General features: G+C 44.5%; 1 protein-coding gene across 1 annotated transcript; it reads left to right on the forward strand.

Moving 5' to 3' along the window:
* The first annotated feature begins 4495 nt into the window (after positions 1-4495).
* TMEM123 (transmembrane protein 123) lies at positions 4496-78590 on the forward strand. The gene is made up of 5 exons (XM_077484387.1): positions 4496-4657; positions 49595-49798; positions 64511-64633; positions 71975-72122; positions 77774-78590. Exons 1-5 carry the CDS (start codon positions 4567-4569, stop codon positions 77796-77798), a joined length of 591 nt encoding a protein of 196 aa, XP_077340513.1. The 5' UTR covers positions 4496-4566; the 3' UTR covers positions 77799-78590.
* Positions 78591-144179: the final 65589 nt, after the last annotated feature.

Consider the following 144179-nt stretch of genomic DNA (forward strand, 5'->3'; position numbering starts at 1 on the left):
ATACTTACCTTAGAACGAGGCCCCGACATCTGGCCCGATCCACGCCGAGGGAGCTGACATGCTCCCTCAGCGTTTCTTCCGGGTATCGCGGCTCCGGCGCTGTGAGTGGCCGGAGCCGCGATATCGTCACTCCCGCGAATGCGCGCGGGATATTTCATTCCGGCCGGCCACTGCCGGATTTTCAGGCCGAGAATCCCCTTGTGCGCATGCGCCGCTGCAGTCAGGGGCGCATACCGAGGTAAGCCTTATTATAGGCTTTCCTGTAGGTAAAAGTTAAAAAATGGAGTATACAACCACTTTAAGCTTCATATACACAATACAAAAATTGGATGAAAAATACCACTTTTGAAGCATTCGTGCATATGAGCGTATCATTTTATTTTTTTGGTGGGCGAGTGGATCTTGGGTGGGAGTTCCCACACTTTTTTCCCCAGGACTTGACCCCTGATTATAGGAAATCAAACAGGCTCTTGCACTAAATCAAATGTATGTAAGATCTAACTGATTACAGTGCATGGTCAACTTTAAAGATCGAGATCTAAAAATTATTAATTTATTGGGTTTAGAAACACTTCTCTGTTCTTTGTCTTGAAAGATTTGGGTAAAAAAAACACATTTAAAAGATATATTAGAAGTGATAGGAATGAGATTAGCATCAAAAGGGTTAATTAACTGAGAATGCCTAGTAATTGCCTAACAAGACACATCCAATGAGATAAAATGAACCAATTGTATTGGGCGTGTGCTGTTATCAATGAGAAAACCGCAGTTACCCTAGCGACAGTTGCAGTTTACATATGCGAGTTTTTATTATCACTATTTGCGCTTCAATGTGCGCCGTTTCGCACGTTCAATTAATGACTTTTCTGGTGCACCAATTAATGTATGAACTGGTGCAGTGCCTTCTTAGTAAATCACCCCAGTAGCCAAGCCTACTGAGTGCAGTGTGAGTGAGGAGAGCTCGGTTTACACAGCATGGGAGCCGAGTCTCCCCATCTCCTCATGTTCCTGTGTTTCATCCGATTAGGTGACCCGTCAGAATGCGTAACGGAAGTGACGTTCTGCTGCCGCCATCTTGCTACACCCCACACTCCTCCATAGTAACGATACACTGAGAAGGGGGAAAGCGGACATCTTGTTACACCCACTGGAGTTTTCCATTTTACACTTATTTTTAACAGTAAAGTGAGTTTATATAGTGAAATACAGTACTTAAAAGTCCATCAGACTGGTTAGATGTTGAATTTTAACCACTTGCCGCCCGCCCTATTACAAAAAGACGGCGGCAAAGTGGTTTGATAATCCTGACCGGACGTCATATGACGTCCTCAGGATTATGAGCCGCTGCGCGCCCCCGGGGGCGCGCATCGCGGCGATCGTTGTTGCGGGGCGTCAGTCTGACACCCGGCAACTACGATCTCGGAGACTCTTTACCAAGTGATCAGCCGTGTCCAATCACGGCTGATCACAGTGTAAATGGGAAGAGCCGGTGATCGGCTTTTCCTCACTTGCGTCTGTCAGACACGAGTAGAGGAGAGCCGATTGGCTGCTCCTCTGACAGGGGGGGTCTGTGCTGATCGATTATCAGCACAGCCCCCCCGAGGATGCCCACACTGGACCACCAGGGACACCACTAGACCACCAGGGAAAAGGTAATAAAAATCCATAATCCTCCCTAGACCACCAGGGTGCCAGTCAGCACAATGGGTGCCAATCAGTGCCCATAATGGATGCCAATCAGTGGCCACAATGGGCATCACTGATTGGCATGCATTATTGTTTGGCACTGATTGGCATCCATTAGTACAGTATAACACCAATGCCGCCTATGAGTGCCCACCTGTGCCGCCTATGAGTGCCCACCTGTTATGAGTGCCCACTTGTGCCGCCTATCAGTGCCCACCCATGCCCATCTGTGCCGCCTATCCATGCCCATCTGTGCCGCCTATCCATGCCCATCTGTGCCGCCTATCCATGCCCATCTCTGCCGCCCATCCATGCCAATCCGTGCCAGCTATCAGTGCCAATTTGTGCCACCTATCAGTGTCCATCCATGTCGCCCATCCGTGTCGCCCATCCGTGTCGCCCATCCGTGCCGCCTATCAGTGCCGCCTATCAGTGCGCATCAATGCCACCTCATCAGTGCCACTTCATTGGTGCCCATCAGTGCAGCCTTATCAGTGCCCATCAGTGTAGCCCCATCAGTGCCCATCAGTGAAGGAGAAAACGTACTTATTTACAAAGTTTTGAAACTGAAACAAAAAAAAACATATTTTTTTTCAAAATTTTCGGTATTTTTTTATTTGTAGCGCAAAAAATAATCAATGATCAAATACCACCAAAAGAAAGCTCTATGTGTGGGAAAAAAATGATAAAAATTTCATTTGGGTACAGTGTAGCATGACCGCCCAATTGTCATTCAAAGTGCGACAGCGCTGAAAGCTCAAAATTGGTCTGGGCAGGAAGGTGTTTAAGTGCCCGGTATTGAAGTGGTTAAAAACAGCGGCAAGCCTTCTCATCTCATAGGTTTGCTAATCTGACAGAAGCTCACTGCTTTTAAAATTCAACAGCTAAACATTCAGACGGAGTTCTAAGTACTGTATTTCACTATATAAACTCCCTTTACCATACCTCCCAACTTTTTGAGATGGGAATGGGGGACACCTCTCAGCAAAGGTATGCAGGCATAGGACACACCCCTTGCCACGCCCACTTAAAGGAGAATTGTACAAAATAACAAGATGGGTTAAACCCACAAGAGGTTTTTTTTTTAACCATTACTTTTCCTTTATATTGGCTTTTGAAATGTACAAATGCAGCAATTTAGAAATCAGATGAAAGGTTTAGTGCTGGAAAACACGTTTTGATAGATAAAAAGTACATTTTACATGCCTCCCAACTGGTAATGTCCCTCTGTCCCTCATTCCTCCTCCTTTGTCTCTAATATTTCTGATCTATATAGCTGTACATAAAATATTTGTAGATTTGTATTTGTAGATTCCAAAAGCCAATATAAAGAAATAGCAGTGGTAAAAAAAAAACACTTTTGGGTTTAAGCATAGCTCCCAACTGTCCCTGATTTGGAGCAATGTCCCTCTTTCCAACTCATATGTCCCTCATTTTGGTCTGATCCATATAATTGTATATAAAATGCACTTTTTATCTTTCAAAAAGTATTTTCCAGTGCTAAACCTTCTATCCAAAATATAAATGGCTGCATTTGTAAATTGCAAAGGCCAATATAAAGGAATATTAGTGGTAAAAAAAAGCACTTGTGGGTTTAGCTAAAAAATTTTAGGTTAATTCTCCTTTAAGCAGGCGTGGCAGGGGGGCGTATCATATGCCTACATGCTTTTGCTAGTAGGTGTTCCTCATTTCCATCTCAAAAAGTTGGGAGGTATTGGTTTAAAGTGGGGTGCCCCCTAAAAAAAAAAAATTAAAAGTCAGCAGCTACAAATACTGCAGCTGCTGACTTTTAATAATCAGACACTTACCTGTCCCAGGCTCCAGCGATATGGGGGAACGAAGCCCCCCCTCGTTCCCCGCTCCGCCCGTGGCACCGTCATTCTTAATGTGGGCACCCGGCTGTGGCTTCACAGCCGGGCACCCACTGTGCATGCGCGAGCGGCGCAGGGCGCCGTGATACGCCGCACAGTCATCTGGGACACGTAACAGGTCCCAGATGACTGTGCGGCGCGAGGGGAAGTGAGGTCACCAGCCCGGGCAATGAAGAAGGCAGACTACGAGGGACCCCCTAGCAACAGGCATTTAGAGGTGAGTAGAATTTTTTTTTCCAATAATTTTTTTTTTTAAGAATTTTAAACTATTTTTTATATTTTGGTGGCAACACCACTTAAACCAATCTTATTTTGTTGTACAATTCTCCTTTAAAGGGGTGTGGCAAGGGGTGTGTCCTATGCCTGCATACTTTTTCTGATAGATGTCTCTCATTCCCATCTTAGAAAGTTGGGAGGTATGCATTTTATATACATCTATATAGATCAGACCAAAATGAGGGACTTACAAATCAGGGACAGTCAGTTGGGAGCTATACTTTACTGTTAAAAATAATTGTAAACTGCAAAACTCCGGAGGGTGTAAAAAGATGTCCGTTTCCCCCCTTCTCATTGTATCGTTACTGTGTAGGGGTACGGGGTGTAGCAAGATGGCGGTGACGAAACTTTACTTCCGTTACAAATTCTGATGAGTCGCCTAATCTGACGAAACACCGGCCTGAAGCTCCTCCCCCGCGCACAGACTACCTAATAGGAGGAGGCGGGGAGATGTGGGAAGGTGTGGCTCTGTGATTGGAATGAATGTTTCTACTCCCATGTCTACACCAGGCGCTGGCTGAGCTCTCCCGCCTTCCGTCGCGGTGAACGTCCCCCCTCCCACACACGGGACTCCGCCCACCTGTCAGCTGAGCAGGCGATGTGCGCGCCCGCAGTAGGAGGTCACATGACAGAAGCCTGACAACCTGAGCTGCTGCGCGCTCCGGGAAGTGTGGTGTAGGCGGTGTGTGTGTCGCTTTGATTGTTGTGCTCCACGTTACACTGTCAGGGCGGGATGAGGATGATGGACGGATCCCGGGGATGGATATGGACGGCCGCTCTGCTCCTGGCTGCTCTCAGTATGTGCTTGGCGGGTGACGCCCCTGGTGAGTGCTGGGGGAGTGTCATTAGGGGTATTCATCAGTTCCTCCCTAGGATCATACGTTCTTGTCGTTGTCATTGATGTGTGTGATGTCACTGGCTACTGTATGACGTCATATAGTGAACTGATTACTAGTGTTACAAATTTAAGTTAATTTTATGTTTAATTTTCCTGTTTTGGGATCGCACTCAGCAGGCTGCGGTCACACCGAGCGACATGCAGAAATTGTGCGTTCGTTGTAATGAAGTCATGCAAAAACCGCGTGTCGCCAAACGCATTGGGCTCAGTCCCAAATATTGGTCCTTGAGCCTTCCGTGGCGAGTGACAAGCAGCCCATTCCACCCGAGACGTGTGCAGAAATGCGTTTCTAAAAACGTGGTTAAAACGTGACCCCCCCCCCCCCCCCCCAACTCCAAACATACTAAAAAGGGCATCATGGCTAAAAAGCAAAGTTGGTGGCAAAAAAATGGTACGGGAACTGCTTTGGTGCTGTTTTTGAAGGTAATGAAAGGACCGCCATGCATGTTGCTCCAAAAAAAAAAAAAAAATGCAAAAAAAAAAATGCGCCGCTCTGGTGTAAATGCAGAATGCAAATCAATAGGCTAAATCGTGTTAGTTGAGAATCTCGCCGCAACCCCCACTCATTAGACCCCTTTCACACTGGGGTCGCGTTGGTGCTAAAGCGCCGCTCGTTTTGGTGCTAGCTTTTAACACTAAAGAAGCTTCCCGAAGCACTGCCCATTCATTTCAATGGGCAGAGGAGTTTTGGGAGCGCTAAATACAGAGACCCCAAACTGCCCCAAAGATGCTTTTTTCAAAAACGTTCTGCGAGCGCAGCGCCTGAGTGTGGAGAATCGCACTGGAATGAATGCGCTTAGCAGAAGCTATTACCTGCGCTACAGCGCCTGAAAACCGCCCCAGTTTGAAAGGGGTCTTAAGCCCCATACACACTATCAGATGTTCTGCTGATTTTTATTTATTTTTTTCCTTTTAGATTTAACAATCTAAAGGAAAAAAAGGGTCAATTACACGCTGACACTGAGTGCGAATATACATTTGCAGTGCCATTTGAGCCCATACAAAAAGAATGGGCTCAAGTCGCACTGCAAAGGATCGCATCAGATTTGACCAGGAATGCGGTGTGATTCCTGTGTGAGCCCAGGCTGGAGTCACTATGACAAGCCTGGGTTCGCACAGGAGCAGTGTGCGAATACGTATGTGATTCAGACAGGAATCGCACCGCATTCCTGTTCAAATCAGATGTGATTCTTTGCAGTGTGTTTTGAGCACATTCATTTTGTATGGGCTCAAATTGCACCACAAATGTATCGGTACCGGAGCATTTGCATGAGTACTTGTGACAATACTTGGTGTCGGTACAACCCTACCACTTATGAAGCCATCGGCGTTCTGTATTGATCCGATGTGTACTGTACTTGGTGGAAACTGCGCTGCCGTATTCCTCTGTGATTTCACCAGGAACCGCCCATCTCTTCCTGGTTCCTGCCGTGGCATATGTGTGTCATCGGGAGGGGCAGCTGAGAGAACCGCAAGGAGACCATGGGCCCCCTGATGAAATCCCCACACATGGCACATATTCAGTTGTTTGACCTGAGGCCTCCCAGGAGGGCAGACTTGTTTGTTCCAGGGGATTGTGGGCAGCTTGGAGAGAACCCAACATTCTCACCCATTGACCAGGTCAATTCTGGCATTCAATTTTGTTGGGGGGGGGGGGGGGGGAGGGGCGTATAATAATAATATTTTTTTGCGGTTATGTGAAGGGAGGAATTATCAATACGGGGAAAAGGGTTTGGGAAGGTCCCCCTTATTAATAAAGTGCTGTGTGTAGCAGCTGCACCAGCACCCGCTAATACTTACCCGAGCCCCATTTCTGTCCAGCGATGTTCGAAATTCCCTCGATCATCTGGGACTCTACTCCAAATTGGCTGAGACACAACAGTGGCGCCATTGGATCCCACAGCTGTCAATCGAAGTCAGTTATCCAATCAGAGGGGAGAGGGGTGGGGCTGAACGGCAGCTCCACGTCTCAATGGACACAGAGCTGTGGCTCGGCTCAGGTGCCCCCATAACAAGCTGCTTGTTGTGGGGGCATTCAATAGGAGGGAGGGGCCAGGAGCAGCAAAGATGGACCTGAGAAGAGGAGGATCTGGGCTACTCTACTGCATATCCACTGCACAAACAGCAGGTGAGTATAACGTGTTTGTTATTTATTTACATGCAACTTTACAATCATTATGCATTAAGGTGACATTTTTTTTGTAGTGCAGCACCCCCACCCCCCTTTTACTTACCTGAACCCAATCGTTCCAGCAACAGGGATGAGCAGAGCAGCTCCAGCCGCTGTCTCGGTTCCTCATTGACTGGATTGATAGCAGCAGGAGCATTGGCTCCTGCTGCTGTCAGTCAAAGCCAGTAACACCGGAGGAGGTGCCGAGTCCTGCTATCCGTGTCCCCAAGGGAATGCGGGTCTCTGTGGGGGCACTCCAGAAGATGAGGGCCGGGGCCCCTCTGTAACCCTTGCACAGAGGAGGTCCTGTTATTTCAAATAAATGAGATATACAACACCTTTAACTACTTCCCTGCCAGGTCAATTCTGCCATTTCTCTTCTACATGTAAACCTCATTTTTATTGGCTCAGTTTACGTCTGCAAAAACCACAAGTGATTTTCGGCCAGGAATCGTGTGATGACAGACTGCTTAGAATCCAACCGTTTAGTACACTCCATCAGACAAATGTCCAACTTTCAACCAACAAATGTTGGATGGCAGGCTTATAAATTTTCAGCAGACAGCGGTCTGTTGTCAGATTTTCGTATCGTGTATACACAAGTCTGTCACACAAATGTCCAAAATACAGACACTCATGCTCGGAATGAATTTTCACCAAACACGACATTAGCAGAAGGTGCCCAAAGGGTGGCGCTCGAGCTTAAATTCCACGTAGTACTTCACTACGTTCATGTTTGTTGGCTGACAATTGTGTGCCGTTAGTCTGCAAGACAAGTTCCCGGCACATGCCCTTCAGAACAAAAAGTCTGGCGCTTTGTCTGCCAACAATCTGATCATGTGTAATGAGGCTTAAGTCGCGTGTCATGTGACATCCCATTTTAGTCAAGGAGAACTGTATTAATTAGCACTAAAAATGTAATTGATGGAATCGCTCCGGCTTTTGTTCATAGATTTTAATAGAAGTCGCCTCCAAGTCTGATCCCCCTCCTAATTGATGTGATTTGTGGGGGTGCACCAATATCGGTGCCGATACCAGGCATTTGAGCGATTACCGGTGCTCACCCAAATGCTCCTGATATCGAAACCGATACTTTGTGGTGTGATTTGTGTTAATACAAAATAAATGGGCGCAAATCGCACTGCAAGACATTGCATTCAAGTTGAATAGGAACGTGGTGTGATTCCTGTCCTCCAAATTGCATGCAATTTCCCCCACTGCTCATGTGACTGTATGTGTGCAAAGTGTTCTAAACTGGCCACTAGATTGTGTGTGTGTGTGTCCCACCACAAAGTATCAGTACTTGTATCGGCAAGTACTTGACCGACTCGGTACTCGCTGATTAAAAATCGGCATCGGTGCAACGCTAGTGATTTGGATTTGACAGTACAGGAAGATTACACAGGCATTCCCTAAAGTTGTTTCGAAGCCGCCTGGCAAAGTTGCTCTGTAAGTCGCACGACTTTCAGGTCACGGCATTGTGATCCGAGGCTTATGTTTTATCCTTTCCTTCTACTTTAGTACACTTGGTGCTGTGCCATAAGATAACAGCATTATCTGGATTGATAGCTCCTGTATTTTCACAAACTGTGTAATGACTGATGTTATAAGGCCGAATGTGTCTGATAAAAGGCAATTAAATTGCTTGATAGACTACCGTACGGCTTTCAGTAATGGTGAACCATTTGAAGTGTGAGAATATTGTGAAGAGTGGAAATGCATTTGGGTGTGATAATGGGTCTATTGTGTTTTGATGTCAGCATACGTGGCTGAGTGATGGAATATTTCCATGGGGTTGGAGGTACCAGGTTAGTGTACTGTGATGATGGCACTAAGGCTGCTTTCACACTGCAGCGGGAGCGGCGTCGGTGGTAAAGTGCCGCTATTTTTAGCGGCGCTTTACCGTCGTTTTAGCGGCGGTGTGCGGGCGCTAGTGGGGTGGTTTTAACCCCCGCTAGCGGCCGAAAAGGGGTTAAACCCGCCCGCAAAGCGCCGCAAAGCGCCGCTGCAGCGGCGCTTTGCCGGCGGTATTGCCGCTGTGTCCCATTGATTTCAATGGGTAGGAGCGGTGAATACACCGCTCCTTCACCGCTGCAAAGATGCGGCTGGCAGGACTTTTTTCACCGTCCTGCCAGCGCATCGCTCCAGTGTGAAAGCCCTCCGGCTTTCACACTGGAGTTAAAGGGGCCGGTTTTTTTCAGGCGTTACACAGGCGCTATTTTTAGCGCTGTAACGCCTGAATACCGCCCCAGTGTGAAAGCAGCCTAAATGTTGTTTTTGAGAAGCCATACAGTGACGATTTTGCCACCTTTGAACATATGGATTGGGTCCCAGGAATGACAGTTTGATTCTTTTCCCTACTCCCTAGCACTGAAAAGTTTTGGGCCCATCCACTATGGGCTGATACAAGTCTTATAGCTGAGCTCTGGGCAGATTTTTTTCCTTTCCCATTCAGTGGGGCTGTGCCCATACTGCATGGGTTACATGCTTGTTTTTTGTCTAGGGGTTAAGAGAGCCAAGATATGCTCACCCAATCCTCTGGTCCCTGTCACTCCTGCCTCCTCCCCACGGTCCAGCAATCTTGTGCGGTGGACTGCTCCTTGCGTCATCATGCCCATAGACCGGCTCTGAACATGAGGACGGCAGCAACAGTCCACCGCTGGCCGCGAGGGAGTGCCACTTTCCAAAGGATCGGGATGCCGCATTGCCTGATGAAGGGGCCCTGTGAGGCTCCGAAACTTCGCTGTTTGCTGTAAGAATGCGATCGCTGAAAAAAGCTTGAGACCCATGGTGTGCTGGTAACATTCCTCACTGCTCTGTTGCAGTGGATTTGCACAGAGCAGCCCAGATCCTCCTCTATTCGGGTACCTCTTCGGCGCTCCTGTCCAATCCCTCCTGTTGAGTGCCCCCACAGCAAGCAGGTTGCTATGGGGGCACCTGAGCGGCAGTCTCCCTCTCCCTGCACGGACAAGGAGGGTGGGGATTGGCATCAAGGAACAAGTAGTCCCGGGGAAGATGGTCAGGGTGATTTTTAAAGTAGTGATGAGTGTGAGTTGCCAGCCAGAAGTATGGGGAAGCGGCACACAAAAACCCAAAGGTTGCGGTGGTGTAGATTCCGATTTTTGTTTCTGGACTTCTTATTGTAACTCCCTTATTGTCCGCTGCTCAACTGTGTTTATAACAAAAAATAAATGGGGCCCCAGAATCTGTGCTGTGTCCTCCATGGGCGAAGGAAAGGGTGACTTTTTATTTGGTAATCTAGATGGTTGGACATGCAGACCGCTCCGGTGGTCAGAGAACAGACGTGACATAGGAGGAATACCATTCGCCTTTCACAAAAGACATTGGACATGACCCTACAAGAAATTGCGTATGGTGTTAGAAAAATCTGTCAAAGCCCAATGAAGAAAGTTTATGAGCAAAATTTAACAACCAAAGGCCACAGAGAGGCCGTATGAAAGATCAGCACGTTCTGTTTATGTATAAATAGATTTACTGTGTCTGAGGATTCCAAACTCCCACTGGAAGGGACACAACCAGCACTGTGAAGAAACATGTTCTTTTCTAGAAGTCTGTTTTACACGAAAGCTGTTGGTGTCATTCAAACTTTCTCAAGCTTTTTTAGCTTAGTGGAACCCTGCCAAAAATTGTGGTGTTCCCCTACTTTAGTGGTCATTCTAGAAGTGACCTCCTGCATTGGTGGTTAGTGCAAAATTGACCCCTTGCATTGGTGACCAGTGTAAGTTGGAGGTCAGTTCACCATTGCACATCACTCAAGGAACCTTTAGCAAATTCAGGAGGAACCTTGGTGTTCCAGGGAGCCCTGGTTGAATAAGGCCCCTGTAACATGAACGTTTTGGATCTGTTCAATCCATGATTTTTCTGCAAGTAACAAATTTAAAGAATTTAACTGAAAGAGTCTTTATTCAGCCAGAATTAGTGTTACTAAACCCAGGACCTGGCATTCACTATATCTGGTCTCCCACAGTGCACAGAACATGGAAATGAAATTATTATAATGAATATAAATTGCTAAATACCTTTTCTCATCAGCAGTGTATAGCAGTCTTGTGACTGCAGCAAAAAGGGACCTGAGAAAAGGAGGATTGGGGCTGCTCTGTGCAAAACCACTGCACTGAGGAGGTAAGTATGACAGGTTTGTTATTTAAAAATAAAAAAAAGCCTTTACAATCACTTTAATGTTGCTGTAGGCCTCTTGGCAGCCTCCCTGACCAGTTTTTCTTCTTGTCTTTTAATCCATTTTGGAGGTACATCCACTGTTGTAGATAAAGGAGACAATCTGCGCTAAACCTGAGCTGTGTATAAAAAAAATTGATACCAATATACAAAAATGTATATTTATATAAAAAGGTGCAGCACCTAAAAAACAAACGGAATATTCAGCTCATATATATATATATATATATATATATATATATATATATATATATATATATATATATATATATATATATATATATATATATATATATATATATATATATATATATATATATTATATGTGTATGTATAGAAAAAATTTGCAACCAAAAAATTCATGTAAAAGAATCTGATGTGAAATAGTGAAAAAAGTTATGTTGCCAACAATGCTTAGCTACTTGTAACTAAAAATATATAGACCTGTGATTAGACACTTAATGACAATTTTGTAAAAAAGAACAATCCTATGCAATATAGTCCATAGACTGCTGCCAGATGTGGCATCAAAGAAAAAAACGATTCTATTCTGTTTCTCAATAATTAAAACAAACAGCGCCGCTTACCAGATCAGGTGAATCTCAAAAATAAGCAGGTGGATCTGCTTAATCTACCCCTCCTGTGTGTCCTCGTATGATCTCTATAATTTGAGATCCTCCTGATCTGGTAAGCGGCGCAGTTTGGTTTAATTATTGAGGAACAGAATTGTTTAATCGTTTATTTTTTTTTTTCTCTTCTTTGATGCCCTATGAAGTTTTTTTTGTGTCCGGGTGGCACAACTCACAGCAGTCTATGGACTATATTGCATAGGATTGTTCTTTCTTTTTTCTGAAATTGTCATTAAAGAGGAAGTAAACCCTGATGGGTTTACTTCCTCTTTCGTTCCCGGCAAAGCATAATGGACTACTATGCATCGCATAGTAGCCCATTATGTGTCACTTACCTGACACAGGAGCCAGCAAAGTCACCGCTGTCCCCTGTAGTCCGGCTCATCCATCTTCTTGGTGGGGTCTCGCAGCTCCGCCGCTGTCATTCGGCGAAGCCGCTATGACGTCACTCCCGCGCATGGGAGCCGACAGCTCCGTCGTTGAGAATGCCGCGCTCAGTGCGCATGCGCCGTAGACAACGGTGGCTGTCTTCGGGCAAATATCTCCTAAACCGTATATGTTTAGGAGATATTTCTTGGACCTACAGGTAAGCCTTAATCTAGGCTTACCTGTAGGTCAAAGTGGTTTGTAAGGGTTTACAACCACTTTAAGGCTCGGTTCACACGGGCGACTTTTCAGGCGACTTAGCCGCCTGACAAGTCGCGCTCCGTTCTGTACTATGGAACTGTTCTAATAGGAGCGACTCAAGTCGCTCCGACTTAGAAAAAATGTTCCTGTACTAGTTTTGGGGCGACTTCAGGCGACTTGCATTGACTTACAGAAGTCGTTTTGCAAGTCGCCGCTGAAGTCGTGTGCAGGTCGCGTGCGTGAGTCGTGTGAGTCGCGATGCAAGTCGTGCCGCCCCTGTGTGAACCGAGCCTTAGTGTCTAATCAGTTGTATATATTTTTAGTTACAAGTAGCTAATTGCTACATTGTTCGTAACATATAACTTTTTTTTTCACTATTTCACATCAATTTATTTTACATACATTTTTTGTTTGCGTATTTTTTCTTTATATACATCCACTGTTGTGCTATATTTTCTTTACTGTGTTCCATGGTATATCTATTGCCTTAAAGCGGAGGTCCACCCTAAAGTGGACCTTCCGCTCATCGGAACCCTCCCCCCTCCGGTGCCACAATCGGCACCATTCAGGGGGGAGGGGGGTGCAGTTACCTGGATAATCCAGGTAACTGCACCCACTTCCGGGATAGCTCTCTGCGGAAAGGGGCGTAACTTACGCCCCTTTCCGCAAGTGCCCGCCCCTTCCCGCAAGTGCCCCGCTGCCTGCTGGGAAACACACAGATCCCAGAGGCAGCGGGGAGCGTCCTTATTGCGCAGCGCGATTCGCGCATGCGCAGTAGGGAACCGGGAAATGAAGCCGAAAGGCTCCATTTCCTGATTCCCATACCCAAGATGGCGGCGGCAGGACCTGACAGGCGACCTAGAGATCGGCTTCGGGTGCCGACATCGCGGGCGCGCTGGACAGGTAAGTGTCACTATTTTAAAAGTCAGCAGCTGCAGTATTTGTAGCTGCTGGCTTTTAAAAAAAAAAAAAACGCGGAGTCCCGGTGGACTCCCGCTTTAAATTCTTTTTTACCATTCTCCTGATTGATACCCTTTTAACAGTGAGATCCCTCTGATGCTTTGGAAGCTCTCTGTAGGATGTGACTAAGAAAATGTCAGGAAAGACCTACTAGAACAGCTGAACTTAATTTGATGTGTATGTATGTGTGTATATAAATATATACAAACACACGGCCGAAAGTGGATAAAGGTGCCTATAATGGCACCGAAAAGGGGGCGGTCTGCCCCAAGTGCTGCAGGCTGCGGGGGTGTCATCCTGGCAGCTCAGTCAGTCCTCCCCCCTCCTCCTCTCCTTGTCATGCAGACCGATAATCTCCCTGTGTCATGGGCTGCTGTAACAATGCCCAGCCTCCTATGATAGACAGCACACTGATCCAGTGCCGGGAAATAGAATCAGTGTGATGTGTATCATAGGAGGCGGGACTTTGTTACTGCAGCCACCCAGCCTGGGAAATTCAAATCCAGCTCCGTGACGCAGCGGAAGATCGCAGCTTTGATCCGGGCACCGGTGAGGGCTGCATTTATCTCTTGTATCATGTCTGCGGTCTCTATCTCCTGTATCATGTCTTCTAGAGGTGTACATGGAAATTTTTCTAATACTACTAGCAGTGCGTTTTAAGTAAGAGATTGCAGGCATGATGCAAGAGATGGTCAGAGACTGCAGAATGCATTTTTCTTGCACTAAAGGTACCAATAATGGGCAACAGTAAATTCATATTAAATTTCATTTGGTGCACCTCCTAATACACTGTATGTGTAATAAAAAAAATATATATATATTATTACTATTATTTTTTTTGAAAGCCGTGCAACATTATGGCCTGTGAATGGGCCCAAAGATTTACTGTATATTCAACACATTTGGGGTTATTTACGAAAGGCAAATCCACTTTGCACTGCAAGTGCACTTAGAAATGCAGTCGCTCTAAATCTAAGGGGTAGATCTGAAATGAGGGGAAGCTCTGCTGATTTTATCATCCAATCATGTGCAAGTCCCCCTCAGATCTACAGAGACTGCACTTTCAAGTGCACTTTCAGTGCAAAGTGGATTTTCCTTTAGTAAATAACCCCTAGTGTTTCCAACACCCACACCAGGTAAATAAAACCAGAATGAATTAGAGGGGTGGGTCAGAGGTAGTTTTGGGGCTTTGATTTCATGTGCTGCTCAGTAGTCGTTCCCATCTGCTGTTGAAGTGTCCGTTTATTGCTGTGCTTCCTGTGAACTAATTTCACATGAAGGGTCTGTGGGTTGAAGCTGTGCATTCCTCCTTTTCTGGTGTGTGTATGTGTGTGTGTGTGTGTGTGTGTGGTGTTTTTATGAGGCCCATTTCCTAAGGTATGTTTTGTGCTTGAAGCAGTGACAAGACGCAGCAGGAAGCGAGCAGAAGAAAGGAAGCGTCTCCCCCTCCTCACCCAGAGCTGTGGTTACCTAAAACAACCAAAACCCTGAGTTACAGGATTAGGCTTTATAATTTTAGAAAGAAGCTAGTAGTGGGCAACCAAACCTTTAAATCTATATACAGTAGTTATTACACTTTATGGCAAACCTAGTGCTGCACACGGTCGGCATGATGACCCTTTTGTTCAACGGTTTGAGACTGACGGTTCTGATTTGCATACTTATTCTAGGTCTAGTCAACAGATCTGCATGACAGCTGGGCAACTAACATTTCATTTATTCCTAAAGATCGATCTACTGTGAAGTTCAATAATGGACTCCAAATGCCAATTTTAAAGAAATTTGTCTTAATCTGGTTGTGGAGTAACACAGGTCCTCTTCACCCTTCCCATTCTCTGGATGGTGGACATATTGCTCAGATGGGTTGAGTTTTAAAGTGATTTGTAAAATCTTGTATTTGTTATTTTTATAGGAAAAAAAAAAGTTCTGCTTTCCTGCTCTTTGTAGGAGTTTTGCACAGAGCAGCCCCGATCTTCCTCTTCTTGGGTCCCTCTTTGGTGCTCTTGGCACCTCCCTCCTGCAGAGTGCGCCACAGCAAGCAGCTTGCTATGGGGGCACTCGAGCCGAGTTGCAGCTCTGTGTAGCCGTTCAGACACAGAGCTGCGGTTCATCCCCGTCCCCTCTTTCTCCTCATTGGCCGACTGACTTGGACAGCAGCGGGAACCAATGGTGTCGCTGCTATGTCTCAGCCAATCAGGAGGGAGAGTCCCGGACTCCCGAGGAACTCGTGGACATCACTGGATAGAGAGGGGGCTCCGGTAAGTATTAGGGGGGCTGCTGCACACAAGTTTTTTTTTTTTTTTTTTTTTTTGTGTTCGCTTAATGCATAGACTTCTGACTTTTTTACAACCACTTTAACGACTTTAAAGTGGTAGTAAACCCACTTTTCATTTACCTACAGGTAAGCGTGTCATAAGGCATACCTGTAGGTACTGTGAGTATCTCTTAAACTTGCACTGTTTAGGAGATATTCAGAGTGCATGCAGCCAGTGACAGACCTTCAGAGCCTGTGCCATAACAGGGCTAGTTAAACAAAATAAAAGTTTTACTCTTTTTTTTTGCAGGGCATAGCTCTGCTGTGGATTTATAAAAGAGTATTAAAGTCCTAGTGGCACCTACAGGAGTAGGACACTAGGTTTTATTCAAAGTGGTTGTAAAGGTTCAAGGTTTTTTACTTTCAAGAACCACCTCTGTACAGCAGCTCCCTCTAATACTTACCTGAGCCCCATGGCAATCCAGCAATGTGCACGAAAACCTAGGCTCTCCAAGGACTCTCCCTCCTCATTGGATCTTGCTGTTGTCAATCACTGCCAGTGAGCCAATGGGAGGAGAGGGGGCAGAGCCGAGCAGCTGTGTGTGTGTGTGATTGGACACTTGGAGCAGCGGCTTGGGTGCAAGCCTGCCTGGGTGCTCCATAGCAAGCTGCTTGCTCTAAGGCACTCGACAGGAGGGCGGGGCCAGGAGTGCTGGCAGGGGGACCTGAGAAGAGGAGGATCGGGGCTGCTCTGTGTTATACTTTACTGCTCTGTGCAGTGGTTTAACATGTTTAAGAATAAAAAAAAATTTCCTTTAACCACTTCAGCCCCTGAAGATTTTCCCTTAATGACCAGGCCATTCTTTTGCGACACGGCACTGCGCCGCTTTAAATGACAATTGCACAGTCGTGCAACGCTTTAAATGGCAACTGCGTGGTCGTGCGACGATTTACCCAAATATTGATTTTCCCCCCCACAAATAAAGCTTTCTTTTGGTGGTATTTGATAACCTGAGGTGTTCCCTTTTTTTTTTTTTATTTTTATTTTTTTTTTTTTTTTTTTTGCGCTATAAACAGAGCAACAATTTTGAAACATCCAGAATTTAAACAAAAACAAATTTCTTCATCAGTTTAGGCCAATATAGATACATATTTTTGGTAAACAAAAACGTAATAAGCATATATAGGTTTTTACAAAAGTTATAGCGTCTACAAAATAGGGGATAGATTTATGATATATATTCTTTACTAGTAATGCCGGTGATCAGCTATTTTTAATGGGACTGCAACATTGCAGTGGGCAGATTGGACACTTTTTGGGGGCCATTGACCTTTTTATACAGCGATCAGAGCTAAAAATAGCCACTGATTACTGTATAAATGTCACTGATGGAGAAGGGGTTAACACTAGGGGGTGATCAAGGGGTTAAATGTGTTCCTTCATGAGTGTTTCTAACAGTGGGGGGGGGGGTGGGACTGATTGGAGGAGGAGACATATCGCTGTTCCTGATTACTAGGAACAGCAGATCTGTCTCTCCTCCTGTCAGAACGGGGATTTGTGTGTTTACATAGATCCCATTTTATTTATTTTTTTTCCTTTTTGTTCAACCTGTGCTTCCCCAGGAGTTATTGGATTGGCATCTGGCCATTGAGAAACTCCCAGACCATGGGGTGATTTCAGTTCTGGCTGCAGAAAAATTTAAGAGTGTTTATTCAAATCTCCATATGGTACCCAAGAAGGGTAGAGTTTAACCATCTTGGATATCAAGATGTTGCACTTTTTTGTGAAACTAGGAATTACCGGTTTGTAGCCTTGCCCTTCGGCCTAGCCATTGCTTTTTGGATGTACACCAAAACATTGGTGCCAGTGTCAGCTGCCTTGAGGATGAGGGCTGCCGATTGGTGTGGTACTGGGTGACCTTCTATTGTCTTACTCTGAACCTGGAGTTAAACCTGTCCATAACCATTCAGTCAAAATTTTTTAGTTCATTTTAAATCTCAAGAAGCCCTCACAGGTTGTGTGCCTGGAATCCCTTGACCTGATATTGGGCAGAGTGTAGCTACTGTCTGAGAAACTAAAAACTTTGGGTTTACATACAATTGTGTCCACAGGTGGCCGTCTATTCACGACTGCGTGCAGGTTTCAGATTCATAGGGGTGACTTTTTTTGAGGCGCTCTTTTATGCACACTAACACACCAGGACATTGCAGTATGAGTTGCAGTGGAACAAATATCCCTTCCTTGGGAAGGGAGATAAGGGTAAGTGTCTTGACGGCCATCTTTAGGTTGGTGGCTGCGCTCTCCCCTTCTGCTATCTGGGAAATGGTTTAATTTAAAAAAAATTTTTTTTGCTGGAAATAGTAATGGCGGATGACAGTCAATCACTACGAGTAAGCTCTTGGGTAAAACACATTAGTGTCATGGCTTCTGGTGGGCGTTCAGTGTGTGTGCTGTCAATAGGCTTAAACAATGTTGGAGCAGCTACATTTGGTATGCAGCCCTGGGTCCCTGGTTTACTTGAGGTTCCTAGAGCTGGGAGGAGTCCTTGTGGCAGAACTTTGCTGATCAGAAGGGTGCTGCTGTGATGGATGCATCTCCTGGATAGGACACCCTTTGTGAGTGCAGTCAGGCAATGCCACGCCAGATAGACATCTCAACCATCGGAATGAAACCAAGAGCATTTGTTTTCTTTAAGATTTTTCCCTTTTTTATTTGTTTCTGATCCTGAAAATGAAAGTTTCCTTTCACTGGGAGATTATGTTCACTCAAAGCGTTTGTTATCCTGTTTCCTTTAAAGCATGTTATACAGTGCTTGTGCTGTGTAATTTGGCTCCCTGTAACGCCTGAAATACCTGGTTGATCCTGCCAGTTTCTGCCCTCACCCCTGTAAACTGACCACGATAATCATGGCTGCTGTGCCCTGACACTGTGGTCAGAGTACGTGCCTCTGTCATACGCAGACTGCTCTCCTGTGTCTCCTCATCCCTCCTCCTCCTCCTTCCCCTCCCTGCAAGTCTGCTCCCCGATCTGCCTAACCTGCTCTAAATATAACAACTTTTTTTCTTTATTTCCTGATGATATAGTACAACACTAAGCTCCCCAGTGCATGTCTTTTATAAAAATATGCGGTGTAATAGGTTCAGAGTGCCGTTCGGCGCTCACTTGACTGCCCGCTGGTCTCCTCCTCTCCTCGGCTGACGTCAGCGGGGGTTTCCCAGCACTTCCCCCTGCAGCTATCTCATCAGGAGAGGAGACCAATGGGCAGTCAGTTGACTGACTGCATATTTTTATAAATGACGTGCACTGGGGAGCTTAGTGTTCTATATCAGTGGGAACTATAGAATCCTTCTTCCTTTTTTTTTTTTTTTTTTTTTTTTTTTTACCTTAACACTTTAACTGTTTCTACGGAGGGAGCAATGGTTGTCACAGACTGGAGTTTGAATTTCTTCCCCTCCTTAATCTGCATTACAAGGGGCTTTAGGAACTGTTGTATGCATAAAATTAAAGACTTTCTGTATTGGTGATGGAATTGTCCACATTGACTATTTTTGGCAGTGTATGGTCAGTAAAGTGAGATCACTTTTCCCTCCTATATAATAAACACTGGCCTTCCTCTGAGATTTCCGGAACCGTCTGTTCTTTTTCATTCTAGCCACCATTTGTTTTTATGCTTTATTTATTTTTATTTTTTTCCTGCTTTTTATAACTGACAGCTTTGTTTTTTGTAAGGCAAGCCTGGCAGTTCATATATCGCCAGTTTTGATAAGACGTATTGTACGCTGTGTTGGTTACATCTCTCACAATACCTTTTGCAATAATTGTTTGTTCTGCCTGATGCTTTGCTTGTGCTTTCCCATTAGATTGGAACTGATAACAATCGCTAACCGGTATCAGGTAGTCAGTACTATAAATTAAGCTGGTTGCGGCATTTTTTTTTTTTTTTTTTTTGTTGCGACAACTGGTTGAAGATGTGCTGAAAGACAGACTGGACTGACTGGTTCCTGAACTGCATGATCAGCACTGCTATAAAAAAAAAAAAATATATGCAGACTTCAGTCCTTGCCCAGTTCTGACACTTAAAACATTGGTCCCCTGTCAGCTCTGACACTGAGAACCGAGCAATCAAATACCGTTGATCGCTCGGTTCTCATAGCTCCGTGAGCAGAGGGTGAGTGACTCAGTCACTGGTTCTCTATTGTTGCCATTGTTTTGTTGACTATAACAGTGCCATTCGACACTCGCTTTTGTTACATAATTTTTTTTTATTTTTTTTAAACTGGATAAAAAGATTGAAACAGACGTGTGGTTCAATTGCTGTTTACGTATGCCTGTGGGACCAACTCATGCATCCACCTTTGTGCATGAGCTCGGGGGTATGTTTTCAAATTTATTTTTTATTTTTATTTTTTTTTCACTGTCTCTTTTCATAAAAAAAAAAAAGAAAAAATGTCTGCGTTTTATATGTGGAGGCGATTGCATTCTGAAGAATGTGCCTATACATGTTATTCTAAAACACACAATTCCTTCTCCAGAATTGATTTGGTTTTGCATTCTACAGACCTTGTTCCATGCGTCGTCAATGTTAATATAGAACCTCGTGGAATCTTAGATAATTCTCCTCTGGTTCACACTAAGCTGCGGGAATGAAGCCGTGCAAGTTCAGCTGATTTTGTTCCGCGTTGTCAGTCACGATTTGGGCTACGATTTCTAACATCTGTACAGATGTCAATGGAAATAGCACCCAGAAATAGCAAAACTTAGTACAGTAACAACGTTTTGAAATTGGTGTAAAATGCAGCATCGCACAGATTGGGATGATGCAAGTGCCGCCGATTTGACATGTCAAATTGCACCAATGTAGACTAAGTGACCCTAACATCAGGGGATCGGGTGTCCAACATGCCGTGGCGGCTGAACTCCTTTTGGTTCGAGATTGTCACACCGAAGATGTTGCCCCTGCCCTCATTGAGGATTTTTGGTCTCTCAGTTTGCATTCTGCCTCCCTACGGGTGGTTTGCAATGCTCTTAAAGTGGTTGTAAACCCTTTCAAACCACTTTGACCTACAGGTAAGCCTAGATATTTACCCGAAGACAGCCACAACTGTCTACGGTGCATGCGCCGTAGACAGCGGTGCACTGGGCAGGCCGCAGATCGCAGTGATATGCCGCGAGTGTCAGCTCCCGTGCACATGCGCGGGAGTGACGTCATCGCAGCTCCGGCGAATCGCAGCGCTGGAGCCACGAGACCCGAAAGTCACTCCGGGATCCATGGCAGCGGCGAAGAGGAAGACTGAGGACCGCTTCGGGGGCTTCGTTCTCGGGTTAGTTATTCATAATGAGCTAGTATGCTATGCATACTAGCTCAATATGCCTTTGCCTTGCAGGGTGTGTTTTTTATATTATTTTTTTTTCCCTTTACTTTCTCTTTAAGGCCTTTGTTCAGGGATTGTTGTGCCATTAAAACTGCTTCCCGTAGAGATTTGGAACGTGTAAAGCCCGAGACCTCTGCGACGGAAGCCACTTATATTCAGGACCCTGCTCATCTCAAAGAAGGCTGAACAAATCGTTGGAACGTAGGGCGAAGAATAAACTGTTCTTTCAGAAGAGACTGAGCTGGGCTGAGGGAGAGGAGAATGGTAGGTTGCTGGCCCAGATAGCACGGTCCCACTCCTTTTTCAGCCTTGATGAATGAAGAGGGGGAGATCACTAACCAGACCAGCTCTATTGCATCCATCTTCCAGTTTTATCAGGATTTATATACCTCTAGGGCTGACTATACCTCAGCTGACCTGTCTGCTCATCTGGCCACTGTCAATCTCCCAATGGAAGATTGGGAAATTCTCAATGCCCCATTTACCCTACAAGAATTAGTGCAGTAGCTAGTTTTCCTTATTCCAAAGCTCAAGGGTTTGATGGTCTCCCCTCTGAGAGCTATAAAAAATATGACGGGTTGCTTCCAGCCCTTCTTAATGCACTAAATTAGGCCTTTTCTATGGGTCAGCTTCCAGACTATATAGGTCAGTCCTTTTATAGTTCTACCTAAAAAGGTCAAAAACCCGTTCTATCCTGAATCCTGTAGACCAATTTCTTTATCCACAGATGTCAAAATTCCTGCTAAAGTACTTGCTATTAGACTAAATAAGGTTATTGGGCATATTATTCACTCGGATCAGGCAGGATTTATGGCCAATATGTCAATGGCTGTTAAAAGTAGACGTGCATACTTAAATATGCAGGTCCTGGTCTACTCAGACCTTGCTTTTTTTAACATTGGATGCCATTAAAGGGGTTGTAAAGGTTCCTTTTTTATTTTCTAAATAGGTTCCTCTAAGCTAGTGCATTGTTGGTTCACTTACCTTTTCCTTCGATTTCCCTTCTAAATGTTTTTTTTCTTTGTTTTCTTTGTCTGAATTTCTCACTTCCTGTTCCTCCTCAGTAAGCTGTTCTGGCTGACTAACCACCAGCTCGGATGATGGTGAGAAGTTTACTGAGGAGAAACAGGAAGTGAGATATTCAGACAAAGAAAAAAAAACATTTAGAAGGGAAATCGAAGGAAAAGGTAAGTGAACCAACAATGCACTAGCTTAGAGGAACCTATGTAGAAAATAAAAAACAAACCTTTACAACCCCTTTAAGGCCTTCAATAGTGTTTGAGTGGCCTTATTTGTGGGCCATTCTCAAAAAATCTTGACCTTGGCTCTATCTTTGGCCAATGGGCCTGGCTGTTGTATACTGCTCCTATACTGTCAGTTAGGGTTAAGTCTCCAATCTCCCACTTTCAGACTCTTTGGGGGCACTAGGCAGGGGTGCCCACTATCTCCCATGCTTTTTGCCATAGAGCCCCTGGCTTGTCTTATATGGGCCTCATTGAATGTTACTGGTCTGGTTAGAGGAGATATGGAGGAAAAGATATTATATGCAGATGTTTTTCTGCATTTAACTAATACTCTTTCATCTTTGCCGGCAGTAATTAAATACAGAGAAGAATTTGTCAGGTTCTCTGGGCTAGGTATAAATTGGGAGAAATCTATGCTATTGCCTTTGAATTCTCTTCCGGACTCTTTACCACTTACAATTTCTCATCTTAGGATAGTGTCTTCAATAAAGTACTTGGGTATAACTATCTCAGTCGTATATTTAATATGCTTCCACTACTCTATAAATTTCACGTTCAAAGTAAAACCTGTAATAAGTCGCTCTCTCGTTAGTAAGCCATATTAACTTAATGTGATATGGCTGCCTCAGCTTTTGTATTTTCTACACAATACTCCTATTTGGATACCTTTACGGATTTTGGAGATTAACAGTTTTTGTTTTAGGCATTTTAATATGGTGAAGTATTGGCAGTTCCCAATCCGAGGATATATTTCCTTGTATCTCAACTACAGCACTGTGGGATGGGACTCTGAGCAGTTATCTTCTGCTCCATATCTATTCTCCCAGGTGTTTAATGGTCGTCACCACTTGATGTATTAGGGGCAATGGGGGGTGGTTCACTTACTGCTGTGCCTACTTTTAAGTTGATGTGTAAAATATGGGATACAATTAAGAAAATAATGGGTTTTTGTTATCCTACCAGATAAACCCCTATATAGGGTAACAATAGACTTTCTAAACTTCTGTTTCTCAAGGGTTTTCAGAGATGGGGGGAAAAATCTGGAGCAACTAACCAAGTTGTATGAAAATGGTTTACTTCACACCTTTGAAGAGTTAAGGGGAAAGTTATCTTTACAATCAAATTGATTTTATCAATTCAGTCATGCTTTATGTGATCAATTTTCTTCTGTCACGATACTCTTCTCTTCTCATCTTCTTGATAAGATAGTGCAAGCAAGGTCAACCAAGGGTCTTGCCTCTCTCGCATATAGGGCGCTGTTAGATAAGTTCTCATTGAACTTTTACATTCGCTCTAAGGCTTAGTGGGGACAAGATATCGGCCCTATTTCTGAAGCATTGTGGGACAGCATTCTTCGGTGTTTGTGTCACTCATGCACTGACTCAGATCTTTATCCTTCATAGGGTATATAGAACTCCTCAATTATTGTATGCCATTGACTTGAGATCTGAGCCAGCCAGTGTTGGGTGTGGTGATACATCTTCTGTGGCGGTTTCCCAAACTCCAGAGATACTGGGCAGAGGTGATTGGTACTCTTAATGGGCTACTATATGTCAATATCCTGGTTGAATCTCTTGCATGCCTACTGGGCTACCACAATGTATTTTATACTTCTCCAATTGTCAATACTATTAGGTGTGCCCTCTTTGTGGGTCCTCCCCCTCCGCCCCCCATCCTCCGTCTGTATCTGACTTGATCTTTGGTCTTAATAGGTTAATTTCCCTTTTTTTTTTTTTTTTTTTTTTTTTTTTTTTTTTTTTTCACTCGCCTCTAAATGCCTGTTGCTAAGGGGTCCTCGTAGTCTGCCTCCTCCAGCGACTGGACTCTTGATCTCACTTCCCTCGGCGCAGGAAGGGAGATCAGCTCTGCCCCCTCCCTCTTGTCAATCATCTGGGACGCGTCTCAGGTCCCAGATGATTGCGCGGCCAATCGCGCCACCGCTCGCGCTTGCACAGTGGGTGCCTGGCTGTGAAGCCTGCAGTTACAATGCCGGCTCCGCCGAGCGGAGGGGGAGATGATTGGGGCTTTGATCCTACCCATCGCTGGACCCTGGGATGGGTAAGTGTTCGATTTATTAAAAGTCAGCAGCTTCAGTATTTGTAGTTGCTGACCTTTTTAAATATATAGCTTTTTTTTTTTAAGCAGAATACCGCTTTGAGGAACTCCTAGGACCAAATTTGGTCACAATGGCTTGAGCCTATTTGCCCAGTATCAGGTTGTGTGTATGTGTGTGTGTGTGTATGTATATGTATGTATGTATGTATGTATGTGTATATATGTATATATATATATATATATATATATATATATATATATATATATATATATATATATATATATATATATATATATATATATATAATATATTCTAGAGAGTGTGTGTTCCTTTTTCAGCGAGAGTTGTACTCTATGGTCACGTTTAGTCCATTTCATTTTAGTAAGCGCGTTACATTTCTTTTTAATGTTCCAAGGTACTTTTTGCGGGGGGGGGTGTTATGAAGTATGTTTTTGTTCTATGGAATGTTTGAACAATTTGTATTTCAATGTTTCATGTATATAAAGAATGTTTACCAAAAAAAAAATTCTTTTTTCATCAACTTTATTGCTATCACAAGGCATAGGGCTCGCCCAGCATTTTCACTGGTTCTTAGCACTGGAAGCCACACTCCTGGCGATACTTTTGTACCGAACTTTGAGTACCATTGATATACTGTGTATACATTTCCCCTTCCATTTATCATGGACATGGCAGGCCGGGTGCACAGAACAGAGAGGTGTCTCCAAAATCCCTGCTCACCCTGTGCAGGGGGCCTGTTCATACAGGTCTGGTACCATTAGCAGTAATGTGACACCAGGAAGACGTCTTTCTCCTGAACAGGGAAGTCATTCATCACTACATGCAAATCACAGAGCCAAGCGCCTACCAAACATCCTTTGTGTAGCCACAGATTAGGCTGATCAGATGACTAATTAATTGTGCTCTATTTATGCAACAATTTTTCCTTGCAGTATTGTTGTACTGACAAATTACATAATGCAACGTGGTGTTATTTGCACCGATATTTTACAACATACAAGGTGTACAATTTCCTTCCCCTTTATGTTCAGGACTTTCTATGTGGAGGGATGCACCAGAAACCCACAGCTTGTACTGCACTTATTAACCACTTCAATACCGGGCACTTTCTCCCCCTTCCTGCCCAGGCCATTTTTCAGCTTTCAGCGCTGTCACACTTTGAATGACAATTGCGCGGTCATGCTACACTGTAACCATGTGAAATGTTTATCATTTTCTTCACACAAATAGAGCTTTCTTTTGGTGGTATTTAATCACTTCTGGGTTTTTTATCTTTTTAAAAAAAAAAATAGAAATTTTTTTAAAAATGTTTTCTTAGTTTCTGTCAGTAAGTAGCTCACGCACAGAAGTGAACACACACGCAAGTCCCACCCACATATGTAAACGCTGTTCAAACCACACATGTGAGGTATTGCTGCGTGTATTGGAGCGAGAGCAATAATTCTAGCACTAGACCTCCTCTGTAACTCTTAACTGGTAGCCTGTAAAAATAACAAAAAAAAACATTTAAAGCGTCGCCTATGGAGATTTTTAAGTACTGAAGTTTGGCTCCATTCCATGAGTATTCACAATTTTAAAACGTGACCTGCTTGGTATCTATTTGGCATAACTTTATCTTTCACATTATACAAAAAAATTGGCGGTAGGGTGAAACTCCACTTGAAGTAAAAAAAATAAAAAAAAAAAATAAAAATGAATCTTTTTATTTTTTTTAATCATTGATTCTTATCCACCCTGCTTTAGATACTCTTCAGAGCTTTATGAAAATTTCACAAGCCTTTGCCCAGCCACCGTATACAGGGACAATTTGTTACAGCTGGACAAATGCCTGTGACGTGCATCCAGTTGTGTTTTTTGTTTTTGTTTTTTTGTTTTTAAAATAAATATTCCCCCAAGCCGGTTCACACAGGGGCAACTCAGATCCGACTTCAAGTCGCCCCAAGTCACCTCAGGTCGCACAACATCAATGTAAGTGAATGAGAGCCGTCTTAATGCACACTACTGAAGTCGCTCCGACTTCAGAAAAGGTTCCTGTACTACTTCAATCCGACTTGTAGGCGACTGGTACCCATTGATTTCAATGGAGGTCGCCTCCAAGTCGGATCTCCTTCTATACAGAGGCGACTCTCAGAGAATTATCAGCTCTCAAAAGGAGTTCCCCCTCCGAGAGCTCATTCTCTGGCCACAGCAAATCGCCTGGCCTGGGGCGACTTAAAGTAGTGTTGTAAGTCGCCTCCGAAAGTCGTGTTGCCCCTGTGTGAACTGAGCCCATTCATCTGCTTTTTAATCCTAGCGCAGGTTTGTATTGTAGAAAAGCATTCACAGAAGCAAGCGGTCTGCTCAATTGTCCTGGAAAAGCCTAGTCGGCTGTAGTGATCACTCTCTGATCCTTTTAGTCCATGACCCGTAGCAAGTAAATAGACCAGGTCAGTGACTTATCGTATCATTTTTTTCTGGTCAGTGACTTCTCGGCTATTAAAATCAGAGGTTTAGCATGATATCGAGTAGCAGAAATGGTCAGTTGTGGCAGATTATTCTTTCATGGGCGTTTTTTTCATTGTGAGAAAAGCCATTTCAGTCTAGTTTTCTGTCTTCGTATTGATGTAGAATGGAGTCAGAGCATTTTGATTGCAGTATTTGTTTACATCTATCTGGAACAGTTCCCTATTACAGCATTAGTATTGCTTCATAACCCCAAACAGCCGTACATCTCAGCAGAGTTACGCCACATCGCTTCATGCAAGCACGCACATTTCTTATAGAGATCATGTGACTATAATTGCGCCCGTCCCCAGCAGCTTATATAACATTTGCGTCCCCGAGGACAGTGACCTTTATTTTGTTCCTGTAGATCAGGCTGTGTGACAGAGGGGACTTGTCATGTGAGAGATCGGTATTTTTTTCTAGAAGTGTCAACAAAAGTTGGGCTTAAACTGTACACCCGCATGTGTACTTAGAGGCCTTTTAAAGGTTGTTAATGCTGAACTATGCTTAAAGCGGTTGTATACCTGCAGGAAAGAAAGGAAATAAAAAACAACCTTGTAAGGCAAAGGCATAATGAGCTAGTATGCAGCAGACATACTAGCTCATTATGAAATGCTTACCTTAGAATGAGACGTCAGTATCTAATCTCGGTCCCCTTGAGGGAGCTGTCATTTTGCCCTCAGCGTGTCTTCTGGGTTCACGGCTCCAGCACTGTGAGTGACGTCACTCCCACGCATGCGCAGGAGTTTTCTTTCCCGGCAAAGTCCGGCAGCATCTGCCGAACCCTCAGCCGGGCATTCATAGTGCGTGTGCCGCTAATGTGCATCCAAAGTGAATCTCTCCTAAACTGTACAGGTTTAGGAGATATTCATTTTACCTACAGGTAAGTCTTATTGTAGGCTTACCTGTAGGTAAAAATTAATAGTTCACTTTGTGTGCTCCAAATGTCTTTGCAAACTCAGATCTTGCCTTGTAAAAGTAGCAATGACATCATCACTGGGTTGCATGTTCTGTACAGAGCGAACCGTGGTGGAGGGATCCAGCAGGTCAATGCACAACAGGTCTGCTGCAAAAAACAAACTGCAGTAGGGGGGCGGAGAGAAAACCTTTATCACACAGGAGTTCATCTTTAGCTTAAGGGCCCATTCACACTATACGCGGTGACATACAGTTTACCGCATGTTTAAACGCCTCTCACTGCAGGGACGCAACAGCAACTTGTGACCATGCGGTGATTAGATCTTTTTAGGATTCCTTAATATATCCGCCTTCACCAATTGAATCACCCAAAAGGGCTCAATTAGATTTGCTGCTTACCAGAACACAATAACCACTTTAACTGAAAAATAGGTCAAACCATGCTTGTTGCAGAACCTTTCTGCTGGCAATGGTTTATCCTGGACCTGCAAGATGATTTCCTCCCGCCAGGGATCATAGATGTATATGTGAAAAAATAATATAGGAAACAGACATTGCGTAATCCCCTTTTTTTTTTTTTTTTTTTTTTTTTATTAAAAATAGATAAGTTAAAAAGCCAAATGGCTTGCTTACATGTGTGGCTCAGCACAGAGGCTGTGAACGTGTCTGGTGGTCGAATGTCTCCTCACGGCTCTCACCCGTGCTGGCATGCATTCTACCTCGCTCAGCACTCAAAACCAAGGAACCGGATATGGACGTGACCACAGCACCCAACGTACGTTTTGTAGATTCTTTACGTCATCTGGAAGCGCTCTTGTCACCCAAGCGGAGTCAGAGTTCTGTGTATCCATTCAGACACTGAGCCCTGACCTGGCCCCGCCCCCTCTCCCCCTGATTGGCAGATTGACTTTGACAGCCACGGGAGCCAATAGCACACCTGTTCTGTCTCAGCCAATCAGGAGTAGTGTACTGGGTGGCTGAGGGGATTGTGGACGTTGCTGAAAAGAGAAGGCGCTCAGGTAAGTAATTTTGAGGGGGGGGGGGGGGGGGGCTGCTACACACAGGGTTTTTTTTTTATCTTAATGCATAGAATGCATTACGGTAAAAAAAAAACCTGTCTTTACAACTCCTTTAAATATGTAATTTTATGGGAAAGGTTTTCCAAAGCGATATGCTACCTGCTTTGCCTTATTGCAGCCTTAAAAAGTTTGATAATGGATGAATCAGAACTTCCATTCACTCCCTTGTGGGTGCAAATTGCTGCTTGAAGCATTGAACTCTAAAGATGGCCATACATCGATAGAAATTTGGCAGGTTCAGCAGGGGCCGGACAAAATTCAATCCATGTATGGACATGGGTGGTTGAACCGATCGATATTCATAGAACCGCCATGTGGGATTTCTTTCGTGATCAGTGGAAGTCTCCCTGCTGCCAGAATACAAAGGCATCCCTGGATGGAGGGAATCGAGTAACCTTTTTTTCGTTCAACCTGCTGGATACAGAGAGACACTTGAAAGGGGTCTAGAGCGCTTCCTGCTGGCCAAAAAGTGGATTGCAACATTCTAATATATTTCATATTTATCTATTATTAAATTATTTATTTTTATTATCGGCTGATAAAAAATATATTATTTGTCTCGAAAGGTTTAGCTATTTCCTATAATTTCCTGTTCTGGAGAAGAAACAAAATAAAAGACAATGTCACTAAAGTGATGTAAATTCTCATTTTATAGTTGCCACCAGAACATTTGTCCCCATTTTGGATGATTGATGGCGTCAAAGTCGGACCAAAGTAGTACAGGGAATACTTTTGAAGTTGCACAGATATGAATGGTTATCATGGGGTACGACTTAACCATGCAACTTTGTAGAAGGTCAAGGGCCTTAATGTGGTGACGACTGTCAACTTTTTTATTTTATTTATTTTCTTGGGGCCAAATAGAATGGTTCATCCTCTTGGGGTTGAGGGTGACTCTGACAGCCTGGGCTCAAAGGGTGTGTTAAATGACACTGGCTACCATTCATACTGGAAGTGGAACTATGCTTGACCTCATATTTGTGGGGGAAAGCACCAGAGAACAGGTAAGTATTACAATAAAAGGTTGGGTTTTTTTGTTTTATTTTAACCATGCTAGGCAACATACTAAAAAAAAAAAAAAAAAAAAAAAAAAAATAAAAATAAAAAGTGAAATTCCACTGTAGGCTAAGCTTTAATGACATTCAAAGCAAGTCTCTGCCCACACTTCAGACACCTGCTTTGTACTGTAAATGTTGTCGTGGTCGTTTTGGTCTGTCTGTGTAGTGGGAAGATGCAGGTATATAGTCTAAATTCCCCCACCCATGTCTACTGCAAAGTGATTTGTGTATAGCAGTAGACATGGGTGGTGGTGGGGGGGGGATAAAAAAAAAATACTGGATTGACTATATACCTGCATCTTCCCACTAGACGGCCTGGTTTCAGACAAACCAAAACTACCACGACAACATTTACAGTAAGAATCATATGTACACCAACTCGAGCTTATTAAAGAAAAAAACAATGATAGGTGAATTGTAAGAATGCCATACTGTAAATGTTACATAATGGTACTGTCGTCCCAAACATTGTGAGAAAGAAATGCATAAGGAGGTGGCTAAAAGGGTCTTTAGTGGTACCGTATGAAAACTGAAAATAACAGTCTATGAATAAAAATGGTAATTTTATTACAGAAAATATATTTATTTTCATACGTCAGGGGGCACAGAGCTATAGTAATTACTATGTGCGTTATAGGGCCACTGATAGGTGATGGACACTGGCACACCCTAAGGCAAGAAGTGTACTCCCTATATAACCCCTCCTACTACTAGGAGTCTCAGTTTTTTCGCCAGTGTCTAAGGTGTTGGTCACAAGTAAAGATGTGCTGTGCTGAGCTCCACTGGAGCAATCCTTGCGGGGGACAGCCACGCTGACCAGATCCGTTCAGTGTCCTTTCAGGGGCCTAAGGAATGGTACCCGGGTCTCGTGTCTGAAGAAACAGTTTTTTTTTGCTTGCGAATGCTTCTCTTTTTAGTGAGCTGGACCCTGGGATCCAGTACTTTTTGGTAGTAAGGCCATAAAATTTTTACTGGCAGGGTGCTGTTGCAGGTCCAGGATTGTGGGTAACCTCTAGGTTCCCCTGTTACTGAAGGTTTCAGAGCCCACCGTGAAGGGTTAATATTGGGTTTATCTCAGATAACCCTGTAGCGAGGAAAGGTAAGTGGAGATTTTCTTATGAATTTCTCCTTTTAAGTTATAATGCTGTCATGCCTATGTGTCACCACTGGGGGCTGTATTGAGCACTCACCGCCTGATGCTGGAAACAGCGCTGTGTCAGAAGCCTTCAGACCCCATTCACACCTGAGAGTTTTGTAGCTTGAAGCCTGAAGCTACAAAACGCTAGAGGGGAAAAATTCTATTATTCGCAATGGAGATGGTTCACATCTCCACTCCATGTCGCTTGAAGCCGAACGGCTGAAGCTCAAACAAGTTCCGGACCCTTTTTTGTCGCTCGAATTGAGCAGATTTGGGCATTTTTCTTCTTTTAACATTGGTGACCTTTTTGCCCTGCACAAAATCGCGGTAAAAAACACAGCGAATCGTGGTAAAAAACGCCACAAAAAACGCTTGAAAACGCTACGCTCAGGTGTGAATGCAGCCTAATTCTCTCCTCTCCTCCAGCCACAACGAGCAGTTCCTCTGGTAAGAAAGGGGGGAATGGTTCTCCTCCTCCGCCCCCAATGTTGGAATTTTCCCCTTTGGGGGACCTATATGCCAAAAGCATTTCTTTTTTGAAAATAAAACGGACTGCGCGGCCGCTCAGCGGTGGTTTTTGCTCCCAGCCGCCATATCAGCTATTTGCAAGGCGCCTGAAGTCTGCCGCTCGCACGGGAAAACACTGTCTTTTGAAAGATGGGTGGGGGCCGTAATTGGAGCAGGGGGCGGGGCTAACGGTGTCAGACGCCGGCCGCACGTGGAGGAAGTTTTTAAAGCACTGTGTAGCTGCTGCTGGCTGTGGAGGGACACATGAGCCGGAGGTTGGCTTACTACTTCAGGTTTGGTGACACAGGCATTCCCTTTGACACATTATTAGTTTACCAGGCTAGGTATTAATAGCAGCTTATAGTGCTAGACTATAACCTAGCAGTGTACATTTTTTTTTTTTTTTTTGATAGTGCCTCTGCTTTTGTGCTTCAGGCTATGAGTGGAAGAGGGACCAGGAACTCCTCTAAGGGTTCTAAAGGGTCAATGGTTTCACAACGAACTAAATCCATTTCCAAAAGAATGTCATCCTCCTCTGAGAGTGATGCGGCTGGTCAGATTGAGCCGTCAGGGGAGATTGTTGTTGCACTAGACACTTCAGTCCCTGTATATATCACACAGGAGGTTTTTTCTTCTACCATTTGTAATTTGGAAAAGAAGATTGATTCTATAGCTCTCCATAGTGTGAACAAACGTAGCAGATCCCCATCTAGTGCTCAGGACCTTCTTATTGAGGTGCAAGGAGCAGGGGATCAGGAAGATCTTCCAAAGGATTTGGAAGATACTAAAATTTCTTCTTCTGAGGCTCCTAATCTAGAAGGAGTAACCTTACAAGACAGGTTGCTTGTGCACTCTTACTAAGCTGGTTCGGTCCACCTTTTTGCTGCCTGCAGCGCAGGTCCTTGATGAACCCACCTCTGCTTTGGGATCATTAAAACCTCTGGGGATGCTTTTCCTATTCATTCATGGCTAAAAAAGCTTATGTATTCTGAATGGGAACATCTGGATAAACAACAATAATATCCTCCTAAAAAAATTCTCCACGGTTTATCCTATGGAAGATGATTTCTATAAGAAATGGGGGGGGGGGGTTCCAGCAGTTGATGCTGCAATTGCCTCAGTGAACAAGAGTCTCACGTGTCTGGTGGATAATGCGCTAATGTTAAAGGATCCAACAGCTAAAAAGTTGGAACTTCTTTCCAAAAGCAATATGTCTTTTAGCAAGTTCAGTAGCGCAGCCGGTTCTTGCGGCTATTGGTGTATCTCAGTCCATTAAGGAACAGTTTGTGGAGATACTCAAGATTGTGCCTGATCAGCAGGCCCAGCAATGGGATGGTGTATCAGATGCACTATGTTTCACAGTAGATGCTATGAAAGATTCTATCATTCAAGCCTCACGGCTTATGCTTGGACTAGTGCGTTCTCGCAGACTTATGTGGCTGAAAAATTGGTCAGCTGAAGCACCGTGTAAAAAGCTCTTTGCCAGTTTCCCCTTTCATGGTGAATGGCTATTTGGAGACGATCTGGATAAATGCATCCAAAGGATCTCTAATGCGAAAAGCTCTTTTACCAGTAAAGAAGAAGTTCAAACATTTCTCCTTTTTTAAGCATGCTTCCTCACCTGTGCCAGGGGCATCAGCCTCTAGGCAGACTCGACGGCCTCAACCGTCAGGTTCAAGGGGAAGACCTCGAGCAGCACCAGGGTCAAAAGCGATCTTGCGGCAGAAAGCCCACAAAGCAGAATGCTAAAGCCTCCTTATGAAGGGGCGCGCGCTTGCTCGGGTGGGGGCAAGGCTCCTGCAATTTTCAAAGATCTGGCAGGAGCAATGTCAAGACAGGTGAGTGGCTTCTTCGGTTTCTCTAGGTTACAAACTAGAGTTCCGAGAGTTTCCATCTCCTCGTTTTCTAAGATCAAATGTTTCCAGGGATCCAGAAAGTCTTTCTAGCTCTGGATAATCTATTATTCCAGCTGGTGATATCAGAGGTTTCCTTAAAGGAACAGGGCACAGGTTTTTATTCAAACCTTTTCATGGTTCCAAAACCAAACGGAGAGGTAAGACACATTCTAGATCTCAAAGATCTGAATCGGCACTTAAACATCCTATCCTTTCGCATGCAGTCAATCCGATCGGTTGTTTCTATCCTGCAAGGAGGGGAGTTTTTGGCTTCTATCGATATCAAAGATGCATATCTCCACATGCCAATATTTCCCACTGACCTGAATTTTCTGCGCTTTGAAATAGAAATCATCATTTTCAGTTTGTGGCCCTGCCATGTGGTCTAGCCACAGCACGACGGGTGTTCTCAAAGATTCTGGCACCTCCTTTAGCCAGATTAAGGGCTCAAGGCATAACGGTGCTAGTCTATTTAGACGATCTACTTAAGTCTCAGGTCTAAATCAGAGTTTGATCACAGCTGTAAACTACCTGCAATCTCTGGGTTGGATACTCAACCTAGAAAAATCCTCCTTAAAACCGTCAAGGAGATTACAGTACTTGGGGCTGGTCATAGATACCGTAAACAAAAAGGTATTCTTACCCCAGACAAGAATCGGTTCCATTAGAGGACTTGACTCAACTTGTCAAAGAAAATTCCTTCTATTTGGCTGTGCATGAGATTGTTGGGGAAAATGGTGGCCTCCTTCGAGGCTGTCCCTTACGCGCAGTTTCACTCAAGACTACTACAAAACACCATCCCATCGGTCTGGAACAGAAAGATTCAGGCAATGGATTTTCCAATACGCTTGTCTCCCGGCGTACGTCAGAGCCTAAATTGGTGGTTGATATCCAGCAACCTCCAAACGTGGAAATCCTTTCTGCCAGTATCCTGGAAAGCGGTGACAACAGATGCCAGCCTTCTAGGCTGGGGAGCAGTCCTGGAAGAAGATTCTGTCCAGGGGTGATAGGCAAGGTCCTTTCTGACTTGGACCATCAACATTTTAGAGATTCGGGCAGTACGTCTGGCCATAGAATCTTGGACGGTCAGACTACGGGATTGTCTTGCCAGGATTCAGTCCGACAATGCCACGGCTATGGATTACATCAATCCCCAGGGGGGCAGGAGAAGTCGTGCAGCCCAAAAAGAGGTGAATCATGTTCTAGCTTGGGCAGAACACAACATTCCTTGCCTATCCGCAATTTTCATTCTAGGAATAGAAAATTGGCAAGCGGACTACTTGAGTCACCAACAATTTTTTCCGAGGGAGTGGTTCCTTCACCCCGACATCTTCCTAGTGATATGTCAGAGATGGGGTATTCCGGATGTGGACCTGTTTGCGTCCAGATTCAACAACAAAGGCCACAACTTTGTGTCGAACGAGGGATCTGCTAGCATGCGGAACAGACGCATTAGTCTTCCCATGGGATCAGTTTTCACTGATCTATGCATTTCTTCCAGTTCTGCTACTTCTGCGTCCTTCTCCGCAGCAACGAAAGGAGGCGATTCTGGTGGCTCAGAAGATCTTGGTTTGCTGAGATCATAAAGATGGCGGTAGGAGTTCTTTTGGGCTCTGCTATTATGGGCAGACCTTGCACAAGGTCCGGTATTCCATCCTTCCTTACGGACGCTAAATGTAATGGTTTGGCTATAGAAACCCACATTCTAAATGCAATTTACTCACTAGGGTGAGAACCTCTGGGGGAATCTAGGATGGAAAAGGACCTAGTAGATAGAAGCAGCTTGGCATTGCATGCCATTGCTGAGCCTAACAAAGCAAACAGAATATTGGTATGCATTAACCACTTGCCCACCAGGCCAATTCTGACATTTCTCTCCTACATGTAGAAATAATTTTTTTTTTTTTTTTTTGCTAGTAAATTACATAACCCCCAAATATTTCTATATGTTGTTTTTTTTTTTTTTTAGCAGAGACCCAATGGTGGTCATTGCAACTTTTGTATCTCGCACGTTATTTGCACAGCAATTTTTTAAACGCCTTTTTTTTTGGGGGGGGGGGGAACTTTCATGCTTTAAAAAAAAAAAAAGATCCGAGGTTGTAATCCGCATAATAAAGGGGCTGAGCTGTGACAAAATGGGGTGAGGGGTTGGAGGGGGGGGGGGGGGTAGTTAGTAGAGAATTGTTAGCACTAGGATGTTAGGCCCTGCGCGGCCAGTTGGTTGGGCTGCTGTTATGTTAACAGGGCCCAGCTCTTGTTGTATGTGTTCTTTGGAAGGGGGAAAAAAATAAAATGTAATGAACAGAATTTTATATTAAAAAAAAAAAAACTGGTACTTAAAAATCCCCATAGGTGAAAATTTAAAAAAAACTTTTACTGGTTACATGTTTTGAGTTGGAGGAGGGTTGGGGCTAGAATGATTGCTCTTGCTCCAACGTTCGCAGCGAAACCTCACATGTGGCTTCAACACCGTTTTTCATATGTGGGCGGGACTTGCGTATGTGTTTGCTTCTGCGTGCGAGCACACGGGGATAGGGGCACTTTTATTCCTATTGCAAGAAATATAAACATCCCTTGTAATAGGAATATGGCATGACAGGACCTATTTACAGTGAGATATGGGATCAATAAGACCTCACATCTCCCCTCCTAGGCTGGGAAGCCTAAAATAAAAAAAGATTGCGGCTTCCCAGCCGAGGCGGTGCTGTTTTTTTGAATGCAGAGGCCGGGCATAACATCGCGCCTGGCCTCCGACAATCGTAGAGCCTCTCTGCTGGACATCTGGGGCCAGCGGATCCATTCTCAGACTCGCTGATCGCAGAGGTGAGTCAGTAGAAGCACCAGAGGGCAGCAAGAGGGAGGGGGGAAGTCCTCTTTCACCACCTGTAAGAACTTTCTAGCGGCTGACCAGCCACTATGATCATTCTTAACCACTTGCTTACTGGGCACTTAAACCCCCCTCAGTCCCAGACCAATTTTCAGCTTTCAGCGCTGATGCACTTTGAATGACAATTGCGCGGTCATACAACACTGTACCCAAATGAAATTTTTATCATTTTTTTCCCACAAATAGAGCTTTCTTTTGGTGGTATTTAGTTACAGCTCGGAGTTTTATTTTTTGCTAAACAAACAAAAAAAGATGCAAAAAAATAAAAATAAAAAATCATGTTTTAATAGTTTGTTATACAATTTTGCAAACGGGTCATTTTTCTCCTTCATTGAAGTGCGCTGATTAGGCGGCACTGATGGGCTGCATTGGTGGGCACTGATGGGCTGCATTGGTGGGCACTGATGGGCTGCATTGGTGGGCACTGATGGGCTGCATTGGTGGGCACTGATGGGCTGCATTGGTGGGCACTGATGGGCTGCATTGGTGGGCACTGATGGGCTGCATTGGTGGGCACTGATGGGCTGCATTGGTGGGCACTGATGGGCTGCATTGGTGGGCACTGATGGGCTGCATTGGTGGGCACTGATGGGCTGCATTGGTGGGCACTGATGGGCTGCATTGGTGGGCACTGATGGGCTGCATTGGTGGGCACTGATGGGCTGCATTGGTGGGCACTGATAGGCATAGTTAAGGCGGCACTAATAGGCACAGATAAGGCAGCACCGATCGGCACTGATGGGCAAAGATGGGCACAGATAAGATGGCATGGATGGGTGGCACGGATAAGTGGCACGGATGGGCACTGATAGGTGGCACTGATAGGTGGCACTGATGGGCGGCACTGCTGGGCACTGATGGGCGGCACTGATGGGCGGCACTGGGGTGCAGCACCTTTGCGGCAGATTGTGGGCACTGTGGGTGGCACTGTTGGTGGCACTGCTGGATGGCACTGTGGGTGGCATTGTGGGTGGCGCTGGGGGCACTATGGGCACTGCTGGGTGGCACTGATGGGGGGCACTTACTTTCATTCAGGATGGCACTGCGGTGGGCAGGTGGGCACTGGCAGGGGGCAGGTGGTCAGCTGTATTGCTGGCCGTGATCGGGACTGATGTCCCGATCACGGCCGCCGGTGATCGGCTTTTTTTTTCTCTCCTCGCGCTGTCAGCGCGAGGAGGAATAATAGCCGATTACCGGCTCCGTTCTGTCACATGATCAGCTGTCATTGGCTGACAGCTGATCACGTGATAAGGGGTCGGGATCGACCCCTTACACGGATCGGTGATCAGGCGAGTCTCATGGACTCGCCGATCACAGAGCGCGCCGCGCGCGCCCCTCAGGGGGCGCGCAGGCCGCTCGTAACCAGGACGACGTCAATAGACGTAGTCCTGGAAATGTAGGTCCGCGCTAATGCCGTCATTTGGCAATAGCGCGGATCTCAAGTGGTTAAGGAGTAGGAAATCGCTGGCTGAAACCGCTGATATCTGAATGATGTCTGTAGCTTCAGGCATTATTCAGATATACCACCACAAAGCCCAGGACGTCCATTGACGTTCAGCCATCAGCAAGTGTTTGCTGACGGTCAGCTCCAGAGCTAAAAGGATAATTCTCCCGCTCTACAAGACTTTAGTCCGGCCGCACCTGGAATATGCTGTCTTGTTATAGGCACCAGTCCTCAGGAAGGATGTACTGGAAATGGAGCGAGTACAAAGAAGGGCAACAAAGCTAATAAAGGGTCTGGAGGATATTAGTTTTGAGAAAAGGTTGTGAGCACTGAACTTATTCTCTCTGGAGAAGAGACGCTTGAGAGGGGATATGATTTCAATTTATAAATACCGTACTGGTGACCCCACAATAGGGGTAAAACTTTTTTGCGGAAGGGAGTTTAACAAGACACGAGGGTTATTTACTGTAAGAGTAGCAAAGGATGTGGAATTCCCTTCCTTCCACAGACGGTCTCAGTGGGGGGGGCATTGATAGTTAAAAGAAAATATTAGATAAACACCTGAACAACCGCAACATACAGGGATATACAATGTAATACTGACATATAATCACACACATAGGTTGGACTTGATAGACTTGTGTCTTTTATTTTTTTTATTTTTTTCAACCTCCCCTATTATGTAACACTGGCAAAACTGCACCAAAATGCATTACATGCTTTTTGTGGTGCATTTCCATTGAAGACGCTTGGGCCAAAATCATGTTGCAGCTGCACCAAAGTAGCACCATTGAAAATGTACTTTCTAGTGTCATTTGAAATTGCATGTCCCCAACAATGGGATGTTTAGGACTAGTGACCAGAACTGGACAGCAGTGGCGGCCCGCCCATAGGGGGCGCCCGGGCGCCGCCCCCCCTCCCCCAGGTGTAAAAAAAAAAAGTTAAAAAAAAAAAAAAAAAAAAAAACGGGCCCTTTAAGACATTTAAAAAAAAAAAAGTCATTTAACAATTTGACATAGTGTACTGTGGCGCCGGTCACAGTGCACTATGAGAAGCGCCACGTCAATGCAATCACAAGATTGCATCCATGGCGCTTCATTTGCGGGTTAAAAACCCGCCTTGCGGCGCACTGCAGAACGCCGACTGGCTTCCGCCCGTAAAATCACTGTGATTCTACGGGCGGGAGCATTGTCATTCTTAGACAGGCACGTCACTTCCGGCTTTCGGCTGCTTTACGAAACCCGGAAGTGACGTCGGCAGCTCCGTTCCTCAGCCCGAGCGGAGCTGCAAGACAGGCAGGAGGTGAGTCAAGTCACCGCATAAAGACCTTAGTTTCTACTTTGTTAAATGTTCATGCATTTAGCTGAATGAATGGAAAAAAAGCTTTCACACTTCAGCCAGAAAGGTTTCCCCAGGCCAGGCGACTTTTGCCGTGGCCAATCAGAGAATGAGCTCTGAAAGGGAAACTCCTCGCCAAATTTCTGAAAAAAAATTGGCGTGGGTTCCCCCTCCGAGAGCATACCAGGCCCTTAGGTCTGGTATGGATTCCAAGGGGAACCCCCTATGCCGAAAAAACGGCGTGGGGGTCCCCCCCAGATCCACACCAGACCCTTATCCGAGCACGCTACCCGGCCGGCCAGGAAGGGGGGTGGGGACGAGCGGGCGCCCCCCCCCCCTCCTGAGCCGTACCAGGCCGCGTGCCCTCAACATGGGGGGGTGCCTTGGGGGAGGGGGGGCGTGCGGCCCCCCCACCCCAAAGCACCTTGTCCCCATGTCGATGAGGACAAGGGCCTCTTCCCGACAACCCTGGCCATTGGTTGTCGGGGTCTGCGGGCGGGGGGCTTATCGGAATCCGGGAGCCCCCTTTAATAAGGGGGCCCCCGGATACCGGCCCCCCACCCTATGTGAATGAGTATGGGGTACAATGTACCCCTACCCATTCACCTGTGAAAAAAAGTACAAAAAAAAAAAACACAACACAGGGTTAAAATATTTTATTGCACAGCTCCGGGGGTCTTCCGTCTTCGGGGGTCTTCTCGCCGGACTCCTCCGCTATCTTCTTGTAGCTCTTTTGCTAGCGGAGGAGTCCGGCTTTCTTCCTCCCCGCCGGCCTCTTCTTCCGACTTCGGGGGTCTTGTCCTCCTCTTCGGTTCTTCTGCCGGGCCACCGCGCCTTCTTGTAGCTCTTTTACAGGCGGTGGCCCGGTCTTCTGTCGCCGCTGCCGCCGCCTTCCGTTCTTCTTCTTCTTCCTCTTCTCCTTCTCCAGGAGATGTTGCCTCGACGATCTCCCTGGCCGGAATGCCAGGGACGCGCTGCGCTGCTACTTATATATTATTAGCCCCAAATGCATTACAGGCATACTCCACTTTTAAGTACACAATGGGGTTTGTTTACTAAAGCTGGAAATTGCAAAATCAGTCTCACTTCTGTATAGAAACCAATGAGCTTCTAACCTCAGCTTGTTCAATTAGTTTCCAGGTTTTATTACCAAATCTTGATTGGTGTCTATGAAGAAGTGAGTCTGATTTTGCAATTTCCAGCTTTAGTAAATAAACCCCATTGTGTACTTAAAGCGGGAGTCCGCCGTTTATTTTTATTTTTTTATTTTTTTAAAGCCAGCAGCTACAAATACTGCAGCTGCTGACTTTTAAAATAGTGACACTTACCCGCCCAGCGCGCCCACGATGTCGGCACCCGAAGCCGATCTCTCGATCGTCTCTCGGGTGCTGCCGCCGCCATCTTGGGTATGGGAATCAGGAAGTGGAGCCTTTCAGCTTCATTTCCTGGTTCCCTACTACGCATGCGCGAGTCGCTCTGCGCAATAAGGATGGTCCCCGCTGTCTCTGGGATCCGTGCGTTTCCCAGCAGGCAGCGGGGGACTTTCGGAAAGGGGCGTAGATTCTGCGGAAAGGGGCGTACCTTCTGCAGAATCTACGCCGGAAGTGGGTGCAGATACCTGTACTGTACAGGTACCTGCACCCCTCTCCCCCCTGAAAGGTGCCAATTGTGGCGCCAGAGGGGGGGGAGGATTCCAATGAGCGGAAGGTCCACTTTAGGGTGGACCTCCGCTTTAAAAGTGAGGTATGTCTGTATTTTACATTTCTCCACATTAAACCTCATTTGCCATGTAGTTGCCCACTCCATTATTTTGTTCAGGTCTTTCTGTGAAATTTCTATATCCTGCTGTGAAGTTATTGCCCTGCTTATTTTTGAATCGTCTGCAAAAACTGAGATTGAGCTGTTTATCTCATCCTCTGTCATTTATGAATAAATTAAACAGAATCGGTCCCAAGACAGAACCTTGTGGTACCCCACTTACCACTGCAGCCCAATCTGAGTAAACATTATTTATCACTACCCTTTGGACATGCCCCTGTAACCTCAATGTCATCTTCCAGGATGGCTTACAGAGAGACTCCTCCCACTTAGCACAGGTAACACATGATCCACATTATAAAAGACTGCCCATAGGCCATGGCCCCTCCAGTATGTTTCCTCCAGCCAGACAGGAACTCTGAAGGCATTTGCTATTTTTATCTAGGCCTTCGTGCTAGGTGGCACACGGCATCCCAAAATGGAGGCAGTGAACCTGGGGAGGCATTTAGCTCGGGCTCATTCAGGCTGCCCTGGAAGGGAGTCTTGAATTTTTACATATGCTGTATATGAGATATACAGCATATGAAAGAACAGCTTCAAGAGGAAGTAAACTCTCCCACTCTGATGCTTCTTTTCATTTAGTCCATTCTAATAAGTAATTATCAAACTATAGCCACTGTAATCCAGCCCAAATCGTATGTTACTTACTGTTTAAAAAACTTGTTTCCAGGGGTTAGGCAGCACCATCTTAAGTATTGTTTTCTGAGTCCACTGTGGAGTGTATTTCCGCCCTTACATTGAGCACTTCCTGTACTGTTAACCAAGCCTCCTTCTCACTCCAACATTTCTATGGCAACCCTGCTTCCCCGCTCATAGCTGACTTGTTTTTATTTCATAGTATTTACTTGTGCCGATTGTCTGTTTGCCTGTGCTTCAGCTGATAAGACTGCAGTAATGCTGTCCCATGCCCTGCTTCACACTGCATGTGATATCACATGGTGTATAGAAGGAAGCTCTGAGTGATTCTGCAGCCTCCTGGGAATTCTGTGTTGTGCCATAGGAAGTCCTGATAACAGATAGATAAGCACATAGAGAGTGTGTCGTAAATCAGGGGAGATCTGGGCATGCTCAGTGACTTCATTCTACAGAACAAAGCGGATTACAACAATACTAAGCAAGTAAGGAGATATCTACAAGCAGTGTTCATTAGGGATTTTTAAGCTGATTTACATGGGACAAAGTTGTGGGGGAGGGTTTACAACCACTTTCGGTCTAATGGGAAGCTGAATGCTATTTTATAACCAGGAGCCATTAAAATTCAACCATACTAATATACTTAACCACCTTCAGACCGGACCATTTTGCTGGTAAATGACCAGAGGTCTTTTTAAAAATTTGGCACTGCGCTGCTTTAACTGGTAATTGCGCGGTCATGCAATGTTGTACCCAAACAAAATTTGCGTCCTTTTCTTCCCACAAATAGAGCTTTCTTTTGATGGTATTTGATTGCCTCTGCGATTTTTTATTTTTTGCGATATAAACGTAAAAAGACCGCAAATTTTGAAAAAAAATGATATTTTCTACTTTTTGTTATTAGAAAAATCCAATAAACTCAATTTTAGTCATACATTTAGGCCAAAATGTATTCAGCCACATGTCTTTGGTAAAAAAAAAAGTCAATAATTGTATATTTATTGGTTTGCGCAAAAGTTGTCACATCTACAAACTAAGGTAAGTTTTCTGGAATTTACGCAGCTTTTAGTTTACGACTGCCTATCTCATTTCTTGAGGTGCTAAAATGGCAGGGCAGTACAAAACCCCCCCAAATGACCCCATTTTGGAAAGTAGACACCCTAAGGAAATTGATAAGTGGCATGTTGAGCCCATTGAATATTTAATTTTTTTGCCTCAAGCGATTGAATAATGACAAAAAAATTTTTTTTTTTTTTTTTTCACAAAGTTGTCACTAAATGATATATTGCTCACACATGCTATGGGCATATGTGAAATGACACCCCAAAATAAATTCTGCTGCTTCTCCTGAGTACGGGGATACCACATATGTGGGACTTTTTGGGAGCCTAGCCGCGTACGGGGCCCCGAAAACCAAGCACCGCCTTCAGGCTTTCTAAGGGCGTAAATATTTGACTTCACTCCTCACTACCTATTACAGTTTTGAAGGCCATAAAATGCCAAGATGGCACAAAACCCCCACAAATGACCCCATTTTAGAAAGTAGACACCCCAAGCTATTTGCTGAGAGGCATTTTGAGTCCATGGAATATTTTATATTTTGCCACAAGTTGCGCGAAAATTACAAACTTTAATTTTTTTTTTTTTTTTTTCACAAAGTTGTCACTAAATGATATATTGCTCACACATGCCATGGGCATATGTGAAATGACACCCCAAAATAAATTCTGCTGCTTCTCCTGAGTACGGGGATACCACATATGTGGGACTTTTTGGGAGCCTAGCCGCGTACGGGGCCCCGAAATCCAAGCACCGCCTTCAGGCTTTCTAAGGGCGTTACAGTTTTGAAGGCCATAAAATGCCAAGATGGCACAAACCCCCCCCAAATGACCCCATTTTGGAAAGTAGACACCCCTAAATTTAGGGGTACACTAGTGAGACTAGGTAATAAATGGCGGGTGCCCTGAAACTATAAAAAAAATAACTAACCAACCAGCGTCACCTGTAACAGTTATATGGTGATCACTGGTGAAAGGGTTAACTAGGGGGCAATCAGGGGGCTTTATGCGGTAGTATATGGGGGTCCCTGGCGCTATAAAAAGCTGCGGCGAACCTAAATACCTACCTGCCTAACTAGCGTCACCTGTGACACTAATACAGTGATCAGAAAAACGATCGCTTATTAGGCTGGGTTCACACTGGAGCGATGCGGGAACGCCACGAATCCACGGCGGGTTCCCGCATCACATGCCTCCCGGCAGCAGTTCACACTGCCCTATGCGAACTGCTGGGAGTGTCAGTGAAATGTTAATGACACCCCCAGATCAGTTCGCATATCGCAGTGCGATCTGCAAACTCGGATCGCATGGTGTGAACACCCATGCGATCCGATTCTGCTGCGGACCAAAAAAAGGGTCCCGTGCGAGTTTGCGGCGGGTGCGACACGAATTCAGCCATACTATTTGTATGGCTGAACTCGAATCGCACAGAGATCGGATGTGATTTGCACTGCAGTGCGGTGCGAATCACATTCGTTCTCATAAACCGCTGCAATGTGAACCCAGCCTTAGTGACACTGGCGACGGGGGGTGATCACGGGGTTAAACCTTGGGGGGGTTAGGGGGGCACATTAGAACTAAAGGGGGCTAACCCTAACTGCCCTAACAGTTACTACAGTCACAAATGACACCAATGCAAAAAAAAAAAAAAGCAATTGGTGTCACTGTGACTGGGGGGGGCAGGGGTAATTGGGGGGTGATGGGGGGGTAAAGGGGGGGTGTGAGTGTGCCTGGCATGTTCTACTGTATGTGGGGTGTGTTGCTGCAACTCACCGAACCTCTCTCCTAGGTGTCGGAACGAAAACTACCGACACGGAGGAGAGAATACATCACTTCCTCTCCTGTGTTTACATTACAGGAGAGGAAGTGATGTCACCGGACATTTTCATTCGCCGGGAGCGATCGCGAGGGGGTGGCCATGAATGAATGGCCGTCCCCTCGTCCGGGATCGCTCCCGAACGAATACCGACCGCCGCAGGCACCGGGCGGGGGCCCGACCGGGCCCCCGACCGGCGGGCAGGCAAGGACGTACATGTAAGCCCTTATGCCTGCCCGTGCCATTCTGCCGACGTACATCGGCGTGCGGCGGTCGGCAAGTGGTTAAAGGAGATCTATGGTCACAGCATACACTTTCATTTAATAACATCAACATTGTAATCGTGATACTGACATTGGTTATATTTGACAATCCAATATAAGTTTACTTGAAAAATCTTCTTTCATGTTGTGAGGTCTGCCTGTCTGCTGGTTGTTTCTTTCCACAACTTCCTGAATCCCTTCATGCTTTGCAGCTTCTCACCAATTTCTAAGAACTACATATCCCAGGGTCCCTTGCTTGAATGCAGTGATTCCTGTACTGACTCCGCCTCTTGAAACTTCTCCTCTCAGCATCTGTCGTTCAGAAGACAGGCTCTGTGAAATGTGTGAATCAGCAGTGTCTATCCATAGGACATAGTGATTCCGTGACACAGAATTCAAGGAAGTAAATGTGTGGGGGTCTTCACAAAGTAAGTTTACTAACTTTGAGATCATTCACACTAATAGGAGTAGGGTGCAAATAATTGAAATACAATGTGGAAATGATAATATGATTTTACATTGTGATCAGAGATACAGTTTATATGGTCAATGTAGATTGTGCTGACTTGCTGCACAGCTGGTTTAGAACAAATTAGAGGGAAATGCCATTGCCTCTTGGAAGCAGAGGGTCCCCCCCCCATTCATATATCCAAACCCGTACATATATCCAGTGAAGTGAGCAGCCTCAGGTGATACACCGAAATGAAACAAATCCTCAGATACGGTGTATCTATTTATCTACAGTCTTCTCTTCTCTACATCCAAAGTCCTACAGTTTCTAAAACTTGTCTGAGCTGTAACAAAAAAAAGGGGGGGGGGGTATAGAAGTTGCACTCAGCAGAGCTCAGTGAGGAGAGCTGATTGTCTCTCTTCCCTCCAATCAGGAACATAGATGAGGCTATGAGGCTGTCAATCAGCTGGAGGTCCCTCCCCTGTCACCCTTTTTCTCTTGGTGCCAGTAAAATTTGTCAGAAGTGACTCGTGCTGATGCAGAGGAATGAAGCAGCAGGCAGAAATGTATAAATGCACAATATTGTATGTGTGTGTGTATATATATATATATATATATATATATATGTGTGTGTATATGTATGTGTGTGTGTGTGTGTGTGTGTGTGTGTGTGTGTGTGTATATATATATAAATTATAGTGCGCGTTAGAGGTCGACCGATATGGGTTTTTCTCTGGCCGATGCCGATATTTAGAAATCATGGCGGCCGATATATGATGCCGATTTTTTTTTTTTTTTTTTTTTTGGGGCCGATATGTTAGGCCGATTTTTATTTATTTCCTTTTTTATTTATTTATTTATTTATTTTAATCCCCCTTGATCTAACACACCTTTCCCACTGGGGCGTTTTTCAGGTGCTTTTGGGCTAAAAATAGCGCCTGTAAAGTGCCTGCAAAATGGCTCCTCTGCAGTCTGTGTGAAAGACAGAGTGCTTTCACACTGAGGCGATGCGCTGGCAGGATCTTAAAAAAAAAAAAAAAAAAGTCCTGCAAGCAGCACGTTTGGAGTGGTGTATACCGCTCCTCCACCACTCCTGCCCATTGATATGAATGGGCACCACTGCCGAAAGCGCATTCAATGCGATTTGGCAGCAGTGCTTCATGGGCGCATTTAACCTCTTCCTTGGCCGCTAGCTGGGTTATATGTGCCCCACTAGCAGCCAAATAGCACCGCTAAAATGATGGTAAAGAGCCACTAAAACTTGCGTTTTACCATCAACGCTCCAGTGTGAAAGCAGCCTTCATAAGTGATACAGAAAATTTCTTACATTTAAACATTTATTAAACAAAACAAACCTCCAATCAGTTTACTTGTATGTATGATTTAGATAAAAAAAAAAAAAAGCCTATATATTAAATAAAAACAGGTAGTCAAAACTTTTGGACGAAAAAAAAATGGGCTAACTTTACTGTTTTTTTATTTTATTTTTATTTTTTAAATGGTGTATTTTTTTTCCAAAAAAAATGCATTTGAAAGACCTCTGTGCAAATGCCGTGTGACATAAAATATTGCAACAACCGCTATTTTATTCCCTAGGATCTCTGCTAAAATATATATATATATATATATATATATATATATATATATATATATATATATATATATATATATATATATATATATATATATATATATATATATATATATATATATATATATATATATATATGTGATTTTCTGGCAGAAAATACAGGATTTTTACTTGTAAGCAACAAGTGTCAGAAAAGATTTAGTCTTTAAATGGTTAAACTGAGAACTTCTACACACAGAGATGACTTCATTCGTTGAAGTGTAAACATTGTATCTTTCTGTTCTTTTCTTGGCAGGCTGCCCAGAGAGGAGGAAAGATGTTTCTATGAGGACTCAGGCAACTTACACTGACTTCTATTACAGAAGTCATTTCAAAGTCCTGCTGTAGTTCTAAATCTGCTTTTTATCAGCACAATCGGCCAATGCCGATTATTTAAAAAACGGCAAATATCGGCCGATATATCGGTCGACCTCTAGTGCGCGTATCCCTTTAAGCTGGCCATACAGTATATGAATTTCTGAAATTTTTTTGATGAAATGAAAGATTGGCTAACCAACCACACTGTGTAGCGTGTATAGAGGGGGGGAAACAGTTACACTGGAAAAGATGTCCCGGAGTCTATTTAAAAAACAAAAACATTCTTTTGACAAATGTCATAATATTTTCTCTACTACTGAATTCCTATGATCGTCAGCTCCATCTAGTGGCCAAAATGTGGTATATTTTCTGAGGTTAGAAAAATATACCTTATTTTGGCCTCTAGATGGGGCTAGTGATCATAGGAAGTCATAGTATTAAATAACTAATCTAATCTAACTAATGTTTTACAAACAGACCCCTACATGTCTTTGGCTAACTTTAAGGTTTCAGGAAAGCTTATTATGCTCTTGTAGAAGCTAAAGCCTATCAGTAAAATGGCTGATTGCAGCCTGTGAGCACTTTCAGTTCTGCTTTTACAAGCATTATTTGTATGCTACGTGAATAATTGCATTTGTGACAATATTGAAATCTTACCTTGTGTTTGGACTTTTCTCACAGCTGTCATGGGAAATCAACATGAAATAAAGCCACATTTATTATCTCATAAATCACCATTAGCTGTTATTGTTCAGCTGGAACGCTACAGCTAATAGATGGCTTTGTTTTGTGTTGCACAACATTTGTAATGAAGGAGCAGATTTGATGATACACCATGAGTCCAGTTAATGTTTTACCAGTCTCAATGCGTCCATGGTTATATGAAATATTATCTGGAAAGGTTGGGTGGTGGGAACTGCTCACAACCTGTAGCAGCTAGTCATGCAAATTTTTTGCTCTCTGTGCTATACAAATAATACTCTACATATAGCTAATAAAGATACCAAGGGATTTTTAAGGTGCTCCAGGAGTCAATACACACCTGCCATCATTTTAAAGAGTAAGTAAACCCCGATGGGTTTACTTCCTCTTTGTCTCCCTGCGATGCATAGTAGCTCATTATGTGTCACTTACCTGACACAGGAGCCAGCGATGGATGCTCCGTACTACAGGGGACAGCGGTGACATCTTCCGGGTGTTGCTGCCCTGGCCACTCACAGCGCCGGAGCAGCTATGACGTCACTCCTGCGCGTGCGCACGGGAGCCGCCACTAACGGCATATCACCGTTAACAGCGGCATGCTGCTAACGGCGATAGTGTGCCTGCGCGCCGCTGTCTACGGCGCATGCGCCGTAGACAGCGATGCCTGTCTTTTTAATATCTCCTAAACAGTGTAGGTTTAGGAGATATTTCTTGGACCTACAGGTAAGCCTTAATCTAGGCTTACCTGTAGGTCTAAGTGGTTTGTAAGGGTTTACAACCACTTTAGTTCTCAGTGAACTGCGAGAGTGCTGGTGAGCTCCCCGTAGTTCAATGATTCTTCCAGCTCTTCAGTATCTGCTCGTATCAAAGAAAGTTTGTAGGAGCCTGACATTGCACCTGAGATCTGAGTAGGACACAGTTGCATCCAGGGTTAAAGGCTTAATGTATGTAAGTGTGTAAAGGGCCATGGCCTGACAAATCCCAGGCACCAGGTTGACATGGTGACAGGAAATTGCATCCTGGTGCCCGGGCTGCCGCCCGAATGCTTCCACACATGCTCATGCCCTCACCCCACTATGTATCCTGGTCTGCGATTGCCCATCTGTGTGCCTGGGACCAACATAGCAGGTGCTGCTGGGTACAGGTGAAGGAGGAGAGCAGACACACTTCAGAGTCTCCGTTTACAGTTTCCCCTCCCATTTGTCCCCAAAGTTATGAGAGAAGTTTTTTTTTTTTTACTTTTTACAATAAAAAAAAAAAAAAATGTAAGTTCAACCCAAGCACATGCAATCTCCCAAAAAAAAAAAAAAATTGAGGCCTCACCCCCACACATACGCACATACAAACGTAAACGCATGCAAGGGGCACCTACACCTGAAAACTCTACCTAATCTCCAGGCTTAAAATGTGCATTTTACAATTTCAGGACTTTGGGGTTGTCGGTAGCTTCAAGGTAAATTACAATAAGGCTGAGGCTCTATTCTCTGGGGTAGGTAGTCTGCTTTCAGATAATATATAATGGTTTGGGGGTTTTATGTAATCGTTGGGCCTAAACTTAACTTAAACTTGTGTGCAAAAAAAACAGCTCTGGTATTGAAAGGGTTAAAGGACAAGTTCACCTTCCGGAACATGTTGCGTGTTCTACCCCTAAACTTTGTTAGTTAAAAAAAACTAAAAATTTTTTTAGCTGGATAAAAAGCAGAATTTGTAAAGGCCGTATACATGTGAAGCCATTTGAATAATTGTGTTTAAATGCACGCTTGGGTGCGTATTTGATGCAGGATCATGCAGAAAATACTCCTATGCCTTTGTGAATAAGCTTTTTCTTTATGTAATTTGCCATATATTTTGATTTTTTTTTTTTAATAAAGCCCCTTTGTTTTTCTTCCACATAGATAATTCAGTACCGCCTGCCTTGTCTAACAATACTTCAAGTGGATCTGATGATAATTCGAGCACAACCCCGGCTGCAACTACAACGAAAGTAGTCACCACTGATAATGCCACAACAGCTTCTACGCCAAAAACCTCTTCGTCCAGCTTACCTGCAAAGCCCTCAACTGCGGCTCCTCCTCCGCCAACTTCACCCACCACAAAGGGTAAATGGCCTGTCTGCTGTGTCAGTATCTTAGTGCACCCTTCTAGATTATACCCATTCAGAATATTTGGCACACCATCTCCATTTTGGTATAGCTATTTAATCAGAGGATGCCAATAATACAGTAAATTCACATTTATATTCAAAAGGATGTAGAGATGGCAGACAGTGATCATTGCTTAGAGTGTTTGTTTTTTTGTTTTGTTTGTTTTTTTATCTAGTTACCGTATATACTCGAGTATAAGCTGAGGCACCTAATTTTACCACAAAAAATTGGGAAAACGTATTGACTCGAGTAAAAGCCTAGGGTGGGAAATGCAGCTGCTGGGTAAACAATGCCCATCTGCAGATAGCGTGAAAAGAGGAGGAGACAGATCATACACTGTTTTAGACTGAGGCAAGTACATACTATAGAGGGATAGGCTTTGTTCATTTTTGATTTCAGATGTTTACAACCATTTTACATCTGCAATGTTTCATAGAACTGTTTTCATAAAAAAAAGACCCAAGATGTAGCCTATGATTGTTATGTAAAAAATGAAAACAAAAACTATGCAACAGCAAAACATGGGGAGAGCAAAAGTACATGACGGGCACAGTAAAAATCCCTTGTGGTCACATTATAAGCATGTGACCATAGAGAAGGGAGCGATAAACAATGCAGCAATATAAGCTTCTCATGGTATGATTTGCTCTAATTAGGGACCCAACTGAAATGTGAATATAGACTGTGCTTTTTTATTTTTATTTTTTATTTTAAGGCTTATTTACCTTTTTTCCTTTGCAGATAGACAGATGCATCACAGTCCTCATAGCTGTGTCCTTCCCCATTTAAATTAGTATGTGTTTTTTTTATTTATTTTTTTTATTTTTTTGGGGTTTTTATTTTTTTTAAATCGTACTTGCCTAGCTGGATGCTGCATCAGTCCCCCACTGACTCTTAACACTGAAAACCGAGCGATTGAACGCCACCGCAGGCTGAGCTCACCTGCATAGAAACCATTTAGGTTTTATTGCCAAAGTTTAAAGAAGTCCAGCCTGAGCTTGTTTGACTGGGCTTCTCCTGTGGGTCACAGCAGTGCAGTACGTTATGCAGAGCGGTCTGAAGTTCACACTCTGCTGACGTCACACAAATCAGTGCAGGCACCGCGTCATCCCAACTCTGGAAGTTTTGGATCCGCCAGATGCCTGGACTGATGGCAGTCTCAGCCTCTCAGTGAGCCACTGAGATAGCCGCTCCCCACCACTCCACAGCTCAGCGCTCCAGTGACCAGCAGCAGCTCTCTGCCATCGGCGGTGTTCAATGGCTTGGTTCTCAGTGCAGAGATGCCGGGGACAGATGCAACATCGGGGCGATGCTGCATCCACCTAGGCAAGTATAATGAGTAAAACCCCCAAACTCATACTTCTCCTTTAATTGAACAAGCTGAAGTTAGAAGCTGGTTGGATACCATGCAGAGCTACACCAGATTCTGAGTGCATCAGTTTTAGTAAATCTCCCTTTTTGAGTCACTGACCTCAAGCAAGTCTGCAATTCAAGGGTTGATTTCACTGCATGCATATTTGCTCCAGATCAGTGGCTGAAATTGTGAGGCCAGAGACAGCCAGGCAGCTAGCATTCTCAAACAAAGGAACCATTCTTATTTCTTTCTAAAGACCAGTTTATTTTAATGCCCTTCAATGGCACATTTCACCAGCGGCTGAAAACTGTTCATGGAAGCCCCTCTGAATCCCTGGGGAGGGACCATATTTCATGTTGGAACAGGCAAACATGATTGCAGATTGTGGTATTTTAAAGCGGGATTCCGCTCTTTTTAAATTTTTTTCTTACCTGTCTCACTGGTGGGCGAGTGCTACCTTCGATTGGCATCCACGTCCAGTGTTTATTTGACCCCCGGCGCGACGAATCTTTTACTCAGGATGACTTAGAAAAACCTGCTCTGGCGTTTTCCATTTTAACTGTGGGCGTCTGAAGCCCACAGGCATTTACTTCCTGGTATATGATGACGTCTGGCTCCCAGCATGCTCCGCTCCATCTTGCACATGCTCAGTGAGAGCAGTGACAAGGAAAGAAAAACTTTCATTGTCCCCCATGGATTCTTGGGAAATTTCCCAGGGACCATTGCGAGGACGATAGTCACGCCTACTCCCACGGGAGGACAACCCGGAAGTCAGCTGAAACATCAGAAATAAAAGGTAAGTAAATAATATTTTTTTTTTTTCAGGGTTCGTTTAGGTAAGTATGCTATCTGTTGATTTTAATAACATGAACTTTCATTTTTAGGTACCAAACCACTTTAATCTGCTAAACAAATTTGTAGCTGGGGAAGAAACTATTTTAATAGAAATGGAATAGAGGTGCATCTTGTTTGTAGTCATTGTATGATCACTATAGTAATCATACATCCGTCTTCATATATATCCGTCTAAAATGAGGTCAGATTGGTTGAGCTGATATAAAGTCCTTGCAGACTCTCGAGATTGAACATATAGAGTTGTGGCTTTTATAAATACATTTTGTGTTTTTGGTGGCAGGAAAAGGAGATAAAATCTGATGTTTTTGGAGCCTTAAAGCGTTAACCCCAAAATAAAGAAATAGATCCTGTTCCCTTACAGCAGGCATATGCAATTAGCGGACCTCCAGCAGTTGTAGAACTAAAAGTCCCATGGGGCATAGCAAATATCTGACAGCCACAAGCATGACACCCAATGGCGGAGACATGATTTGACTTGTAGTTTTGCAACAGCTGGAGGTCCGCTAATTGCATATCCCTGCCTTAGAGCATCTTATACATCACAGTGCTTGTGCTGTGTCATTTGGACCCCCGTAACACCTAAAAGACAAAACAAAAAAAAACTGGCTGTTCCTGTGGCTATACCCTCCCCTCTGCAAACTGACCATGATTATCAGGGCTGCTGGTGGTCCGTTTACGTGATTTCGTTATCTGCTCTCTTGTGTCCTCTCTGGACTCGGGAGCGCACCCGCAAGGTTCGGGGCCACTCTGTGCAAAATGAGCTGCACAGTTGAGGTAAGTACGACGTTTATTTAAAGAAAAAAAACAAAACAAAACAAAAAAACCTAAGAGCCGGTTCACACAGCGGGCGAGGCGACACGACTCGCCTCGCCTCGCTCTCGCAAGTCGCCCCCGTTCTGTACAATGGAACTCGAGTCGCTCCGACTCAGAAAAAAGGTTCCTGTACTACTTTTGGGCGACCTCGGGGCGACTTGCATTGACTTCTATACAGAAGTCATTTGCAAGTCGCCGCTGAGGCCGCGGCAGGTCGCGGCGAGGCAAGTCGGAGTCGCCTCGCCTGCTGTGTGAACCGGCCCTAACCCTTGGCCTTCATGCACACTGGACTTTAAAATAACATTATAAAAACATCAGTAGCTTTGCAGTGAGTTTTTTTTCAATAGCAGTTTTTAGCATTTATTAGCATTATTCCAGATCAAAAAACGTTAACCACTGGTGATCAACGTTTTTTTGGGCGTTTATCGACGTTTATCAGCGTTGGAGTGTTTTTACAGCTTAAAACGTCTCTCAGAACCCACTAGTTTTGGGGGGTTTTTTACTGCTGAAAAATGCCACTGCCCAAAACTGCTGATGACAGCCTATGTGTTAACATGATGGAGTGTTTAATGACTGTAGAAAACGTCTACAGCCAAAAACATCAAAAAAAGTCCAATGTGCATGAGGCCTTACAATCACTATAACCACTTCCATACCGAGCGTATTTTGGCACTTCTCTCCTACATGTAAAAATCCTATTTTTTTTGCTAGATAATTACTCAGAATTACAGACATTGCACATTTTTATCTTGCACGGTATTTGCACAAAGTTTTCAAAGTTTTTAGAGTTATTGAGGAGGTCTAGTGCTAGAATTGTTGCACACGCTGTAACGCACACAGTGATACCTCATGTGTGGTTTGACCGGCATTTACATATGTGGGCGGGACTTTCGTGTGTGTTTGCTTGAGTGCAAGCTACTGAGACAGAGGCGTCTTTAAAAAATTTTTTTTTTTTTTTTTTTTTTTTTTTTTTTTTATATTTAAAAAAAAAAAAAAAATGTTTTAATCACTTTTATTACAATTAATGTAAACATCCCTTGTAATAGGAATCTATTGTGACAGGTCCTCTTTATGGAGATATGCAGGGTCAATAGGACCTCACATCTCTCCCCCAGGCTGGAAAGCATGAGATCGAGGGGAAAAAAAATTCACCGATCTCATGCTGACAGCCGCGATCGTGGGTTTCTTACATCCGGGAACCGGGGAGGACGTCCCCTCCCGTCGCCTATAAGAACAATCAAGCGGCGGAACTGCCACTATGATTGTTTTTATCGTGCACAGAATCGCCACCCGGAAAGAATAATATCTGAATGGTGCCTGTAGCTGAAGGCATCATTCAGATATCCCTGCACAAATTCGAAGATGTCATATGACTATGTGCGGTATTGACGTGGTTAAGCTTTGACCAAAAAAAAAACATGGAAGCTGATTGTAGGGGTGCTGAAATTAATCGTTGCATCACGATTCGGTTGTCCCCAATGCGGCATCAATGCATAAGGACCGGAAAATCGATTGCGGGTTATGTCATCCCGACTTGCCCCACTCCTCCCGGGAAAGTACTCCGAGTGTATTTTTTAAATTTACTTTCTTTTAATAAATGCCGTGTTACAAAGAATGATGTGCCCCGCTGTATGTGCTTTTTAAAAAAAAATGTCACTTTATACCGAATTTCACAGTAAATACATCCCGATTGGCTTGACTCTCAGCCCTCCTCTCACGTCTCTCGAGTCCTGACGTCAGTGCCGCTGATATGATGGCCATAGTCAGCGGGCGGGGCTGAGAATTTCCCGCTGAAGTCGGGACTCGAGAGACGTGAGAGGAGAGAGGCGGGACAAGAGCAGTCACATGATCGGAATGTATTTAGTATTTACTGTGAAATTCGGTATGAAGTGACATTTTTTTTTTTTAAACGCACATACAGAGTGGGGGAACATCATTCATTGTAACATGGCATTTATTAAAAGAAAGTAACAGTAAGTAGAGTACAAATGGATTTGTACAATACTTGTACCTCATGCTGGCTGCGTTTGACGGGCACAAGTGGGTGCGTATGTCTCACTGCGCTGTTCTGCATAGCCGGGCAATCTTTTGGGAACTGTGATGTGTCACAGAAGATTGCAGGGTGGAAGGGCCCCCTAGGCGGCCCAAGCGGAAGTGCTCGTCGGTAATCGTGATGCATCGCGGAATCAAATCGTTGACCAGATAATCGTAATCTAATTGTGAGACCAGTGAAGATCCGCACCCCTAGCTGATTGGCTACCTTGCACAGCTGCACCAGATTTTGCACTCTCCAGTTTCAGTAAATCAACCCCTTTGTGTTGCCTGCTCCTATGCATTTGCAAAAATGCCTTACAAAGCATTGGGGGCCCATAAAATATAACTGGTTGTCACGGATCTCCAGTTCTAGATGATTTTTCCAGAAAAGTGATAAAGATTAATAATTCTGTTTAGGGTCTGCTGTGCAAACATGCCTTCTCTATGAAGTAAGGCTGTATTTTTGGTGGCGAGATAATTTGCTTTAGTGGTACGCCAAAATGAAAATTCAGGATGCACTTGGCCAAAACAGAAATGGAACATAAATATTTTATACGATGCAGTACAGAATCACAAAAAAATTAGGTGGTCAGGTAGTGGGTAAATCCTCCCAGGGCTGAAGTAGATGATTTGTATTTGAATTTTTAATTAATATCGTGAATTTAAATGAATGTGAACTTGTCGACCATTATTGGCACCTTTTCACCGATAGGCTGCTTTCACTCCTAGCCGTTTTTGAAGCGCTTTTGCGCCTTAAAGTGCAAGAAAAGCTCAAGAAAAATGCATCCCTTTTAAATTCTATGTGTGTCTTCACACTGGTCTGCTGCACTTCCCTTGCAGTGTTATTAATCCTGCCTGCTGCATTTTTGGTCAAAAAACGCACAGAAAACGCAGTAAGAACACATCAAAAACACACCCATGTTACATTTTTGGTGCAGTTTTTAAGTCACATGACCTATGAAAAACACACCATAAGCACGGTAAAATCGTGTGATTTTCTGCGCAATTGTCAGCACTTTTTTTTTTTTATTGGCAAAATAATCCAGCAAATTTTCTGTGCATCGCTAATTTCATTACTTTTAACCAAGGCCTTATATCTGCCAGAAACGTAAAGGGGAGGTTTCGTTAACTTTTTTTTCTGTTTTACAGTCCTGTCCCCCATTAATTATAGTACATATAGCACTCCTGCCATGGCCCATCAGACAACAGCTATATAGGAGATGACTGATTTTATGGCTGAAACTTGTGTCATCTGTGAGCTGTTTTCTGAAACGAGCAATGGGAAGAGGAATGCATGCTAGCCATACGTGTAAAGATGAGGGCTGAACATGAGAAATCTTTGCATGTATGGCTAGCTTTGAATATTTTTCAGCTGCATGTGTCTTTCCAATGGAAATTGGTCTATGTTTACATTGCATTTGGGTTGCTTAGGATGAGGCAGAGAAAGCAAATTGAAATGCAAATTTGGTATTTGGGCTTACTTTTAAAAGAAGCACTAACGTAGAAAATAAACCCCTGGAAGAAAATAAATGGAGGCAGCTTTATTTTGGTGAGGCAGAAATTCGGCTGGTTCAGCAGGGACCGATCGAGATGCGATCCATCCATGCACAGGCTGATTGTACCCAAGTTTGCTCCTTTGACCAACCATTCTGTCAGAGATATATCTATCTAGCTCTATCCTTTTTTCTCTTTTTTTTTACAAGCAATTTTCATGCTGGTGGCTATAGCCGCTAGCGGCAATCATTGTGTTCTGCTGGCTGTGATTGCTTCCCCGTAAACGCCCCCCCCCAGCAGATTACAATAGCGCTGTTTGGGGGCATTCCCTCATCACCATTGTGTTGATGGGGAAAATCAAGCAATTTTCTTCCACAGGTGGAAAGAAAGAAAATGTAGTAATCTATGGGCTGCATAATCCGATAACTTTAGGCCACTGGCACCCTTCTCCATAATCTGCCTGTGCTGTGTGTGGCCATTGAGATGTTGCGCTCACGATGCTCGACAATGAAGTATCTGCTTATCTTCAGTTGAGTCACCCTCTCCCCTCCAATGAGATCCTTGGCAATCTCATGATTTTACCAATGGATGCCTTTAGTGGGCCCTTTTTCATAGAAATAGCTGTTGGTCACAGAATTTCTGATATGCAAAAAATAAAACTGCCATATACAAGATGAATGTTCATTATTTTAAATTTACTGAACATTTATTTGATTTTCTAATGGTTAGTGGGGTCAAATTGATGTTCGTTTTCGACCATAGTGAAGAGCAAATAAAAATGAGCAAGATGGAAAATGTTACCTTATGAATTACATTTTAACCCTAAGGCCGAGTTCACATATATGTGAAATTGCATGTTTCCCCACATCCAATTCGCATGACATGCATTCCAAAAGGGCAAAAGGGTCCTGTGTGTGTGGGGGGGGGGGGGGGGGTCCAGTTCAGGTGCAAATTCAGGCGCAAATTCAGGCGCAAATTCAGGCAAATATTTGGACCTGATTCACACCTGAACCGGTGAATGGGAACGCACCGGACCCAATGTGGGGAACTGTGGCCACACATTCAATGCCTTGAAAGTATTCACACCCCTTGAAATTTTTGACATTTTGTCATGTTACAACCAAAAACATAAATGTATTGTATTGGGATTTTATGTGATAGACCAACACAAAGTGACACATAGTGGAAGGAAAATGGTTGGTTTAATTTTGTTTACAAATATGTGAAAAGTGTGGCGTGCATTTGTATTCAGCCCAGACTTTGACTGGACCATTCTAAAGCCCCCATACACACGATCGGACTTTGTACAAACTTTCCCATTGACTTTTGTCCATTCAGTTTGTCCATTGACAGCCAACAAAAGTCAGATGAAAACCGGAAAAGTTTGTCCAATGGAGTGTACACACGGTCGGATGTTGCTCCAAAACAGCTATTTGCATGTTTGTTCTCAAAGTCTGATCGTGTGTACGAGCCTTAACACTTAAATATGCTTTGATCAAAACCATTCCATTGGAGCTCTGGCTGTATGTTTAGGGTCCTTGTCCTATTGGAAGGTGAACCTCTGTCCCGAGTCTTTTGCAGATTTGAACAGGTTTTCTTCTAAGATTGCCCTGTATTTGGCTTCATCCATTTTCCAGCTTCCCTGTCCCTGCTAAAGAAAAGCATCCCCACAACATGATGCTGCCGCCACCATGTTTTGCGGTGCAGATGGTGTGTTCAGGGTGATGTGCAGTGTTAGTTTTCCACCACACAGCGTTTGCTTTTAGGCCAAAAAGTTCAATTTTGGTCTCATCTGACCAGAGCACCTTCTGCCACATGTTTGCTGTGTCCCCCACATGGCTTCTCTCAAACTACCAACAGGACTTCTTATGGCTTTCTTTCAACAATGACTTTCTTCTTGCCACTCTTCCATAAATGCCAGATTTGTGGAGTGCACGGCTAATGCCGCATACACACGACTGGACTTTCCGGCAGAAAAGGTCAGATGGAATCATTTCATCGGCTATTCCGATCGTGTGTGGGCTTCATCTGACTTTTTTTTTCTTCAAAAATTCTGACGGACCAAGAAATAGAATATGTTTTAAATCTTTCCGACGGAATCAATTCCTATTGGGAAAACCGTTACTGGTTATTGAAATTCCTTTTCTAGTCCCATCGTATGTCATCGCGTTCGAAACGCACAGACTTTGGTGTGATCATGTGTAAGCAAGTCCGTTTGGTCGGAACTCCGTCGTAAAGACCGTCAGAGTTTATTCTGACAAAGTCTGGTCGTGTGCATGCAGCATATTTGTCCTGTGGACAGATTCTCCCACCTGAGCTGTGGATCTCTGCAGCTTCTCCAGAGTTCCCATGGGCCTCTTGACTGCTTCTCAGATTTAATGCTCTTCTTGCCAAGCCTATCTGTTTAGGTGGACGGCCATGTCTTATTTTCGGATGATGGATTGAACAGTGCTCTGTGAGTTGTTCAAAGCTTGGGATATTTTTTTTTATATTGTAACACTGCTTTAAACTTCTCCACAACTGACCTGCCTGGTGTGTTCCTTGGCCTTCATGATGTTTGTTTACTGAGGTTCTCTAACAAACCTCTGAGGACTTCAGAAAATGGCTGTATTTATACTGAGATTATATTACACACAGGTGGACTCTATTTAGTAATTAGGTTACTTCTGAAGGCAATTTAGTTAGGGGTATTGGAGAAAAGTTGGCTGAATACAAATACACACCACACTTGGAAAATCATTTTCCTTCCACTTCACAATCATGTGCCACTTTGTGTTGGTATATCACATAAAATCCCAATAAAATACATTTACGTTTTTGGTTGGAATATGACAAAATGTGGAAAATTTCAAGGGGTAGGAATACTTTTTCAAGGCACTGTATGTGATGTCTGGGATTCCACTCAGATGGATGAAAAATGTAAGGATGTATAATGTTGACTATCTGTGTCCATTTACGATCGCTCCGAGTCAAAAATGTTAGCTTCTCAATCAACATTTATGTACATTCATTCACACAGCCATACTGATCCCTATGGCCATCTGATCCCTATTTCCATCTGATCCCTATGGCCATGTGAAGGACTGTCTTCAGCTGCCCGGGACACACAGGTGTTCTGTGCAGACAGTCTGTTACAATCAATGAGAGGTGGCCAGCTACACGGACCTCCACATCCATGTGGGTCCATTGCACAGGTCACTGATTTCAACAGGTTGCCTGTGCATCTCAGGAGGCTGCCCTTCATGTGTACGGAAGCATCGGCCCGTGTAAATGAGACCTAAAAGAAAACATTAAGTTTTTGTTCCAAAAAAAAAAAAAAAAAAAAAAAAAAAAATTAGTTGACTTAATGATGAGAGAGAGAATGTTCTGACAATTTTTTTAGATAATTTGATGCACCCGTTACCACGCATCTGCAGAACCCAACTGGTGAACAATCTGCTAGGTTCCAATGCTGGTCTTTATCAGGCCATCCATCCCCAGCTGTATCTTGTTTGCTCATCTGATGCCATTGCCATCCATATCGTTCTGTCTCCAGTCTTTGTATTCATCACCCCTCTTTACCGCAGACCTCTCTTCCCAACCAGCTTTATTTGTGTCTTGTTCTTCTGGATCAGATGAAACAAAACCAATCCTGTTCAACCAGTCCCAATCCTTTTCCTGGCCATTCTCTTTTATATATTGATACATACATGTTTACACCAAACATCTGATCCATCTGATCTGCGTTCGCTGTCTGTCAGTTTGTGCCGGAACGGACAGAGAACACCGGCTGAATTCAGCACCAGACAGTTTTTAGATGGATGAAAACATTGGCCTTGAGTAACTTGTTTTTATCCTTTGCTTTAGTTACATTACTGACCTTGTGACAAGTTTTATGTTTGTAGGACTGTTTATGAAGATAGATGGTTGGAGTAAAAGGCCATATTTTATTTTACTGCTAGAATTGTGCTAAGGGTCATGGAGGACTGGAATAGACAAGTTGGGGTTTATGTGGCACTCTGTTCTCATACAGTCCTGTTCAGGTATCACTGTATACTGGACAGTTAATATGGATGGGGTTCACTTTTTTTTTTTTTTGTGTGTACCGTATATACTCGAGTATAGGCCGACCCGAATATAAGCCGAGGCCCCCAATTTACCCCCAAAAAAACTGGCAAACTTATTGACTCGTGTATAAGCCGAGGGTGAGACATGCCTGTCCATCCCTGTGTGTGTGTCCGTCCATCCCTGTGTGTCCGTCCGTCCCTGTGTGTCCGTCCATCCCTGTGTGTCCGTCCATCCCTGTGTGTCCGTCCATCCATCCCTGTGTGTGTCCATCCATCCATCCATCCCTGTGTGTGTGTGTCTCCATCCATCCATCCATCCATCCCTGTGTGTGTGTCTCCATCCATCCATCCATCCATCCCTGTGTGTGTGTGTGTGTCTCCATCCATCCATCCATCCATCCCTGTGTGTGTGTGTCTCCATCCATCCATCCATCCCTGTGTGTGTGTGTATCCATCCATCCATCCATGTGTGTGTGTGTGTGTGTGTGTGTGTGTGTGTCCAGCCTACCTGTGTCCCGAGCCTTTGTCCCGAGCCTCCGTCCCGTGTCGTGCCTTGCCTTCGTCCCGTCCCGTCCCGTGCCGTGCCGTGCCTTGCCTTGCCTCCGTCCCGTGCCCTCTTCGTCGGCGGCCATTGTAAAATTCAAAAGCCGCGCCTCCTCCTTCGCCTGTGATAGGCGGAACACTGAATTTCCCAGCAGCCTGTGTTCCGCCTATCACAGACGTCGTATCATCCTCGTCCGTAGTACGAGGATGATACGACGTCCGTGATAGGCGGAACACAGGCTGCTGGGAAATTCAGTGTTCCGCCTATCACAGGCGAAGGCGGAGCCGGAGGCGCGGCTTTTGAATCAGAATGGCCGCTGTCTGTCTGCTCGACACGCTGATCGAGCGGGCAGACAGCGATGACTCGAGTATAAGCCGAGGGGGGCACTTTCAGCCTCAAAAAAGAGGCTGAAAATCTCGGCTTATACTCGAGTATATACGGTAGTTAGAATTTTGTGGCCATATGAATAGTTAAAGCCCAACTCCAGGAATTAGAAAAAAAATCTACCTTTTTAATAGCAGGGCTCTCTGCCTACCACCCACCTCCTGAACTGCAATGGTTAAATTCCAGTTATGTTTGGAGGCACTGAAATAAGGAGGAATACCCCATTCCTTGCCCTTGCCAGGGTCCCCCAGCGATGCAACTAGTCCCTTGCAGACTTTGCTATATAAGGCTGCATTTCTCAATTGGGCTCATTGGGTGTGCCACACTGAGTTCCATATTTTTTAGTGTCCTGCACTTCCATGGTGCAGTGGGCTTGGTGGGTGGATTAGGACTCTGATGTGAAGCGATTAGGGAAGGAAGAGAGTGAGGACTCTGAAGTGGAGGGATGGGGGGGGGGGGGTTTGGGGGATTAGGACTCTTATGTCAAGGGATGGGGAGGGAGGATGGAGACTCTGATGTGAAAAGGGGGGGTGGAGATGGATGAGGACGCTAAATTAAAAGGGGGGGGGGAATTTTGTGGTGAGGGGGGGAGGGACTAAGGGCTCTGATGCTAAAGGGGAGGACTGAGTACGCTGCTGTTAAAGGTAAAAGGGTGAGGTCTCTGATATGAAATGAGGGGACGACCAAGGACTCTAATGTGAAAGGGGGGTCTTTTCATGTGAAGGAAGCCTTTTTTCAGAGTGGAGTGCCTTGAGATTCTGAAAAACTAAAAAAAGGTTGAAAAGAACTGCTAAAAGGAGCTTCCAGCCACGGTCACATGCTTGCCCCACGACGTACAATGCAGGATTGATGGCCCTGCATAGAACGCATTGACGGCAAGAGATCACTGACAGACGGGAGCAACAGGAAGAAGAGGGGGCAGGGAATAGGGTAATACTTGCCTGTTCCTGTACCCCTAAATATAATCATGTAACCCTTGCAGTGTAAGGGGCCCTCACTGCAAAGTTCGATTTTATTTATTCATTTTTCTGTTTCCTGGAGTTGTGCTTTAAAGTTAGTCCTGACATAAATTAAAGGGTATGTATGGGCAAATTTATTTTCTTTATTTCTATATAGAGTAGAGGAGGGTAAAACTCCCTGCCAGCTTAGTTTTTGCTGTCTGTGTACCATTGGGGAAATTTCTCTTCACCGCCTGTTTAAGACCAGAGATTCAACAGGAAGTTAATGGAAATGTCCCAGATTGAGGGGAATTCCTCTCTTGTCAATAGAACAGGTATAATCATTTCTATTCGCCTCTATTTCTAGGGACGCTTTTTTTTTAATTTCCACTTCCTATTTTGATGACCATGGTCACAGTATACAGCCTTTTGAATCGGCCCAAAAACATGACGGAAGGTCTAATCCTTCAACTCTATCCAAAACGAAATAAAGTTTTACCTAGAGATGCCTCTTATCAGTCCTTAGATGTTGTGGCTGGATTAGTACTTTATTAAGGCCTTTTTATCCTTTATTTCCAACTGGTGGTCCCGCCAGTATCAGATTTCCTCCACTAGGCTGACAATGATTCTTCATTGTACTGCGTCTATGAAGGAGCAGTGTTGTCACCCTAGGACAGGACTACAGAACACCTTCCCTTTATCTCCATAGAATGAGGGGGGGGGGGTCGCGGTTTCAAAGAGAACAGGGGAAAATGCTGGCAGAGAAGACAAAGGACAGGAAATTTTCAGCTGGCAAGAATTCTGTGTTTGTTTTTTTTGCAGTTATTGAACAAATATAACGAAACCCTTTCCATTGTGTATGTGGGGACATATAAGAAACGTTTAGTGTTGGGGTTTACATACATTCGTAAGAGCTTAATATGACCCCTTACCCAGCACAAGGCTCAGGAAGGCAGAAGGCTAGAAATTGTTCTGAAAGTTTCATTTCCACAATAGCTGTAGGTGGCCAGGTGACACCTGTCTCTCATTTTTATGTCGCATTGTTTGTCTCTGTGTATTGTGGGCAAAATGTTAACCTTTGAGGTCTGGCAAATGATGGCCTGTTATCTGTGTTTTGTGCATGCTTCATAAAGGATTTCACCCTGTTAATAAAAAGGTAAGTGCTGATATAACCAACCCCAATTCTTTCTGGTTTATTCATTTAATCAACTGGGGTTTTCCACATTTGAAAGGACATTTGAGAAATTCTGGGGCTTTCATTGCTAAAAAAAATAAAAATAAAATAAATAATACATTTGGTTGGAAATTCAGATTGTCCAGAAGGGAGTGTGAGAACCTGTATGGCACACTTTAAAATGCACAAAGTCTCCATGGCTAATGCTTAAATGTGAATGCGGGCTAAAGCAGTGTTTCTCAACCAGAGAGGGCACTGGGGTTAAAGGGAGGGGGGACTGAGGGCACTGGGGTTAAAGGGAGGGGGGACTGAGGGCACTGGGGTTAAAGGGAGGGGGGACTGAGGGCACTGGGGTTAAAGGGAGAGGGGGGACTGAGGGAACTGGGGTCAAAGGAAGGGGGGGGGCTGAGGGCACTGGGGTTAAAGGGAGGGGGGACTGAGGGCTCTTGGGTTAAAGGAAGGGAGGGGGGACTGAGGGCTCTTGTGTTAAAGGGAGGGAAGGGGGGGTGACTGAGGGCTTTGGGTTTAAAGGGATGGACAGAAGGTTTCTGGCAGGATCAACACATATTTATTTTTTCTTATCGAACAGATAAACTGTGTTATTATATTCAACAGACCCAAGTGGAGACAATAAGAGCATTTAATTTTTGGGGTTTAATAGACTTCAGCTTTTCATAAATTGAGTTCCAATAATGCAGGTGAGAGGCACTATAACTGTATTTGTAGTAGGTCTCACTGTACGTGGCACCTCTACTAAACTGTGAGGCAGAGCATGCCCAGCACTTTAAGGTCAGGCTGGGGTGGGTTCAGCAGCTGTTCTATCTGCCCACATAATGGCTCCATTTGCTAAGAGACCATCATACATGGCAATCAGCTGACCTCAGAAAAGTGGACCGGGCCAAAATGACCCAACAACCTGAACTGTGAAGAAAATGAAGACCACACAGCACTGTTCTACGTGGAAGAGATTATAAAGTAGATTAATCTTTGTGTTTTATTGATATTCTGATGTCTTTCGTATTTATTCTCAGGACCACCACCACCACCACCAAATACCACCACTTCTTCTACGACTGTGACTAGTAAAGAAACGCTGAAGCCCCCAGCAACATCTCCAGCCAAAGGATCTTCCACCACCGTCGGCACTGTGACCAGTATGTATTGTAGTAGAAATCCTTCCAGCAATGTTCTTATCAGATAAAATAGCCAGAAAGGTGATTGGTACTGTAATAGGGGCAAAAGAAACCCAAACCCCTCCATTCTCAGGGCTTCTTCAGACCTGCTGTTGGGAGGTGTTAAAAACACATTGCTGAGCCATGTTTTTAGCACCAACCCCCTCTACCCCTGCCTTAAAGGGATTGTAAAGGGTGTTTGTTATTTAAAAAAAAAAAAAAAAATGTTATGCTTACCTCTACTTGCCTCCACTGTGCAGCTCGTTTTGCAGAGTGGCCCCGAACCTGCTTTTCTGGGGTCCCTCGGCGGCTGTCTCTGCTTCCTCCAGCAGGTACTTCTCACATTCATGCGAGCTCCCTCGTATGGTGAGAAGCACCTGCGGGCACGCTCCCGTGATACAGCCAGCAGCTATAGCCACTCGCTGTATCACACGGCCCCGCCCCCGGCATGCCGCGTCATTGGACGTGATTGACAGCAGCGCGAGCCAATGACTGCACTGCTTTCAATCCATCCACTCCAGCCAATCAGCAGCCAGGCTGAGTGGCGAAGAGGATGTCGGGGGCGGGAGCTGGACTTTTGAGAGGTCAGGTAAGTAAAACGTGTCAGATGTCACTGTCAGATGTTTTTTCACCTTAATGCATAGAATGCATTAAGGTGAAAAAACATTTACCTTTACAACCCCTTTAAGCTTCAGAGGCAGTGAATGGGGGTGTTCACAGGTTGCGATGCTTTGCGGCAGCAGCAAAAATCAAGCGAATGGAAATGCGCCACAAATGTTCTGCAATGGCATGGGTTGCACACAGTGGCATCACGTTGGTGTGGCATTTATTCAGTTAAAATAAGTGGTAAAGGGGCATCTCTCCTCCTTGCCGCTTCTTAAGCTTTTCTGAGAAACAATCCAGGCGTAGATTGTGTTCAGAGGCACAGCAATTTAAACGCAAGTCTAAACTTGGTCTTAGGCCTTTTTCACACAGATGTAATCATTTGCTGATGCTGCACTCCCAGCATGAAGACTCAGCTGTCACCAATAGTTTGTGGTTTCTGACTAAGGCTGCATGTACACCTGCGTTTTGAATCACGCCGAGGTGTGAATGACAAATCGCAGAACGCACATTTGACATGACGTTCATTTGAATGGCACCTAAAATCGCGGTGCGGTTTTGCCATGAATTTTGCATAATCGTGCTGCAATCCGCATCGCGTGAAGCATGTTTCCAAATAGTAGCTAAGCGTCACACGATGCAGTTTGCTAGGATTGCATTTATTGTGAGACAGTTGTGGCAAAAACAAGCCACAAATTTATGTGCCATTCAAATGATTGGCAACTCAAATGTGTGTTCTGCGATTTGTCATTCACACCTTAGCGCTTTGAATTCACAGGCAGTATTGCAGCAAATTTGCCCCGTGATTCAAGACGCCGAAGTGCGAATGCAGCCTTGCATTCAGAAACCAGGAAAATCTCGCTCCCTCATCACCTGTCACAATGATCACCTGTTATTGACACCTCCCTTGAATCGATATCCTTTGTGAGGAAAACATTATACATTTAGGCTGGGTTCACACTGAAGCGATGCGGGAACCCCGCGAATACGCAGCGTTTTCCCGCATCGCATGCCTCCCACCGGCAGTTCACACTGCCCTATGCGGACTGCTGGGAGTGTCAGTGAAACCTTAATGACACCCCCAGATCAGTTCGCATATCGCAGTGCGATCTGCAAACTCGGACAGGAATCGGATGGCATGGTGTGAACACCCATGCGATCCGATTCTGCTGCGGACCAAAAAAAGGGTCCTGTGCGAGTTTGCGGCGGGTGCGATGCGAATTCAGCCATACTATCTGTATGGCTGAACTCGCATCGCACAGAGATCGGATGTGATTTGCACTGCAGTGCGGTGCGAATAACATCCGGTTCTCGTAGCCGCTCCAGTGTGAACCCAGCCTTAGGGGGAATTTATAAGAACGATGGCAGAATCTGGAACAGCTGTACATTGCAACCAATTAGCTTCCAGCTACAATTTGTTCAGCTGAAGTATAATTGACTAAAGGCAAAACTTCTTCTTTTTTTTTTTTTTTTTTCACGTTTTGGATAGAGAGGGGATGGATTAGAACAGGGGTTGACAAATTTGCTTGGAATCTAGGAGCCAGCTAAAAAAGTTAGGAGCCGGGTCGGTAACGGCAATCCAGACCTGTCCCTGGCCTGACATGGAGACGAGTGAGGGGAGGATAGCGCGGCCCCCCCCACCTGTCTCCATGTCATTGCCCATAGCTCTTAGAGGGACATTTTTTTTTTTTATTTTTTTTTTTTTCAAATGACAATTTTTTTTTTTTTTTTTTTTTTTTTTTTTATTGCATTTTAGTGTAAATTTGAGATCTGAGGTCTCTCTGACCCCAGATCTCATATATTTAAGAGGACCTGTCCTGTTTTTTTCAATTACAAGGGATTTTTACATTCCTTGTAATAGGAATAAAAGTGACAATTTTTTTTTTTAAAAGCACCGTGAAAAAATAAAAAGTTAAAATAAGAAAAAAAAAAATGTTTTAAATGCGCCCTGTCCTGCCAAGCTTGCGTGCAGAAGCGAACGCATACGTGAGTAGCGCCCGCATAGGAAAGCGGTGTTCAAACCACACATGAGGTATCGCTGCGTTCGGTAGAGCGAGAGCAATAATTCTAGCCCTAGACCTCCTCTGTAACCCAAAACGTGCAACCTGTAGAATTTTTTAAACGTCGCCTATGGAGATTTTAAAGGCTAAAAGTTTGTCGCCATTCCATGAGCGGACGCAATTTTGAAGCGTGACATGTTGGGTATCAATTTATTCGGTGTAACATTATTTTTCACAATATAAAAAAATTGGGCCAACTTGACTGTTATATTTAATTAAAAAAATAAGACTTTTTCCCCGAAAATGCGCTTGTAAGTCCGCTGCACAAATACGGTGTGACAGACAGTATTGCAACGACCACCATTTTATTCTCTAGGTTGTTAGAACTCCTAAACACACACACACACACACACACACACACACACACACATATATATATATATATATATATATATATATATATATATATATATACACACACACACACACACACACACACACACACACACACACACACACACACACATTTTTTTTTTTTTTATTATTCTAAGTAAAGGTGAGATGGGTGGGCAGTGAAAGCTTCATTAGCATCGCTGGCTGTCATACCAACAGCCACCACTAAATGGCGCCAGATTACAGAACTAAACATAGGACCACAGAAGGCCTCAAAGCCGCGGCCTCAATTACCGGCCGGCGGCGGCGCGGCCCGACACGATCACGCCAGGGGGGGGTGGAAGGAGACAGGATACCCCCGCTGTGCTGCCCCAGGCGCCAGATCACAAATTCTAGTCGCCAATGCGATCTGGCGCCCGGGGTTTGTCGAGCCCTGGATTAGAACATCTGTAAGTTTTTTTTATTGCTGTCTGTGTCCACGTTAGAGATTCACCCTCTCTATTTGTCCTGTTTACCATTATTGAAAGTCCCAAATTTTGGGTTGTCTCCAGAAAAGTAATAAAGGGGAAATCTTCCATTGGACACTCATTCTGGTGACCTGCGGGTCCACAAGGGATTCCCTTAAATTTTTTTAGGGATTTCCTCCCTTCCTTTACTCTATCCAAAAATGGGGAAAAAGCTTTGCCTTGGGTATAGAAAAGAATCGCCCCACTTTTTAAAATCGCATGTTGTTGCTTTGCAGCCTGAAATGAAGACACACTTTTTTTTTTTTTTTTATTATTATCCAGCTTTATTTACACAGTGCAACTGATAACGTCCAAGTGAAAGGTATAACACCAACATGTCAGAATATTTATTTTTTGTATTCAAAAACAGAATCCCAGAGTTGGAAAGGATCACCCTCCTCCTAAAAATGACTTGTAAACTCAAAGTAGAAAATGTGGAAGACCTGAGGAGGCGAACATCATCCCCAACAAATTTGGAAATAGGTCAAATGGTACCTCCTAGTACAATGGGGCTTTAATGGCAACACGTGAAATGGATCAAAACATTCTGTAAAATTGTATCATTATGTAGGTAAAATAGGTGTATACATCACAACTCTAAAACATAACGGGACATATTAAAGTGATTGCTGATGAATCAAATGTTGAAATGACAATATTTTCTCTCTGTGGCTATGTTGCGTGGCACAGAGAGAAGATATTGTCATTTCAACATTTTAATTAATCAGCAATCACTTTAATAGGTCCTGTTATGTTTTAGAGTGGTGATCTACACTCCTATTTTACCTATGCAACAATAACATTTTACATTTTATATAATTTTTTTGATCCATTCCATGTGTTGCCTTTAAAGTCCTATTGAACTGGGGGGGTAACATTTGACCTTTTGTAAACTGAATGAGGTGTGAGATAATCACCTTCTCGGCACACAAAGCCATTTGACTTATAGCTGTGATCATTTTGATTAACTCAGCATGAAAAAAGCTTCCCTAGAGGACTTCAGTCCCTGGTTTTCTTTTAAAAAAGCCTATGGCGTGCAAAACACACCCAAAAAGTACACACACATCAAGAGTGAAACACAAAAACGTGCAATGGGTGTCTGCTATCCTCCACAAGGAAGGACCTTACCCTGATCCCCCCGGGGTGTTAGGCTCCAGACAGGGACTGAGGTACCAATACATGGCCCATCTAGCTAAAGCCAGACGACCGCCTTTCTCCGGAAGGTCTGCCGAAACAGACCCACCCAGGTACTAGGGTAGGGGTTCCCTGAAGGGAGACCCCTCAAAGAGAGGGTGAACCAAGCCAGAAGGCCTATGTCCACCCTCCCACAAGACTTTCAGGGTTGGCCCGAGGACCGGAACCCTACTCACCAAACGTGTAGGTTACAACATAAAACGTGACAAACCACACAGAAATAAAATAAAGTGGGAAGGCACTTCAGTCCCTGGTATTGCAGCTGAAGCAAACAACCAACTATGGGTGGCAAGGCACTGTCAAAATATCTCTGGGATAAGGTTGTGGACAGGCACAAGTCAGGAGATGGCTAAAAAAATAATTCAAAGGCTTTAGCATTGTCTAGAAGCGCAGTGAAGTGCAAGGTATTTGGTACAACACAGACCCTCCCTGAATCAGAACGTCGCTCCAAGCTGGATGAAAGGGCCAGGAGGAAACTGGTCAGAGAGGCAACCAAGAGGCCTACAGCAACTCTGAAGCAGTTGCAGGAATTTATGACAGAGTGGTCATTGTATGCATGTGACAACAATATCACAAATTCTCCACAAATGTGGCTTGTATGGGAGGGTTGCAAGAAAAAAGCCACTCCTGGAGAAAAGTCACATGCAGTCACAACTGAGCTTTGCCAAAATAAACTTTGAAGATTCTGAGGCCACATAAAAAAGGTGTTGTGGTCAGATGAGACTAAAATTGAATTATTTGGCCTCAACACCAAACTATCGATCTGGTGGAAAGCCAATGCAGCTCACCATCCACATAACACCATTCCTACAGTAGTGCATGGAGGTGGTAATATCCTGTTATAGGGGTGTTTCTCTGCAGCAGGGACTGGAGCACTTGTCAGGAGAGAAGAAAACTGCATGGGGCAAAATACGGTCAAATGTTTGATAAAAATCTGCTGCCCTCTGCCAGAAAGTTGTCAATGGGAAGAAGGTTTGCCTTCCAACATGACAATGATCCAAAGCAAAAATGACCACACGTTGGTTGAAGGAGAAAAAGGTGAATGTTCTTACATGGTATAGTCAGAGCCCAGACTTAAACGCCATCGAAAATCTGTGGAATGGCTTGTGGACTGCAGTCTACAAGCGGTCACCATCAAATGTAACTGAACTTGAGCAGCAGTTTTGCAAAGAAGAGTGGGCAAATATTGCAAAAAGTCTAGATGTGCAAAGTTAATGGAGACACATCCCAACAGACTAAAGACTGTAATTTTAATGTAAAAGGTGATGCAACAAAATACTGACACGGGGGTGATCCTTTTTCCAACTCGGGAATTCTGTTTTTGAAAAAAAAAAATTCTGGCATGTTTGTATTATATCTTTCGCTTGGATGTTATAGCAAATACAGCTGGACATAGGCTCTAATAGGCTTCCAAATAAGGTGAACTCAGGGGGCAGAGAGTGCATCCCGATCCCACCCAGTTGTGTGACCATAGTGAATGCATTTTCACTATTTTTACACTACAGTGCCTCCAATCAGGAGGCAGGTCGTGACTCCTGTTTCCCGATTGGCCAAAGTGATCCTATTGTATGCCTAGCGCCTTGAAAGAGGAGACCCGCTGGAGCCGAACCCCGTCAGAGGACACAGGAGGAGAGCAGCCCGCCGCATAGTAAGTGCCGGACCTCCCGCACGGGGGGTGCTGGCTGACAGTGCCGTCAGTGGGGAGGGGTGGTGCATCAGCCCCACAGCCGCCCCTGACCCTGTCTGTAATGTACATTATATGCCCTGTCTGTAATGTACATTATATGCCCTGTCTGTAATGTACATTATATGCCCTGTCTGTAATGTACATTATATGCCCTGTCTGTAATGTACATTATATGCCCTGTCTGTAATGTACATTATATGCCCTGTCTGTAATGTACATTATATGCCCTGTCTGTAATGTACATTATATGCCCTGTCTGTAATGTACATTATATGCCCTGTCTGTAATGCTGGGTTGTATACTCCTGAAACTATGGGTGGAAGCAAGTGGAATACAGGGGACAGAGTGGGTGGATTATATAAGGGGTGGGGCTTATGAGAAGCGGGAGGGGTTAGAAAGGAACTTCACCAGCTGGATAAAACAAAAACACTGTCTTAATTTCAGGCTGCAAAGCAACAACATGTAAATGTTTTAAAGGGGGGGGGGGGGGTTTATTTTATTTTTTATCCTCTAGATAAGTTTGTGGAAAAAACCTTATTGTATGCTCCTTGAGGGCAGGGACTGATGTGAATGTACTATATATGTAAAGCACTGCCTAAATTACCTGAAATAAAGGTTTGGTAAAAAAAACTAAAATATAAAATAGATCACAGCTTGATCTAGGTTGATGTTAGGATCATTTTTAGTTTTGGTGTTTGTGTGTTTTTAGATTAGATTAAAAATATATATATTTTTGGTGTCCGTATGGATAGCTATACTGTGTATGTATATGTATGTGTGTGTGTGTGTGTGTGTGTGTGTGTATATATATATATATATATATATATATATATATATATATATATATATATATATATATATATATTATATTCATTATTTTTGGTGGGTCATGTTATGGGCAAGAAATGTATACACTACATGTGATGTTTTTTGTACACAGGTACTATTTCCTCGGGAACACAGAAGATATCGGGATTTGACTTGGGTAGTTTTATTGGTGGGATTGTGTTGACGCTGAGCATCCTGGCAATAGCGTACTTTGGGTGTCGTTTTTATAACTCCAAGAGGGGAGTCCGCTACCGCACCATGTAAGTAGAAGCTTCGTTATCTTCTGTAGCGCTCTGTTTGCAATGATTTGCTTCATGCAATTCCAAGGACAGTATATGCATATTGCTTTAATTCCAGAATAAATCTAGCTAGCAATTCTTTTTTTTGTAGCACAGGTTACCAAATGCTAACACCTGATTTGTTATTTTTGGCAATAAGGTGGAGTTTACCATGGATTGGTGTGTCTGAGTGACACTGTGGTTTATTGGTAGCCCTTTAATCTGGTAATATCGGCTTCAATTTCCAGCAGGGTTCTCGATGTAGTTCTGAGCCCAAGCAAGCATTAAAGTGTTTGTAAAGTCTCAGTTATTTAAAAAAAAAAACAATAACAAACATGTTATACTTGCCCTGTGTAATGGTTTTGCACAGAGCAGCCCAGATCCTCCTCTTCTCTGATCCCTCTTTGCTGCTTTTGGCCCCTCCCTCCTATCAAGTGCCCCCATAGGAAGCTGCTAAAGCCCACTGTCAGCTGCCGTCACAGAGCTGGTCTAGGCTCTGAGAAGATCCGATCCACCCAGATGCCTGGCCTGGCAGCTGGCTTAGCCTCTTAGCAAGCCACTGAGAGCCTGAACCGCCCCTTCCACAGTCCAGCTCTCCAGTGAGCAGTTATTGTCAATCACCAGCTCTCTGCAGCCTGAGAGGTGAGCAATCAGCGGTGTTTGGTCATTCAGTTCTGTCTTGGAGCTATCGGGGGACAGATGCAGCATCCACCTAGGTCCTAGGTGAGCATAATTGTGTCTTTTTTGTTTTGTTTTGTTTTTTGTTAGAGGAGTAATAAATATACCACATTATGGCCACCAGATGGAGCTGATAAACATAGAATTTTTTTTTCCCTATGTTCATCAGCTCCATTTAGTAGCCATAATGTGGTCTCCTGATTCATGAAGAACATTCAACCTAAATAGCCTAATAACATTTATTTTAGCACAGAATTAAATGTACATGCAGTATAACGAGACCTATAACTTTTTTTTTTTTTTTTTTTTTTTTTTTTTATACACCCCTATGTGTTTAGCTTATGTTTGGGTTACTGCAAAGTAGCTGGTGTGTGATTTACATCTGCTGTTTAAATATTGAGACCCATATCACAGAACAAGTTCATTGGGGGATTTTAAAGGCTACGTTTACTATTGGAGCATTATACACCCCTGTTTAAGCTCCAGCGCCTCCTCCCTGATGAACACCCTTGTAGTCCATTGACACTACCTCCAGCTTTAAAACAGCCTGTATAGAGGTATAGGCAAGAAAGCTGGATGACCTGTCTGCTGGATCTTACCTGTGCACCCATAATTCATGGATCCACTTTTTTTCATGGCATTTCATAAAATTTCCATTTCCAATGTGAAGAATATACAGCCAATTGGAAAGGCAAGAGACTATGCTCATTGGTCATTCTGAAAAACCTATAGATTACCACAATTCTTAGAGTTCAGCTTATCGCAGGGCTGAAGATAAATGTGTGTTTTACAGATTCAAGGAGTGAGTGGCCTCACACTACATGTACAGTGGGGACGGAATGTTTTCAGACCCCCTTAAATTTTTCACTTTGTTATATTGCAGCCATTTGCTAAAATCATTTAAGTTCATTTTTTCCCCTCATTAGTGTGCACACAGCACCCCATATTGACAGAAAACACAGAATTGTTGACATTTTTGCAGATTTATTAAAAAAGAAAAACTGAAATATCACATGATCCTAAGTATTCAGACCCTTTGCTCAGTATTTAGTAGAAGCCCCCTTTTGATCTAATACAGCCATGAGTCTTTTTGGGAAAGATGCAATATTTTTTTCACACCTGAATTTGGAGATCCTCTGCCATTCCTCCTTGCAGATCCTCTCCGGTTCTGTCAGGTTGGATGGTAAACGTTGGTGGACAGCCATTTTTAGGTCTCTCCAGAGAAGCTCAATTGCGTTTAAGTTAGGGCTCTGGCTGGGCCATTCAAGAACAGTCACGGAGTTGTGAAGCCATTCCTTCATTATTTTAGCTGTGTGCTTAGGGTCATTGTCTTGTTGGAAGGTAAACCTTCGGCCCAGTCTGAGGTCCTGAGCACTCGGGAGAAGGTTTTCATCCAAGATATCCCTGTACTTGGCCGAATTCATCTTTCCCTCGATTGCAACCAGTTGTCCTTTCCCTGCAGCTGAAAAACGCCCCCACAGCATGATGCTGCCACCACCACGCTTCATTGTTGGGACTGTATTGGACAGGTGATAAGCAGTGCCTGGTTTTCTCCACACATACTGCTTAGGATTAAGGCCAAAAAGTTCTATCTTGGTCTCATCAGACCAAAGAATCTTATTTCTCACCATCTTCAGGTGTTTTTTTTTTTTTATTTTTTTTTTTAGCAAACTCCATGTAGGCTTTCATGTGTTTTGCACTGAGGAGAGGCTTCTGTCGGGCCACTCTGCCATAAAGCTCCAACTGGTGGAGGGCTGCAGTGATGGTTGACTTTCTACAACTTTCTCCCGACTGCATCTCTGGAGCTCAGCCACAGGGATCTTTGGTTTCTTCTTTACCTGTTTTACCAAGGCTCTTCTCCCCCCCCCAATAGCTCATTTTGGCCAGATGGCCAGCTCTAGGAAGGGTTCTGGTTGTCCCAAACGTCTTTCATGTAAGGATTATGGCGGCCACCTTGCTCTTCTTTGGCCACATCTGTGCCTTGCCACAATTCTGTCTCTGAGCTCTGCAGGCAGTGGCCTCCATAATCTTTAAATGGAAGATGTTTGGGACGACCAGAACCCTTCCTAGAGCTGGCCGACCGGCTAAACTGAGCTATCGAGGGAGAAAAGAGCCTTGGTAAGAGAGGTAAAGAACCCAAAGATCACTGTGGCTGAGCTCCAGAGATGCAGTCGGGAGATGGGAGAAAGTTGTAGAAAGTCAACCATCACTGCAGCCCTCCACCAGTCGGAGCTTTATGGCAGAGTGGCCCGATGGAAGCTCTCACATGCACTGTGAGCTGTAAGGTCTGATATAGAAAGGTGTGTGGCTTTCCTAATCAAGTCCAATCAGTATAATCAAACACAGCTGGACTGTAGGTGTAGAACCATCTCAAGAATGATCAGAATAAATGGACAGCACCTGAGTTAAATAGGAGTCACAGCAAAGGGTCTGAATACATAGGACCATGTGATATTTCAGTTTTTCTTTTTTGATCTGCAAAAATGTAATTTGTGTTTTTTCTGTCAATATGGGGTGCTGTTTGTAAATTAATAAAGAAAGAAGTGAACTTAAATGATTTTAGCCAATGGCTGCAATATAACAGTGAAATATTTAAGGGGGTCTGAATACTTTCTGTCCCCACTGTATATTGGACTTCTATTATTCTTTGATCTGATGTAGTACTGCTTTCTTTCCACTAGATGGCATGTCTGTTTTATAACTAGCAATGTAGTTTCTGTGGCTAATATGCATTGAATAATAATAAAAACACTGTCCGAATTTGAAACCTTCCTTGCTCTATTAAAAATGTGTTTTTGTCCTTGTTGGATTGATTTAACATTCCTTCATAACAGAACCTGAGGGTAATCTCCCTAATAAGGACACAGGCGGCAATGAAAATCTAACTGGGGTTTAACACTATTAAAAATGAAATAAGATTTGGCTGGAGTTGAGATTTAGACCTCGTGCACACAGACGTTTTTACAGCTGCTCTTTTGAGCGTTTTTTGCAGCTTAAAAACACCTGTCTATGTTGGTCTATGGCTTCATGCCCACCTAGGTGTTTTTCAGCTGTAAATAGCATTGGCATTTTTAAGCTGTAAAAAAAAAAAAAAAAAAAACGCAGGACCAGTGCGTTCTGAGGCTCCAGCGTTAGACCTGTAAAAAAACGCTGGCAAAAGGTGTTAAACGCGAATTAACACTGTTGAGCCTCGTTTCTGTCAAGATGATCCGACTTGCGGTGTGACTTGTGTGCTGAGAATCTTGAAGGGGAACCCCCGCGGAAATTTTAAAAAAAAAAAAAATTGTGAGAAGTTCCACCTCAGGACAATACCAGACCCTTCGGTCTGGTATGGATCTTAAGGGGGAACCCCCACACGGGAATAAAAAAACGTTGTGGGGGTCCCCCCATGATCCATACCAGACCCTTATCCGAGCACGCAGCCCAGCCAGTCAGGAAATGGGGATGAGCGAAAGCCCCCTCCTCCCGAGCCGTACCAGGCCGAATGCCCTCAACATGGGGGGGGGGGTGCTTTGGGGAAGGGGAGCACTGCGGCCCCCCACCCCAAAGCACCTTGTTCCCATGTTGATGAGGAGAAGGGCCTCTTCCCGACAACCCTGGCCATTGGTAGTCAGTCTGTGGGCAGGGGGCTTATCGGAATCCGGGTGATGCAAATAAACGCACCAACTGTTATCACCCTCTCACCAAGCAGCTTGGTGATGGTCTTGTAGCCCATTCCAGCCTTGTGTAGGTTTACAATCTTGTCCCCGACATCCTTGGACAGCTCTTTGGTCTTGGCCATGGTGGAGAGATTGAAATCTGATTGCTTCTATGGACAGGGGTGTCTTATACAGGTAACAACCTGAGATTAGGAGCACTCCCTTTAAGGCTGGATTCAAACCTATGCATTTTTAGAGCTTTTTGCAGATTTGCACTGCAGAACATGTCCCATAGGAAACCATGTTAAATGGACTGTAGTGCAAATCTGCAAAATGCATAGATGTGAATCCAGCCTAAGAGAGTGTTCCTAATTTCAGCTCGTTACCTGTATGGAAGACACCTGGGAGACAGAAATCTTGCTGATTTGATAGGGGATCAAATACTTATTTCACTCACCGTATGCCTTGTGTGTAGGTAAAGTTGACCATACACATAACACATAGCTCTTTTCTTGCTATTCAGTGCAGCTGGATGGCTGTACCTGATTGGATGCTGTCATTGATGGGCTGACAACTTTCCACCCAGATCCTCCAATCTTTCAATCAAAAGAGATCAGGCAAGAGGTGGCTGATGAGGCCGTATTCTAACCAAGTTTCAGATGGTTTATCAGAACTGGCCAGTGGCGGCTGCTCCATTGGGGATGCAGGGGCGCCGCCCCCCTGATCTATGTGCCCGGCCCCTAATCTACATTCAGGGAGCCGGACCCATAGATTTCAATGTTTGTGTTTTTTTTTTTTTTTCTTTAAGCACAGGATTAGAGCTTCAGGCTCTAATTGGCTTCACAAAAGGGTGGTCTCGGGGTGCAGAGTACTGCGCCCTGATCCCACCCAGTTGTGTGACATTAGCAAATTTAATATTCGCAAATGTCTTCTTGCTTCTCATCCCAGTCAGTCAGGAAGCAGGTCCTGAGACCCGATTGGCCAGGGAGTCTTAGGACTCCCAGCCCAATTGGGTCTCAAGACCCAATTCCTATTTGCCTGGGAGGAGAAGCCTGAAGCAAGGAGCAGCCTCCTAAGGTAAGGCCAGACTGTTCGCTGCCTTCCTGCCTGTCTTCCGTTGGGGGGGGGGGGGGGAGGGGGGGTGTACCTTCCCTAAATATTGAGAACCAGCTGGCACTGGAACTGGCCATAATGGGAACCATGTATTCCAGTCACAGGGCCCCCTTCTGCTCTGTATTGGCCCAGCTCGTTGGATAGCAGATTAATACAAGTTTCAGTTGGTGGTTTCTGTTGTAACAGTTGTTCTCTCTGTTGCAGTGATGAGCACGAAGCAATCATCTAACTTGGCTGGCAGAACGCTGTGCAATAACCTTTCTATGGAATCTGCTTGCGTCTTTGGAAAGTAAAGTTCTGCAAACATAAGCTTGAAAAGAATTGGATCAGATGTTTTTTTATTGTACAGCAGCATTATACAGAGGAGTTTTTCTCAAGATCTTTTTGCAAATCATACATTTTTTTTTTTTTTTTTCTAAAGCTGTTCTGTAGAATGGCAAACATTCCACCTCCTCCCTCCTTCCTCCTATTCTTCACAGGAATAAGAAGATTATTGTACTCGTTCTTCCTTTGGAACACCAGCTTAATCTGGTTCTCTGAAAACCAGCAAATGATCTGATTGGACTGAACAACTAAATAAGGCTGGCAACATTTGTAAGTTGTGAAGGTCATGTAACTGTAATTGGCTATAGTAAAACTGCAAGTCCCACCATACTTGGCCTACCTGGGCATGCTGGGATTGGAGGGTCATTACAGCTAGGTAGAGAGTTCTCAAGGATGGGCAGCAGGAGAAGGGAGAATCTGCAAAAGTGCCCAGGCCATTGGCCTTGATACTATAATAGGTCAAACCTGCTGAATGTGGCTTGATGCACCTGATCCATAGTATATAGACAATCGATTCCCTCTTTTCTGGCCATTGACAATTGGGTCATCTGCCTTTCCTTAAAGTGTTTGCTGCCAACCACTCTTTCAGTTTTAGAGTCATTCATATCGCAGTTGGGTTTGATGGATGTTGTGACAAATAAAGATGTGTGCCTTGTTTATTCTGCATAAAGTTATAAAATATCTGATGTTTATTGCAGAGGGATGATATCTGAAGTTTCTCTACGGTTTTCAAAATATAGATTTTTATTTTGGTAAATGTATGGAGAAGAGATGTATCGGTAGAAAAATACTATTCCCAGCCTGACCTTGGTCTTTAGGAGTTGTCCTGCCCACCTGTGATGAGTTCATTGTTGGTGAGCCTTCAGCCTTCTGACCAGAGCCTAGTCACTGAGATATTCAGTCTTCCTACTGACTCGAGAGCAAGCAGAGCAACTCCATGACTTCTAAGCTGACCACATAAGAATATGCCAGCACAGCTTCAGAAATAACATTTCTGGGGAAGAATTCATATTCCAGGAAGACCATTAGAAATCTTTCTGGTCATACGTTGGGTAGGGCATTCACCTTATGTTGTGGTACTGCACTACATCTTCATAGTAGAGTATTCTTAAAATGGCTCAGGACAAATGCATCTTCTCAAATGCTACTTATCTATCTGTCAGTACTTGCCTAGAACAAGTATAGATTTAAAGGCTAACTCCACCATGTAGACCTTTTATTACATGTAAAAAAATCGCTCAAACTGTTTGTCCTTCCGTGGGTTCTCTTCCCTCAGTGGGTACCAGCCCCTCTAGGAGCATGTCATTCCACAGAACAATCACAATAGCAAAATTAGGGGGAGCACACCACATGCATCAACCACCTCTGCTAGTAAGTTAAATTGTAGTCTACGACTAAGCCAAGTCAGGGTGAAACATGGCGAGGCCTGGTCAACATGCAGGAACTGTAGCTGAAGCCTTTGTTGGCATGCGGTCTGCACCTACCTAATTTTGCTTTTGTAGACCATGGTACACCCATATTTCGGATGCAAGTGGACACCACTAACCCCCCCCCCCCCCCCCCTTCTCTGACAACATGGCGGGGAGGTGGGAGGGAGTTCCTCTCGCCAGCAGCAGATGTCATGTTTACATTTTGCACTGTTGTGCGGGGGCCACATTCACAGCCACGTCATTCATTCACACAGATATATGTAAATGAATGAACTACAAGTCCCCTTTGCCACTGCAGTGGTTACAGCATTTGAATTCCATTGACACTTCCTCCAGCTCAGTAATAAAGTCGGTACAAGAAGTCTGCAGGAGCCTCTGGTTTTCACTCGTGATCCACTGCAGGCTCATTTGCAGAAAAATAATAATTTTTTTTTTTTTTTGGGAAGCATTTTTCTTTTGCACAAGTTGTACATATTTTGAGCTTTTCTATGCCTTTCATTTGCTGCATGTTTGATCTAGGTTTGTGATTTAGAAGTACTACAGCCAACAATGAACAAGCAGTTAGCATTTTTTTTTTTTTTGAAGGTGGTCTCTTTGGTGGCCCAAATATACAACTAATGATAGACTTATGTGTTTGTCTCGGTTATGAGAGTCCTCTTATTTCCTTATTACTGACAACATTGATCATCAGTACGTTCCTTTGCTACTCTTCTTGTGTAGGATGTAAAGATATCACACTTTGACTAGGCTCTGTTCACTGGATTTGGGGCCCCTATAGACAAGTCTTATGATTTATGCCTGCCAGTTGCAGAAGAGTGATGGATCGGCCCCTAAAGGTTCAGGAGCATTCTGGGGGGGGGGGGGGGGGGGAGAGAGGGAGTTATTCACTTCTCACATATACCAAATTAAAATAGGTGCAAACAAGCTCTTTAACAATATTTTTGCTTATTTTTACCACTTTATTGCACTATAAGTTGTAATTGATGTAAAGGAGTTGTGCTTTTTGCAGTTTAATCAGTTTGCAGTGTGTTTATATATCCAGGGCTTGTCTCTTTATAGGGTTCCTGCTTCCAATGAAACTCCCAAAACCACTTACATGGTTAATGCACATCGATGCTTTCTCTGTTTTAAATGCTTCACCTCCCAGGATGAATGCGAGACCGTTGTGTATACACGACACAATGTATACAAGTGCTACGCAGAATCCAGTAAAGCCGGTGTCCTAAATATTCATCGCCCAGAGCCTTCTCTGCAGGGTTTACTGTAAGACCAACGGAGATTCATAGACCTGCTTCTAATGGAACCTAAGCCCGGAGCAAGTCATTGTACATATTATTTCTAATCGCGTCGGTGTAGCACTTGACACTTAGGCCAAAGCTTGCACGGCAAATATATAATCCGCAGCAACGCAATCGATTTTCTCATTTTTGCTAAGAGGATCACAGTTGTTAAACTGCATAAACGAGTGCCTTTAGAGGATGTCCACTTTATTTTTATTTATTTTTTTTTGTATTGAGATTCCCACAAATGTTTTTCAAAACGTTTTTAAATTTAGTGGAAAAAAGCATTTATAGGAAACCACCACACAATATAAATTTTTGACAAAACTAGCTATTTTGTTATCAGATCTAAGATCATGAAGACTGGCATCCATTGGTAATGCTATCCATGCACGCCAATAAGTCTCTCCTATTGGAATCTCCCCTACTGGCTGTTTTGTTTAAACAGATGCAGTGCCCACGGCTGTCTGAATACCTGAACAGTGACCTCATCTGATCGGATGCAGTCACTGTTCAGCTGATAATTTTCTACATGGCCCCTTCCATTTTTTCTATCAGTTTGTTGAGCCAGGTGGTGTCAAGGGGGGCCGCCCATGGTTCTAAGTTCCTCCAATTCTGAAACTTGAGCCACATGTGCCTGGCTTAAAGTGGGATTAAACACTGAATTTTAGTCACTATTACAGGAGCTGACATCGCTTACCTTGTTTCTGCATGCACATTTTTGGAGTGTTCCGCTGCATGTTTTATGCGTTTCTGGATGTATTCCAGATGCTTTTTCTTCTTCTTTTCCTGTTTGTTTTTTTTCACTCTACTGGGGTCTAGTAGGTTTTTGATGCATTTTATCATGTTCCAGTACAGTCTAGTTCAGGAAAAATGCAGCATGTTTTACTTTATTTTTATTTTTTCTGGAAATTGAAAGCCCTGGAACTGACTACACTGGTGTGAACAATGCTATTGGAAACCATATAACCTACTTTCCATGCGTTTTCCATGCAGGAAAAAAATGCACTGGACTGCCTTTGGTGTGAACTGGCTCTTAAAGCAGTAGTAAAGTCCGCAATTTTTTTTTTTTCTTTCTATTTGTGACCCCCTACAGGTATATGCCATAATGTGTTAGTATGCCCTGCCTGTTAGCACATTATGGCGGACTTCCCTGCCAAAGAAGCCCTCCAGCCCTGTAGTGTGATCACTACAGCGGGTCCTGCCCCGGCTCTCAGCCAACTGTCCCTGTGCTGTGTGTTGGAGTCACATCACCAGGGCACAGATCAGGGACCGTAAATGTACACTGAGCTTTGCATGTGTAAGTCGGTGTACATTACAGCTGACAGGCAGGAGGAAGCTTTTATGATGGAAGAGACTGATGGGGTCTCTTCTGTTTAAAATCCTGCCTATCATGAATTTTTCAAAACGTGGCTTTACTACTACAACAGAGAGCTGCAAAGGTTACCAGCAGTTTAATGTTTTAGGGTGAAAAATTGTATACCAAAAAGCATCTACACTCGCACCAACAAATAAATCTAAAGTGCTCAAGTGACAGCTGCTGTAGCATACAAAACATAGTAATTAAAGTGTTAATTAATCCACTAGGTTGACTCCAATTAAATCTGAGTCACTCCATGTGAAAAAACAGCGCTACCTATTTTAATGACACTCAAATATTATTCTTAAAGTGCCCTGTGCATGTGGATATATTAATAAATACATATAACAAATGTGATTATAAATACAATTCATGTGACAAGTCCTAAAATTGTTTATAGAGATATTTCCAAAAGTGTCATCCACTAGAAATGTTGGTGACACTTTTTTGTTTATAGAGAGATCACATTTTTTGGGACTTTCTTCACATGAATTGTTTTTATTTCACATTTTTTTGTATGTGTCATATGTTACATAGTTGCATAAAGACACCAGTCCATCCAGTTCAACCTGAGTGTCTACATTTTGTCCCTATCCCTGTACATTGTGTCTCATTAAGCTGCTCATCTATTCTATATTATTTAAAGCGGTTGTATACCCGCTGACATATATGTATTTTTTTTTTTTCTTACACATCTGCAAGGCAAAAGGCATAATGAGCTAGTATGCATCGCATATTAGCTCATTATGGAATACTTGCCTTAGAACGAGGCTCCGACATCTCACCCGATCCACGCTGAGGGAGCTGACATGTTCCCTCGGCGTGTCTTCTGGATATCGTAGCTCCAGCGCTGCGAGAGGCCACAGCCGTGATGTCACTCCCACGTATGCACTAGGGAGATTTCTTTCCGCCAGGGTCCGGCGTCTGCCGGGCTTTCAGCCGAGAATCCCCTGTGTGCATGCGCTACTGCAGTCAGCGGCTCATTGTGAGGGGAATATCTCCTAAACCTTACAGGTTTGGGAGATTTTTTATTTATTTTTTTACCTACTGGTAAGCCTTATTATAGGCTTACCTGTAGATAAAAGTTCAAATTTTGACTATACAACCACTTTAAGGTACCCGTATAGCAACGTCAATTTACGCAGTGCTCCACACATACATCGGTCCCTACCGTTGAGGAGCCCTCAATCTAAGGTCCTCAACTCGCATTGATAAACTAGGGCCGATTTTGTACAAAGGCCAATTAACCTACCAGCATGTCTTTTTTAGTGAATACATTATTATGTATTTTATTACTATATCCACATGTACAGGGCACTTTAAGAATAATATTTGTGTCTCATTAAAATAGCTAGCGCTGTTTTTTCACATGAAGTGACTCCGATTTAATTGGAGTCACCCTAGTGGATCATTTAACACTTTAATGTGTTAGGGTGGCTCCATTGCCTTGAAGGGTTCAAAGGAGCCACCCTCCCATGCTCCTCTCTGCCCTGCGCTGTGTATGTCATGCAAAGCCTTGAAGCTAGGGATGGCAAGCTATGCCCTACTCCACCCACCTCCAAGTTCGTTTACCAGCAGCTTGATAATGCCCAGTTTCTTGTGGCAGGCTTCATTGTGTGCTCTTCCCGACGACAAGTTCGGGGAAGCGGCGTTGAAAGAGCAGGACACGGCTGCTGGGGTAAATGTAAACTGTGAATGATCGGGCACAATATAAATTGTTTATTGCAGAATGTATTATTGAGGAGTTTGTTTTTTATCAGGATGAACTAATGAAATGTGTGAGCATGTAATACTACTTGTACTCTGTCCTAACTTCTGCTTGAATGCGCTTGTTACTGGAATATCACACATGGCAGCAAATCCAATTGTGTGCCAATTGTGTTATTTTTTTTTTTTGCATAACTTCAGCATGAGATGATTATTGATAAATCTGTTGGAGTAGGATATCTCTAAAATGTTTTTGCACCTGTAGGTGAGACGAGGATATCTGAGAGCTCTTGCTGTTCAGAATGTAATAGCAGCTTGGAGATAGATTACAGGTACATTCAAAGGGGGATTTCCACGCTGACGTGACATTTTACACTCAAAATAGCTACTAGTGATGGGGGGGGGGGGGGGGGGGGGGTTGGGGGCCTCGGTTTCTCTGTATAGAGGGCCAGGAAGCGGGCACATTTTTCTAGTTTCTGTATAGAGTGGAGACAGATTGGATTTATTACTACCCAAGGCTCTGTTGGGGCTCGCTCACATGTAATGTTGATGGGTGTTAAAATCGCAGTACCATGCAATCTAGTGCAGTTTGTTTTTTTGAAAAGTAGTGCATGTAAATGAATGGGCTGAAAATCGCACCGCACTGAATTACGCAGCAATCGCACACTGTGCGATTCAGCTGTGAACCGGCCCTTAGGCCAGACCTGGCTTTGCAGTAAGTAATGCACCCTCTGCGGTGTATTGTGTTCCATTCATTTGACACCCCAACACACTTTGCAAGCGCACCTTAAAGTGGTTCTGCACTCAAAATACAACATTTGCCCATTCTGTTGCCTATAGTTAATATATCTCATAATGCCACCTGTTTTTTTTTTTTGATTCACCTACCTTTTGTAATCTTCAGTACTTTATTTCAAACCCCTGCGGCGATGGGCGGTCTCTTGCGGGGATCAGCGTAATTTCCTGTTGGAGATCACAGGAGACAGTGCGGCTAATGCACCCGACATCTCGCGAGATTTCGGGTGCTACAGCCGACATCTCGCGAGATTTCGGGTGCTACAGCCAACATCTCGCGTGATTTTGGTAATTACAGCCGAGATCTCGCGAGATCTCGGCTGTAATTACCAAAATCACGCGAGATGTTGGCTGTAGCACCCGAAATCTCGCGAGATGTCGGCTGTAGCACCCGAAATCTCGCGAGATGTCGGGTGCATTAGCCGCACTGTCTCCTGTGATCTCCAACAGGAAATTACGCTGATCCCCGCAAGAGACCGCCCATCGCCGCAAGAGACCGCCCATCGCCGCAGGGGTTTGAAATAAAGTACTGAAGATTACAAAAGGTAGGTGAATCAAAAAAAAAAAACAGGTGGCATTATGAGATATATTAACTATAGGCAACAGAATGGGCAAATGTTGTATTTTGAGTGCAGAACCACTTTAAGCTACACGTGTTTTATTACACCCCCGCGCATTGGAGAACCTCCTCTGCATTGTGGTGACTGCTTTTTTTGGGGGGGGGGGGGGTGCATGTCCAATTTTTTACGTGGTGGAGTTTGTTCAAAAAACATTTTAAAATATACGGGCTTCCTTAACATAACGCACTGCAACACACTGGAAAGGGGCCTTAAATGTTCAGCACAAAGCAAGTTTACAGTTTTAATACATAGAAAGTGAAGATTTTCATTTTAAAGTGTTCAGTAACTTGGCAACACATGTGGAACACTTGGTTTTAAACTCATCGACCTTGGATCTCTTAGGCTTCATGTACACACAACCTATTATGACCGCCGGACATGGGGAAACGCAAGCGTTGCGATTTTGCGGCCAGGGGTCAAAACGTTTCTATCCTGAAAGCAATTCTTCCGTGTCCAGGAGAGGGAGGTTGACGCTCCCCCTAAACGCTGCTAAAAGCTTCAGTGTACATTGACATAGACTTTTATGGAGTTGAGTTTAGGAGCTTAAACAAAAAACACCAAAAGCTCCTAAACTCCAGTTTAGAGGCTGCAGTGTGCATGAAGCCTTACTACTTATAGACCTAAGAGCCCATGAATTGTCACAAAAAGTCTTCTAACCTCTTCATCCTATGAGGGTTGGAGTGTAAAAACTGCAGCAAGAAAACCTAAAGCAGAATTCCAGATATGGATATCGTTACATAGTTACTTGGGACCAATGTAACACTGCATGTATACAGGGCCAGGAGAAGGGGTGGGGGGGCAAGAGCACAGTGAGGATTTATTTGGAGGGGGGCTTGTACTAGCAGAGTGGGTTTCTGCTAGGAAGGGGAATTTGGGGGGGGGGGTGGATTTGACTTGGAAGGGGGGGGATTTTGGCTCGATTAAGCGGACCTTCAGTCTTTTTTTTTTTTTTTTTTTTTTTTCTCTTCCATCTTTCCATCTATTAAAGTTTCTGCCATTGTTTTAACTTTTGAATATTAAAACATTTTTTTTTCTGCCAGTAAATTATACAGACCACTTCCTGTTTCTTGTCTGGTAAAAAGCTTAGGCTTATAGCCCCTCTCTCCCTCCCTCCCCAGAGTTTGCCGGGGGGGGGGGGGGGGGGGTCATAAGAAGGCCAATGAGAGCTGCAGAGATGGAGCTGTGCCTGTGTAAATCCAGGAAGTGAACAGGAAGCGGCTTCAGCTGCCCACAGTTAAAATGGATGCAGCCAGACTTAGTGGAGGGAGATTTCTAGAGCATATTTGGAAAGTACAGAATCACAATATATATAAAATAATATGCAAAGTGGTTGGAGGGAAGCTTCAGAATGGCTAAGATGTTTTTATTACAAATTATGTGAGGAGACTGCAGTTCCTCTTTAGGAGAGGTAAGTGTAAAGGATTTCGTTTTTGGGTGTGGGAGAAGATTTTTTTTCTGACACAATACTTTTTTTTTTTTTTGTGGGGGGGGTTAATGTTTGGCATCTAGATGGGTGCTAGATGACTGTTTCAGTACTGCATATACCTTACCTGTGGGATCCCTGTGGTAGCCTCTTGGCGCGGGCACTGTTTAGAGAGCGCATTCTGATTGGATGAGTTGGGACGTTGAAGTGCCAATCTTTACCTTGCCTGGTCAGAGAACGCCTTGCATTCATTCTGTAAATGGCGCCATGCCAAGCAAGCAACCTCCATGTTCAAAATGCAGCAAGGCAGTACCTTGGCATCAGAACCAAGTGGAGATCACTAGAGTGGTGGGGACAACTACCATGTGTCCAGCTTCCAGGGGGTGCCATAGGTATGGTGTATATACATGGTTATATTAGTCCACACAGGAGCGATGTAACTATTGTTGACTTATCCATACCTGGAAGCCATTGCCCGGTAGCCCTTACACAAGGGATCTGCCTGGTGGGTTCAGCTGTTCTTTTTCCTTGATAATTCATGTATCTGTCCTCTACACTGCCCCATACCAAAGTAAAGAAACATCAGGATGCATCTGTTTTACTAATTATGGCTGCATTTAAAAATCTTTTAAGCTGATGCCAAAACACAGTTGTGAATATTTCTAAAAATTGTCCTGATTTTAGGGAGTAGCTTGTTTTATATGGGAATGTAATGCTGTTTTTAAAGTGCTTTTGTTACTGTTGTAAAGTATATGGTTACACTGAAAGTACTGGTCAGGTCAAATACATTGTAATAAACTCCCATGACCTTTGCTTATGTTTAAAAATCTATATTTTTTAATGTGCCTTTAAATTGCTAAAAATGTTTCCAATAAATTGTTGATCTGAATTTTCTGTACAAATAAAAAGAATGATTTGCACTATTTTAATTCTGATTTTCTTCCATTCTTTGCTCTCTTCTGCAGATATGTCTATGTTGTAGTACATTTATATTGAAAACTTTTTTTTTTTTTTTTCCTTTTTGTTTAAAAAAAAAAAAGTTTACGTTTGTCCTTAACCACTTCAGCCCTGCAATGATTTACCCCCTTCCTGACCAGAGCACTTTATGCGATTCAGCACTGCGTCGCTTTAACTGACAATTGCGCAGTCGTGCGACATGGCTCCAAAACAAAATTTACGTCCTTTTTTTTTTTTTTTTTTTTTTCCCACAAATAGAGCTTTCTTTTGGTGGTGTTTGGTCACCTCTGCAGTTATTTTTTGCGCTATAAACAAAAACAACAATTTTTAAAGAAACAAATTTTTTACTTTTTGCTATAATATCCCCCAGAAATATATAACAAAAACTTTTTTTCCCTCAGTTTAAGTTTAATTCTTCTACATATTTTTGGTAGAAAAAAAATCACAATAAGCATTTATTGATTGGTTTGCGCAAAAGTTATAGCATCTACAAAATAGGGGATCGTTTTATGGCATTAATATTATTTATTTTATTTATTTTTTACTAGTAATGGTGGCTATCAGTTTTTTTTTTTTTTTTTTTTTTTTTTTTTATATTGTGACTGCGACATTATTGCAGACACTTAAGACAATTTTGACACATTTTTGGGACCATTGGCATTAATACAGTGATCATTGCTATAAAATTGCATTGATCACTGTGAAAATTTCACTGGTAGTGAAGGGGGGGGGTTAACCACTAGGGGGTGAGGAGGGGTTAAGTGTGTCCTAGGGGAGTGTTTCTAACTTTCTGGAGCATGGGCTGTGTGTGACGTGACACTGATCACCACTCCCGTTGACAGGGAGCAGACAATCGGTGTCCTGTCAAGCAGAACGGGGAGACGCTGTTTACATCGGCATCTCCCCATTCTTCGGCTCCGTGACACGATTGCGGGTATCCCCGTGGCGATGGAGTCCGCGGGCATGGTCACGGAGCTTGCGGTGGGAAATTCAAAGTAACGTACAGATACGTTACTTTGCCCACCCGTGACATTCTGTCGGCGTATATTTGCTGACAGCGGTCGGCAAGTGGTTAAAGGAGAAGTCCAGCCTGAGCTCGTTTGGCTGTACTTCTGCTGTGGATCACAGGAATGCAGTTCGTTTTGCACTCCTGTGACCCGTTTTCAGAAGAGAGCGGGCTGAAGACAATACAGTTACAAACCCTCCATGTGTTGTTGGCTTAGCTCACCTCCCACTAACAGTGTTAGGGGTGCATCTTATGTCATTTTGGATCTGTGAAATCAAGAGACAAGCTGCACCCGTGTGAACTAGAGCTTTAACTTTACTGTTTTTAGTAGCGTGCCATTATCTGCACCTTATTTTTGGCCAATTTATTGATGCAAAAAAGAAGTTCCCAGAGGGTTTTTTTTTTTTGTTTTGTTTTTAGCAGCAATGAGGATGCAAAAGATTCATAAACATTTTCTTGGTTTTATTGGTCAAAAAACTAGTCATACCATATATAATACATGCAGGAATTAAAATGTGAGCTCTGGTGTACAGCAGACAATAGATCCTACTGTGGTAAAGATACAAGGTACAGAGTACAAATATAATGCATACATTCATTCTAAAAGAATAAAAAAGTATTCAAATCAATATCCATTTTGTAATTTCAATAACCATCTGGCATGCTTAATACCCCAATGCATTTCAGCCTTGGACGATTTACCGACTTCTTCAGGGGGGATTTCTCTTTTCTCCGCATTTCTGCAGGCATATCAAGATGACAATTATTTAACATTGAGCTATATCATATATTATATATTCATATAAATTAACCAATAATATTTAGTCTCCATGCACACTGGAGCTCATAAACTGCAGTTTATTGGAGTTTGGGCGTTTTTTTTTTAAAAGCCCATAAACTCCACTCTGTTAGCCTATGTGTCCATGCACACATGGACGTTTTTTAGCTTTAATGAGCAGTGGAGTTTATGGGCTTTTTTCTGAACACCAGAAATTTGCATTCAAAGTGCTGTTTTTCACCGCCAAAAAAACGATAAACGCTCATAAACACGTGTTAGTGTTCGGCGTTCTATTTTTTCAATGCATTGTGGGAGTTTGGAATGCACTGTGGGATTTTTGGAGTGTCCTCTGTGTATTTTTATTAAAAATGCCCATAAACGCTAGTACAAAACGCTGTTAAAAGCAGGTTTTTCAACCAACGTTTTCTGCCAGCAATCTGGCATCCAGAAAAAGCTTTTTTGAGCTTCAGTGTGCATGGAGCCTAACCCTTTACCAGAGGAGTCCTTTCCACATAAAACATATTCTAAAAGCCCTAAACAAGCTTCCTCCCTGAAGGTGATTCCAGAATTCGCTGTATTTACATCCACACTACACCTACCCACCTGGGTGAGGGCAGGGGTGGGGGGACCAGCCAGAGAGCCCACTGGCCTACAAGTGGTGACAGTGTTAGAGTCCACCCACAGCAGCAAGAGTGCCCACTATTGGGGGAGCAAGGCACCTGAAAGTAATGATTGACATAATCATAGTCTGTATTGTTACTTACATAAACATGGCAAATTTATTTATTTGCATGTAGATGCACAGGGAACAGGTAAAACACAAGGCATGAGATGCAATTTTACTATGCACCACATGTTCATTATTTATATATTATGTTAATCAATGTAATATAATATTCATTTAGTATCCATTATTAAAACTACCAAATAGTGATTTAATTATGTGATGAATTTAACATAAAATAGTGTTGGAGGTGAACCCGCAATGATTTAGAGTGAAAACACCCTGGTGTTGTGATGAAAAGTGCTTGCAGGTGGGGAAAAAATAAAAGTAACAATGATAAATATCTATGTGGATATGAATATAAAAATACAAAGAGAAAAAAAAAAAACACTATGATTGGCTGAAGCTGAAGTGCCTAAAATAAAGTTATAATAAACCACAATGTTGCATTTTAGTGAAAATGTGATAAACGTATTGTGTCCTCATAATAGAAAAGTGTGTATAAAAATGTGTAATGATACACTATGCCATAAATCCCTTACATATTCCTTATTAGTTAAAAAGTATTCAATTCATATGCTTGGTCAGTGTAAAATGAATGCTTAGTAAAGCATACAAGCATCGTACACAAACATTGTAGCTCTTTGTATCAATCATGCCGTTATCTGATATTGTAACTGGCTGTGCTGACAAACAAGACCCATAATAGATGCAGGCAATCTCTATGGTAAGTATCTATGTTGCCACAAACAATACATATCGGGGAATCAGTTAGAGCAGGCATGTCCAAAGTCCAATTATGGCCCGCGTTCCGGTTTTATATGGCCCACCTGGTTATCTGGACATTTTGTGACCCCCCAACGATCTCCCAGCGCCGTGGCCACAAAAAGATATATATCTGGCTGCCTTGAAGGGAGTGGGGATGAGTGCCATGCACACAGGAATATTTCCTGTTTACACGGTAGCCTCTGTAATAGGAAGTCCCGTGTCCGGCGCTGCCATTGGACGACTGTACTGTCCATCAAAGGAGGCGGAATTTTCTGTTAAAGAGGCCATCGAGAAAACAGGAATTTTTCCTGTATCTAATCTCTTGGCACTTGTCCCGCTCCCTCCCTGTCCCCTCCTAGGCTGCAGATGGATGGGCATCGGTCAGGCTACACTGATTGCAATGGTGAGTCTGAATTCCTGCCAGTGGTGGGTGTGGCATTCCTGGCTATACTGGGTGCTGTACTGATGGCAATGGGGGTGCTGCATTCACCAGAGCTCATCTCTTTACTCACACACAGCCACAAAGGCAAGAGAATTTTTGTTGGGCAGTGTATTAGTGCTCGAACTAACACACAGACCGAATTTTAATGGTTCAAAGAACGTCAGGCAAAATGGTCGGCCCTCAAGCATGTTCACTTCATCAAATCTGGCCCTCTTTGAGTTAGAGTATCCAAAATAGTAAAAGTTTTTGATTTATCTCTGCTGCCAACAGCCATCTTACCTGTCCAATTTAGTAGTCTGCTCACGTCAGGGATCAACTGATCCTACCTGACATGCGCTCAGTATATAAACCTTTGCTAATTAAATTAATTATATTGTATTCAGGTGCCTTTTTAATTTACTCCACCCAAGACACTCCAGCTCCAAGATGGGGGGGGGACAAACCACTCAGCTGACAAGCAGCCGACCTGTCACCCCCTCGGCGTTCCAGAAGACACGTCCATGTCCCGGACGACTCTGACGTCTCCACCGCAATTGTGTGACGTCAATGGATAGGATCCCCACGCATGTGCGATACGGATCTGGCATTGAATTGCCGCCATCCGACCACGCATGCGCGTCAAATCCCAGCGGCGTTCACGGAATGCGACCAAGCCGTCACTGAGGGTGCCATACGGGGGGGAGATAGACACCAAACACATCTCTCACACCCCTCCCTATGCCGGGAGTCCGATGGGCTCCCCAATTAGCCCCCCCCCCCCCACCAAAGACATGCAGAAATGGACAAACAGCCGACGCCGGAGACCTATAGAGAAGGAAAAAGGGCTAAAAGAAAATATCCAACAAATTTCGTTTATACTGCATCATTTAGTATTAACCATCAATCTTCATTATATCCAAAAAAATTTTTTATTTTAATACAATATTATATCACATATAACTCCAGCATAATATTCTTATGATGTTCATGCCTCATAGTGGCTGGAAAAATAGAGGAATAATGCAATGAAAATTAAAATCATTAGATGTATACATTAATTTATCATGTGTAGAAAACTTTTTTATATGTATATACTGACTGACCCATTGACGGCAGTCTTTGCCCATCTGGTACACCTGGGTTCCAACTAGGCGTGAGAGCACAGATAAAGGAAAAGAGTGCCAGGAAGAGGGAAAATATTATCCCTAATTCCAATGATCATCTAGAAGTGTAGTTCATTAGTAAATTATGCCAAGTGAATAGAATCCAGAGCTATATACCAAACAAATGGAATTTCAAGCTATAGATTAGAGTCAAATCTTTATAATTATTTAATAACTGAATTTATATCTTATTGTTAATACCGCACTTCTTAATCCGCACTATCCCACCCTAGCTGGTTTTACCCAAACTGGACCCTTTTAGAAAAAAGGTACAAAGGAGACTGATTCATTAGGGCCAGGATAGACTGTGGCCTTCAATCAATAAGTCCATTTTTGTTTAGTATATTGATAGGACAACCCTTTAAACATTACTTATAATCAAAGATAAATATAGTACATCCATCAATGATCATTTATCACATTCAATAGCCTAAAATATTAACAAGATATCATATTTAGTCTCACAGAAAATTCCTCTATTTTTCCAAAGCTCACATTGTAGCTCATGTGTGCCCCCAAAGTGCATCCCTATTTGCTTTTTATAAAAAATTGGGTTTTTGCAGATTTATACGTACCTAGGTGGATTCAGCATCGGTCTCATTCTGCATCTGTCCCCTGCCAGCTCTAACACAGAGAACCGAGCGATCTTACACCACAGACCACTCAGTTCTCAGCACTCCCCAAGCAGAGAGCTGCTGACTGTCAGTCACTGCTCTCTGCTCTGTGCTCTTCCCTCTTCTCATTCACTGGATCGCTGGGCTGTGGAGGAATGGGAGTGGCCAGCTCAGCCTGTCAGCGGCTCCCTGAGATGCTGAGTCAAGTGCCGCTCCAGGCATGTGGGCAGATCTTGACCATACACCACCCCCCCCAACTAAGGGTCGCAATCTTGCCCAAGCCTGGACCAGCTCTGCGATGACCGCAGACTTCAGCCCACTGTCTGCTGAAAATGGGTCACAAGAGTGAAAAACAAACTTCACACCTGTTGTGATCCACAGGGGAAGTAAAGCCAAACAAGCTTTGGCTTTACTTCTCATTTAACCACTTCAGCTCTGGAAAGGTTTTACCCACTTCCTGACCAGGCCATTTTTTGCGATATGGCACTGTTGCTTTAACTGACAATTGCGCGGGCATGCAACGCTGTACCCAAATACAATTGATTTTTTTCCCCCCGCAAATAGAGCTTTCTTTTGGTGGTATTTGACCACTTCTGCATTTTTTTATTTTCGTACATCAGGGGACACACAGCCATAGTAGTTACTATGTGGGTTGTAGGCCACCTTCAGTTGATGGACACTGGCACAACCTAAGACAAAAAGTGCCCTCCCTATATAACCCCTCCCACTACTGGGAGTACCTCAATTTTTTCACCGGTGTCTAAGGTGTGCTGAGGGAACAATCCTTGCTGGGGCTAGCTATGCAGACGAATCCATTCAAGGTGTCTTTCTGGCCAAATTGAATGGTACCTGGGCCTTGTGTCCGAAGAAACAAGGTTTTTGCCTGTGAATGCTTCACTTTTGAGAGCTGGACCCCGGAATAAGGTACTTTTTGTTAAGGCCATAAAGTTTACTGACGGTGGTGCTATTGCAGGTCCAGGATTGTGGGTTTCCTTGAGTATCCACTGGTGGCTGAGGTCCGCCCAGCAATTCGGTCCGGGAAGTCGTTCCTACCTCTACATTGGACTGTGATCACAACAGATGCCAGTCTGACTGGCTGGGGTGGAGTACTGGGAGTACAGTCGATCCAGGGCCTCTGGTTGGGGGAGGAATCCAAGTTCCCGATCAATGTGCTCGAGCTTCGAGCGATCAGGCTATGCTTCTCCACATGGTCGATGAGACTGCAAGGGCATCTGATCAGGATCCAGTTAGACAACGCGGCGGCATATGTCAACCATCAAGGAGGAACAAGAAGTACGGCTGCAGCACGGGAGGTCGCTCACATCCTTCAGTGGGTAGAGCGACATGTAGCGGCCCTATCGGCTATTTAAATCCTGGGAGTGGAAAACTGGCAGGCGGACTACTAAAGTCACCAGATGCTGGACCCAGAAGAATGGGCTCTGCATCCAGAGGTGTTCAGTCTACTGTGCCTGCGATGGGGCACACTAGATGTGGATCTCCTGGCTTCCTGTCTCAATCGGAAGGTGCCAAGATTCGTATCCAGGACAAGAGATCCTTGGGAAGACACGTCAGATGCGCTGGTGACTCCTTGGGGTCAGTATCAATTGATGTACGTCTTTCCTCCGCTAAAGCTACTACCACGTATGCTCCATAGAGTGGAGACCGAGGGGATTCCAGTAATACTGATTTCCCCAGATTGGCCTCGGCGCCCCTGGTATGCTGACCTGGTATGCCTGGTTGCGGACGCTCCCTGGTGACTACCGATGCGAGAAGACCTTCTGTGTCGAGGTTCAATTCTCCATCCTGCTTTACCATCACTGGTTTTAATGGCATGGCTGTTGAGAGCCAGGTGCTAAGGTACATAAGCCTATCGGACTCAGTGATTTCAACTATGTTGATAGCACGGAAATCTTCTTCTTGGAAGATATATCATCGTACCTGGAAGGCCTACATCTCTATGTGTTAAACGAAAGGGTTAGCGTCCAAGCACCTACTCCGTTTCCAGGATCCTGCTTTCTTTACAGCGAGGAGTAGACCAGAAATTGGCTTTAAATATCAGCTTTGGCTGTTTTTTTCCAACAACCCCTGTCGTCTCATTCTCTAGTGAGCACTTTTATTCAAGGGGTCCGGCATGTAGTTGCTCCGGTGGTCTTTCTAGTGGCCATTACATCGGCCAGGAGGGTTTCGGAACTGGCGGCCTTGTCTTGCAAGTCGCCCTATCTGGTTATCCATAAGGATGAGGTGGTGTTGCACAACCTTCCTTTCTGCCGAAGGTGGTTTTGGCGTTCCACATCAATGAAGACATTGTGTTACCATCTTTGTGTTCTAAACCAACACATCCTAAGGAGGTGGCTCTTCATTCCCTGGACGTGGTCCGGGCTCATTTGTCTGCCATGGTTCCTTTTCGGAAGTCAGACTGTTTGTTTCGGTAGCTGGTCTGAAAAGGGGTATGGCGGTCTCGTCGGCCACCATTTCTAGGTGGATCAGACAGATTGTGGTACAGGCCTATGCCTGAAAGGGGCAGGTGCCCCCCTTTCCAGTCACGGCCCACTCCAGCAGGGCTATTGGAACCTCTTGGGCTTTCCGACATCAAGAGGCAGACGCTCAAGTGTGTAAGGCAGGCGACTTGGTCATCCGTTCACACTTTTACCAAATTCTATGAATAATAGTATAATAATAGAGTATAATGCACTGTTGCATTGTTAACCACAAGTTCTGATGCGGCTAGATAAGGTGGTGACTCCCCTGTTGGGGAGCACTTCTGTTCCCACCCCTCGTTATGACACTGCTTGGGGACATCCCTGTGGTCAAGAATAATGGAGCTGTGTCAGTCAGTGAACGAAATAGAAAATAGGATTTTTGTACTCACCGTAAAATCCTTTTCTCTGAAGTTCACTGACTGACACAGCACCCTACATGTACGTCCCTGCCTTCCCGCGGGTGGGGGGCCCGACCGGGCCCCCCCCCCCCCGATGCCAGCGGCGGTCGGTATCCGTTCAGGAGCGATCCGTGATGAGGGGGCGGCCATTCGTTCATGGCCACCCCCTCGCGATCGCTCCTGACGAATGGAAGTGAAGCGTGACATCACTTCCTCTCCTGTAATGTAAACACAGGCGGAGGAAGTGATGTAATCTCTCCTCCGTGTCGGTATTTTTCGTTCCGGCACCGAGGAGAGAGGATCGGTGAGTTGCACCAACACTACACAATACAGTAGAACATGCCAGGCACACTCTCACCCCCCCTTCACCCCCCGATCACCCCCCCAATCACCCCTGCACCCCCAGTCACAGTGACACCAATTGCATTTTTTTTTTTTGCATTGGTGTCATTTGTGACTGTAATAACTGTTAGGGCAGTTAGGGTTAGCCCCCTTTAGTTCTAGGGTACCCCCCTAACCCCCCCAATAAAGGTTTAACCCCATGATCACCCCCCGTCGCCAGTGTCACTAATGCTGGGTTCACATTGCAGCGGTTTATGAGAACGGATGTGATTTTGCACTGCACTGCACTGCAAATCACATCCGATCTCTGTGCGATTCGAGTTCAGCCATACAGATAGTATGGCTGAATTCGCATCGCACCCGCCGCACCTGCCGCAAACTCGCACGGGACTCTTTTTTTGGTCCGCAGCAGAATCGGATCGCATGGGTGTTCACACCATGCGATCCGATTCCTGTCCGAGTTTGCAGATCGCACTGCGATATGTGAACTGATCTGGGGGTGTCATTAACATTTCACTGACACTCCCAGCAGTTCGCATAGGGCAGTGTGATGCGGGAACCCGCCGCGGATTCGTGGCGTTCCCGCATCGCTCCAGTGTGAACCCAGCCTAATAAGCGATCGTTTTTCTGATCGCTGTATTAGTGTCACAGGTGACGCTAGTTAGGCAGGTAGGTATTTAGGTTCGCCGCAGCTTTTTATAGCGCCAGGGACCCCCATATACTACCGCATAAAGCCCCCTGATTGCCCCCTAGTTAACCCTTTCACCAGTGATCACCATATAACTGTTACAGGTGACGCTGGTTGGTTAGTTATTTTTTTATAGTTTCAGGGCACCCGCCATTTATTACCTAATAAAGGTTTAACCCCCTGATCACCCGGCGGGTGATATAAGTTTGAGGGTCAGATAAGGTCTGAGTCGCCCCAGGCAGCGTCAGGTTAGTGCCAGTACCGCTAACACCCACGCGCAAAGCATACACCTCCCTTAGTAATATAGTATCTGATCAGATCTATATTAGTGTCGCCAGCAGTTTAGGTTTCCCAAAACGCATTGTTAGCGGGATCAGTCCAGATACCTGCTAGCACCTGCGTTTAGCCCCTCCGCCAAGCCCAGCCCAGCCCACCCAAGTGCAGTATCGATCGATCGATCGATCACTGTCACTTACAAAACACAACACGCATAACTGCAGCGTTCGCAGAGTCAGGCCTGATCCCTGCGATCGCTAACAGTTTTTTTTGTAGCGTTTTGATACAGTCGCTGACAGCCTAGGTGCTTTTTTACCTGTGAGTCTCACTAGTGTACCCCTAAATTTAGGGGTGTCTACTTTCCAAAATGGGGTCATTTGGGGGGGGGGGGTTTGTGCCATCTTGGCATTTTATGGCCTTCAAAACTGTAATAGGTAGTGAGGAGTGAAGTCAAAAATTTACGCCCTTAGAAAGCCTGAAGGCGGTGCTTGGTTTTCGGGGCCCTGTACGCGACTAGGCTCCCAAAAAGTCCCACATATGTGGTATCCCCGTACTCAGGAGAAGCAGCAGAATTTATTTTGGGGTGTCATTTCACATATGCTCATGGCATGTGTGAGCAATATATCATTTAGTGACAACTTTGTGAAAAAAAAGAAAAAAAAAGTTTGTAATATTCCTGCAACTTGTGGCAAAATATAAAATATTCCATGGACTCAACATGCCTCTCAGCAAATAGCTTGCGGTGTCTACTTTCTAAAATGGGGTCATTTGTGGGGGTTTTGTGCCATCTTGGCATTTTATGGCCTTCAAAACTGTAATAGGTAGTGAGGAGTGAAGTCAAAAATTTACGCCCTTAGAAAGCCTGAAGGCGGTGCTTGGTTTTCAGGGGCCCCGTACGCGGCTAGGCTCCCAAAAAGTCCCACATATGTGGTATCCCCGTACTCAGGAGAAGCAGCAGAATTTATTTTGGGGTGTCATTTCACATATGCCCATAGCATGTGTGAGCAATATATCATTTAGTGACAACTTTGGGAAAAAAAATAAAAATAAAATAAAAGTTTGTAATTTTCCCGCAACTTGTGACAAAATATAAAATATTTCATGGACTTAACATGCCTCTCAGCAAATAGCTTGGGGTGTCTACTTTCTAAAATGGGGTCATTTGTGGGGGTTTTGTGCCATCTTGGCATTTTATGGCCTTCAAAACTGTAATAGGTAGTGAGGAGTGAAGTCAAAAATTTACGCCCTTAGAAAGCCTGAAGGCGGTGCTTGGTTTTCAGGGGCCCCGTACGCGGCTAGGCTCCCAAAAAGTCCCACATATATGGTATCCCCGTACTCAGGAGAAGCAGCAGAATTTATTTTGGGGTGTCATTTCACATATGCCCATAGCATGTGTGAGTAATATATCATTTAGTGACAACTTTGGGGAAAAAAAAATAAAATAAATAAAAGTTTGTAATTTTCCCGCAACTTGTGACAAAATATAAAATATTCCATGGACTTAACATGCCTCTCAGCAAATAGCTTGGGGTGTCTACTTTCTAAAATGGGGTCATTTGTGGGTATTTTGTGCCATCTTGGCATTTTATGGCCTTCAAAACTGTGATAGGCAGTGAGGAGTGAAATTACAAATGTATGCCCTTAGAAATCCTGAAGGCGGTGCTTGGTTTTCGGGGCCCCGTACGCGGCTAGGCTTCCAAAAAGTCGACCACATGTGGTATCACCGTACTCAGGAGAAGCAGCAGAATGTATTTTGGGGTACAATTCCACATATAACCATGGCATGTGTGAGCAATATATCATTTAGTGACAACTTTGTGTAAAAAAAAAAAAAATTTTTTTTTTTGTCATTATTCAATCGCTTGAGGCAAAAAAATAAAATATTCAATGGGCTCAACATGCCACTTATCAATTTCCTTAGGGTGTCTACTTTCCAAAATGGGGTCATTTGGGGGGGTTTTGTACTGCCCTGCCATTTTAGCACCTCAAGAAATGAGATAGGCAGTCATAAACTAAAAGCTGCGTAAATTCCAGAAAACATACCTTAGTTTGTAGATGTGACAACTTTTGCGCAAACCAATAAATATACAGTTATTGACTTTTTTTTTACCAAAGACATGTGGCTGAATACATTTTGGCCTAAATGTATGACTAAAATTGAGTTTATTGGATTTTTCTAATAACAAAAAGTAGAAAATATCATTTTTTTTCAAAATTTGCGGTCTTTTTACGTTTATATCGCAAAAAATAAAAATCGCAGAGTCAGTCAAATACCTTTAAAAGAAAGCTCTATTTGTGGGAAAAAAAGGACGCAAATTTTGTTTGGGTACAACATTGCATGACCGCGCAATTACCAGTTAAAGCAGCGCAGTGCCAAATTGTAAAAAGACCTCTGGTCATTGACCAGCAAAATGGTCCGGTCTGAAAGTGGTTAAGGGAGTACAAAAATCCTATTTTATTTTTTTACTTTTTTTCTATAATAAATATCCCCAAAATATATATAAAAAAAAACATTTTTTTTCCTCAGTTTAGGCCGATGCATATTCTTCTACATAATTTTGGTAAAAAAAATTGCAATAAGCGTTTATTGATTGGTTTGCGCAAAAGTTAATAGCGTCTACAAAATAGTACATAGTTTTATGGCATTTTTATTTTTATTTTTTTTACTAGTAATGGCGGCGAACACCGATTTTTATAATGTCTGTGACATTATGGTGGACACGTCAGACAATTTTGACACATTTTTGGGACTATTGGCATTAATACAGCGATCAATGCTAAAAAATTGCATTGATTACTGTAAAAATGTCACTGGCAGGGAAGGGGTCAACCATTTGGCGCTGTAGGGGGTTAAGTGTGTCCTAGGGAGTGATTCTAACTGGGGGGCTGTGTGTCACACATATTGATCACCGCTCCGGATCACGGGGAGCGGTGATCAGTGACAGTGTCATTAGGCAGAACGGGGAGATTCTTGTTTACATTAGCATCTCCCCATTCTTCCTCACCGTGAGACTATCGCGGGTATCCCTGTGGACATAGGGTCCGTGGGACCCACGGTCACGGAGCTCCCCGGCAGGTGTGCGCAAGCCGCCTCTTAAAGGGCAACATACAGGTACGTTAATCTGCCTGTACGTGCTCTTCTGCCACAGTATATCTGTGTGAGGCAGTTGGGAAGTGGTTAAAGCGGAGCTCCACCCTAAAGTGGAACTTCTGCTCATTGGAACCCCCCCCCTCCGGTGCCACAATTGGCACCTTTCAGGGGGAGGGGGGTGCAGATACCTGTATAATACAGGTATTTGCACCCACTTCTGGGCATAGATAGCCGCAGATTCTGCGGGTATTTACACCACTTCCTGCGGGGCCCCTGCTGTCTGCTGGGAAACACATGGATCTCAGAGACAGTAGGGACCATCCTTATTGCGCAGCGAGACTCGCGCATGCGCAATAGGGAACCGGGAAGTGAAGCCGCAAGGCTTCACTTCCTTATTCCCATAACGAAGATGGCGGCGGCAGCAGCACCCGAGAGCCGATCTAGAGATCGGCTTCGGGTGCTGACATTGCAGGCGCGCTGGGTGGGTAAGTGTCCATATTTTAAAAGTCAGCAGCTGCAGTATTTGTAGCTGCTGACTTTTAAAAACAAAAAGCGGCGGAACTCCCGCTTTAAAGTAAATTTTGTTATGCCTATGTGTCACCACTGGGGGCTGTATGGAGCACGTACCTTCTCATGCTTTGCTCAGAGATCACGCTGTGTCACAGAAACAGCATACTCTTCTTCTTTTTTTTTTTTTTTTTCGCAGACATCCGGTAAGATTGCGGTTTTTATTTTTTGCTTCCCCCAGTCGCCCCCACCTCAGCTGAACTCTTCCCCTCTTCATGAGGCTGAGTATAAGGGAGAACTGAAAACAATCGGCAATGCCATTTTCTTTCACCGCCCCTACACAGGGCGGCTTCCAGGTCTCCTCCACGCCATCCCTCCCTCACTCACAAGCCGATCCCGTCACATCGGAGGCCCGTGCTTGCATGGGAAAACTCTTTTTGAAAGAGAGGGGGGAGGGGGTGCAATGCAAGGTGGGGGCGAGGCTCAGCGCTACGTTGGCATCCTCCAATGTGGGAGTGTTTTAAAAGAAAAAAAACTCCATTTGTGCTGGCTGCAAAATTGTCAGAAAGACATGAGAGCAAAAGGAGCATGAAAGAGGTTTTGGTGACACAGGCATTTCCTGCTTAACACATTTACTATTTGCATGAGTCTGAGCATTAATAGCAGTGGCTGGACTATCGCTCAAGCAGTGGATGTGATTTCTTCTGATGGCACCTCTGCTTTGTGCATCGGGCTAAGTTCAGAAGGGGGGTTAAAACGCCCCCAAAATAGAGTTAAAAGGGTCCCCCTCAAGCTCTGGAAAATCTACTCATCTCTACAATGGCATCCTCCCCTGAGCGGGAGTGGCTGGTCAGAATGAGCATTGGGCCATAAAATGTTTGCAACTGTTTTCAGCACTGCAGCCCCTGTGTATTTTACCAAAAGATCTTTTTTCCCTCCGCCATGATGGGTTTTAAAAAAAAAAAAGATTAGTGAATTTAATTGCACAGGTTCTCTTCCATTGCCCAGGACCCCCAAACCTAGGAACTAGGGGCGGGAGAAGACGAATCCCCTCAGGGGACTGTGGTGAGGCTGATGACTCCTCTTCTGAAGTGTCAAATGTGGGAGAATCAGCTGGTTTCAATCTTAAGATTGATGGTGCAATTTCTTGCTGTATGGTCTGCTCATCATTTATGCTCCCTTTAACTGAGTGTTTGGGTTCGCTAAAGCCTCCTCAAACTGTGCATGCCTTTTCCTGTCATTTATTGTTCGAAAAGCTTTTTTGTATCTGAGAGGATCTCCCAGATAAACATTTATTTTTCCTCCTAAAGTTTTTTACACTTTATCCTATGGTGGAGGAAATTCGAGTATACCAGGTAGAGTAGAGTATACCAGGAATTCACGCTGCTATAGCCTCTGTGAATAAGAGTTTTTGTTCGGCAGACAATCCTCAAATGCTTAGGCATCCAACGGTTAAAATGTTGGAATTCCTGTTAAAAAAACAAAAAAAACACACTTTTTTTCTCTGGCAGATTGGGCAGCCTGCGCTGAAAGTAATTGCTTAATCATTGCGAGGCCATTTTAACAGGTGTTCAGGTATCCTGCTCAGCAGGCCCAGGATCTGGCAGCTTTATGTTTGCAATAATTTCTTTGTGAGTTTCTATTGTAAGAACCTCCACAAGGTCCTCATGCAGGTGCTTGCTTATAAACTAGCCAAATGCACAACTGTTGAGATGCCTGCAGCCACACCACCCTGAAAGTGCCTGATCTTGTCTGATCTCATAGGCTGAGCAGGATCGGGCCTGGTTAGTACCTATATGGGAGACCGCCTGGGAATACCAGGTGCTATACACGGTTCTGTGCACATTGTTGCTAACACAAACAGCTAAACGCATGAGTGCAGGAATGCACGTCAGCGGAGGATAAACTTCCTTTCACCATGCAGAAGCTCCTGGCTAGTCTGCCTTTTGAAGTGAAACAGCTATTTGAGAATGCTTGGATAATTCATTCAACGACATTTGAGTGAAAAAAGTACCCCCTTTTTGCCATTTAATTAAAGGAGTAATTATATTTTTATTTTTAAAGCTCCTTTTGTGCCAGGGGCATCAGCCTCCAGGCAGTCACGATGGCTTCCGCCGGCAAGTTCAAAAGGTAATCCTCAGAATTAACCCCAGGGACAAAAGAGGTCTTGAGGGAGGAAACCTACAGGATACTGAAGCCTCCTTATGAGGAGGTGCCCCTCTCGCTCAATAGGGGTAATTCTTTTACAGTTCTCAAGGATCTGACAGGAAGACAAATAGTGGACTTCACCAATAGCTACTTGGTACAAGCTGGAGTTCCAAGAGTTCCTGTCTCCTCGTTTTTTCTCAGATCAAAACGTTCCTAAGGATCCAGAGAAAAAGAAGTCTTTCTCTTAAGCATTGGACCATTTTTTTGGGCAAAAGTGGTCATGGTGGTCCCCATGTAAGAGCAGAGGTTGGGTTTTTGTTAAATCTAGATGGCTTTCCATGTGCTGATCTTCCCCGCTCACCAGAAATTTCTACGCTTCAAGGTAGAAAATCTTAATTTCCAGTTTGTGGCTCTACCTTTCGGGCTAGCTACTGCACCTCGAGTGTTTATAAAGATCCTGGCTCCTCCTTTAGCCAGGTTAAGGGCTCAAAGTATAACGATACTAGCCTACTTAGACAATCTACTCTTCATTGATTAAACCAAAGTCTGGCCACCGCAGTCAGTTATCTGGAATACTTTAGTTTGGATCCTCAACCTAGAAAAATCCTCCTTAAAACCATCAAAGAGATTGCAGTACTTAGGGCTGATCATAGATACAGTCCAGAAAAGGGCATTTTTGCCCCAGGAAAGAATCGGTTCCTTGGGGCAGTGGTCGTCGGCCCTGTCCTCGGGGCTCACTGGCAGGACGGGTTTTGTGTATTACCTTGGGGAGATGCAGACTAGAATACTGCAATCACTGAGCACCAAATGATATCACCTGTGATGTATTTCATTTATCTTGCAAACCTGGCCTGTTGGTGGGCCCTGAGGACAGGGTTGGTAACCACTGTCTTAAGGGAACTGATTTGGTTGGTGAAAACAAAGAAGAATCCTTCTATTCATCTTTGCATGAGTTTATTGGGAAAAATGGTGGCTTCTTTCAAGGCCGTTCCTTGTGCGCAGTTTCATTCAAGACTGCTGCAAAACAGTATCCTGTCAATTTGGAACAAGAAGTTCCAAACTCTGGACTTTCCGATGTGTTTATCCACCAAAGTGCATCAGAGCCTCAATTGTTGGTTAATATCTAAAAAGCTTTAAAAAAAAAATAAAATCTTTTGGGCTGGGGTGCAGTCCTGGAAGGAGCGTCTGTCCAAGGGAAGTGGTCCAAATCAGAGTTAACCTTGCCCATCAATATTCTAGAGATTTGGGCAGTACTCCTGGATGCTCAGACTATGGAATTATCCTGTATGGAATTATCCTGTCAGGATCCAATCCGACAATACCACAGCTGTGGCTTATATCAATCACCAAGGGGGCGCGAGAAGTCGTGCGGCCCAGAGAGAAGTGAATCATATTCTGTCTTGGGCAGAAAACAACATCCCTTGCTGATCAGCAGTTTTTATTCCAGGGATGGGGAATTGACAGGCGGACTACTTGAATTGCCAACAATTGTTCCCGGGAGAATGGTCCCTTCACCCAAACATCTTTCTGTCAATATGCAAAAAATTGGGAGTTCCGGACATGGATCTGTTTGTGTCCAGGTTCAACAACAATATCGATAACTTTATGTCAAGGACAAGGGATCCGATGGCATATAATACAGATGCCTTGATCTTCTATGGGATCAGTTTTCACTGATCTATGCGTTCCCTCCTGTTCTGCTGCTTCCGCATCTCCCCTTTCCTGTAAAGAGCCATATTTGATTATTCATAAGGATAAGGTTGTATTGCGGCCTCATCATAATTTTCTACTGACGGTAGTGTCAGGTTTTTATTTAAACCAGGACATTGTTCTGCCTTCATTTTTTTCCAGAGCCTCGTTCTGTGGAAGGTAAGTCACTACAGTCTCTTGATGTGGTGAGCGGTCAAGGTCTATTTAAAAGTGACTGCTCAGATTCGTAAAACAGATGTTTTGTTTGTGTTGCCAGACGGTCCTAAAAGAATAGTCGGCATCAAAATCTACCAAGGGATTGTTCAAGCTTATGGTTTAAAGAGGAAAATTCCTCCTTTTCATAAAGTGCTCTCCACCAGGGCTGTTAGTGCTTCTTGGGCGTTGCATCACCAGGCCTCCATGGCTCAGATCTGCAAGGCCACAACCTGGTCTTCCATACATTTACCAGATTCTATCAAGTAGATGTAAAAGGTCATGAGGATATCGCCTTTGGGCGCAGTGTACTGCAGGCTGCAGTATAAGTCCTCTAGTATCTTGATGCCCTACTTTTGTTGTGTCTCCCTCCCTTCAGTTGGTATTGCTATGGGTCATCCCACATACTAACTACTAACTTGAAAAAAAATTAAAAATCGAATTTATCAATATAAAATAAAATATCAGTTTAGGCCAATATGTTTTCTGCTACGTTTTTGGTTAAAATAAAAAATAAAATATCCCTAATATGATTGGTTTGTGCAAAAGTTATAGCGTCTGCAAACTATGGGGTAGATTTAGGGAATTTCAATTTTTTTTTTTTTACTAGTAATGGTGGCGATCAGCAATTTTTAGCAGGACTTTGACATTGTGGTGCACAAATTGGACACTAAGTGACACTTTTTGGGGACCAGTGACACTAATACAGTGATCAGTGCTAGAAAAAAAATACACTGTCTCTGTATAAATGACACTGGCAGGGAAGGGGTTTGCACCACGGGCAAGCGTGTGCCTGAGAAGTGCTTACTAACTGTGTGGAGGTTGGATACATTGGAGGAAAAGAGATATTGTGTTTCAGCTTACTAAGATCTCTTTTGCTCCCTGACGGATCAGCTGTCTGCTTTCTTTACATAGGCAGACTGCTGCTCCGTCTCCCCGAATGATCAGGGGGTAGCAGCGGCAGCCATTGTGGCCACTGATTGGCTCCCACTGTGTCCAGTCCCAGTGGGAGTGGCACGCCTCCTACACCACGTGCACAAAATCAGGTTTGTGATGTTGCGCAGCTGAGCGGCCATGCCACAGAATATGTCTGGAAGTGGTTAAATTGGCCTGCACATTAATGCCTGTAATGCACTCTGTGAAGGCTGATGAGTCATAGGATTCTCTTTCCCATTTGCAGATTGCGATACAAGCAATGTAAATAATGAAAGATCTCTTCTCAATAGAGGAAGGAGGGGAATCCCCATTCAATCATCTTTTCTCTTCACTGCCTGAAGAACCAAAGCTGTTAATTATTAAAGCGGAGCTCTACCCTAAAGTGGAGCTTCCGCTCATTGGAACCCTCCCCCCCTCCGGAGCCACAATTGGCACCTTTCAGGGGGGAGGGGGGTGCAGGTACCTGTACAGTACAGGTATCTGCACCCACTTCCGGCATAGATATCCACAAAATCGACACCCCTTTCCGCAGAATCTACACCCCTTTCCGCAGGTCCCCCGCTGTCTGCTGGGAAACACACGGATCCCAGAGACAGCGGGGACCATCCTTATTGCGCAGCGCGACTCGCGCATGCGCAGTAGGGAACCGGGAAATGAAGCCGCAAGGCTCCACTTCCTGATTCCCATACCCAAGATGGTGGCGGCAGCACCCGAGAGACAATCGAGAGATTGGCTTCGGGTGCCGACATCGCGGGCGTGCTGGGCGGGTAAGTGTCATTATTTTAAAAGTCAGCAGCTGCAGTATTTGTAGCTGCTGGCTTTAAAAAAAAAAAAAACGGCGGAACTCCCGCTTTAAAGATACTATAGCGCTGTCAATTTACACAGCGCTTTACATGTACATTCACATCGGTCCCTACCCTCAAGGAGCTTACGATCTAAGGTCCCTAACTCACATTCATATACTGGGGCCAATTTAGAAAGAAGCCAATTCACCTACCAGCATGTTTTTGGAGTGTGGGAGGAAATGCAGGCACAGGGAGAACATGCAAACTCCAGGCAGGTAGTGTCGTAGTTGGGATTTGAACCAGCGACCCTTTTTACTGCTAGGAGAGCGTGCTACCCATAACCATTGCACTGCAGGATGTTTAGAGACAGGAAGAGGACCGGCATCACTGCAGTGAAGATTTCTCCAGGATCCGGCTGCCCGCACAATGTAGGGATTTTTTATTTATTTTTTTTCATTTGCAAAACTTCAGCTTTATGAGTACTGTATTTATCGGCGTATAACACGCACTTTTTCCCCCTTAAAATCAGGGGTAAATTGCCGGTGCGTGTTATACGCCGATCCCCAGCCGTTGTGAGCTTCTGGGCGACTTTCGCCCGCCTTTGGCTCTACTCGACGGCTTTCGCCCACCTTTGGCCGTTCTTGGCAGCTTTCGGCCATTCCCAGTGGCCGAAAGCTGCCGAAATCTTCCGAGAACGCCCAAAAACCTCAGAGAACTACCGAGCACCGCCGAGATACACAGGACATCCGGCTCTGTATCTTGGCACCGCCATTTTTAAAAGGAAAGGCTGCAAATGACACTGACAGGGGTGCAACGATGGAAGTTTTTTTCCTTAAACTTCCCTCCTAAAAGTTTTTTTCCTTAAAATTAAAATTTAAACTTGGGGTGCGTGTTATACATCAGCGCATGTTATACGCCAATAAATACAGTATTTCTCTTACTCTAAATTGTTGGGCTGTGGAGTGTCCTCCCACTCTTCCACGAATATTTCAAGAATGCATGCCTCATGGGTTCTCAATGTTTGGTATGTGATGGTTAAGATCTGAGCAAGCCAACAGAAACCGCGTGTTAGTTGCAGTATCGGTAACATAGCAATGCTGATATTTAATCTGATGTTCCATTGCATTAATCGGAAGCCTAATTTTCACTTCGGTTTGAAAATTGAAACAAACAAAGGGGAAGATGAGCGCAGTCATTAGGGGCTTTTAATGCAGAACAAGATATATTTAAATATACGCTTCCTGGAAAGTCTGTACGTGTACTCGCAATCATTCAGACACACGCCAAGAAATAGAATGGCTGTAAACCTCTGGATTGAGGAATGGACACATGAAGCACTAAGGCTCCATGCACAACAGCATTTCTTAAAAGCACAAAAAATGCGTTTAAGAATAGCATTTATTAGCGTAATATTTTTTACAGTAATTTTTTTTTATTATTATTTTCAGCATTTCAGAAAATTCCAAACATTATCTTTATATTATATATTATATTCCAAACATATACAATGCAATCAATTCCCGTCCTCTCCGATAGGATGGATTTTTTTTTAACCTCACCAACTATGTAACTATAAATGACCACAACATACAGAGATATACAATGTAATACTGACATAAAAGCTCACACACAGGTTGGACTTGTCTTATTTCAACCTCATCAACTATGTAATTAATAGCGAAATAGAAGGAGGGGGGAGAGAACCAACAAAAACGGGGAAATTTAACCACTTCCGGACCGCCCACCATTGTTATACATCGGCTGTTTGAAGGAGGATATCGTTGTTATGGCAGCAGCTTGCTACCATAACCTCGCTATCCTTTTCTTCAATGAGCAGTCTGGTTTAAGATAAAAGTGGTCTCTGTGGCGAATTCGCTGCAAGATCACTTTTATCGGTGGTGGGAGAGGGGACCCCCACTCCCGCCATGATCCGGTGCCCTCTGCTGCTTACCAGTTCCTTCCTGTGGCCTGACATGAAGACGAGTGAGGGGAAGATGGCCCGTCTTCATATCATTGCAGGGCGGAAGCAACGTCAAAACTTCATTTCTGCCCATAGGGCCAATTTTTATTTATTTTTTTAAATTACATTTTAGTGTAAATATGAGATTTGAGGTCTTTTTGACCCCTGATCTCATATTTAAGAGGTCCTGTCATGTTTATTTTCTATTACAAGGGATGTTTACATTCCTTGTAATAGGAATAAAAGTGACACTTTTTTTTTTTTAAAAAACAGTGTAAAAAAGAAAAAAAGTTAAATAAATAAGATTAAATTTTTTTTTTTTAAACGCGCCCCGTCCCGACGAGCTTGCGCGCAAAAGTGCATACGTGAGTAGCGACCGCATATGAAAGTGGTGTTCAAACCACACATGTGAGGTATCGCCGTGATCGGTAGAGAGAGAGCAATAATTCTAGCCCTTGAACTCCTCTGGAACTCAAAACATGCAACCTGTAGAATTTTTTTAAAGGGTAAAAGTTTGTCGACATTCCACGAGTGGGCGCAATTTTGAAGCGTGACATGTTGGGTATCAATTTACTCGGCGTAACATTCTTTCACAATAAAAAAAAATGGGCTAATTTTACTTTTTTTTTTTCTTTTTTTTTTGTTTGGGGGTTCTAAGTAATTTTCTTTCAAAAAGACCTGTTTTTAACTTGTAAACAACAAATCTCAGAAAGAGGCTCGGTCCTTAAGTGGTTAAAAAATAAATAAATAAAAAATATTCCGAAGGGGGAGGTTGGGGGGGACCTACGACAAATGTAAATGTAAACTATCGGGGAGGTACAGAAATTGTAAAGTTAACCAATATTAATTAATAAGTCATACTTTGATTTACCATCGGGGTCTGATATTTCATTATATAGTTTAGTTTTTCTTAAACCGGAGTTCCACCCAAAAATTTAACTTCCGCTTTTCGGGTTTCCTTCCCCCACCCCTCCGGGGGCACATTTGGCTCCTTTCAGGGGGGAGGGGGGAGCAGATACCTGTCTAATCCAGGTATTTGCTCCCACTTCCGGGCATAGATTGCTGCCGTATCCGCAGCTATCTACGCCATGTCTGGCCCCTCCTCCATCCCCCCTGGCTGTCTTCTGGAAGACACACAGGTCCCAGAAGACAGCAGAGACCAGTGGGTTCACGCAGCGTGACTCGCGCATGCGCAGTAGGGAAACAGGCTGTGAAGCCGCAAGGCTTCACTCCCTGATTCCCTTACCGAAGATGCCGCCACCTCCACCCGGGAGCCGAGGGACAGATCGGGTGAGGACACTGCAGGTGCCCTGGGCAGGTAAGTGTCCATATATTAAAAGTCAGCAGCTGCAGTATTTGTATAGTAGCTGCTGACTTTAAAAAAAAAATTCTATGTAACTCAATCAATTCAAACCATTTTGCCCATTTCTTAATATATTTCTTGGTCCGCCCTTTTAAAAAAAAAAAGAAGCTGTTGGTAGCATTTCCTTTCTGCCAGGGAAACGCTCCCAAAAACTCTACAAAACATTTTTTTTCTGCTCCTAGACCAGCCTTTTTCAACCAGGATGCCTTGGCAAAATGCCTAAAAATTGCAAATTGTCACAAAATTGTCAACAAGCCAACGAGTGGATCCAGCCTCCCTTTTTTTATACACAAAGTCGCAGGATTTTGTTGTGCATGTTTGCGACCTTGGGCAGTGTGTGGGCAGATACCGGCATCCTAACGAAGATGTCATTGGTTGATAAGGGGGGAGGTTGAGGATTGCTCCTCTTTGCCAGCACTGGTTTCACATTACAGAAATGATGGAATACCAGTCTGTACCAGTGTCCGATGGTGGAAGAATAAATCACCTCTAATGTTGGAGGGCCCATGTATGTGGATGCTGTTGCCATTGTGGAAAACTAGTAGCTTTGTATTTTCCATTTTAGAATGGGGATGCCTTTTGATCAAAAAAAAAAAAAGTTGAGAAACACCGTCTTAGACGCTAACGCTCAAAAAATGCTAATAGCCAAAAGTAGTGTGCATGGACACTAAGGATAAGACTATTTAGCTTCTAAGAGCTGAAAAAGAAAAATGCTAATCGCTACTAGGAGCTTAACCACTTAACAAACGCCCTATAGCCGAATGACGACTACAGGGCGGTTTCTTAACTCTGGGAGGCCGTCATATGACGTCCTCCCAGAATTCCGCTCTCGCGCGCTCCCTGGGGCGCACACTCGAGAGCATCCGTGACCACCGGGTCTATAGGACCCAGCGCATCACGGATCACGGTAAACGGCCGCTCATAGCGGCCGTTTCCCACGTGATCGCTCCGTGAAATGACGGAGTGATCACTTGTAAACAAACCGGCGTCATGTTATGACACCGGTTCCTCCCTCCCCCTCTCTGTGCCCATTGGAACAGCGGAGGGGGGAGAGATCGGTGTCAGCAGCGATGTAGGCTGCATCTGCAGTGCCCACATCGCTGCTCACTGAAAATTAACCCCTCAATTCCCTGCCAATATTCTGCATTACCCTGCCATTACTCTGCATTACCCTGCCATTACTCTGCAATAGCCTGCATTACTCTGCAATAACCTGCATTACTCTGCAATACTCTGCATTACCCTGCAATACTCTGCAATACTCTGCAATACCCTGCAATACTCTGCATTACCCTGCAATACTCTGCATTACTCTGCATTACTCTGCAATACCCTGCAATACTCTGCATTACTCTGCATTACCCCACATTACCCTGCATTACCCTGCAATACTCTGCATTACCCTGCATTACCCTGCATTACTCTGCATTACCCTGCAATACTCTGCAATACCCTGCAACACTCTGCAACACTCTGCAATACCCTGCAACGCTCTGCAATACCTTGCAACACTCTGCAATGCTCTGCAACACCCGCCAATACCCTGCAACACTCTGCAATGCTCTGCAACACCTGCCAATACCCTGCAACACTCTGCAATGCTCTGCAACACCCGCCAATACCCTGCAACACTCTGCAATGCTCTGCAACACCCACCAATACCCTGCAACACTCTGCAATGCTCTGAAACACCCGCCAATATCCTGCAATGCTCTGCAACGCAATACTCTGCAACGCCATACTCTGAGATACCCAGCCATACTTTGAGATACCCAGCCATACCCAGCCATACCCAGCCATAGACACCCCCCCCCCCCTCCCACCGCCCTCCGGTGCTTCTACCGACTCGCCAATACGATCAAATCCAGAATCTTTTTTTTTTTTTTTTTTTTAGGCTTCCCAGCTTAGAGGTGAGATGCAGGGTCTTATTGACCCCATATCTCACTGTAAAGAGGACCTGTCATGCCATATTCCTATTACAAGGGATGTTTACATGTTTACATTCCTTGTAATAGGAATAAAAGTGATCAAAAAATTTATTTTTGGGGAAAAAAATGTCAAACTAAAATAAATAAAGTAAAATGAATAATAAAAAAAAATATATATTTTTTTAAAGCGCCCCTGTCCCCATGTGCTCGCATGCAGAAGTGAACGCATACGTAAGTCCCGCCCACATATGAAAACGGTGTTCAAACCACACATGTGAGGTATCGCTGCGAACGTTAGAGCGAGAGCAATAATTCTAGCCCTAGACCTCCTCTGTAACTCAAAACATATAACCAGTAAAAAAAAATTAAATTGTTGCCTATGGGGATTTTTAAGTAGCGACGTTTGGCGCCATTCCACGAGCGTGTGCAATTTTTAAGAGTGACATGTTAGGTATCTATTTACTCAGTGTAACTTCATCTTTCACATTATGCAAAAATTGGGCTAACTTTACTGTGTTTTTTTTTTAAGCACAAAACGTCAAAAAGATAAAAAGTTGCAACAACCACCATTGTATTCTCCAGGGTGTTTGCTAAAAAAACATATATAATGTTTTGGGATTCGATGTAATTTTCTAGCAAATAAATGATGATTTTTACATGTAGGAGAGAAATGTCAGAATTGTCCTAGGTGCTCCAGAACACCTGAGGGCGCTCCCTGCATGTTAGGCCTCTGTATGTGGCCACACTGTGTAAAAGTCTCACACATGTGGTATCGCCATACTCGGGAGTAATAGCAGAATGTGTTTTGGGGTGTAATTTGTGGTATGCATATGCTGTGTGTGAGAAATAAACTGATAATATGAAAATTTTGTGAAAAAAAAAAAAGTAAAAAAAATCTTGATATTGCAAAGAATTGTGGGAAAAAATGACAACTTCAAAAAACTCATCATGCCTCTTACTAAATACCTTGGAATGTCTTCTTTCCAAAAAGGGGTCATTTGGGGGGTATTTGTACTTTTCTGGCATGTTAGGGTCTCAAGAATTGAAATAGGCCGTCAGTACTTCAGGTGTGATCAATTTTCAGATATCGGCACCATAGCTTGTGGACTCTATAACTTTCACAAAGACCAAATAATATCAACCGATTTGTACTTATTTTTACCAAAGATATGTGGTAGTATAAATTTTGGCCAAAATTTATGAAGAAAAAATTACTAATCTGCTAAATTTTATAACAGAAACAAAGAAAAATTCATTTTTTTTACAGAATTTTCTGTATTTTTTCTTTTATAGCACAAAAAATAAAAAACCCAGCGGTGATTAAATACCACCAAAAGAAAGCCCCATTTGTGTCAAAAAAAGGACAAAAATTTCATATAGGTCCAGTGTTGCATGACTGAGTAATTGTCATTCAAAATGTGAGAGCACCGAAAGCTGAAAATTGGCCTGGTTATTAAGGGTGTTTAAGTGACCAGTGGTCAAGTGGTTAAAAAAAAACAAAAAAAACGCTAGTGTGCCTGAAGCCTTATGAAGCCGTACACACGATCCGAAAATTGGCCAAAAAATACTGATTTCGACGCTACCATACGAAAATCGGATCGTACTACAGAGCTTTTGAGAGCCGATCACGACAATTCATCTGATGTTATTCGATCGGACAAGCACGAAAATTTCCTCTGAAGATGTTCGTTTAGTCAGTGTTCTATCAGGTTGAGGTCAGGACTGTGTAAGCCAGACAAGTTCTTCCACCCCAAACTCACTCATCCATGTCTTTATGGACCTTGCTTTGTGCACTGGTCCAAATCATTTGGTGGAGGGAGATTATGGTGTGGGGTTGTTTTTCAGGGGTTGGGCTTGGCCCCTTAGTTTCAGTGAAGATATAAAAGACACCCATTGCTGCATCTTTTATAATTTTTTCATGCAAGCACTAAGTCGCTTTATTTGACACGTTTTTAGCCTTTTGCAGTCTGTGTACAGCAGAGCTTAGACTGGGGGGAAGGAGAAACACAAAGCGGAACTCCAGGCAACTTAAAAATTCTCCCTTTCATTGGGGCTGCACCTGCACTGCAAGGATCAAAGGACTATAGGCAAACCCTTTTTTTTTTTCATTTTGAATAGAGCAAGGAAAGTTTTTAACCCCAGCTGGATCCCCCCCTCATCCCTTCTGTGTCCTATTGCAGCGATTTCCCTTCACTTCCTGTCCCAAAGCCAAACAGGAAGTGTTTGCTTTTACCATCTGCTAGACCAGTGATTGCGAACCTTGGCACTCCAGATGTTTTGGAACTACATTTCCCATGATGCTCAACTACACTGCAGAGTACATGAGTATCATGGGAAATGTAGTTCCAAAACATCTGGGGTGCTGTTGTGGAAATTTTATGAATTTGTATTTTAATATATATTGTCATAAGTGTCTCCCAGTATTAGTTCTCCCGCAACCTACTCTAAAGAGCTGACTGGGGAAGACTGACACTGGTTGAGATCCGTTAGGTAGTGCAAAACTTCCTGTTTGGAGAGAGGAGTTTGCGGAGTGGGGATATGTCTGATAGCGAAGGGCTCCTGTGCATTGTCTGCAGAGCGAACACATTCCCCCCAAACACATTATCGGTTTAGTGGATGTGCGCTCATGTCACCCCTGTATGCATGATCAACGTATTTGATGTGACATGGCATACACCTACAGATAAGCTCCCATCAACAGGAATGGTAGTCGTTGTTCATTTACATACTGTGTTGTTACATTCTTATTTGGTCATTTCCTGTGTTGACATTCACATCCTGTGTTACATCCTTGTTTGGCCATTTCCTGTGAGGTCACATCCTGTGTAGGAGGCGATTGGCTGTTGGAGGCAAGCCCTCCAGTTTGTGATTTCCTGTTTGTGTGTAAATAAAAGAAGCAGTAAACTGCTCAGTGGCAGAGAATGAGAATGTAAGCTACGGTGATGTCTGTTTATTTGGGGATATACAGGAAATAGAGCTATAGGTAAAATGCATTATATCATTAGACTAAATGTGTGCTTATTAGCACAGGGAATATGGTGTGCGCACAGCGTACAGCCAAATTTCCCTGACAGTGCCAAGGTTCACCATCACTGTGCTAGACTAAACAAGCAGTTAACCCTATTAGACCAGGTACAGCTCCACTGCACGGAAGAATTTTCAGGTTTTTCAGTAGCTCAATTTAAACGTTTTTGTAAACCTCAGCAATGAAATATGAATAAAGCATATTCCACTATACTATGAACTTGTCTCAATTACGACTCCAAAGCTGCACCGACTTGGGGGGGGGGGGGAGGGTGTCCCTTCCCTTCCCTTCCCTTCAATCAATTCTCAGAGATCTCCACACTGAAATCTTCAAAGTGTAACTTCAGCTCTCCACCCCCAGCTTTTGGACACTCAGCCAAGTGTTTATAAATTCTGGACTTTGAACGCCTGTAGAGGAGAGAAGACTACGAATAAACAGGTACAACTTATATAGGAAGATTTGTTTCTTCTCTATCACCTCAGGATTGTCCCTTCACTGGGTATATGTAAGGGTTTAGAACCACTTTAACCACTTGCTGCCCGCCCACCATCACATGACTTGGGAGCTGTGCGATTCTTGTTCTGGATGGACGTCATATGACGTCGCCCCAGAACGCCATTCTCATGTGCCCGCGAGGGTGGGCAGCATGACTATTGCGGCCGCACCGCGTTCCTAGGCCACTGTGTGACCCTGATCTATGTAAAGAGCCGATGATGTGGCTCTTTAATCATGTGATCGGCTGTGTCCAATCACAGCCGGTCACATGAAAATGCGGAAGTGCCAGTAATCGTCTCTCATCGCCTTACACTGTTATACAAGCTGTACACTCACATTGTAGCAAAGTGTCATTTCTTCAGTGTTGTCACATGAAAAGATATAATAAAATATTTACAAAAATTTGAGGGGTGTACTCACTTTTGTGATATACTGTACATATCAAGGGGATGTGAAAAGAAATGTACTAAGGTTTGGCAGGCCTGGTTAGATTCCTCCTCCACTGTGGGGTGATACTATACAGTTTGGTATTGATATATTGGGGATTATATATTACACATGGTGGTCAAGCTGTATACTACAAGACAGACCAGTTGAACCTCTAGCATATTTGGTATCCTTATCAGTGTGAGATGCTGAGGGTTATAAACTACTTCTGACATGATACTGATGGTTTTGGAAGGCTTGAGAGGTCTTCTGCCTCTAATGATACTGGAAATGTCTACCTCTGCATATGTAAATACACCCCCCCCCCCCCCCCCCCCCGTGGGTGGGAAGAGGAAGTTGGGGGGAGGAGGTGGATGGGTTGGGATATTTTTATTTTTGTAGATAGCAGTTTTATGTTTTTCTGTTACGCCTCACTGTGGGTGTGATTTTGTTTTGTGGTCTAAGCTTTGATGACCTCAATGGTATTGTCACCACCTTGTTTTGTCTATTGAATAACATTAATATAAACAATTTGGGGGGGGGGGGTGCCCCTACATGGAACAGCTGGGAGCTGGAGAGCCAGTGTTCTGGCATATAGCATCTGTCCATCGGATAGTGTCCGGGCCATTCTGCGCAGACGCAGTACGGAGCAGAAGGAGATTCGGAAAATCTCAGAAGATGAACGGCGCCTGCGCCGTGAGTGGAGGTGCTGGCCCCACCATCCAAGTGGACATAGGGCTGCAAATATTAGAGGGCCCCTCGCGGGCTCACTTCGGGCACGGACTAGCTGCGCTCGGCTCTTTTTACTTTTTATTCCAACTCTATGTCCACTTGGATGGTGGGGCTAGAACATGGACTCACAGCGCAGGTGCCGTTCATCTTAGGCTATTTTCGGAATCTATGTGTCCTGTGTACTGCGCATGCGCAGTACACAGCGGACACTATCCGATGGAGGACACAATGTGATAGGACACTGGCATTGAAGCGTCTCTCTCCCCTCCTTCCTCTCTTGCACTGAATGATACACAGACAATCTGCTCCTTCTCCCCCTCCCCTCTCCTGTGTGTGCTCCAGGGAAGTCAAGTGTGAAGCTAATGAGCTCACACTTCCCACAGTACATACACAGGAGAGGGGAGGGGGAGAAGGAGCAGATCGTCTGTGTATCATTCAGTGCCAGAGAGGAAGGAGGGGAGAGAGAGACATCAATGCTGGCTCTGATGTCACTGGTTGCTAGCCGCAAGGCAGTTATAGCAAGCAGTGGCCAGGAGTAGACTCAGGAGGCGGAGCCGGAGCCAGCAACACTGCGGCTCAGTGCATACCTGTGCCCTGCATTCCCAGCGTCTTTTTTTTAGTTGCGAGGGCACAGTATAATGTGGGGGGGGGGCATGGCCCCTTCTGCCCCCCCCCCCCCCCAGTGACGCCACTGATTATACTGAAGAAATAGCTGTTTGTCTGTGTCCATGTGAAAAATGAATGTGAATGGCAGTGGCTTATAATTATCAATCAGCTGCTGCATCTGCAGGGCTCTAATGAGGAAAGTGGCATGATTTTGCTTTGGGTGTATCTAGCCAAAATTCTATTTTTATCACAGGGAATGCCCAAAACCTAACTTGAATCATGACATCTGGGAAAATCAGTGAGACAATCATACAAGCGGGAAATTACATTTCTGGGGGAGGCGTTCTGTTTGAAAGTCTGTACTGGTAGCAGCAGTAGTTAACTCTGAATTCTTCTCTTAGAGCCACAAGAGCAGCCAGAGCCCCCTTAAGTAGGAGAAGATATGGACAAAGCTCTTCAGGGCACCAGCCGGCAATGGCATCCCCTTTACATAGACCCACAGCTGACTTTCTCTAACAACAGAGGGGTGGCAAAAGCATCAAGGTCCCCAAGACCTTTTAGAATGTCTTTATTCACACAAGGCTCAAGGAACAGCAGGTTGCCTCCTTCCAACTGACACCTTACTCCAGTGATACCAGACCAGATCTTCTGTGGACAGCCTCCCCTTAGCTTCGTTAGCATCAGGGTCTCAGCACCCAGGCCCTCAGGTTGTACCGGAGGCCTCAGGATAGCAGACATAACAGCAACAGTGTGCCCTCCAGGCTGGACTTATCATCTCTGGGAAAAGACCCTGAGCTCAGTGTGCTCACAGAACATTTACAGTCTCCCAGCATGCCTTCGGAGTCTTCCTCTCTGGCATAGTCCAGGGTTGTATCAATATTCATGCTGTCTGTGCTACTCTATGTGTTGTAGTCACCTTCCAATATATTGGTAGGTGAACCTGTTTATTTACCTTTATGCAGCTTATGTTATTTGAATTAACCCTGTCCCTTCTGGTCTAGGATTCTATAGCTAGTTTTAGCTTAGGGTTTTATGACCAGCATAGGTTAGACATCTGGTGACCACTTCAGGATCATAGGCTTAGCAGTTAAGATGCATGTCAGATTAAAAACTATTAGAGAGGGAAAAAAGCACAGAGTAGATAGTCTGACTCTTGCCCCGTACACACGAGAGGGATTAAGTCTGACAGACCTCCAAAGGAGTTCCGCCGGAGTTCCGACGGAGTTCTGGCGGACTTTTCGACCGAACGGACTTGACCACACACCATCACACCAAACTCCGACGGAGTCGAACGTGATGACGTACGACTGGATTCGACGTAGGAAGTTCCTAGACAGTAGCCAATAGCTGCCCTAGCGTCGGTTTTAGTCCGTCGGAGTAGCACACACACGAGCGGATTTTTCAAAGGGGACCGGGTCCGGCGGAGTTCCGTCGGGAAAATTTAAAGCATGCTTCATTTCTAAAGTCCGTCAGACTTTAGCTTCGCTAAAGTCCGTTGCAGCCCACACACGATCGGATAGTCCGCCGGACTCAGTCCGTCGGAGTTTGGATGTCGAAAAGTCCGCTCGTGTGTACGGGGCATTAGAGTTCCAGTGCCACATCACAGTTCCTGCTGGTGAGAAGCTCCGTTCCAAGCTGGTTGGACAACAGTTGAAGGATCTCGCATGAGCGCAGATCTTGTCTTTTGGTCTCAAACACAGGCAAATGCCCCATCATTCCGAGGGGCCCCTGTAACTGGGCTTTGCTGTAACATTCATCAGGTGTTATCTCTATTAAAAACTTGATATTCCCAGGTATATATGCACAATTCCACCAGGACTCCTATCAGGCCCTTTACTAATAATACCCGTTTGTACATTGGATGTATGAACTATTATTAATCTATTATGTAAAGCTTGTATTATTTAAAAACTGGCGCACTTCTATATACATATGGTTCATTTTATATGCTGATTGCAGTAGTTCCTCTGCTCCCAATTACTTTGATTAGATTATGGGTTTATTTCCCAAGAAGGGAATCTCCTCTGTTCACAGAGGCCCTGTCCTGGGTGGAGGCACTGCCAAATTTATTATCACACCCACCCTTCCACATAGCAAATGTCCTGGTTCTCATATTTACCTACAGGTTTAGCGCAATATCCTGTTTGGGAAGGGCCATTTCCTATAACCACCCTCCTTTCACAGAGGGCTAAACAAGGGGATATATGCAGAAATAGCTTGGAAAGAACCTAACAGAGATTTCAGACTTAACTGATAGTCATCCCCCAATGGATCAGCAATTTTTCTTTCTTTTTCTGAGAAAGGCCTGGGGGTATGTCTAATATGGATAACGTGGAGGCGTATGATACACACAGTCACTGGTGATGAGAGGATCCTCCACTCATAATTCTCATGACTGATCACAAGCCACAGCTGCCTAGTCAATATGATCTAACAGAAGGCTCCAGGATCTGATCTTATCATACACATACACATATATATATATATATATATATATATATACACACACACACACACTCTATATCTTAGTTTTGTCATGAAGCCTTATCTTTCTAGCAACGCTGAACTTCAGGCAGGATATAAAAGGATATAGATGAATACATTTAATAAAATTGTTTTTTTAAATGCAACCTATATAAGGCCAGCCATACACCGTTCAAACTAGGGTTGCCACCTGCCCAGGATTCACCTGGACAGTTCGGGTTTGGGTTCATGTGTCCGGGTTTCAGACTGTCTGAAACCCGGACACATTATTTAGACTGGACTATGGCTTTTCAGCAGGATTGCTGGCAGTGGGTGTCTCAGCTGAGAGTGTCTGTTACACTCTTTCACAGCCCCTAAAGCCAGCACTAACAAACCCCCCCCCCCCAAAACACATACAGATGGGAGAGGAGAGAGGGCTCGATCTGCACCTCTTCCACCCCATCCCTACCCCTCTGTGTCTGCCCACACTCCAATCCCCGGCGCTGTGCCTCAGAAAGGGAAAGTGGGAGCCGGAAATTTGAAGTCCAGCAGCCTCAGATCCAACGGGTGCTGACTGCTAAGGGGTGAGTGGGTTCACCATCCATCCATCTCTGTCTGTGACTGAAGTCTCCCCCCTTCTCTCTCTTGCCTCTGAGTAAGTACAGTAAGGCAAATTAGGGTTCTGAGAGCACCCCTTACATCAGAGTTCCCCTTTACACCAGCGGTCATAGTGTTTCCCCTTACATTAGAGTCCTCTTTGTACATCAGAGTTCTCAGTGTTCACCCTTAAATCAGGGCTCCCAGTGCATCCCTTATGTTAGAAGCCCCAGAGGTCTCCCTTACATCAGAGTCTGCAGAGTCCCCCCTTACAGTGAAAGGGAACTCTGCAAGTTCAGATGTAAAAGGGGAACTCTGTGGACTCTGATGTAAAGGGGGACTCTTGTTATTAACGTCATATGATTAGAAATGTTATTTAGTAGCAAAATATATGTATAGTTTATACAAAAAATTGCTGTGCACCACAAAAGTGTTCGGGTTTGACTTGAAGAAAGGGTGGCAACCCTAGTTCAAACCGTGGGTGAGAAGAGGAAGTTGGGGGGAGGAGGTGGATGGGTTGGGATATTTTTATTTTTGTAGATAGCAGTTTTATGTTTTTCTGTTACGCCTCACTGTGGGTGTGATTTTGTTTTGTGGTCTAAGCTTTGATGACCTCAATGGTATTGTCACCACCTTGTTTTGTCTATTGAATAACATTAATATAAACAATTTGTCAAAAAAAAATAAAAATGGTTTGAACGGTGTATGGCTGGCCTTATATAGGTTGCATTTAAAAAAACAATTTTATTAAATGTATTCATCTATATCTTTTTATATCCTGCCTGAAGTTCAGCGTTGCTAGAAAGATAAGGCTTCATGACAAAACTAAGATATAGAGTGAGTGTGTGTGTGTGTGTGTGTGTGTGTGTGTGTATATATATATATATATATATATATATGTGTATGATAAGATCAGATCCTGGAGCCTTCTGTTAGATCATATTGACTAGGCAGCTGTGGCTTGTGATCAGTCATGAGAATTATGAGTGGAGGATCCTCTCATCACCAGTGACTGTGTGTATCATACGCCTCCACGTTATCCATATTAGACATACCCCCAGGCCTTTCTCAGAAAAAGAAAGAAAAATTGCTGATCCATTGGGGGATGACTATCAGTTAAGTCTGAAATCTCTGTTAGGTTCTTTCCAAGCTATTTCTGCATATATCACCTTGTTTAGCCCTCTGTGAAAGGAGGGTGGTTATAGGAAATGGCCCTTCCCAAACAGGATATTGCGCTAAACCTGTAGGTAAATATGAGAACCAGGACATTTGCTATGTGGAAGGGTGGGTGTGATAATAAATTTGGCAGTGCCTCCACCCAGGACAGGGCCTCTGTGAACAGAGGAGATTCCCTTCTTGGGAAATTAACCCATAATCTAATCAAAGTAATTGGGAGCAGAGGAACTACTGCAACCAGCATATAAAATGAACCATATGTATATAGAAATGCGCCAGTTTTTAAATAATACAAGCTTTACATAATAGATTAATAATAGTTCATACATCCAATGTACAAACGGGTATTATTAGTTAAGGGCCTGATAGGAGTCCTGGTGGAATTGTGCATATATACCTGGGAATATCAAGTTTTTAATAGAGATAACACCTGATGAATGTTACAGCAAAGCCCAGTTACAGGGGCCCCTCGGAATGATGGGGCATTTGCCTGTGTTTGAGACCAAAAGACAAGATCTGCGCTCATGCGAGATCCTTCAACTGTTGTCCAACCAGCTTGGAACGGAGCTTCTCACCAGCAGGAACTGTGATGTGGCACTGGAACTCAGAGTCAGACTATCTACTCTGTGCTTTTTTCCCTCTCTAATAGTTTTTAATCTGACATGCATCTTAACTGCTAAGCCTATGATCCTGAAGTGGTCACCAGATGTCTAACCTATGCTGGTCATAAAACCCTAAGCTAAAACTAGCTATAGAATCCTAGACCAGAAGGGACAGGGTTAATTAAAATAACATAAGCTGCATAAAGGTAAATAAACAGGTTCACCTACCAATATATTGGAAGGTGACTACAACACATAGAGTAGCACAGACAGCATGAATATTGATACAACCCTGGACTATACCAGAGAGGAAGACTCCGAAGGCATGCTGGGAGACTGTAAATGTTCTGTGAGCACACTGAGCTCAGGGTCTTTTCCCAGAGATGATAAGTCCAGCCTGGAGGGCACACTGTTGCTGTTATGTCTGCTGTCCTGAGGCCTCCGGTACAACCTGAGGGCCTGGGTGCTGAGACCCTGATGCTAAAGAAGCTAAGGGGAGGCTGTCCACAGAAGATCTGGTCTGGTATCACTGGAGTAAGGTGTCAGTTGGAAGGAGGCAACCTGCTGTTCCTTGAGCCTTGTGTGAATAAAGACATTCTAAAAGGTCTTGGGGACCTTGATGCTTTTGCCACCCCTTTGTTGTTAGAGAAAGTCAGCTGTGGGTCTATGTAAAGGGGATGCCATTGCCGGCTGGTGCCCTGAAGAGCTTTGTCCATATCTTCTCCTACTTAAGGGGGCTCTGGCTGCTCTTGTGGCTCTAAGAGAAGAATTCAGAGTTAACTACTGCTGCTACCAGTACAGACTTTCAAACAGAACGCCTCCCCCAGAAATGTAATTTCCCGCTTGTATGATTGTCTCACTGATTTTCCCAGATGTCATGATTCAAGTTAGGTTTTGGGCATTCCCTGTGATAAAAATAGAATTTTGGCTAGATACACCCAAAGCAAAATCATGCCACTTTCCTCATTAGAGCCCTGCAGATGCAGCAGCTGATTGATAATTATAAGCCACTGCCATTCACATTCATTTTTCACATGGACACAGACAAACAGCTATTTCTTCAGTATAATCAGTGGCGTCACTGGGGGGGGGGGGGGGCAGAAGGGGCCATGCCCCCCCCCCCACATTATACTGTGCCCTCGCAACTAAAAAAAAGACGCTGGGAATGCAGGGCACAGGTATGCACTGAGCCGCAGTGTTGCTGGCTCTGGCTCCGCCTCCTGAGTCTACTCCTGGCCACTGCTTGCTATAACTGCCTTGCGGCTAGCAACCAGTGACATCAGAGCCAGCATTGATGTCTCTCTCTCCCCTCCTTCCTCTCTGGCACTGAATGATACACAGACGATCTGCTCCTTCTCCCCCTCCCCTCTCCTGTGTATGTACTGTGGGAAGTGTGAGCTCATTAGCTTCACACTTGACTTCCCTGGAGCACACACAGGAGAGGGGAGGGGGAGAAGGAGCAGATTGTCTGTGTATCATTCAGTGCAAGAGAGGAAGGAGGGGAGAGAGACGCTTCAATGCCAGTGTCCTATCACATTGTGTCCTCCATCGGATAGTGTCCGCTGTGTACTGCGCATGCGCAGTACACAGGACACATAGATTCCGAAAATAGCCTAAGATGAACGGCACCTGCGCTGTGAGTCCAGGTTCTAGCCCCACCATCCAAGTGGACATAGAGTTGGAATAAAAAGTAAAAAGAGCCGAGCCCCCCCCCCCCCCCCCCAGAGCATCAGTCAATTTCACAGCAGCCAGGCTAGTGTAGCCTATCAGCTGCAGGAGCCGAACTGCAGACGCTGGATACCGGCTGAAAATACATTTGTCCCCATCTGCCTGCATTGTAAATCAGGTCGGTTCTTGAGTTGAGAGGTCCTGTATGATGTCGGGAGGGAGGGAGGAAGGCACTTATTGTGAGCTTCAGCTACCTATTGGCTGAGAAGGCAGCAGGGGGCGGTGCATCTGCCTCCTCAGCCAATGGGTACACACGGTGCATTGTCCTTCCCTGCAAATTCATCCCGCGGGCTTCCAGACGCTGCAGAAGTTCCTGCAATGATGGAGGTGAGAGAGGAGAAAAGTTACTTTCACTTCATCCTGATACATCGGAATCTTTCACCCCCAGCTTTACTTCCCTTCCCTGCATTCTCCTGATAAGACTATGCAGTGATCAGACACTCAGCCACTGATCCTCATCCCTCTCTGCTTTCCAGTTCACTATCTGCTGTTACTTTCTGCTCTTCACTCCCATAAATCTGCACTGAACACATCCTGCAGCCTCCAGTCTCAGATTTGGGCATTCCACACACTGATTGTGTGCCTGACACCCTTTCATTCCCAGCTTTCTTCCAACTGTTCTGCAGCCTCATACATTTTTTACAGTCCTTTAATATATTTTTTCTTTCATCCAGCAGGGTAGTATAGTACTAGAGTGAGACTCAGACTGCCGATGTTGCTACAATATACTGCTGTTACTACTTTTGACAAGAGTAGTAAAAGTATACAGTGCAAACACTGCCTGCAGCCATGAAAGATACAACCACAGCACCTGTGATCATCATTATCATGCTGATGATCCCACTGTACAGCCTATATACCAGGGATATGCAATTAGCGGACCTCCAGCTGTTGCAGAACTACAATTCCCATGAGGCATAGCAAGACTCCAACAGCCACAAGCATGACACCCAGAGGCAGAGGCATGATGGGTTTTGCAACAGCTGGAGGTCCGCTAATTGCATATCCCTGCTATATACAGTACAGTCACATGAAGTACAGTGTAATCATCAGCATGATAATGATGATCACAGGTGCTGTGGCTGTATCTTTCATGGTTGCAGACAGGGTTTGCACTGTATACTTTTACTCCGGGCTTTTTTTCAGCTGAAATGTGTCACTCCTGAAATCTGGACTCTGTATGTGGCGCACCCTGCAGTCCGCGCGTAGCGCACCCTGGATCCTGTACTGGATCCTGTACTCTGTGTGTAGCACACCCTGTACTCTGCGCGTAGCCCACCCTGGACCCTGTACTCTGCGCGTAGCCCACCCTGGACCCTGTACTCTGCGCGTAGCCCACCCTGGACCCTGTACTCTGCGCGTAGGTTTGCACTGTATACTTTTACTCCGGGCTTATTTTCAGCTGAAATGTGTCACTCCTGAAATCTGGACTCTGTACGTGGCACACCCAGGACTCTGTATGTAGCACACCCTGTACTCTGCACATAGCACAACATGAACCCTGTACTTTGCACGTAGCACACCCTGCATCCTGTACTCTGCGCGTAGCACACCCTGCATCCTGTACTCTGCGCGTAGCACACCCTGCATCCTGTACTCTGCGCGTAGCACACCCTGCATCCTGTACTCTGCGCGTAGCACACCCTGCATCCTGTACTCTGCGCCCACCCTGGACCCTGCACCCTGCGCGTAGCCCACCCTGGACCCTGCGCGTAGCCCACCCTGGACCCTGCACCCTGCGCGTAGCCCACCCTGGACCCTGCACCCTGCGGGTAGCCCACCCTGGACCCTGCACCCTGCGGGTAGCCCACCCTGGACCCTGCACCCTGCGCGTAGCACACCATGGACCCTGTACTCTGCACGTAGCACACCATGGGTATGAGTATAGAATTTATTTTTATAGTTGGCCCCCCTACGTTTGTCCCTGTCCCCCCATGTTCCACATTTTGTCATGTTACAACCAGAAACATAAATGTATTTTATTGGGATTTTATGTGATAGACCAACACAAAGTGGCACATAATTGTGAAGTGGAAGGAAAATTATAAATGGTTTTCCAAATGTTAAATAAATACGGTCAGGTCCATAAATATTGGGAAATCAACACAATTCTAAGCTTTTTTCCACCACAATGGATTTGAAATGAAATGAACAAGATGTGCTTTAACTGCAGACTTTCAGCTTTAAAGCAGTGTTTCCCTTTAAAAAAAAAAAAAAAAAAAATTGAGCTGAGCAGTAGACCCTGGGCGGCTTCGTGGTTTACTGTGCGGATGCTTGACTTTCTGTGTCTCTCATCCCGCTCTGCACCCCTGGTCGAACCGCCTGTTTTTGCTATACCGCCCTATACCATGATACTGTATGCTGTATCTCTGCAATGGGCCCTCCAATTTTTGGGAGCCTTGCTGTTTTTGCTGTATGCCTGCACTGATATCTCTGTTTTACGACCACGAAAAATAAAATTGTTATTTGAAAAAAAAAAAAAAAAAAAATTAAAAGTCAGCAGCTATAAATACTGCAGCTGCTAACTTTTAATAATCTGACACTTATCCGTCCCAGGGTCCAGCGATGCAGGGAAACAAAGCCCCACTCATATCCCCCTCTGCTCTGCGGCACCAGCATTTTAACTGTGGCTTCACTGCCGGCACCCACTGCGCCGTGACTGGCCGTGCAATCATCTGGGACCTGTCACGTGCCCCAGATGATTGATAGAGGGAGGGGGGAGAGGCGCTCTCCCTTCCTGCACCGAGCGAAGTGATGTCAGGAGCCCAGGCGCTGAAGGAGGCAGACTACGAGGGACCACATAGCAACAGGCATTGTAAGGTAAGTAAAAAAAAAAAAAAATTTTTCAAGCACATTAATGACATTTTTTTTTATGGGGTGGAACTTTAATTTTGAGGGTATTTACATACAAATGAGGTATAAGGTGTAGGAATTACAACAGTTTGTATATGTGCCTCCCACTTTTTAAGGCACCAAAAGTAATGGGACAGATTAACAATCATCCATCAAACTTGCATTTTTTAATACTTGGTTGCAAATCCTTTGCAGTCAATTACAGCTTGAAGTCTGGAAGTATACCATGTCTGCAGTCTCTAACCATCTCCTGTACCATATCCGCAGTCTCTGACCATCTCGTGTACCATGTTTGGAGTCTCTGACCATCTCGTGTACCATGTTTGGAGTCTCTGACCATCTCGTGTACCATGTTTGGAGTCTCTGACCATCTCGTGTACCATGTTTGGAGTCTCTGACCATCTCGATTAGCATGTCTGCAGGTTCTGACCATCTCGTGTAGCATATCTGCAGTCTGTAACCATCTTCTGTACCATGTCCCCAGTCTCTGACCATCTGCTGTACCATGTGTGCAGTCTCTGACCATCTCCTGTACCATGGCCGCAGTCTCCTGACACTCCTGAGCCAATGCAACTGGGATGGATGCGTCCCACCTTGTCTCCAGAGGAACGTGCCCGTCGTCGCCAGCTGAACTTGTGTCTTTACTGCGGGGGGTCCGGACATTATGTTAACAACTGCCCTGTTAAGACACGTAAGTGCCTTTCCTCTGTGACTCCTGTTCCTGTTTCCCTACCAGCCAGCACAACCCACCTTGCTCTCCCTCTCTCATTGCAGTTCCAGGGAAGGACGGTCTCCACCAGCGCCATCATTGATTCTGGGGCTTGCAGTTGTTTTGTCGATGCCACCTTTGCCAGTCTGCAAGCCTTGCCCCTTCAGAAGAAAACCCATGGACTGTCTGTGTTCTTGGCTGATGGGTCCCGCATCAAATCGGGACAAGTAACCCAAGAGACACTACCCCTGATGGCTTGTACCCCTTCCCAGCACAAGGAGCTCCTCACCCTTGATGTGATTTCTTCCCCTCTATTTCCTGTGATCCTGGGCATCCCCTGGCTTCAGGCCCATAATCCCTGCATCAACTGAGCTACAGGGGAGATCAAGTTCCAGTCCAGCTACTGCCAAAAGCACTGTCTTCGTGTGAATTCTGTTGTGCCTTCTACCCTTCTTTGCCTTGATTCTGATCAGGACTTATGCCAGCTGGTGCCTGAACCATACCATTCATTTTTAGATGTTTTCAGCAAGCGAGGAGCAGACACCTCACCGCCCCTATGACTGCCCCATTGAACTTCTTCCAGGAGCTGAGATCCCATTTGGGCGTATCTTCCCCCTGTCTGAGAAGGAGCAGGAGGCCTTAAAGGTCTATATTACAGAAAACTTGGAGAAGGGGTTCATTCGTCATTCCACCTCCCCAGCAGGAGCTGGAATATTTTTTGTGACCAAGAAAGACCAGTCGCTCCGGCCCTGCGTGGACTATCATGAGCTTAACAAGATCACGGTCAAGAACCGTTACCCTCTTCCTCTGATGCCGGAGCTCTTTCATAAACTGAGATCAGCTACGATTTTCTCCAAGTTGGACTTAAGGGGGGCTTACAACCTGGTTCGCATTCGGGCTGGGGACGAGTGGAAAACAGCATTCAGGACCCGTTTCGGGCATTACGAATACCTGGTCATGCCCTTTAGCCTTTGTAATGCTCCTGCCACCTTCCAGCATCTCATTAATGACGTGTTCAAAGACTTCCTGGACATTTTTGTGATCGTCTACTTCGACATTTTGATTTTTTCGGGGTCTCTCGAACAGCATCGGGGTCACGTGGGCAGGGTGTTACTCCGGCTCCGTCAGCATGGACTGTATGCTAAGGCTGAGAAGTGTAGCTTTGAGCAACGGAACATCCAATTCCTCGGGCTTGAGATCTCCCCGGCTGGCATTAAGATGGATCCTCAGAAGGTTTCCGCTGTTCTGGACTGGCCTGCACCTACGGATAAGAAGGGGGTACAACGTTTTGTGGGCTTTGTAAATTTTTACAGAAAATGTATTAAGGGATTTTCCGCCATAATTGCCCCCATTACCCAGTGGACAAAACAGTGTGTACGCTTCCACTGGGGGACGGAAGCCCAAGATACCTTTGAGAGACTCAAAAGACTGTTCACCTCTGCCCCCATCCTCAGCCACCCAGATCCTTCCCTACCATATATTCTTGAAGTGAACGCTTCCGAAGTAGTGGTGGGGGCAGTCGTGTCCCAGAGGCAAGGCGGTAACAATTTGATGCATCCCTTAGGGTTCTTCTCCCGAAAGCTTTCCCCTGCCGAGAAGAACTATGATGTCGGTGACCGTGAATTACTCGCTATCAAATCTGCCTTGGAGGAATGGAGGTACTTGTTGGAAGGTGCAGTTCATCCAGTGCTGATCTACACCGACCACAAGAACCTCGAATACCTGAGGACTGCCAAGCGTCTGAAGCCCCGACAGGCCCGTTGGGCCCTGTTTTTCTCAAGTTTCTGTTTCCACATTACTTAGCGTCCCGGATCTAAAAATGTAAAACCAGACGCGCTCTCGCGTATGTACGATTGCCCCAAAGACCTTGCTGCTCCGGACACTATACTACCTGCGATTACCTTTCTTTTTTTTCTTCCTTTTTTTTTCTTTATTGCTATCAGTAGTAAAAAAAAAAAAAAAAAAAAATCCAGTATATAAACCTTAGTTTGCAGATGCTATAATTGTCATGCAAAGCAATCAATATACAGTTATTGGGATTTTTTTTTCTTTAACAAAGCCAAGTAGCAGAATGCATTTTGGCCAAAATTTATGAAGAATTTTTTTTCCTTATTGGGTATATATAATTATATATATATAATATAATCCTTATTGGGTATATACTAGCAGACAGTAAAAAAAAAATATTGTTTCATTCTTTTTCCCAAAATGTTCTCTTTTTTCATTTATATATATATAAAAAAAAAAAAAAAAAAACACGAAAAAAAAAAACAAAAAAAAAAAAAACAGTGATGATCAAATACCACCAAAATAAAGCTCTATGTGTGTGGGAAAAAAATTTATGATATTTAATTTGGTTACAGTGTTGCATTACCGCGCAATTTCCAGCTAAAGTAGCGCAGTGCTGAATAGCAAAAAAAAATAAATGGCCCGTTCATAGTGGGTGTAAAACCTTCCAGAGCTGAAGTGGTTAAAATGAGCCAATAATGTATTTGAGGATAATGCATGAGTGTTTTCTAATGCGATGGTGTAAATGGGGCTTATTGTAACACACACACCGCGCAAAGATTTTTTTACAGATTCTATTGTAGCACACACCAAATGCGATTGGTGAGAACGGCGAGGAAAGTCCTTCTTCATAAAGTCACGTGGTAACTTCGTGAAAGTTAGTTGATTAGCTAATTAGTTGATGCATTTACTGGCACCGGTTGGGTAATTCTGGACTTTCCTAAAGTAACTTCCACCACAGGAAAAAAAAAAAAAAAAGTCACTTTCCATTACAACATACATCTACACCTTAATGTGTGTGTGTGTGCGAGGGTCAGGAGGACTGTGGACTTTACTGACAATCGGGATTCTGCTTTGATGCCAAAAGATCGTCCTAATCATCCTGTTAATTGTTTTTTTTTTATACTTAATCTCTTTATTAATTTTTTTCCCAATTTAAACATTACATACAACATTATCATATAAAACCAGAATATCATACAAAATGCGTATATAACCCTTTTACCTCCTACCATTCATACCCCCCATTCACCTCATTTCCCCTCTCCCTCAAACCCCATTCCTGCCCTAATTCTTAACAACTCCCCCATTCACTCAAGCACACTTCTGCCACTGTACAGCTAGGCCCCTACATTCATTTTCTCATACCACGACTTCCAGATCTTATCAATTTTTTTTTATACCACCCTGTCTTATATAGGCAACCCTCTCTTTAAGAATGACCCTGTTCATGTTCTGTACCCACTCTCCACTAGTAGGGGGTGTTGGGGACTGCCATTTCTGAGCTATTAAATTTCTGGCTTGAAAAAGAGATCTTATTTTCGCTAATTTCCCATCTTTGGGGTCTCCGCCTCCATCAATCCACCCCAACACACAACCCTTTGGTTCCATTTCTACCTCTATCTTAAACACTTGATTGATCATTGTCACTACCTCTTTCCAATAGCGGTAAAGCTTGGGGCATCTCCAAAACATGTGTATCATATCTGCCTCGTTCCTTCCACATCTCGGGCAAGCCGCTTCACTTCTTCTGCCAAACAGAAAAAGCCTCTTAGGGGTGTAATAGGCTCTGTACAGCAGAAATAGGTGAGAAAGCTTTTGGGAGGGGGAGATGGACACCCAAGGTGCCAGCTCGAGAATCCTCTCCCACTGATCTTCCGAGATGCTTCCCACATCTACCTCCCATTTTTCCCTATTCCTTTGCTCCTGCTCTCCTACCTGGATTTTCCTGCTCAGTTTTGCATAGGTTTTAGATATTAGCCCTTTCCCTGATTCCGCTCGTAATATATCTTTTATTACTGGCATCTCACACCATCTTATTACTTCGTCCCCAAACTGTTTTCCCAACGTGTGTCTAATCTGTAAATATCTAAAAAAAGACTTTCTCGGAATTGCAAACTGGTCTCTTAACTCTTGGAATTGTTTCAAGTTACCATTCTGATAGATCTGGTAAACAAATTTTATGCCGTACCTTTCCCATTCCCTTATTTGTCCTATTTTCTGCACTTCATCTAAATTACTATTGTCCCAGAGGGGAGAATACTCCGTAAATCCCTCATATCCCAACACTTTCTTAGTTACCTCCCATACCCTTATCATTAGCCCCAGAGTGGGGACATCACTTAGATGAACCCCTGCCTCTAGTGTCACTATCAATGGTCTGCCCAGCCATTGTTCAAGGAGAGTTTTCTTTTTCCATCTTCCCTCCTCTATATCCTCTCCCGCCAGGTGTTGTAGTTGGGCCGCTAAGAAATAGTTAAATGGATGTGGGAGATCAACACCTCCTTCATCACTAGGAAGTTGCAACATTTTTAAACCCATGCGAGCTTGACCCCCTTTCCAGATCAACTCTCTAAATATTGAATCCACCTTATAAAACCATTTTTTGTAGATCCATACTGGAGAGTTGTGTAGGACATATAGGAGTTGTGGTAGAACTATCATTTTAATTAAGTTACATCGACCTGCTGTTGATAAAGGTAATCTCTTCCAGATATTGATTTTATGTTTAAGATTATGTAGCAAAGGAACCAAATTATCCTCTACGTATTGTTTGGGATCTTTAGTGATATATATACCCAGGTATTTCATTTGTGTCACTACCTGGATATGCGCAGCTTCACAGGGTAAGGGACTATCCAGGGGGTCGATAGGCAATATACAGGATTTCTCCCAATTTATCTTTAATCCTGCAAGCTGTCCAAAATTTTTAATTCTACTCATTACCTCCCCTATAGAGTGCTGGACATCCCCAAGAAGCAGGAGAAGGTCATCTGCAAATAGCACTATTTTTTCTTCCTCATCCCCTCTCCTAAATCCCTTTATCTCCGAATTTGATCTGAGAGATATGGCTAAAGGTTCAATTGCCATAGCGAACAAGAGAGGGGACAGGGGGCACCCCTGTCTCGTACCTCTCTTCAACTGGATCCCTGCCGAGCTACCATTATTTATCCTTATCCGTGCTTCCGGGGACCCATATAACATTTTCACCCACTTTATGAATACCGGGCCCACCTGGAATTCCCTCAAAACCCTCCATAGATAGTTCCATTCTATAGTGTCGAAAGCTTTAGCAGCATCTAGAGATAGGACGGCTCTCTGGTCCTCACCATCCACTGGTATTTGAAGATTTAAAAAAACCCTCCTGATGTTTATACTTGTAGATCTACCAGGAATAAATCCTGATTGATCAGGGTGAATAAGGTTTTCTATCACTTTATTTAATCTATTTGCCAGGACCTTTGCTAGGATCTTTACATCCAAGTTCAGTAAAGAAATGGGTCTATATGACGAGGGATTGAGGGGATCTTTATTTTCCTTTGGTAGCACTATTATGATTGATTCCATCATTGAAGACGGGAGCTCTCTTGCTTTTAATGCCCAATTAAACACTTTTAACAATTCAGGTAATAACACCTCGCCAAGATGGCGGTAGACCTCTACCGGGAGACCATCTGGGCCTGGAGCTTTTTGGCCTGCAATTTCCTGCACAGTACGGCGGATCTCTTCTATCGTTATAGGGCCGTCAAGCATATCCCTTTCTTCTTTAGAGAGGTGAGGTGTTATCAACTCGCTAAAGAATATATCCATTTCTTCCCCCTTCTTTTCCTGGTTTGAGTGGTATAAATCCTCATAATAAGTTCTAAATCTCTCCAATATTTCTAGCCCATTTGTAGTTATCCCACCCTCTACCATTCTAATCCTTGTTACCATGGAGGGCGTCGAGTTCGTTTTTACTAAATGCGCCAACATCCGGCCAACCCTTTCACCTTCTCCAAATACTTGTTGTTTTTGAAATATATATTTATTTTCAGCTTTCTCCAATATTATATGGCGATATTCCTGCTGGGCTCTCAACCATTGTCTCTGGTTGTCCCCTGTTGGAGCATTTATATACTGAGTTTCTAATGTCGCCACTCTCCTTAAAGCCGCTTCCTCTCTTTCCCTTGACTGTTTTTTAATTTTAGAGATCTGCTGTATCAGAAGACCTCAAAGGTAGGCTTTTAATGCATCCCACACCATCCCCTGTGAAGCCGTATCTGTATTCCACTAAACATATTCCTTTAGTGCATCAAGTAGATCTTTTGGTTCTCCCATAAGCTCCAGCCATAGGGGACTAAATCTCCACCCTCGTTGCTGATTGCCCTTCTCTATCTCTAGGGAGGCCATCATTGCCGAATGATCTGAGAGATTCCTCGGCATATATTTTATTTTATTTATTAGTCCCACTGCCTCATCATTCCCTAGAATCATGTCTATCCTTGACAGGGTGGAATGTGAGGCTGAGAGGCATGAGAAAGACCGGGCTAGTGGATTCTGGGCTCTCCAGAGGTCCCTCAATCCCATTTCTCCCATAAACTGTAAAAAACGACTTTCTATTGTACTTCCTTGTTGTATCCTCCCTTTCGGAAATCTAGCCAGTGCTTTATCAATAACCATATTAAAATCCCCTACTATCATCAATGGAACTCCCGGTTTATCCAGCACAAACTCGACCAGTGCATATAGAATATCCATGGAAGAGGGCGGCGGTATATAAATATTTGCCAAAATCAAGACCTTTTCCCCTAACCTACCGTATAAAAAAAACATACCTCCCCTGTTCATCAACCTTAGCCTGATAACAGTTAAAAGGTGTCCCTGCTTTAATTAAAGTGCTAACCCCCCTTGAAAAAGAAGTGTGAGTCGAGTGGTATTGCTTAGAATATTCACCCCAATTTAACTGTAAACTAGAAGTATTTGTAAAGTGTGTCTCCTGTAAACAAAGGAACGTTACCCCTTGTGACCCCGCTATTGACCTAACCGCCATCCTCTTCCTTGGATCTCCCATACCTCTTATATTCTAAGAATACACAATAAAACTTTCCCTCCTTAATACCGTGGGTTCACTCATTACAAAATCTAAAAACCATCCTTAACGCAAAATTCCTATACAATATACATAAATCTTTAGCACTCAGTCTTATGTGGTTATTTCTTACAACTTGTTTCCTTATACTTAAGCATTTATTATACAGTGCTCTTGAAATGTGCTTCCCCCTCCCTTCCCCACATCCTATATACCAACCCTCCCTTATACCCTTTCCCTCCCCCTTTCTCCAATCCCATCCACTCTTGAATACACACACTTCTCCCATTGCCTCTCCAGGCATCCCCTGGGGCCTTCTAGTGTGACCTTCCCATGCAAAAACTTCCCTCTCCACTCTATCTCTATCGTGAAATCCCACCTTCATTCGCCCCCACCCCATAACTCTCCCCCAAAAAACACTCCAAACACAAAATACACCCCATACCGCACACATATGGGGAGAACACCCCACAGCCCCCCCATGTAGAGGGGCAAAATATTTATCGCTCCCTTACTATCTCACCCTCCCTCCCCCCCCCCATCTGTAAAAAAAAAACAGAAGAGTATCATATTTAACAATCACCTCCCCCAACCCTCCACCCCCCCCCCACAGCCAAGGACGGTCCAGCATTCTCCCCCCTCTCCCCCCCCCCAAAACAGGGGGGGTAAAGGGGAGGGGGAAGAACCAAAAAAAAAAAGGGAAAAAAACGGCAGTCAATATTATTGCCCCTGAGGGTGGGATTCCAACCATTCCTCAACCCCTCCCGGGGTTTCAAATATGATAGTCCCCTCAGGTGCATTTAATCGCAGTCTTGCTGGATATAATAAAGCATAAGTCACGTTCCTTTGACGGAGTTTGTATTTTACTTCCCCGAATTTAGCTCTCCTTTTTTGCAGATCTGGCGAGAAGTCCGGGAAAATTGATACTCGGGAGCCATTGTAAACAATCTTACCCATCTCTCTGGCTTTTCGTGCAATAATTTCTTTGTCCCTATAGGACAATAATTTAGCCAAAATTGGCCTCGGGGGAGCACCAGAGTGCGGGAGTCTTGCCGGGACTCTATGTGCCCTTTCGATAGCAAACAATGGTGACAATGTCTCTCGGCCAAACATATCCCCGAACCATTTCACCAAAAAAGCTACAGGGTCTGGTCCCTCACAGTGTTCTGGCAAGCCTACTATCCGGATATTCTTCCTCCTCATCCTGTTCTCCATTTCATCCAATTTACACTCCTGTTTAATTAACTGTTCTTGCATGGTCTTGACTACCCGTATCAAAGGCTCTAGATCATCTTCAACCTGACCAATCCGACCCTCTAAGGCTGTAGTCCTTTCCTGAATTTTTTGAATATCTTGTCTGACATAGGATACTTCCTCCTGGATAGAGATGAGTTGGGCACCCAGCGACTCTCTGCTTGAATTAACTGCCATCAAGACCTCTCTTAGCGTTGGTTCAGGTTCAGATTCCGTCCCCCCCCCCAAGCCTCCGCCTCAACCGAATCAGGCCCATCCCCTAGGGTTGCAACAATAACCTGACCATAGGTATTTTCCATATCTTCACCTCCTTCCAATACCGTCCCTGGGTGATTTAACCCATGGCTTTTCCTTGTGCCCTTAGCGCCTGACAATCTATTCGTTTGATTTTGTTGTCCTTGCTGATTACCTTTAGGAGGGGTCTGGCTCGGGTTATGGGCATATTTTTCAAGTTTCGCAGCTGCAGCCGCTTGGCTTGCTTTAGTCGCACGGTGCGATGGCATAATGTCTTTTGATTTTGTACCAGACCAGCAAAAAATAAGGTGTTATAGCAATTTCACTACCTTAGATGTCAAGGCCGAGGTGAGAAAAAAATGTCCAGCAGATAGATATATAATGCAATATTTTATAAAGCTAGCAGGCTTTAGGTCACAGACTATTTTGCTATCCCAATTTCAGTCAAAAAACCTTTAAGAGAGGGCTATGACCCGTCCGATCAAAAGGGTTTTGACAATAGCAATAGCAGCTTCAATAGCAACTTCACTCAGGCTTTATGCAAACCAAATACAAAGGGTTAAAGAGAGCCAACAGCTCCTCCAGGAAGAAAAAAAAAAGAAAAAAGAAAAAAAAGGCTCCACTTCTTTAAGTTGTATAAGTTATTGCTTAGGCTGTCTGCTTAATTATCTCCCTGGGAATATCATAGATATATATATAGGCACTTCTCTTCACCTCCCTCAGCTATTTCTCATCCCTCTATTTCAAAGATCACCAGTCCTTCCTTTTCTTTACCTTCTTTTCCTTCTCTCTTGAATCAGTAACTATACAGCGAGATTAATAAATGCCAGATACCTCTCAGCCTTACTGATCTTAATGCTCCGGTCCTAGCATCCAGCATATGGTAGAGATGAAATGTCCATTTAGTGCGGGGTCCGTGACGGCCGTGGATCCCTTCACTCAGACCACATGCGAGGAGAGCCAGCAGGAAGGAACGCCGCTCAGCGTGGAGGCATAAGCGGGAGAGGCCAGCGGGAAGAGGTGCCGCTCAACGTGGAGACATCGTGGAGGCGTAGGCAGACGAAGCCAGCGGGAGGAGGACGCCGCTCAGCATGTGGGCATAGACGGGAGGGTCAACGGGAGGAGACACCGCTTAGCGTAGAGACATGGGGAGGGGAGCGAGAAGCCACTCACTCACACACGCTCACCCTCCTCCCACAACATCCGGTCACGCCCCCTCCACAAAGGTCCATCCTGATTACCTTTCTACTTGTACAACCAGACTTGCTGGCGCAGATCAGGGAGGCATCCACTAATTCACCTGCACCACCAGAGGTCACACTGATTTCCAGAGGGGGTCTTCTATGGAAGGAGAGCCAAGTTTTTGTGCCTGAAAGCATCTGGATTAAAGTTCTAGCCCTCCTCCATGATCACCCGTTAGCAGGACACTTTGGGCCCCGTAAGACCTTGGAATTGATACAGCGTACCTTCTGGTGGCCCGGCCTGAAGGAATTCTGCAAGAAGTATGTTGACTCCTGTCCTGTGTGCATCCGGAGCAAGGCAACAAGGAATCGGGCCTGGGGACTTCTGAAGCCTCTTCCTGCACCTGATCGGCCATGGAGGATGATCACGATGGACTTTATTGTCGAGCTTCCCTGCTCTGAAGGTTGCACGGCCATTTTTGTGGTTGTAGATAGACTGACTAAGATGGCCCATTTCTTGCCCTTGAAAGGGACTCCATCTGCTCCAGAGACGGCCCGTGTCTTCATAAAGGAGATAGTCAGACTGCATGGAGTACCTGCTAACATCGTGTCTGACAGGGGGGTCCAATTCAACTCCCGGTTCTGGAGGGCCCTGTGTGAGTGTTTGAAGATCGAGCTGGCTCTGTCATCTGCCTACCACCCCCAGACCAATGGACAGACTGAGCGTACCAACCAGACCCTGGAGCAGTACATTAGATGCTTCACGTCCTTTGTCCAGGATGATTGGGTATCTCTGCTGCCCCTTGCGGAGTTTGCCTACAACAATGCTAATCACTCAGCCACAGGGCAGTCCCCGTTTATTGCTAATTACGGGTTTCACTTAACCTTTCTGCCTGACTTTCTTCCAGAGTCACCAGTTCCAGCAGTCCAGGACACTGTGACCTTCCTCAGTCATAACAATCGGGTGTTACAAGAGGCGGTATCCAAAGCTCAAGCAGTCAGCAAGAAGACCTTTGATCGTAAAAGAAGAGGGGAATTGAACCTGCAGGTCGGAGATCAGGTATGGCTTTCCACGAACAATCTTAAATTAGCCTGTCCTTCTAACAAACTTGCGCCCAAATTTTTGGGACCCTTTCCTGTAAAGAGAAGGATTAATGAGGTGTCATATGAGTTGGTCTTGCCTGATTCAATGAAAATCCACCCAGTCTTTCATGTGTCCTTGCTGAAGCCCTCGGTGCCGGATCCCTTTCCGGGTAGAAGTTCCAGACCACCTCAACCTGTTTTTATCGATGGTAGCGAAGAGTAAGAGGTGGAGGCTATCCTCGATTGTAGAAGGAGACAAGGTCAGAGACAGTTTTTGGTCAAGTGGAAGGGGTACGGTCCAGAAAGTAATTCGTGGGAACCCGATGGTAATTTACATGCCAACAGACTGGTCCGTGCCTTTTTCTCTGCTCATCCGGAAAAGAGGCACCTTGTGGGCACCCGGAGGATTGCCCCTTGTGGGGGGGCAATGTCAGGGTTTCTCCCGCACGGAACTCGCGGATGCGTGGGTGCGCGTCATATGCGACGCTTGCGTGCACGCGCCCGGTGTGCGTAGCGTGCGCGTTAGCGCGGTTTGGCGCCAGTGGGCCAATTTAAAGGAGGCTGCTGCATCTACTCTGTGCTGTTTGTCTGCAGCTCTGTACCCGAACTACCTGCTATCTGCCTGCTGTTGTGATATCTGACCCGGTTACCGTCTGACCTCACTAACCTCTCCTGCTCTGACCCTGGGCCTGCCTGACCTTGCTTTGGACTGTACCTCTGTTGCCGAACCTCTGCCTGCTGTACTTACCTGTCTGCTTATCCATTGTGACCCGGCCTGCCTGACTATTCTTCTGCTGTTCAAGTGTGCTGCACCCAGTCCCTGCTGCCGCTGCCTTGCCTGCTGATCGCTGCCTGCCTGTCTACCATCTTCTCTGCAGTTCCAGCATCCAGAAGTAACCAGCCGCTGCTTCCAGTCAGACACTCCTACCCCGCTGTGCTCACGGGGCCACTGTCTCCATTCCAGTGGTCCCTGAACCAGAGCTGTAAGAGAAGACTTTTCCCATCAAGTCGGGCTCATCACCAGGTATCTAACAGTCACTCTCTAGATGTGCAAAGCTGGCAGAGACATCCCCAAAAAGACTTGCAGCTGTAATTGCAGCGAAAAGGGTGTTCTACAAAGTATTGACTCAGGGGAATGAATACAAACGCACGGCACACTTTTCACTGAAATTAATTTATAAATTTCCTTCCACATCACAATTATGTGCCACTTTGTGTTGGTCTATCACGTCAAATCCCAATAAAATACCTTTATGTTTTTGGTTGTGTCATGACATAATGTGGAAAATTTCAGTGGGGTATGAATACTTTTTCAGGGCACTGTACCTGGATGCACCTGCTGATGTCACTGGCGCATGAGCTCTGAAGGTCTGGCATACCGTGCCAGAACTGTGGGCTAATGAGCACATGCGCTGGAGTGATGTCATCGCGTCTCCGGCCACTCACAGCACCAGAGCCCACAAACTTGGAAGAAAGAAAGGGGATGATGTCGGCTCTCTCAGCGGTGACAGCGCGCTGCTGGAAGGTCTTTGTTCTAAAGTATTTTACAACGTGCTAGTACGATGCACACTAGCACATAATTGCCATTGTCTTACTTTTTTTTTTTTTTTTATTCTGCAATGGTTTACTACGGCTTTAACCACTTCAGCCCTGGAAGGTTTTACCCCCCTTTTAATGACCAGGCCATTTTTTGCGATACAGCACTGCGTTACTTTGACAATTGCCCAAAACGACAATTTTGAAAAAAAACAATATTTTTAACTTTCTGCAATAAAACATACCCAATGAAAAATGTAAAAATATAATTTCTTCATTAATTTAGGCCAATATGTATTCTACATACATTTGGTAAAAAAAAATCCCAATGAGTGCATATTGATTTTTTTTTTTTTTTTTTTTTGTGCAAAAGTTATAGCGTCTACAAATTAGGTCAAAGATTTAGGGACTTTAATTTTTTTTTTTACTAGCAATGGCAGCGATCAGCAATTTTTAGCAGGACTGTGACATTGCGGCAGACAAATCTAACACTAAGTGACACTTTTTGGGGACCAGTGACACCAATACAGTGACCCATGCTAAAAAAAATGCACTATCACTGTACTAATGACACTGGCATGGAAAGGGTTAACATCAGGGGCGATCAAAGGGTTAAGTGTGCTCCTAGGGAGTGCTTTCTAACTGTGTGGTGGGTGGGAGGGGGGTGGCTTAACTGGATGAAGAGAGAGAGAGAGAGAGAGAGAGATCTACAAGAGAACAGGACCTGCTCCAGGTGTCTGGGCCACAAAAATCTCCTCCTCAGATACGGGTGCTGGCTCAGTAAACAAAAGCATGTAAAAAGAAATTCAATCTGGATGGATCCAATGATAATTTCTTTATTGTTTAAAAACCATACAGCAGGAGATGGAATCAACAGCTAACATGTTTCACACCATAACTATCGGTGCTTACTCATAGCTGACTATAGGCAAAAGACAAAGATTTATAAACACATGCCAGGAGGGACTCTGCGGGGGGCATCTGATGTAAGGAGGGACTCTGCTGGGAATGCCTGGTGTAAGGAGGGACTCTTTTTGGGACACCTGATGTAAGAAGGGACTCTGCTGGGGACACCTGTTGTAAGGAGGGACTCTGCTAGGAATGCTTGGTGTAAGGAGGGACTCTGCTAGGGGCACCTGATGTATGGAAGGACTCTGCTGGGAATGCCTGATGTAAGGAGGGACTCCGCTGGAGGCACCTGATGTAAGGAGGGACTCCACCGGGGGGAACCTTAGATGTAAGGAGGGACTCCACCGGGGGGCACCTTAGATGTAAGAAGGGACTCCACTGGGGACACCTGATGTAAGAAGAGATGCCACTGGGGACACCTGATGTAAGGAGGGACTCTGCTGGGGGCACCTGGTGTAAGGAGGGACTCTGCTGGGGGCACCTGGTGTAAGGAGGGACTCTGCTGGGGGCACCTGGTGTAAGGAGGGACTCTGCTGGGAATGCCTGATGTAAGGAGGGACTCTGCTGGGAATGTCTGATGTAAGGAGGGACTCCACTGAAGGCACCTGATGTAAGGAGGGACTCTGCTGGGAATGCCTGTTGTAAGGAGGGACTCTGCTAGGGGGCACCTGGTGTAAGGAGGGACTCTGCTGGGGGGCACCTGGTGTAAGGATGGACTCTGCTAGGGGCATCTGATGTAAGGAGGGACTCTGCTGGGAATGTCTGATGTAAGAAGGGACTCCGCTGGAGGCACCTGATGTAAGGAGGGACTCTGCTGGGAATGCCTGTTGTAAGGAGGGACTCTGCTAGGGGGCACCTGGTGTAAGGAGGGACTCTGCTGGGGGGCACCTGGTGTAAGGATGGACTCTGCTGGGAATGCCTGTTGTAAGGAGGGACTCTGCTGGGAATGCCTATTGTAAGGAGGGACTCCGCTGCGGGGCACCTGGTGTAAGGAGGGACTCTGCTGGGGGGCACCTGGTGTAAGGAAGGACTCTGCTGGGAATGCCTGTTGTAAGGAGGGACTCTGCTGGGAATGCCTGTTGTAAGGAGGGACTCCGCTGCGGGGCACCTGGTGTAAGGAGGGACTCTGCTGGGAATGTCTGATGTAAGAAGGGACTCTGCTGGGAATGTCTGATGTAAGAAGGGACTCCGCTGGAGGGACTCTGCTGGGAATGCCTGTTGTAAGGAGGGACTCTGCTGGGGGGCACCTGGTGTAAGGATGGACTCTGCTAGGGGCACCTGATGTAAGGAGTGACTCTGCTGGGAATGCCTGTTGTACGGAGGGACTCTGCTGGAAATGTCTGATGTAAGGAGGGACTCCGCTAGGGGCACCTGATGTAAGGAGGGATGCCACTGGGGACACCTGATGTAAGGATCCCTCCTTACATCAGGTGTCCCCAGTGGCATCCCTCCTTACATAAGTGTAGGGAGGGACTCTGTTGGGGCACCCGATGTAAGGTGGTAGTCCGCTGGAGGCACCTGGTGTAAGGAGGGACTCTGCTAGGGGCACCTGATGTAAGGAGGGACTCTGCTGGAAATGTCTGATGTAAGGAGGGACTCCGCTGGAGGCACCTGATGTAAGTAGGGATGCCACTGGTGACACCTGATGTAAGGAGGGACTCTGCTGGGGAACCTGATGTAAGGAGGGACTCTGCTGGGGCACCTGATGTAAGGAGGGACTCTGCTGAGGCACCTGATGTGAGGAGGGACTCTGCTGAGGCACCTGATGTGAGGAGGGACTCTGCTGAGGCACCTGATGTGAGGAGGGACTCTGCTGGGGCACCTGATGTGAGGAGAGACTCTGCTGGGGCACCTGATGTGAGGAGAGACTCTGCTGGGGCACCTGATGTGAGGAGAGACTCTGCTGGGGCACCTGATGTGAGGAGAGACTCTGCTGGGGCACCTGATGTGAGGAGAGACTCTGCTGGGGCACCTGATGTGAGGAGAGACTCTGCTGGGGCACCTGATGTGAGGAGAGACTCTGCTGGGGCACCTGATGTGAGGAGAGACTCTGCTGGGGCACCTGATGTGAGGAGAGATTCTGCTGGGGCACCTGATGTGAGCAGTGCCTCTTCTGGGGACACCTGATGTAAGAAGGGACTCTGCTGGGGTCACCTGATGTAAGAAGGGACTCTGCTGGGGTCACCTGATATAAGGAGGGACTCTGCTGAGAATGCCTGGTGTTAGGAGGGACTCTGTTGGGGGCACCTGATGTAAGGAGGGACTCTGCTGGGGGCACCTGATGTAAGGAGGGACTCTGCTGGGGGCACCTGATGTAAGATGGGACTCTGATGGGGGCCCCTTTATGTAAGGAGGGACTCTTCTGGGGGGACCTGATGTAAGGAGGGACTCTGCTGGGAATACCCGATGTATGGAGAGACTTTGCTGGGAATGCCTGGTGTAAGGAGGGACTCTGCTGGGGACACCTGATAGCATCTGGTGGCAGGCAAAGTGGCAAGTGACACACTCAGGGTTTCCACTAATTCTGCATTATGTTGAGTAGAACTATTTCACTTTATATTACAATGTAATAATAGGAATAATGCGCTTCAATCATCCTGACACCATAACAACCATGGTCCTGTGATGATTGAAGCGCTAACACCAGGTGTTTGGAGTATCTTTATCTGCTGATTGTAAAACTTTATGAAATACACATATTGTTAATGTGGTGTAGGATCTGGGCCTGCTGTCCTTCCATCCCTCTTTCTTTCCTTCCTTCCCTCCCTCCCTATTTCTTCCTTTCTTTCTCCCTCAATCCCTCGTTCATCTCAGACTCAAACACCCCCTTTAAGCCACACCCAATACATAGTTTAAACCACACCTATTTTTTGCCACTATATTTAAGGACTGATAACCTGCAATATATTACATTTTTAGTTTTGGGTTTAAGCCATGAATGCTAAAATATCTACACCTAGCTGCATGGTTCTAGAAGTGACCAAACTCTCTTGACTGCGGCCATTAATCTTTAATATTGAAGAAATAAAACTGTCATCCAAACATCCCTGGAAGTTGAGATAGGAAGGTGTTTGATTTAGGAAGTCTGTATGTTCTATCGTTCATGAAATCTTCTGTGACCTGCTGGAGAAGCAGCTGTTGGCGTGAAGGCGTATCAGAGATGGGTTTCCAAGATTCCACCATAACTTAATATTTTGTCTAGACCTGTGTTTAAGGCTGGGTTCACACTATTGCGAATTGGCTGAAGGTTTCCCCATATCCAATTGGCATGACAGGAGATTGTGACTGGCTCTCAATGGAATCGGTTAACACATCTCTGGGGCGGCTGTGAAGCGCACAGCAGAAGAGTCCTGTGCGTCTTTGGCTCCATTTCAGTTATATTTTTGGCTGAATTCAGACCTGAAACTGTGAACACACATGCACCGGACCCCCTGCTGTGCCAATGCGGCCGCACATAGTGTGAACCCAGCCTAAACCTTATCAGCTTTTCCAGATATCCTTGGCTTATTATTTATAAGACAACACAAGGTCACTGCGAATTTTAGGAGTTCCATTTATCTATTTTTTTTCGAAGTCTGACAAGACTGCTCGTGTGAATGTGAAACCGTATTATGAAGGTCCTTTCATGGACAGGACTCAAAGCTGAAGTCCAGGCATAGCTCCACAAATAACTTGCCGGTAAGGACATCACGTCTCACTCAAATGATTACAGCATACAATGTTATCAAAGTCCATATACAGCATGACATCCTGTTACAGGTGACTAGTACGTAGTGTGCCTTTATCAGTGTTGCTAACCTACCAGATTGAAATTTATTGACATGACACCCGAAACTTACTGGTACAGCCAAGTTTTTACTGCCATTTTCAAAAGTTGCAAAATTACAGTCTTAGGCCTCATGCACACGGACGTTTTTACAGCCGCTTTTTTGAGGTTTTTTTGCAGCTTAAAAACGGCTGTCCATGTTAGT

The sequence above is a fragment of the Lithobates pipiens genome, unplaced genomic scaffold (assembly GCF_037356315.1).
Source record: "Lithobates pipiens isolate NorthernLeopardFrog02 unplaced genomic scaffold, aLitPip1_a1.2 Scaffold_16, whole genome shotgun sequence".
Classification (NCBI taxonomy): Eukaryota; Metazoa; Chordata; class Amphibia; order Anura; family Ranidae; genus Lithobates; species Lithobates pipiens.

Bases quoted from the DNA above. Each gene is read 5' to 3' on its own strand.
- TMEM123 (XM_077484387.1), top strand. From the start codon at position 4,567: ATGAGGATGATGGACGGATCCCGGGGATGGATATGGACGGCCGCTCTG. The intron at 4,658-49,594 runs GTGAGTGCTGGG...TCTTCCACATAG, and splicing joins CTTGGCGGGTGACGCCCCTG to ATAATTCAGTACCGCCTGCC. The intron at 64,634-71,974 runs GTATGTATTGTA...TTTTGTACACAG, and splicing joins CACCGTCGGCACTGTGACCA to GTACTATTTCCTCGGGAACA.